This window comes from Myotis myotis, unplaced genomic scaffold (genome assembly GCF_014108235.1).
Source record: "Myotis myotis isolate mMyoMyo1 unplaced genomic scaffold, mMyoMyo1.p scaffold_m19_p_6, whole genome shotgun sequence".
NCBI classification, from domain to species: Eukaryota; Metazoa; Chordata; class Mammalia; order Chiroptera; family Vespertilionidae; genus Myotis; species Myotis myotis.
The window spans coordinates 91,757,888-91,902,066 of record NW_023416368.1 but is presented as its reverse complement, the minus strand read 5'-3'; the positions used below and the strand labels follow the sequence as shown (position 1 = coordinate 91,902,066).

At 39.7% G+C, this 144,179-nt stretch overlaps 2 protein-coding genes across 2 annotated transcripts; both read right to left on the bottom strand.

Annotated features, from left to right (window-relative positions):
- Positions 1-28,412: 28,412 nt before the first annotated feature.
- On the bottom strand, positions 28,413-115,817 carry ADAM7 (ADAM metallopeptidase domain 7). The gene is made up of 22 exons (XM_036314068.1): positions 115,754-115,817; positions 97,419-97,522; positions 93,406-93,482; positions 92,145-92,223; positions 90,694-90,770; positions 87,686-87,878; positions 85,746-85,799; positions 82,698-82,769; positions 71,407-71,576; positions 67,737-67,821; positions 66,173-66,303; positions 64,151-64,325; positions 62,039-62,128; positions 60,801-60,996; positions 60,313-60,415; positions 59,181-59,367; positions 49,789-49,869; positions 48,538-48,616; positions 47,650-47,755; positions 47,155-47,254; positions 46,040-46,096; positions 28,413-28,670 (listed from the first exon to the last, which is right to left on the bottom strand). Exons 1-22 carry the CDS (start codon positions 115,815-115,817, stop codon positions 28,413-28,415), a joined length of 2,538 nt encoding a protein of 845 aa, XP_036169961.1.
- Positions 115,818-121,582: 5,765 nt separating this feature from the next.
- On the bottom strand, positions 121,583-140,145 carry ADAMDEC1 (ADAM like decysin 1). The gene is made up of 14 exons (XM_036314148.1): positions 140,030-140,145; positions 137,905-138,023; positions 136,600-136,673; positions 135,806-135,884; positions 134,024-134,100; positions 131,416-131,602; positions 131,132-131,194; positions 130,365-130,436; positions 129,694-129,863; positions 129,084-129,165; positions 128,297-128,427; positions 127,324-127,501; positions 124,215-124,297; positions 121,583-122,259 (listed from the first exon to the last, which is right to left on the bottom strand). Exons 1-14 carry the CDS (start codon positions 140,115-140,117, stop codon positions 122,253-122,255), a joined length of 1,410 nt encoding a protein of 469 aa, XP_036170041.1. The 5' UTR covers positions 140,118-140,145; the 3' UTR covers positions 121,583-122,252.
- Between the last annotated feature and the right edge of the window lie 4,034 nt (positions 140,146-144,179).

Sequence of the window (144,179 nt, the reverse complement as noted above, 5' to 3'; positions counted from 1 at the left end):
ATAGAACTGATGGAAGTCAGAAGAAAATGTAATGATGTCTTCAAAGTGCTGAAACACAAACAACTGAAAATCTTGAATTCTACACCCAGCAAATATATCCTTCAAAGATGGAGGTAAAAATAAAAGACACATTCAGAATAAAAGTGAGAAAATTCATCATCAACAGGCCTATATTTAAAAAAAATGCAAGACAATTTTACAGGAAGAATGAATGATTTCAATGAAAATATGAAAGCACATAAAAGAATGAGAAGTACTGGAAAAAGTAAATGTGGATGGATAAATGTAAAGTAATATTAACTGTAGAAAAGAATGTATGTAATGTCTTATGGATTTGAAATATATGTAGAATAAAAATATGTGACAAAAATAACGTGAAAAGCATGGGGGATAAATGGAGTTAAAGTGTTGTAAGTTCTAGCATTACTGGGAAGTGGTAAAAGTAATATGCTATTTTGTGCTAACTCAAGAATGCCTACTACAATATATGGATTAACCATTATATCTAGAATTACACTGTAGGTATTCTTCATGTTTGGCTTATTTATCTTGATATAAGGAGAAATTTACCCATATTTATCAGAATAAGGACATGCTTTATCTAGTCCCAGTTTGCTGAGATGGTTTTGTTCTAGAGGCTGGGAAGTCTAAGATCTAGATGCCAGCCAGCCAGGTCAGTTTCATTCTCAAGCCTCTTCTCTTGGCTTGTAGGTGGCCATCATCTTTCTGTGTGTTTACATGACCTCTTTGTTCATCTTTTAAGAGAAAGAGCAAGGTCTCTGGTGTCTCTTTTTATAAGGGCACTAATTCCATCCACACTCATGATTTCATCTCCCAAAGGCCCATCTCCAAATGCCATCACACTAGCAGATAGGGCTTCATATGAATTTTGAGAGAACAAAACATTAAGTACATAATATCATTGTTCAGGAGAAAGTAGTGCCTAAAAGTGCTGCTTGTTAAACTGATCACTAGTTACATGGATGAAAACACTATAAAATACAACAATGTATATGAAGTAATCACTCACTATAGGTATACATATAAAATCTGTGCATATTTTGGTGAATATATTGTTTTAAAATAATAAATCACTCTGGAAACTATATGATGTCTTCCTTGTATGCATTACAACTTCATGGTTTCTTGATTCTTTTTAGATTTAGGAAAAGTGCCAAGATAGTCTATATCAACTTTGAACCCTCCTCCCATTCGAAGAAGCTTTATTTTGCATTTCTCAAAAGGTGATCAAGCCTTCCTTATATCAAGCCTTATTTTGAACATGATTTATAAAAAGTCAATACAAGCAAAACATCTATTAACAGATCACAATTTTAAAAGTAAAAAAAAAGGACTTAGCAGAATCTTAGCTTCCAGGTGGCCTTTCTGCAAATCCTAAATTACTTGGCCCTGCAAAATCCTGACTCGTTTTATTTGTGCCCCAAATCCTCATAGCATGCTCCAATTACTGTGAGGAAAGGTACCATGGAGCTGAGCAAACTGAACTCGAGTTCTGGCACTTCTGCAAAATGCTGCTTTTCCTGTAAAATTTTAAGTAAAATTGCTTTTATTGTCCTTTTTTGGGGGGTGGGGGGATCCATAAGTATGAAGAAAACAAGCTGCTAACCAAGTGATTTTTTTAAAACTGAAATTCCCATAGAAACCTGTAACATTGTTTTTTTCTCCAAGGCGTGAGCTAAGAGGTGATGACAGGGAATGAGCCTTCACCCCTAGAACCCTGGCTGCTGGTCTGGGGCTGGTGGAAATTTGGCCTATTTTATAAACAATGACACATGCAGTGTTAGGATCATACTGTGATTCTGTTGTCCCATTTTTCAAACTTGTTGTTTATGAGCTTTGTAACAAAAGCTTTGAAATCAGTCTTTGTGCTTGGAATTAAAATATAATGCAACAAGAGAGGCAATTTTCTTTTTCGTAATGATTTTGGCTCATGAGTTTAAAATAACCCATTCTACTAATCACTAATCAGATTTTCTAGATTTCTAAGTAAACATTTACCTTGGCATAAATCCTGTTTAATTGTGAAGATTCCTATCAGCCTTTGGGATTATAAAATATTAAGACATCTTGCCCTGGCTGGTGTGGTTCAGTTGGTTGGAGCGTTTCCCCATGCACTGAAGGGTCAGGGGTTCAATTCCCAGTCAGGGCACATACACAGGTTGCAGGTAGGATCTCTGGCAAGGGTACTTGTGGGAGGCAAGTGGTTGATATTTCCCTCTCATATTGATGTTTCTCTCTATTTCTCTTCTAAAATTAGTAAAACACACACACACGACTTTGGTTGAGGATTAAATAAATAAAATAAAATAAAATAAAATAAAATCCACACTAATAAAAGACAAAGATGCTAATTGACCATACCTTTGCTACGCCCAAGCCACACCCACCAGCCAATCAGAGCAACTATATACAAATTAACCCAACCAAGATGGCAGCTGGCAGCCACGGAGCTGGAGCAAGCAGGAGGCTTGGTTGCCCCAGCGATGGAGGAAGCCAAGCTTCCCGCCTGCTCTGGCTGGCTGTGCCCTCTGCAAAAGGCAACAAAGTTTCAATTATAGAAGCTAAATAAATCCCAGATACCTGCTTCCAGCCAGCCTCCACTGGAAGCTTGGGTGGCTGGGGGCTGTGGCCAGCCTGCAAACAGCCATCAGCCACTCATCCAGGATGGCCACACCCTCATAGGAAGAGGGTCCCTGCTGGGGGGCTTGGCCAGCCTGCAAACAGCCATCAGCCTCTCACCCGGGCTGGCCAGGCACCCCAGCAGGGACCCCCACCCTGAAGGGGCTGTGGCCAGCCTGCAAGCAGCCATCAGCCCCTCACCTAGGATGGCCACACCTTCATGGAGTGAGGGTCCCCACTGGGGGCCTTGGCAGCCTGCAAATAGCCATCAGCCCCTCACCCAGGCTGGCCAGGCACCCCAGCAGGACCCCCCTCCCTAAAGGGGGTGTGGGCATCCTGAAAATGGCCCTCAGCCCTTCACCCAGGCTGGCCAGGCACCCCAGTGGGACCCCCACCCTGATCCTGGACACCCTTCAGGGCAAACCAGTAGGCCCCCACCCACACACCAGGACTCTATCCTATATAATAAAAAGGTAATATGCAAATTGACCCTAACAGCAGAGCAACTGGGAATCACTGTTCACTATGACACACACTGACCACCAGGGGGCAGATGCTCAATGCAGGAGCTGCCCCCTGTGGTCAGTGTGCTCCCACAGGGGGAGCTCTGCTCAGCCACAAGCCAGGCTGATGGCTGCCAGTACAGCGGTGGTGGTGGGAGCCTCTCCCACCTCCTCAGCAGCACTAAGGATGTTCGATTGCAGCTAGGCCTTCTCCCCACTGGCAAGGGCACATCTCCCGAGGGCTCCCGGGCTTCCAGAGGGATGTCTGACTGCCAGCTTAGGCACAGTCCCCTGGGGAGCGGGCCTAAGCCAGCAGGTGGTCATTTCCCAAGGGGTCCCAGACTGCAAGAGGGCACAGGCCAGACTGAGGGACCCTCCCGAGTGCACAAATTTTGGTGCACCTGGCCTCTAGTAAAAGTAATAATAATAAAAGTGGGGAACACATAGAGATTCCAGGAGAGTGGCTCAGAGAGGGCATGGACACGCTCTGTGCCCTATGCATCTCGTCCACCTGTCATTCCTGAATTAACTCATATTTCAAAAAGAAAAATAAATACGTAGAGATTCCAAGATGGCTGCAGATTAGTGGAAATTCTTTTTGCTGGCAGGACTTGTGGCTAAATCTCAGAGCATTCAGCTTGAAAATCCAGTTGAAGGATAGCTGATCTGAAATATTGAGTGGGGAGCCTTGAGAGGAGACAGGAGGAGACGTGGAGAGGGTGAGTAAACTCATGCAACTGTATGGCTGGGAAGCTGAAGGGAAGGTGTGACAGCACATCCCCTGCCCCCTGGGAGCATGGGGGTCTCAGAGCCCTGCAGGGATCCCCAATCTAGAGCAACAGAGAAGCAACATAGCATCTGGTGAAGGAAATCAGTGCTGGTTTGGTCCACCTGGGAGACTCAGACCGCACCATCCCAAGCAGAGCAATTGCTTTATTACACCAGCCTGGGAAGTGTGCCCCCATCTGTATCTGTGGTAGGGCCCCAGGGTGGAAGTCAGGGCCAGTGGAGGGGTCTGACCCATACACCCAGCAGTGAATCTAAGGGACCCTTTATTCTCTGGAAGAACTTTTTGTGGAGAGCAGGACCAGGGCTGGACAGTGTGCCCTGGGAAAGAGGATGGACTCCCCCCGACACACCTCAAGGAGACTCCCCTCCCCCCACTTGCAGAATAGCTGGTTCTGCCTCGCCCAGCTGTGACCTGAGGCAAGGGTGAATGGCTCTGGGCTAGAAATCTGTGCCCAGCAGCGTGGTCTAGTGGGGCTGTGGACTCTGAAATTTGGCCTGGTGGGAGCCTTTGCAGAGGTCGCGCCCAGCTGAAAGATTGGAGTGCCAAGTGGGGCTCATTTTTTTCCCTTTTATCCCTTCCTGCTTGGGATGGTGAAGAGGGTTGCCAGCAGAGCTGAGGTATTAGAAGGGGAGGACATGCCCACACCCCCTCCTACAAACTCAGGGCACCACTCCAAACACAAATCAGTTTAAAACATCCTGACAAGTACCTGGATACCCCCATAGGGCTCAGTTCCACGGAGCAAGGAAGAGCAGACATTAAAGGTGTGAGACCAGAGGTAAACCCAATCACTGGGCTACAGACTACTTGGGGCAAAACTTCAAGGCATGTGCAGTAGGAGCCAAAATGACAAGCATAAAGTGGAGGATTATAGCCTGGGAAATCTGGGGAAAGGATCAACTAGGATAAGGGCATGGACCTGAAAGACCAGGAAAGGGATTGGTTAGGGGGCAGGCCCTGCACAAGCCCATAAAAAATTTGGAAGAAGATTGGTTAGTTTGAAAAAAGCTTATCCCTTCCCAAACCCAGGGAGATGTACTCAAACCTGATAAAGGCCTGGGGCTCATTTGTTGGCATGCTCCCCATAGCAGCTGTGCAGGCCCGGCAGCAGTGTGGACCCAAGGGCAGGCCCACATGCAGTGCTGGTCATGGCCCAGGTGCCATCAAACCTTCTGGGTGGAGGTGCAGATGGGAAATGAGACACAGAGCAGGTCTCATCTCTAGGTCCTGGCTCTCTTGGGCCTGACAGGTGCTGGTGTGGGTCTTGGGCCAGAGGCTGGACTCTTTCTGTGGGAGACGAAGCTAAGCCACCTGGTCATAGATGAGACATCAGGCACCTGGGGGCTGCCCTTTGTTTTCTCTCCAATAAGTCTTGCACCTATTGCTCACCTCTTCCCCCAAATCCTTTACTTGTGACTTCCTGGACAAATCCTGTTTCTACTAGAAATAAATGATTTTGCAAGAATGGCTCACAGAACTCATAAAATCAGTTTACTCACTAGATTACTGGTTTATTACAAAGGATGTTAAAGTCAATAGCCAGATGAAGAGATATACGTGGCAAGGTCTGAGAGGATCCTTAGCATAGGAGCTTCTCTCTGTGGAGTTGGCGAACATCATCTTCCTAGTTCTTGGATGTTTTCATCAACCCAGAAGCTCTCTGAACCCTTGCCTTTTGGATTTTATGGAGGCTTCATTACAAGTGATTCCATCATTGGCCATTGGTGATTGATTCAGGCCCTGTTCCCACTCCAGAGATCAGAAGGCTGGGGTTGAAAGTTTCAACCTTTTAAATACTTGGTTGGCTTCCCTGGCAACCAGTTAGTGACCTTTGGAGTTTTCCAACAGTTGCCTTATTAACATAACAAAAGACACATTTATGGCTCTCCTTTCAGGAAACTCCAAGGTTTTTAGGAACTCTCTGCCAGGAGTAGGGATGAATACTAAATATATATTTCTTATTATAAATTACAATATCACACCTGGCTAACTTCTTTCAGTTTTATCTGAAGAACGATTCGCTCCAGCAACATTGTGCAAAGAGTGGTTCTACTGCTCATGTCTTTCCCTTGGCCTCCTTTGTCTTCTCTGCAAATGTGCCTGCGGATTCTTCCATGAGAAAATAAAAGCATGTTACTGGAGGTAGGATAATAGAAGCTTCGTTTAAAAGTCTGTGGATTTCTTAAGCGAAATTCTGACATCCATTGCATTCATTTTTCCATGTGTTTAAAAAGTTTATGTATTTATTTTGGCTTGAAATCTATAATTTGCATCCTTTTAGTTACATAAATTATTCCAAAATAGTTATTTCTCCATAGCTTGAAAGAGTTTTACTCCCTAGTTACTACCAGGGGAACACTGACAAGCATACTCTAGGATAGAGTCATTATTCTGTCAGAATACTAAGAGAGGAGAGATAAGAGCATTATCAGTCTTTAGTTCCAATGTGAGCTGCACCTCAGTATTGGACATAAGGCACATTTCCTAGGGCTCACAGATGAAAATTTAAAATGGCCACAGTAGGGGTTGAGATACATTTGAAATTGTCCCTGAGGAACCTGACAGTGACAACAACACACACCTTCAGTGAGGCCCAGAGCAACTGGCATTTTTAAGTCGTTGCAGAAAAAACTCCTACAAGTTTAATTACTGCAGAAAAAATAAATCAGGGGATCTTATTGGAAATGCAGGCATGCCAGACAGCCTTAACTACAGCAGTCTCAGCCATCTGCCAGTGAGGGTAATTTGTTTTAGCTTCTGAAGGAACAGACTTCTTAGTCTAAGGAGAGAAGGCAGGTTCAAGGCAGACACTCCAAATGTCTTTAAGAAAGCAACACACCAAGTGGTGATGAGGTTGTGGGGCAGGTCTTCAGTTCTACTACCTGGATGCTTACTTGGACTCTCCTCATCTCTGCCCAAGCCTAATTTCCAGGTACTAGAAACTTTTGTTACTGGAGGAAATAAGTTCTTCAGCAGTGTCATGGGAAAAATATTTCAGGGACACTCACTTAGGAGGAGTTTTAGGTGATAGTAGAAAGATTTTTTAGAGTGAAAGCAATAGTACACTCTATGGAGGGAGACAGCAGACAGGCTAGAGCGTAGCAGCTACCCTGAGGTCCTTCTCAGCTTCCTTATATTTCCTTGGGTTTGGAAAAGATCAGGCTTTCTTTCAAACTACCCAACCTCTTCTTTATGCCAGCTTGTGTTTGTGCCCTCCCCATATCCAATCTTTTCCCTGGATTTCTAGGGCTTGTGCCCTCCTCCTTTCTAAACATTTTTTTTATCAAATTTTGTCAGACCAATGCCACTCTCCTTTTTATGGTTGATGCGTTGTCTTGTACTGCCCACTCCTCATAGTTCTGCTTTGTCATTTGGCTTCTACTGCACACGCACTTAGTAGAAGGAATTCCCTTGCTGCTGTCTTCTTTCTGCACACCATGTTAGTTGGACAGATTCCCTGAGGTGACCAAAAAGCTCTCATTCCCACTCACTTGGATATTTTTTTTTTCTATTTAGTGGAACGATGCTGGTTACTCCCCAGGGTGACTAGAAGGCGTTTGTTGTTGTTTTGTTTGTTTTCCCCCTCCTTAATCAGGCTCAATCACTTAATCTGGTTCCATTTGCTTTCTCCTCTTTTATTAACATCTAATTAACTGCCTCATCTAACATTCCCCCCTCAAGAACTCTGGGCACTTGTATTCTTACAAGACCGTATGGATAAAGGTCTTATCTTCTGTAGCTTCTTCAGCTGTTAAGGGACGTAGTCATGCCTACCTCCTGGCCCCGAGATTCTTGCTTTCTGTCAAAGGAAGAAGGGAGCCAAGAAAGGATCTCAGCTTTTATGTGGGAAATAGCGATTTTGTAAAGTCATGGTTAGTCTGTTGCTGTCCTTGGGAAGCAGCATATGTGGTGTCTAGAGGATGGTGCTGCTGGACAAATTGGTATCCTGTTGTAAGGTCATCTGCAACATGACAGCTTCTAGATGGGAGGCTTTAATTTTACTGGTTGTGGATTCCAAGCTTTCTCTTCTTAAAAAAAAAAAAACTTCAAGTTTTCAAGGGGTTGGCAGTCATAGGCATGCTTGTAGACTCCCTATTCTGGATTCTCCTGGGAATACTCAAAAGAAAAAGGTTTAATTCTAGACAGGTGAACCCAGCTAGTGATTCCCTGGAGTTCCATGGCTGTAGTGGTGTTAGGAGAACCTGATAAGGGCCTTCCCATTTAGGTTGTAATTGGTCAGTGGGAGAGCCTTCCTTCCAGGTTTTGAGAAGCACCATATCACGTGGGCTGATTTGAGTGGGGACAGGGCTTTGGTTGGGCATAGGCAGAATCCTGTTGCCATAGTCAGTTAGGGCTTTTTATACTTGCCCTAAGTTAATTAGGTATTTAACAAGTTAATGAGTCTCAGTGTCCAATAAGAAGTCAAAGGTTAAGAGGAGTCTTCCATATAACATCTCAAAGCGACTGAGATTAAGGTTAATTTTCGGGGCTGTTATTAGTCTAAGAAGAGCTATAGGTAAGGGTCTTATCCAGGTCTCTGATGTCTCTTGACACAGTTTGGCTGAAGTTTTCTTGAGAATTTGATTGGCTCTTTCAACCTTTCTGAGGATTGGGGTCTCCAGCTAGTGTGGAGATGATATTGTATAACTAAAGCAGAGGACACTTGTTGAGGAAGGATGGGCCATTATCACTTTGTAAAGACTTAGGAAGTCCAAATTGGGAAATGATTTCTTTTAGTAGGAATTTTTCTGTTCAAGTGGGGCATGCTTCTACCCAACCTGTGAAGGTGTCAAAAAATATGTGTGTGTGTGTGTGTGTGTGTGTGTGTGTGTGTGTGTGAGAGAGAGAGAGAGAGAGAGAGAGAGAGAGAGAGAGAGAGAGGCATTTGAATAAAGTCTATTTTCTAATCCTTTCTTGAATAGGTTCCCCATTTTTGGATAAGGATTAGGAGGGAGGGGGGGTGTTATTTCCCCTCCCAGGATATTAGTATAGCATAAATCACAAGCCTTTGTGACTTCCTTGATAGTTTGGAGGAGCTCAAGTCCTGTAAAGAGTCTATCAACTAGTGATGTCATTGCATCTCTGCCTAAATATAAGAAATCATAAAGCCCCTTAATGATTTTTCCATTGAGAGGTTTGAGGGAGAAGTAATCAGTGATTTAGCTCTCACTATCCCTCAGGATTTAGCTGACACCTTCATTCTTGAGCCCAGTCACTTTCCTTTTTTGCGTATTATGACCTTTGTTGGGGGAGATAGATTTCTATGGAAATAAGCTAGCCTGTAGTGGGTCTAATTGTAAGGCAGCTCTTTTCTGTGATGGTATCAACTAGGTTATTTCCTTTAATAATATCTGTGTCTCCCTTCTGTTGTCCTTTAAAGTAAATTACAGCTACCTCTGCAGGTCCTGGTACTACTTGCAGAAAGGCAAGAATTTTCTAATAATGTTGGGTAGGGGACGTTTTGCTGTTAAGAGCCCCCACTCTTTCTATATTGCTGCATGGGCATGTAAAATGAGGGAGGCATATTTAGAATCTGTGTAAATATTAACTTTTGGTCCCTTCCCTAACAGTAGGGCTGTAGTTAGGGCAATGAGCTCAGCCTTCTGAACCAAGATGTTAGAAGGCAATACCTAGAGTCAGTGACCATATTGAGGTCTGCTATTGCATATTTGGCTTTCTTAACTCCTTCCTTTATAAAATTACTGCCACCAGTTTACTATATTTTATCTGGATTGTCTAGTGGCTGGTCTTTTAGATCAGCTCTGCTGGAATAAACATAAACATGTTCTATTACCTCTCTACAGGAATGTGAAATTCTTTCATTCACAGTCAGGAGGGTGACTGGATTAAGAGTTTGGCATACCTTGAAAGTCACCAAAGGGGAGTCTAGGATTAAGGCCTGGTATCTAGTGAGGTACCCACCCCCTCATTAAGCATTGGTGACCTTGATTTCCAAGACCCTCTAAACCTGGTTTGGGGTTAGGACTTCTAGTGGCTGTCTCAGGTTTAATTTTACAGCCTCCTTTACCAAGGGTGGTGAGGTTGCAATGGCCCTTGCACATCCTGCTCATCCTGCTGTCACTGAGTCTAATTGGTTGAAAAAAGTAGGTCATTGGTGTGTTTCTGGGTGAGAACTCTGCTTTTCAGTCACATATAAAGTAAACTAGAGGCCTGGTGCATGAAAATTCATGTACTCGGGGGGTGCCTCAGCCAGGCCTGTGCCCTCTTGCAGCCTGGGACCCTTCGGGGGATGTCCACCTGCTGGCTGAGGCTGCCCCCTGTCATGCTGGCAGTCAGACATCCCTCTAGCAGCCCAGGAGCCCTCAGGGTATGTCCAACTGATGGCTTAGGCCCGCTCCCCATAGTTGGACATCCTTAGTGCTGCTGAGGAGGCAAGAGAGGCTCCTGCCACTGCCGCTGCACTTACAGCAGTCACCCAGCTTGTGGCTGAGAGGAGCTACCCCCTATGGGAGCGCACCGACCACCAGAGGACAGCTCCAGCATTGAACATCTGCCCCCTGATGGTCAGTGCATGTCATAACGACTGATTGTTCCCAGTCATTCCGCTGTTAGAGGCAATTTGCATATTACCCTTTTATTATATAGAATGGTTTCTTGAGATTTGGGGTCCCAAGTGCTGGGGCTATTTTGAGTAAATCTTGACATTTTCTCTAAGCCTGTTGTGTGCCTGGCCATTCATGCAGGTCAGTGTCAGGGCCTTTTATGGACTCATATAAGGGTTTAGTAATGAGTCCAAATTCTGGTATTCAGATTTTGCAGAAACTTGCCATGCCTATAAGTGTCCTGAGCTGCTCTTTTTATGCCTTCTAGAGGCAAAATATGATGTGGTTCTTGTAGATGTGCCAGATTTGCCCTGGTTGGTAAAACCAATTAGGATCAGTGTGGGGATTGCAGTCATGGGGTTTGCAGAAATGGGGTTTTTCTTTGTCTGGCTGCTTGTAAAAGCTTTGAATATTGCTGGGATGCTCCCCAAATTTGGAGCTTTTCCTCAGTTGGCAGCATTGCGAAAGAAGGACAGTTAAGTCTTTCCAGATTAAATAGTAGATTTGGGTTAAAGCTTGAAATTCCTCTGTGAATTTTGTAGGGTCCAATGAGATTCTACTAAGCCATGCCTTGACATTGAGAAGGGCACATGAACTTGGATGATCCTCAGAGGCCCTCCTGCTACCTGTAGGGGGTAGAGGAGTTTCTGTTCTGAAGATTCATCAGGTACTGAGGGATGTAAGGGTTGATAAGCAGGTGGGGATATTGGTACTGGGTTTCTCGTTCTGAATTTTCAAGTGTGAAAGCAAGTGTGCAGGTGATATGGCTATTGTCTCCAGGGAAAGAGATTTCCTTCCCTGTAAAAGAGGAAGTAATTGGGCAGCAAAGGAAAACATGGTCATCTCCAGCTGTTCCTTAGTCCCATCATGTGACCAGAACCTAGGATTGGGTGTCTGACCTCTTTGCCAGCCTTGGCATCCCAAGGCCCATGCCCTATAAATGTCCTGAGCTGCTCTTTTTATGCCTTCTAGAAGGAAAAATATGATGCGGTTCCTGTAGACATGCCAGATTTTCCCTGGCACTTTGACAGGGGTGAAGGCCTTCACAAAGACTACAATATTGTTAGTGTCTGGATTTGGGGTGCTACCCCATCTTTTGAGGGCAGCCTTACCAACAGTCACAGTGGTGATCAGGCACTGCTAGTTGGGTTTACTCTGCTCAGTCAGGTGGCCTTAACTCCACATGAAGGATCCACCAATAACGCTGTAAGTTCCTGGGTATAGACCTTGGGAGTGAGAGTCTTTAAGACTCCAGGTCTCCAAAGATCCCAGTTTCTCTGTTGTAGGATAACTCATAGTATGTAAAGACTGCCAGAGTCACCAACTTTGGGGAGAGAGATTTTCTTCCCTGTAAAAGAGGAAGTAACTGGGCTGCTAAGGGAAACATGAGTATCCCCAGTTGTTCCCTGGTCCCCATGGCACAACCAGAACCTAGGAAGTTGCATGGACCCCTTTCCAGCCAGGGCATCCCAAGGCCCATGCCCTGGCCCTGTTCTGAAGGAGCAAAGACCACCCTGAAGATTGATATAAAGAGAAATGTCTTGATGGCAGGAGCCATGGTACTGGGGAGGGAGCAGAGGGGGAGAGTTTTGGGGGAAGTAGCCAAGGACAGGTGTAGATCCAGCACCAGAAAGGGCATGCAGCCAAATCAGTGAGGTGGGGAAGAGAGAAGAGCTGAAGGTGGGGAAAGAGAGAAGAGCACAGGAGGAAGATGGGGCTAAAGGCAGAGAGTACGTGAGTCTGCAGAAAAGATCAGGAATTTCAGTCCCCACATAAGGGGCAGAAGAGCATTAAATTATTAACCAGAGACAGCAACATCAGAGGCCAGCAAGGAGTATGAAAGGCCATTAGAGAAAGATTAGTTAGAGCATCCCGGTGTTTCCGTGTTTCCGACTAATCCTATTAGGGAACTGCTGTGGGGTTTGAGAAGGTGTTTCCTGAAGTACTGTGCCTTGTGGATGATTTTTGCTTGAGATTGGCAGGTAGCCTAGCACTTCTGCCCATATGGTTACCATATTATCCTCTCATGAAGGGCTTCTTTATCATGGTGGAGGGTGCCCTAATAACCCTCAAAGGCACAACTCATGCCCACCATTAAGTATGGCTGAATCACCTGGGACCAAGGCAGATTGGGAGAAAGAAAGATAGGAGACAGCTGACCCACTAACTCAAAGGGAGTGAGGTCCTGGTTTTTTACTACAAGCCATGGCTCCTCCTGATCCCTTCGTGGTTGCCAAAATTTTTTACCAGAGGACCAAAAAGCTGTCTTTCCAGCCCATTTAGATGTTTTTGTCTGTTTGGCAGAGCAATGCCAGTTACTGCCCGGGGTTACTAGAAGGCTGAATCTTAATCCCACTTAATCAGGCTTAATCGTTTACTCAGATGTCTCCTTCCTCTTTTGTTAAGATCTAACTGCCTAACATTTTTATTGTTTGCTCAATATGCTAATCATGCTTTTGCACAAACTGTGACCGACTCTGCCCTCTACCTGGAATGCACTTCCCCAACTTCCTTGTCACCTCTGGCATCTCCACTGGGCAGGACTCATTCTTCTGCCTCTGCTGCATTGTATCATTATATATTTTCTTACTGAAGCATAAGCAATTTGTCACACATCTATTTTCCTTCTTATGTACCTACACTTAGCCATATATAAATATTTATTAAATCCATGGATCCCTACACTTGGCCTGACAGAAAGCCACATGGCGCATACTCAATAGAAACATTAACAAAAATAACATCTTTTTGGAGTATTTACTATAGGGTATGGGGAGAGGGACTGGTTCTGATCACCTTCCATGAATTTTCTCTTTTAATCCTTCCAGCCTCCAAATGAAGAGGAGGACTCAGGGGAGACTTGCCCAGTGTAAGGAAGGCTTTGGAGTTGGGTGCTGTACACTTTGCTTTTCAAACAACTCAGCATCCTTTCTTAACTAATTATATCTGATTATCTTGAAACTTACTGTTGCTATTTTAACTGGCTGAGAAAACCGTTAGAGGGTTTTAGCTAGAGTGTGCCTATGAATATTCATAGACAGCCAGCTTCTGTATTAGAAACCGCACCCACATCTCTGCAGTATCTGCAGCATGAATAAGGGCATTCTCTGAAACTAATAGGGCTGCCTGCAGAATTCAAAGAAGGTCTTTGCTTTGCTGTCTTGACTTTTATATTAAAGCCCTTCTGATGGGCTTTTTGCATCATGGAAATGTTTTTAAGTTTCTTTTGTCTGTTTTGCATGATTTGCCTAATCACAAAATCCTCATAAAATTAAAATGTTCATTTTTTAAAATCACAGATTGATATGTAGCTTTAAAAATATTACATATACTATCTCTGTATTATTTTGGGATGTGCAATGAGGTAACATTTTGCATATATACATGTAATGAACACAGAAGGGTGGGAAATATACAGATAAATAAGATTGTTCATGCTAAGCATCTCACTGAAGTTATCATTTTGAATTTGAATTTGATATAAGAATGGGGCATATATAAATGAGTTGATACATGGTTAAATATTGGCAACTGGCTTAAATTCGCATAACTAGCTAGCTGAATCCATTATGTATGTTTTATTCATATACACCATTTATGCCTGTCTACATCAAGCATGTCAAACTCAAAGGCTAACATGGGCCAAATAAACGAGGCATGTAGCCTGTGGGTTGCTAGTTTGACATGCTTGGTCTACATTGTGTAGCACAAAGATCAATAGAAACTTCCTGATCCTCTGGGAAGTAAGGAGCCCTCCACACAATTGTTTTTTGTCAGTTTCTGTGGTCTAGATTCTCATGGCTTCCTCTACCTTATACATTGTCATTTAATTGCAAAAGTTGAAATTAATAGATTTTTGAGAACCTCCCACCACTCTCCCCCTCCCTGCCCATGCCAGTGAATCCACAGACATAAATAAATCAATGGCCGAAGCCGGTTTGGCTCAGTGGATGGAGTGTTGGCTTGTGGACTGAAGGGTCCCAGGTTCGATTCCGGTCGGGGGCATGTGCCTGGGCTGCGGGCGCATCCCCGGTGGGGATGTGTGGGAGGCGGCTGATCGATGTTTCTCTCTCATCGATGTTTCTGGCTCTCTGTCTCTCTCCCTTCCTCTCTGTGGAAAATCAATAAAATATATTAAATAAATAAATAAATAAATAAATAAATAAATAAATAAATGACCTGTAGACTTGCTGAAGTTTTCATTTGAGGACAAGAACTTGAAGCTGAACATAGAACTTCAAATTTCTTTTAGATATGTTTTTTTTTTAAGCTCCTACCAGGGGCTCTCTCTCTCTCTCTCTCTCTTTCTCTCTCTCTCTAAGCATTTAGCCTTTCTTAGTTGTCCTCTTTTTCCCTATTTTTTCTTCAAAGAACTTCAGTTATTCTGTTAACTTGCAGTTACTCAGCAAATTTGCATATCCCAAATTTGCTTATCCAAACCTTTTATCCAAACAAGATTTTCCTCATTAACATAATACAGCCTTTGTAAAACTGTTGGGATAACATAAAACAAGTTTTTGTTGTTGTTTTGTTTTTGTTGGATACAGAATGCTCATTTTAAAGTACTAGTGCATCAGGGTTTCCTTTTCGATCTCCTTCTCATGTGGTGCTCTTCCTATATACCTTTCCTTCTCCCGTGTTTCAAACTCCCATTTCTATTGCAGTGATGTGCAAATTCGTCTCAACTTCCACTTCCTCCTGTGCTGCAAACCCACACACAGACCTGCATACTGGACCTATAGATTGGAAGTCCCTCTAGCACCTTAAATTCCACATAGCCCAGCAAATCTCACTATAGCCCACAAACAACCTATTTCTTCTTGTGCTCCTTATTTTGTTAATAGCACCATTATCTTCACAAATACCCATCTAGGAATCTGGGAGCCATTAAGTTCTACTCTTCCTTACAAATAACATTGGATTACTAATGGAAATCTGTCTTGTCTAAAATCTATGGTTTCCTTTCCAGGCTCATTAGCCCTCCTTGACATCTTCATTATTTTCTTCTTCCTAAGCTATGGAAACTACCAAATTAGTTGACTTGCACTTGGTCTCTTCCTATTTCAATCTATCCTCTTCCAAATGCCAGAGAAATCTTCCTAACCTACAAATCTGACGTTTACTCTTCTCCCCTGCCTCAAAGGTCAAACTCAAGTATATGGAGTACAGTAGTTTCCCTTATTGGCAGTTTTGCTTCTCACCATTTCAGTTACCTGGGGTCAACTGTGGTCTGAAAATATTAAATAAAAATAAACAATTGATAAGTTTTAAGTTGTGCACCATTCTGAGGCATGTGATGAAGTGTCGAGCTGTCCTGCTTTGTCCCACCTGGAACATGAATCATCTCTTTGTGTGCACGTGGTAGTTGCTTCTACTCACCTGTTAGTCACTCAGTAGGCATTTTGGTTATCAGGTCACCTGTCACAGTATCAAAGTGATTGTGTTTAATAATTCTTATTTTACTTAATAACAGCCCCAAAGCACAAGAGTAGTGATGCTGGCAATTTGAATATGCCAAAGGGAAGCTAGAAAGTGCTTCCTTTAAGTGACAGAGTATGCATGTATAGAAATAAATATAGTGCCCATACTGGTAGGGTTTAGTGATATCTGTAATTGCAGGCATCCAATTGGGGTCTTGAATTGTATCTCCTGTGGACGAGGGACAATTTACTATATCAAAGTACAATATCCTTCACAATCTGGCCCCGGGTGACTACCCTTATCTACTTCCATTCCCTTCAGACTCCCCATGCTGGGTCTAGCCTCTCTGCATTTCTCAGTGACCTGCCACATTTGATGTTTGATGTCTCTATACTTGTGTAACTGTTGTTCCTTCTGCTTTGAAAGACCTTCCCCAATATATGTTTTCTTCTAACTGGCAAATGCCTACCATTTCTTCAAGACCCAAACCAAAATAATCTTTCTCTGAGAAGCCTTCCTTGATCCCTGTCCTTATCTCTCCTGCTTAGCATTAATTCCCTCTCCACATCTCTGTTTCCATAGCACTTTCTTCACTTCTTTATTAAAGCATTCATTGTCTGCTACTTTCTCTCATTTTCCCAATCAAGGTGAGATCCATAAGCAGCTGTATAATTATTTCAATGATATTTACACTGATTGAATGCCAGAAGACTCTTCTGGGAACATACAAATTACAAAAATTTTAGGATCAATCTTAATACTACATAATTCCCCTTTGGTTTTCTTTAAATATTAAAATATTTCATACCTACTTCAAATTAGATATTAAAATAGCATCTTTTGGGAGTACTTTGTTCAATATTTTTTCAACACCTACTGCTAGATGCTGAGAATATAAGAGAAAAATCCAGATGAAGTTCTTGTCCTCATGGAGTTTATTTTGTAGTGTAAGAGAATGACAATATATAAGAAAATATAAAGTCTTCCAGATGGTGATAATAAATGTGGAGAAAAAATATAGGAATATAGAAAACAGGGTTTATATAGAGAGTGTTGTTTTATATGGAATGATCTGAGAAGACCTCTAAAAGGTAATAAGAGAGGAAAGAAAGTCATCATATACTGAGGAAAACCCAATGCAAAGGTAACATGGACATGCTGGATGTATTTAAGGAACAAAAGGAGGCAGTAGTAGAAGACGAGGTAGACAGGTAAGGCCAGATCATCATAAAACTTCTGGGGTTTGTTTTGAATAAGTTGGGACTACTGGAGGGTTTGGAGCAGATGAGTGACAGAGATGACTTACTCTTTTAAAGAATCTCTCAGGTTGTTATGTGAACAGTAGACTGTATGAGGGCAAGGGCATAAGCAGGGAGAGTGGTAAGCAGTTTCTTATGATAAACCAAGGGAAGATGGCAGCAATTTCAAGTAGAGTTGTAGCAAAAGAGGTTGTGAAAAGGCCTGGATTGTGGACATATTTTAAAGATAGCTCTGCAGGATTGATAGTTTCATTATTGGGTGGAAAGAGAAAGAGGAAAGAAAGGGAAATCCAAGGTGTTTTGTCTGAATGCATGAAGAATGAGATTACCACTTATTAAGATTCGAGAAGTGGTAACTTTGGAAGGTGGGGATTGGGTAGTAAGGGTATAAAGAGTTTTGCTTGAAATATAGTAAGGATCTACTAGCACTGTCTCTTGAAAAGAAATTTGTTGCCTTTTTTTCTTGTCAAGATGGCAAGAGACTTAAAGCTGCAGATGTGCCTACCCTGTGTACTACACACCCAGGTGGTTAGATTTGCAATGTGAAAGGGCTACTTGCCTCAAAGCCTAGTGGGTTGAAGATGGAAGTTAAGTCTTCCAATGTCACAGACAGCTTGTCTACACTTCACAAAGATAAGGGCAATATTCTAGTAGATAATTAACCCTCAAGGCAGTTTGGCTTGGATAGAACTGTCCCCAAAGAAAGCCTGCATTAATGCACAGACTTCTTTCTCATTTCCTGGAATTCTTCAACATATGGAAGTACCAATTCTGGCCAAGAGGCTTTCTGTGCTTGCTTATAAAGGGGGCTAATTTTGCCTCAAAAATAATAAGTCATCAAATGATAGGCTACTCTGGAAGTTGAGGTTGACAAGTATAACTTTCAGGTCTCTTGAACATACAGTATTTAATTAAATGCTGTTGCAGGCAAAAACTCTTTGAAGTAGGTTGGACCACCACAATTATGATTATTGTCAGCTAAGAAATCCAAATCCAAAAAAAGAGAAAAAAAAAGAAGAAACTAAATTCTAGAAGCAGTGCACTGGCCGGTATGGCTCAGTTGGTTGGAGCATTGTCCCATACACCAAAAGCTCGAAAGGCCTATTCTAATCAGGGCACATACCTAGCTTGTAGGTTCAATCCCTGGTCAGGGTGCATTATGGGAAGCAACAATTGATGTCCCTCTCTCACATCGATTCTCTCTCTCTCTCTCTCTCTCTCTCTCTCTCTCTCTCTCTCTCTCTCCCCCTCCCCCTCTAAAATCAGTAGATATGTCCTCAGATGAGTATTACAAAACAAACAAAAACATTCTAGAAGCAGTAAGTAGCAAATCACATTTGCAAAGATTATTAGATCAGAGCTGGAATGAAGAACAACTAGCCTGAACTGGTAGTGCAGTATTTTTTCACCGTAGCAAACAAATATAATCACTGAGCATTTAACTGCATCTTTAAATTGCTTATAGGCTTTTGTTTGGAACCGGCAGAAACCTCTGCAGTGAAGTTTATGTATGTGTGTTGTTGGGAAGTAATTCAGAGGGGACTATTGGCAGGTTGAGAAGGGAATTGCTTGTATTGAGGGATCATAAAATATCTTATATAAGCTGTTGGAGACCATCCAGTTCTTTCTGGTTGCAGAGAAACTTGTCCTCTAACTCCTGGAAACAGAAATTTTAGACTCAACCAATGAAGCTGAAGGGAATAGCATTACCTCATTGAAAGTGTGTTTCATTGGCTGTTCACTTTTCAAGTAACTTTAAGATAGTTTCTAATACTTTAACCCTTGTGTTTATAAATCCTGCGTAGTGCAGTATTAGAGCTAATTCTTGACACTAAGGACATTCTGTGTGATATCACATATGGTTAGATTAAAGAAGCAAATGCCACTTATTTTCATTCAAAACATAAAGCAATACCAATGGTCAATTTGATTTTTAAAAACTTAATTTTCTTTCTGCTGAATCATACTATCTCTATTTGCTTTCTAGAAAAATTAGTCCCTGAAAAAAAAGTGCAGAATCATAAGCTGATGTCTGCTATGTGTACCACACCCTGTAGCTTCTGAAACACCCAATGGGCAAGTTGGAGGTAGTGTAGGGATTAGGTGCTGGAGAGGGGAGTTGAAATCTGTGTATGTGGAAAAAATGATAAATACAGCTAAGGTATAGGAGAATGTTTAAAGGAACCCAAAGATGTACGACTCAAGTAGTTTATCAAGAGCAGACATTTACTCCCCATCTTCCTAATCCCACTAATCTTTTAGGCAAAAGTAAAATATCATAGCTTCTATTTAAAACTATTTTAGCAATGGCTGGTGTGCACCAAAGGGTTATGGGTTTGATTCTCGTCAAGGGCACTTACCTGGACCTTGGTTGTGGGTTCGCTCCCTGCCCCCGATTGGGGCAGGTGCAGGAGACAACCAATCGATGTGTCTCTCTCACATTGATGTTTCTCTCTCTCTCTTTCCCCCTCCCCTCCCTGCCCCCCTTCCACTCTCTCACTGAAAAGCAATGGAAAAAATATCCCCCAGTGAGGATTAATAACAACAAAAATTAGTAAAAAATTAAATACAATGATTTTAAATAGTCTTACCTCACATTTTGATCTGTTTGTCCTGTTTCATGATAGCTCTGTGCTAATATTGTGACCTAGTATATTACCACCCAACAATTTCTATCTTGTGTTGTCAATTCTATGAGTTTAAGATTTAGGAGTTACAATTTTTGCATCTTTCTTAGAACACAGCTTAATAAAAATCTGAAGGCTGGTTAGTATGGTGATGAGTGAGTCAGAATTCAGGAATACTTTTTTTTTCTTTTAAACATTGATTTTAGAGAAAGAGGAAGGGAGAGGGGTAGAGTGAGAAAAGCATCCATCAGTTACCTCCCTCATGTGCCTCAACTGGGGGAGGGGGAGAGATCAAACCTGCAACCTGAGTATGTGCCCTGACAGGGAAGTGAACCCACGGCCCTTTGGTGCATGGAATGATGCTCCAACCAACTGATCCACACCCGCCAGGGCAATGACCATACTTCTTAATAGCTAACGGGATAAGGAAAGTCCACTCCAGAAAAGAAGACCTGGGTGTTTTTTGTTTGTTTGTTTGTTTTGTCTCTTTCTTAGTTCATAAACGTAGTTTCTCAGAGTTTTAAAGTTACTGAAGGTATAATGACCTTGGAAAAGATTTAGATTTGACACCTAGCTCTATCACTTTCTGTGTTGTAATTCTGGATAAGCTATTTAAATTCCATGAGCTTCAGTTTCCTTGTCTGTAAAACTGAGATAAATGGAGCCTAGTACCCAAAATAGTTGTAGGGATTATAGGAAGGCATGTAGATACACCCACCTTACTATCATTTTCTTCTCCTTCTCCTTCTCCTTCTCCTTCTCCTTCTCCTTCTCCTTCTCCTTCTCCTTCTCCTTCTCCTTCTCCTTCTCCTTCTCCTTCTCCTTCTCCTTCTCCTTCTCCTTCTCCTTCTTCTTCTTCTTCTTCTTCTTCTTCTTCTTGTTCTTCTTCTCCTTCTTCTTCTTCTTCTTTCCCCTCCTCCTCCTCCTCCTCCTCCTCCTCCTTTTTTTTTTCTTTTTTTAACCATCTTCCCTTTCCTCAGGTTTAGAAAGTAGATTTTGTAATTCGCAGAACTTTTCTGGTATCACCTCCTACTTTACTCATTCCTGCTCTATAATGAGTGCTAAAACCCTGCACTTCTGGCTTAACTTACTTCTAAATCTCTAGCCAATCCCCATTCAAACAGGAAGAAGAACCTTGACTGCATCCAACTTCCCAATGACTGGATCTTGAATTAAATTTGTTGTCACTAATATTCACCTCTGATGAACCTTGAGCATCTGAATGTCACAGGCTATAGTCTCCAGCTTTACCTCTGAAGCGTACCTCTTTGTTCCAAATGGCTGGGTATTGTCTCCCTGCTCAACTTCTCTGTTCCATAATGAGCTGAGAATCTTCACCTCTACTCTAGTTTCCTTTACTAGGACCAAAACTTGCTGCTGGCAGCTGCTATCCCTTAGGAAGGAGCTGGCTATCAGGCTAAGGAGTCTTATATCATGAGCCACAGGATTGCCCCTGGTTCTCTGTTATCGCTGCTCCTAGTGACCTGCTTGTCTTGACCTCTTCTGCAATTATTTTGGATGGCTGAGCCCCCAGTTAGTGCACACATTCTTCAAGATCAGTTAATCCAGTCACTCTTTTTTTGTTCATCCATTCTTCCATCCATTTTCTGAGCATGTAACTCTGCTTGAAACCCTTGCCTAAGCCCTAGGATGCAGAGTTGAATATCCTAGAGAGTTAGTTCCATTGGTCTTGACCTGACCATGTCTTAGCTTCACACTGTACTGCACTGATCCCAATATGACTCATAGCTGAGCCAGAATTATCCTTAAATGCTCTCTTATATCTTTTATACTCAAAGATATTCAAATAGGAAATGAAGAAAATGTTAATAGATCCAAATACAAATTGAATAATTTGGATATGTCCTGGAACTTTAAATTCACCTGAAAACAAATAAGCAAGTGGTTTTTCCTAAGTAGAATTATTTACACAAAAATAAACAAGTAAACAAAATAATAGGTTAAAAACAGAAAAAATCTTTAAAAGTATAGTTAAGTAATGTACTGCACTTGGCTAGAGAGAGACAGAGCATTGACAAAACAAAAATTAATGTAGGACTCTGTCTTCTCTCAATAAATGCTCTAGTCGTAATAGATGGCTGATTTGTTATAGTCCTAATAAGTTAATGGAAATGATCACAATCTTTCCAAGTATTTCTTGTTTTTATTTTAAAAATCAATGCCCAGCTTTCCATCAGATTATTGTAAAGAATGAAGCCAGTGTGTAGACTGCGGAGTCTGCCAGAGTGTCTATTTAAAATGACCTAATACAAGGACACATGCCCTAATGCCTTTGTCATTCTCCAGTGCTCCCTGCACTGGCAGCCAGATTTGTGTGCTCTGAGCCAGCCCTGACAAGAACAGGGACTATTGATGGTAGGTGCCCCTCTCTGGTTAGACGGGATGAAGTCATATCCTCCAGCCTGAAGTCTAATGGTCCCATAGGTTGACCTTGGATCTTTTATATGGAGGGGAGCACACATCAAAGCCAGAATTTCAGCCTGACCCATGGAACTCCAATTTCACTCCCATGTTAGAGTTCTTCTGTCTGAATCATTACCTCCCTTCCAATTGTTTTTTTCTTATATTCTATCTAGCCTTCATGATTAAGATTCTTTTGTTCTAAGTAGCTTGTTAATGAATTTATTTTCACAATGAATACTTATTGAGCAGTTACAATGTGCCAGAAAGGTGCTGGATTAGAATAGGAACCAGTGAGAGTCCTTACCCTCACGGAGTTTACAGTCTTTTGAGGTGACAGATGTTTCATATGACATTACTACAAAATGTAGCGAGTGTTAGCAGGGTAAGTATAAATCCTATCTCTTCTAGGGGCTCAGTCTTGAATTCTGCTCAATGAAGAAATTTCCTAGAATCATAACAACAGGTTATCTGCCAAGAATCCTGCCCATTTCTCCTTCATATTCCCCACACTATGTTCTCTCTACCTGGTCCTGTTTCTCAACAATGATCACTTAAAACCTCACAACTGAGGTCTGTTTCATTATTTCACTGTCCTTGAGCTGCATGGTTCTCTCTTCAGCTGGCCTCTGTAGCAGTCAGTTACTTCTAGCAAAGCCTGCCATTTTGCTCCAGGCTACCACTCTGTCTCACTCTCCCTCTTAGCTTCCTATACAAATCTCCCTGGATTCTATGCATATCAGCCCACTAGGCTGCAAACATTTCTGCAAATATATCTTCATGCGGACCTTGACTTTGGCACTGACTTTCTCTATTGCTAAAGCTTGTCAGCGCCTTCCTAAGATACAATGCAGTGGTTTTTTTTAAGGAACTTTCGATCTCTAACAGAAAGCCTGATTCATTTTAAGGCCACTGCTCTATTAGATACTTCATTAATGAGGTATGCACTGTTTTCTTATGTGCAAAATAAAGATAATGAGTGTGATTTAAGGATCAAAAAGAGATGATGCATGGAAAAGTACTTTTAACTGCAATGCACCATACCCATGTAAAATACTTTTATGGTTGCTTGATAAAGGCTGCCCTGGTAAGATGAAAGAAGCATTAAAGCCATCAAGTCTAGCTTGCCCAAGAGAGTAAAATTTGTTCTGCTTTGGGTGTCAGCTTTCTTTTATTACATCAAAGATTTGGGCTGGATGACTTTCCAGCATTAATATTGATTCCATAATACTATTGTATCTTATTGATGCTTAAATATTTCAGTAAGATCAATTTATAAACACATCCACTATCCACAAACACTTATTATTCAAAGGCTGGTACAAGAAATTGTACTGAGTGCTAGGGACATACAAGGGTTTCACATCTAATCATGACTACAGAAGGATTCTCTGATTTGGAAGACAAGCAGCATGTTTGGGAAGGTATACCTGCCAGCATGCAGCTAAGTGTTACATCAGAATAAGATACTGCACTAGAAGTGAAGAATTGGAACAAATTTCTACTAAGAACCAATGCTTTTACATAATTAAATTCTCATAATAACTGTGCAAGATTTACATTGGTATTCCTATTTTGCAAATGAAAGCTATGAAACTGAAATAAGGTCCTTAATTTATCAAGCTAAAATAGCTAGTATCTAGAAAGCAGCTTTATAAAAAAAAGTATATGGGTTTTTCCACTGAAGACTTTGGTATTTTCATAATTTCAAGTTCCTTAGCACATAACCTGCAACCGAAATTAGAAAGCTTTGGGGAAGGAAAAGGGTTACTGTTACAAATTACTCTGGAACAACAGATATAAAACAAGAATGACCTGGGTAAACTAGGATGTAAGATCATCTGATCTATTATGTTTTATTTAAATGATATCACTGGGGAGGAAAGATGTAGGAGTAATTTAGAGCAGGATTGAAGGCAAGTATCCATGCCAAGAACTTGGCTGAAGAGCCATATGGGTCTCTGCTCTCCTACCTTCTTCAGCTGTGTTTCTCAGACCTTCAGTAATAACATTCAATAGTCCTTAGCTGTAGTGTCAATAGCGTATAATGCTTCTTCCTTCATAAACCCAGCAGTTATTTGTTTGAAGCTTCCAATGAGTTAATACAGTGCTAATAACCTTGGGGTTGCAGGTGGTGGATCCCCAAATGAACCTATAAGCTTACATAGTCACCATTGTACCTTATTTCTGCTAGCTGTCTTGGACTTGTTACATCAAACACAGGAGTGTTTAGAAGTTATCGACTGGCCTAGGTTTGCATTTTCACTTCCCCTAACTGTGTGACATTTTTAAGTTACTTAATTTGTCTTGGACTGAGTTTTCTCATCAGTAAAAAGGGGATCATTATAGTGGCTACCTGATAGGCCATTTCTTAGAAAAGTATTAGATACTTTTAGTATTAGTATTAGATAATTAGAATTCACATTTCTTTCTGCCAAGCAGAGACTTGGATAAATAGCTCAGTATATATGATTCACTGACACTTGACAAAAAAAAAAAAACCCACATTATTAGTAGAGCAATGGATTTGGAGTTATAAGTATTGGGTTAATGCTTTTGGCCTCAGCATGTTACCTCTCTGAGCCTGTTTCTTATCTGTATAAACTGAAGCTAACACCTTCACAGAGTGATGGTCACTTCTCAGGGTCATTATGAACACCAGAATAAAGTATTTTTTATTCTGAAGAGAGCTACCTAAAAGTAAATGCTTATGCATTTTAATTCCAATATTTTACAAATTATTTAAAAATTTACTTTTAATAAAATGTATATGGCACTTGGTAACTTTCAAATATTTTAAAATATAAAGGTACTTGAACTTAACAGGTGAATTGGCGGGATTGGATTAAGATTTAAAATAAAAACCAAAATGAACAGCTTTCGGTGAAATAAATTGTGTTCAAAGTTTGCTTCTGAAACAAAGAGTCATCAGGAGATTAATTGGATACAAGCTGCTCATCATACCCAAGCCTTTGGAGATTTGCATCCTGTTGTGTATGTAGTTCATGTTCCAAAACTGAAATATACATCAAGAAATACAGAATGAAAACATAATCAGATTAGAGTATCTCTGCGTGGAAGGGACTATGTGGTGCATTGCAGAGACATCTATGTGGCAATGCCGACCCAGGTGTAGAAGTCAGCTTCAACTCCCACTTGCTCCCTTGGTCAAGCAGCCATAGAAACCAGGAGAACCAGAGCTCAGCAGCAAGCCAGAAGGAATCCCCCGGGCAATTTTCTGGAGAAAAGTGATGAGTCAGGGGAGAGAGAAAGGTCTCTCTACTGCTGTGAGTTGTTATAGAAATCAGGTTAAAAGCAGAAGTCCCCATGTAAAAATCCTGTTAAAGCAGACGATGAAAAAATGTAATTTTGTGTAAAATCTGTATTGTAAAAGGGCATGCTGAAATTAATATTCACTGCTATTGAAAGATAGGTGTGTGTTTCAGTCAGCATTCCCAAGGCATGTGTGGATTCTGAGTGCTTGATGCTGTAATGCCATTATCTTGCTCATTATTCCCATCAGGAGGGACAGTCCCATTTTCCAGTTGGGGAAGCATTGGGTTAACTGCTCAAAGCCCACAAACTGGCAATTTCCAGGCTTGTTCTTTCTTGCTAGTAAACGCCACCATCATTCAAATATGTCAAACAGAGAAATTTATAAAATGCACTTAAAACTTAAGTGGTTGAAGAGCTCATTGTTGCCTAGCAACAGAGCTTCCAGAGATAAGTAATGTGACATGCTGAAGTGATCTCTAGAGAAGAGGGGAAACCTTGCTTCTAGCTGTAGCTTTCTCACTGTATTAGGTGGGAAAGCATTTGGTGTGGGGGGAGGGGTAGGGGGGGTGAACTCAATGATAAAACTATGTCCTTGAACTAGGTGGTCATTAGGCTTCCTTTCACCATTTTATCTATGACTAGAGACCTGGTGCACGGATATGTGCACTGGTGGGGTCCCTCGGCCTGGCTTGCACCCTCTTGTAATCTAGGATCCCTCAGGGGATGTTGGAGAGCCAGTTTCAGCCCAATCCCCACAGGCCAGGCCGAGGGACACCACCAGTGCATGAATCCGTGCACCAGACCTCTAGTATGTATATAAGATCTTTGGTTAATCTCTTCTCACCCTCTTCCCTCCCCCTTCCCTCTGAGATTCATCAGTCTGTTCCATGTTTCCATGTCTGTGAATTGAGCATCTGCCCTCTGGTGGTCATTACGCATCATAGCTACCTGCCGATCAGCTGATAGGCCTGGTTGTTTAGGCTTTTATATATATAGACTAGAGGCCCGTTGCATGCAGAGATTCGTGCAATAGGCCTTCCCTTCCCCCGGCTGCTGGCACCGGTTTTCCTCTGGCACCTGGGACCCAGACCTTCACTCTGGCCAGAGCATTCAGTCTTCGTGGCTCTGGCCAGAGCCTTCAGTCTCCGCTCCACCACTTTGCACCTACGTATGCAAATTAACCGCCATCTTTGTTGGGTTAATTTGCATACTCTCCTGATTGGCTGGTGAGTGTAGCGGAGGGATGGTCAATTTACATGTTTGGCTATTATTAGGTAAAAATTGGATGAGCCATGAAGTTATTACAGCCTTAACCTCTGAAGCATGGCACTTGGGCTTATATCCTGAATTTATAATTGATTACAGTATCTTTGGCCATTTCCAAATCAAAAATCTTACCTGTTTATGTAAGGTACCATAAAGAGTTAATATGCGGTTCCTTTGCTTGATTTACTTAAGAACAAATATTTCTTGAGCAAGGCACTGTACTTATGCTAAGGGAGTAAACATAAGTAAATCACGAATTCTATCTTCCAGGAGCTCCTAGCCCTGTAGAGGTCAGGAAAATGTACACAAATATCTTTAAAACCAGAGACATTCATGAAACTTGGAGTGGCCTTAAAGGTCACCTAGAAAAGAGTCTTTTCATCAGCCCCCCTTGAGATCTGGAAAGCTTTTATTTTATGACAAGGTTATATTGTGGTGAGTCCTGAAAAGTCTTATGCATCTGCCATATCTTAACAAAAAGGAAATTGAGGCTCATGTTAGATCACACAGCTAGTAAATGACAAAGGGACAATTCAAACTCATGCTTTCTGATGATATATTTAGTATTTCTCTGCAAAATATAAGGTGGAAATTGATAGATGTACACAAGAGGTATGACAACAAAGGATGGTCTTTGAAAGGAGGGAGAAGTCACATCAGGAAGGAATTAGGAAAAAAATTGTGGAAGAGGTGGCATTTGAATTACACATTGTAGGACACATTGACTTAGGTCTCTGAAGATGGTAGGAAAGAAATCTTGCCAGAGGGAATATTATGAACAAAAGAAACCAAATATGGATAGTAAGACCATATGGTCCAGAGGCCTTGATTTTATTCAGTAGGAAATTGATAGAAATTAACATTTTTTTTTTTTTTTAGCAAAAGATTGGCATCATCATATTTATGGTCTTAACGAAGTAATATTTATAATAGGTATAAAATGCCTTTGTAAAGATCAGTTAGGTGGCTGCTGCAATTGTCCAGGAAAAGGCATGAAGGCATGAGTATTATCAGGTAGGGAGAAAAGAATGGTGTCAAATAATTTTAGAAGCAGCAAGAATGGTACTGTGGGACTAGGTGAGGAAGTGCTTACGTGACCACACTGCCTCAGGTCTGGTGACAGGATGGCAGTGATGTCAGGGCCAAAACTATAGATTTTGGCATCATCTACCCACAGAAAAATATTACTAAGTTGAAGGTAGATAAATGGGCAAAGAAATGATCATCTATTATCTATAAATTGGTGTTCACCAAATAAAGTAGCAGGGACCATATTTTATGCTTCAAGTATACTTTCAGAAAAATGCAGATATTAAACATGAAAATGTCTTTTCCAAGAGCAATTTTAATAGGGCAGAAAGTGCATTTCCAAAGAAAACCTCCTATCCTATCTTAGTCTCTTTCTTTTCTCCCCAGAGGTAACCACTATTCCCACTTAGTTTTGCTTGGTTTTGCCCTTTATAGAAACAAAATCACCTAGAATATACTCTTTTGTGTTATTTTCTTTTATTCAAAATTGTGCCTATAAAGTCTTCTATAATATTCTGTGTATCAGCAAATCATACTTTTTCATTCCCCAAAGTAAATGCTAATGAGGCCTAAGTCCTATATAGTTAGCTGGGCTTTAGCTCCAATTTCTAATGCCATTAGGACCTGGGGTGCCCTTCAGGAACCAGAGACAGAAGCCCAGGCCTGTGGTCTAGAAACTGATGATTGACGTTAGTGCAAAACTGCAGCTCAATTGACAACTGAATGTGAATAACTACAAATAGAACAGACTCTGAGCTTGGTGAAGTAGGACCAATTCTTGACTTTATGTAAAGGTGCCAGCCAGTTTCCTCATGGACTGCTTTGGTGGCATCTAAATTGGCACAAAGCTGAATTTTCACGTGATAGGCCAAGAGCTATAAGGAACCCACGAATAGGCTCATATCATGATAGTATAAAGTCTTCCAACCCTATGTTTCCAAGGGGGTCTAATTCTAAGTGGATTACCTATGTCTTTTAAAGACAAAATTAGCAATTGTGTTGCCTTATCCCTTTGGAAACTACTTCTATTTTTCAGTGGAATGTGAAATTAAGACAAGTAAACCTCTAAGTTAAATGTAAGAGAATCAGAAGTGCTTCCCTAGTGGGACTGTAATGAGTATACATGAGGAGGAAGTGCCAGCAAATTAACCACGATGAGTATGCATGGGGAGGAAATGCTAGCAAATTAATGGCCTCAAAGACAAAATGTATAATAAACATCTTTTGCCCAGGGTATTCTAATAAAAAATAATGCAAACTGTAATAAGAATTCAAATAAGGAGATTACATAGCAAACCTGCATTCTAGTTTTCTTTTGCAACTGTGAGGAGATGCCTTTCATTTTCAAAGTCCTGACCTAATGAGCAATGCATTGCTTTGTGCAAGAGCATTGTTAAAATGCTTTGATTTGTTTATTCTTTAGGACATGAAAGTAACCTGGGGCACCTGGGATGTGCAAGATGTCTGTTCTTGCTCTTTGGTTATTCACTATTGCCTTCTCTTTCCCTTGCTCTTCACTGGCATTTCAGTATCCATAAATAACTTTAATAGGATATCACTGACAAAATTAATGAAGCTATTTTCAACACGGTAATATTTGCTGACACATACTAATGTTTTTTTATGTGCAGGTTCTGTCCTAGTGGCTTTATGTATATTAACTCATTTAGTCATTGTAACAACCTTCTGAGGTGGACACTATTATATATTTTACATTTGAGGAAAGTGAGGCACAGAGAGCTTATAGAACTTGACCAGGTTTACATGTGTGGGTCATATAGTTAAGATTCAAATACTGGCTTTCTAAGCTCAACTTATACTTTTAGCCACCAAACAATGCTGCTTCTTAATGATGTGTGAGCACCTTAGGCAATAAGAAGACAAAATCCTAATTTATTCAATAAACCCAACTTTAGGATTATCTATAAATTAGATACTGTTGTGCTCCAGAGCAGCAAATATGAGTAAGGCATCTTTTTGGTAGGGTACAGAGATATATGCTTCAAACCACAGATGAGGAAAAAGGTACCAAAGTTCAGATTTTGTGTCTAAGATTATTTTTTAAAAAACGGGCAATGCTGAACCCGGAGCAAGTTCAGACTTTTGTAGGACCTGATTTAGACTTTAGCTATGGACAGTAGATTTTAGCCACAATGGGTTTTTTTGTTTTGTTTTGTTTTTTAATATATTTTATTTATTTTTTTACAGAGAGGAAGGGAGAGGGATAGAGAGAAACATCGATGAGAGAGAAGCATCCATCAGCTGCCTCCTGCACACGCCCTACATGGGGATGTGCCTGCAACCAAGGTACATGTCCTTGACTGGAATCGAACCCAGGACCCTTGAGTCTGCAGGCCGATGCTCTATCCACTGAGCCAAACCGGTTAGGGTTAGCCACAATGTTTTACAGAATTTATTCCTGCAGCTTATTCATGCCTGCTGGATAAATCCTTTATCACTATTTCATTTCTTATTTTTCTTTCTCTTCTTGATCTAAATAGACTTCCATAGTCTATCTATTTCTGTAGCTGTAGGTAGGTGAGAAGACTAACTCCCACATTTTATTTCAACCTTGCAGCACCTTGATTTGACTTAAATATAAACCATTCTTGAGTCTTTGGTTCTGGGAACTATAGGCTGGAGTTTCTGGGGCATTGGTGTTGCTAACTGGAGTTACTGCAGTATAAACTAGACTGGCATCTATGCTGTGTTTATGTAAATTTACGCAGTATAGTCAAGGCAGCCAAAGCAAATGGAAGTGGATGCGTTCATTGCACTGGCCATTGTATAGAAATGTTGTGACATAGTGACACATCTCCTGCTCCCCACCCAGTGAGTTCTCATTACATTATGTAATGTTAGGTGGCTAAGGTTGCTGGCTCACCAGGTCACATGGCGTCGTTGACATTTCAGTGGTGTTAATGAGATTTCCACAGATCACAAACATGAGCTTCTGTGATTCCCACGTATAACTTTTTATAATATTCTTCATTTTGCTTTTTAACAGAGTGACTTGGTATTTTAGAGACTAGCTATAAATGGCAATTCTATACCAAGTTTGGGCTTGATAGTGATGGGCTTATCCATCTAGGACATTGACCAAATCCAGGGAACTTTAATTTTTTAATAATTATTGAATTTATCGGGGTGACATTGGTTAATAAAATTACATAGACTTCAGGTGTGCAATTCTATAATATATCACCTGTGCATTGTATTGTATGTTCACCACCCAAGTCTCGTCTCCTTCCATCATCATGCATCCCCACTTTTCCCTCTTCCACCTTCCTCAGCCCCCTTTTCCCTCTGGTAATCTCCATGCTGCTGTCTGTGTCTATGAGGTGTTTATTTATTTATTTTTTTCTTTAATCCCTTCACCTTTTTTACCCAGTCCCCCAAACCCAAGGAACTTTAAAAGTTGTAATCTTTCTCTGCCTCTGAGGCTATAGAATGCCAGAGCCATCCCTGCTCAGGGCCCGTACTCCTTGCTTTTTTTTGTTTTGTTTGTTTTATTTTTAATATATGACTATGACTTGCAAAAATCACTTATGAAGATTTTTCTCGTTGAGCAAGCAATAAAAAAGGATGCAAAACATTTGGGAAATGCAAAATGCTCTATACATTTAAGCAAGGTACTGTTCATTCTAAAACCAGACTATGCACATAGGATTACCTTGCATGAAAGCAAATACTGCTTTTGCTTAAGTTGGGGCAGAGTAGAGGCACTTGATGAGGACACTGGTGCAGAGTGTAGAGCATGGATTTGGGCTTAGGGGGACCAGAGTTTGATTTCAGCTTTGTCACTTATGAGGTATGTGACCTGGACAGGTTGCCTCTCAGAGCCTCAGTTTTCTAATCTACATAATAATGTTAACTGCAAACACTCTCCTGCCCCTCAGAGATTCGCAGGGATAAAGGAGGTAAATAGGCAAAGTGTCGAGCAGAATATCTATCTTACAGTTTTCCTAAAATTTTAAATGCTAAATCAATAGAAGATATAGGCTAACAAGTGGTACATCTCAGGAAAGTTGCCACGGAGAAAGAAAGACACCCTGTTGGTGTCATTCCTCTTATCCCAGCCACTCTGCTTGGAATAAAATCCGTGAAGACCCAGATCAGTGTTGAATGAGTACATGGAACTCTTCTTGAAATAGCCTCATAATGGGTGACTGCAAGTTCTCTAATAATGAAGAAATTGCATTGGCGAAGGTCTCAAAGAAACATGGTGTTGTGGAAGCCATAGTGGGCAAGTGACAGGTGCTTAGCGATCTAGTTCCCTCTAGTTGCAAGTTTCCTAGGCTCTGTGGGTGTCAGTTTCCTCACTTGAAAAATGAGGAAAATGGCTTAATGACCTTCATAGCCTTGAACCACTCTGAATCTGAAATAAAATTTCTTCATGAAAGAGATTTTCTGCAGCTCAGCAAATAGGCCGGCTGCTAAAAAAGAGCTGTAAGCTTTTAGAGCAGGGAAGAAACCCATCCCATGGTTTTCTGAATGGGATTTTAGCTTAAACAGACTCTGGAGCATGGGCTGTTGGCAACGCAGTGGCTTCCATCACTGAGGACCACAACAAAAATGACTTTATTCCAAGTGGGAATGTTGCCGTAGAAGCAGCAATATTTTTCTAACAGTGTCATTAACAGAGCTATTCCAGACCTTGAGGATTTTACAGGAAAGTCATTTGGAATATTTTTTACATAATATGCATGCATTTTAATAAGTTAATTGGGCATTAAGATGCCACAATACATTTTGTTCTTGCCTAACACCCTGGGAATCCAAATGTGTGAATAAAGGTCTTGGTTGTCATTTCAGCCTCCCCCAAGTGAATGAATATCTTCTAGGGCAGGGACTGAAGCTATTTTTTCTCATTATATCCAGAGTACATAGCATAGATACTCAGTTTATTCTCAGCATGGATATTCAGTTTATATCAATATGACGAGTCAATGGTCACAAAGACCATAAGAAATACTTATTTGTGAGCTAAATAAATGAACATTCAGTTCAATGACAATCTATTCAAGTTTAGAAGGAAGCCCTATTCATATTCTATTAGACCCTGTTAAGGAATTTTCACCTAAGTTTAGACATCTACCTTAACTAGTGAGAGGCCAGAACAAGGTGATTTAAAAAGTATCTCTCAGGCCTAAATTCTATGTTTTTATTCTACATGTATACTGAAACAATTGATAATCTCAAAGTTGTATTTGGAAACTACACAGGTGTAAGGGATATTAGAATGACTTTTCCTCTCAAAAATATAAAATTGGTGCCTACCTAAATTTCAAGTTCCTTAAAGCTGGTATTCAAAATTTTTATAGCATACAAATAGTCACTTCAACATGATACATTTTCCAAGGTTATTTTTAATATACAATACTTAATATATATACAATTTCAGAGGATCAATAGTATTTTTTGTCACAATTATTTATCCCTAACCTTTAAAAAAAAACCACCAACTCTTTGAGTAAGGAATTATAGTTTTATTTTTAGTTCTTATTAATACTTTATATATGGAGATGCTAAAATATATGAAAATATAAGTAAATAAATAACATCAATTTTTATTTTCTTTCAAACACAATGAGGGAATTTAAAAAAGGAAAAGAAAAAGAAAGCCCCGTGAAAGTGTAGGGATAGAGAGTGGTCTCCTTTAACTAGAGACTTGATGTTGATCAGGAATACAGGTCTGGCTGCAAGCTTAGCTCTCCAGCACACCTCGGAAGAAATTCTTGGAAGAAAACACACATCTACCGAGTTGAGCATGTATAATATTCAAACAAACTACTGCTCAGGTACACCAGGTGAATAGCACATGAAAAACATTGATTGTTGAAAATGGACTGTCCTAATTTAAAACCCTTTGCTGAATATAATAAACAATGTAAACTGATGAACAAAAATAGATCCAGAGACATAAAAACAATGAACAGACCGTCCAACCTCAGAGGGAAGGAAGGGGAAGTGGGGAGGGGGAGATCAACCAAAGGACTTGTATGCATGCATATAAGCATAACCCATGGACACAGACAGTAGGGGGATAAAGGCATGTGCTGGGGGGTGGGAATGGCTGGGAAGAGATCAAGAGGGGGAAAAGGAGACTCATGTAGTACTTTAAACAATAAAGAATTTAAATTAAAAAAAGAAGCCCTTTGCCGTGTAATCTTGAACAAACTATTTAAACACCCTGGCTTAATAATACTGCTATTAAATGAGAAAATTCAAAGAACATAGCACAGGCTTTAGCCTTTATTAAATGTTCAAAAACATGTTAATTTCCCCTCTACTAATTTTGTATTCCTTATCCTTCCCTATGAGATAAAAAGAAAAAGTCATATGCAGACCATTTAGGTGATTAAAAAGCATAGATCACTTCATGACCTATAATCTTACTGGATTCCATGCCAAAGGGACTTTGCATCCAACTCTGATCATTTTAATCTCTTTGGCCTTTTCTGCATGATTGGTTTTTTCAGACTGCAAATCAAACAGTATGTCCTAATAGATGTAGCATAGGCCTAAAGAATTATTATTGACTAATATTCCCAGAAATGGAAACTAGGGAAACTTTCCTGTGGGCATCCACTTCTGGGCGAGTTTCTAGACACTTTGAAAGCTTTTCAATCTCCACATACAGGACTGAATCCAAAGTCTATTTATCTGCCATCTCTCCATTATTGTGCAGAGATTTACCAAAGCACTATAACTCTGTAGCACTCTCTTAACTAAAGATTTCAAGATTTCCACATGGCCATTATGGAAGAACTAGAGGTCTGGTACATGGATTCGTGCACCGGTGGGTTCTCTCAGCCTGCCCTGCAGAGATTGGGCCAAAACTGGCTCTCCAACATCCCCCAAGAGGTCCTGGATTGAAAGAGGGCGGTTCTCGGGTGATGCACCCCAGAATCAGGCTCTCTCCTCTCTGGTTCTGTGTGTGTAACCTGAGAACCACAGCTGCCAATTCACCACAGCTTGGCAGCTCCTGCGCTGAGTGTCTGCCCCGTGGTGGCCAGTGCGTGTCATAGCTACTGGCTGGTTGGCCGGTCACTTAGGCTTTTATATATATAGATTTCTTTGGCCTCTATTGGCTTCCACATCTTCCTGAAAGTCCAACATGGTCTTTCTGAGGATAGGGCCATCACAGCTCCAAAATCCTGTTAAATTAACTAAATTGCTAGAACAGAATTCTTTCCAGTGGTGGTCATGGTTAACATATAACTTCAATGTTTTTCTGTTGATGAATACATCTAATTTTAATATTTCTACCTAACTTTCAAGCTCTTCTATCAAGGAACTTTATCTACTCCATCTTCCCTTACTCCCAAACACCCACTGCACACAATCTGTTACTGCTGAACCGCTTTGTCATTACCAAAATGTAACCTTTTCCTGAAATGCTCTCTAAACTCCTAATGGATCCCAAATCATTTCTTGTTATCAAGGTCAAGTTGGAATCATCTGTCTATAAAAGCTTTATGATTAGTCCAGCCTGTGTGATTATGAGTTTCTTACATCCCCCAACTATACCCCCCAAATTTTATGATTGGACTGAGAATGTTTTTGCTTGGATACATTACTTTCCTGTAAGCCAAGCTTTCTCTCCTTGTGACCCCCATCAACCATGTCTCTTTGTATCCACATTTTATGCTTGGAAGAGGTGTTGTGAATAGGAGCAAGGCATAATGAGAAGATGGAGAGAATGATTTGAAATGACTTAATTCTTTAAATTTTTTTGCCTATTTTCTAAGATTGTAAGGAACTGAATTTCATGAGATTTGATGCAACTTACTCAACTACAAGCTGATCTACTTTAGGGCCATTGTAATTGCATATGGCACCAAACGAGAGAAAGGAATGAATATTTCTGCTACCTCTGCATAAAACTAAGAAGAATTTTCACTTTGTAGCCATCAAAGTCCAGGCAAATGCCACGCTCAAATGGGGATAATTAATGAGTAGTCAGGAAATGAGCAGCAGGAGGAGAATTTATTTTGTAAAAAGTTGTGGTAGGGTTTCAGGAGAATTAAAATATGGTAAAACACCCTGCGACTATCAATAGCAGCTAGTACCACCCTTAGTCAAAAGTCACCAATGAAGGGAGCCATTACTGGGAGAACAAGAGAGAGGGTGGGGGAGAGAGAGACGGGGGGATGGAAGAGAGAGAGAGAGAAAGAAAGAGAGAGATATTGCTGCTGGAGAGGGTGCACTTTGGTATAGAAGTCACAGCAACTTCCAGCCCTATTTGGAAGGATCAGAAAATAAAAATGCCAGCTGCATTTATCTCTCTCTAATTCTTGCCTATTCTCTCCTTTTGGACAAACCCGGAAGGAAACCAGAAGAAGAAAATTTCCCTGCTGCAGTCATTCTTAGGCAGAAAAGGGGTGAAAAGGATGGACATTGAGTCCGAGGGCACATGGAGAGAGCCCAGCAGAGGCAGCCTGCTTTTATTAAAAGTTTTGAATGATCTAGAGAAGGAGTGTAGATAATGCAAACCAAAATAAACTGCCCAAAGAAATGTCTTTGCATCTCTAGTAGCGAGGGGAAAATTATAGATTTAACATATGCATAGTTGAAAAATTGGGGTGTGAAAATGGGAAAGATTTTAACCACATGAATGTGAGTATTAACATCATTAACTTAGTGGATTTTTTAATTTTCCTCGTGACATAGTTATTCTTCTAAAAACCATGACAGCTTCTCCTCTGTGTGTACACCCTCTGAATCCACTAGTAAAAATTATTCTTGTGAAAAAAGAAAAATTGCACTGTCATCTTTTAAGTACTGTAATGTAATACAAGATATTCTAATCACTGCATCTAATCAACATAGTAAATCACTTTATATCTTCATGTTATTATTGAACCCTTGATTATAATTGTCCTATATTGGCAGTGCTCCTTAAAGCAAAGAGGTAAGGAAACCCATCACCCAGAAGAAATAAGCTCTCCGTGCTAGACTTCTTTTTTTTTTTTTTTAATTTTATTGATTTTTTACAGAGAGGAAGGGAGAGAGATAGGGAGTTAGAAACATCGATGAAAGAGAAACATCGATCAGCTGCCTCCTGCACATCTCCCACTGGGGATGTGCCCGCAACCCAGGCACATGCCCTTGACCGGAATCGAACCTGGGACCTTTCAGTCCGCAGGTCGACTCTCTATCCACTGAGCCAAACCGGTCTCGGCACCGTGCTAGACTTCTTATCAAAAAGCAGATGCAGATATTTTGTCATCAGTCAGATGTCTAGCGATGCTGTCAGCCAGTGAGGCTATTTCAGCATTGCAGCAAAGGAGGCTTTTGTCCTGATCACTTGCAGACTGGTCATTCCTTCTATTTCATTATTTGAGTGGCTCACAAAGATCATACATGGAAATTCAAAACAAGAGATCAATTTATCCTTTGTGTGTATGTCAGTGTATATGCAAGTATATTTGTTCAATTTTTGAGTCCTCCCTTTGTATGACAGTCTGACGTTCTTTTCTGCCCCTTCCTCTTTAATGCAAAGATTCTCACATGCTGACATGTATGGAGAATTCACACAAGCCTAGTGGCAGGCACGGGCTCCCATCTCTGGAACTATTCCAGTCCACCTCCTATTCCAGCCAATTCTCCTCAAATTACCTCTCCCTCCAATTCCAGTTGATTCTGGATGCTTCCTCTATTGCAGTGTTATGGGCCCACTTTGCACATGAGCCTTTGGATCAGCTTCTATTTTTGTCTCTCAGTTTTACATTGTCCTGGCACCATGGAGGGATGATGATGGCACAGTCTTGGTGCTAGCTGAATCCACCCCCGGACACACTCACCTCTGCCTGCTCTGCCTAACTCTCCACTAGGGGAAGCCAATTTGAAATAATAGGGGAAAATAATAGTGAAGGTCAAGAAATTGCCTCTCTGGGTGTTTCAATCATAAAATAAAAGCATTAAATTTTCATCAAAATTGTCTAAGTTACTTACCCATTTACATAAGCCTGAAATCTACTTTCTTAATTAGATTACTGATATCATGTTGGATACCTGACTTACCCCCCTGAAAAATATTTATTTCATAAAAATACATATAGTTTAAAATACCAAATAGTATTCAAAGACTTATAATGAAAGACAGGAGCCTCTGCCCCAATCTTTCTCATTCCTGGTCCTACTCATTATTCACTAAATATTCAATACCGTGAGTTATTTCCACTACCAGCGACCTCGATATTTCTAAGTAAGTTACTTATACTTCCATTTGTACATTTGTCAACCTTAGGAATTATCTACTGTCTTTCAACCAAAAAATATAAGATTTATCACTACTTTACCTCTTTTTCCTCACCACTTGTGTTTGCTAAACTTTCCAAAACAGTTCTAGCACAATGCTTTACATTTCCATCATATCTGAACAGCATACTATATGTGATTGCATTTCCTTCCATTACATTTTTTTCTTGGAGTTAAAAAGCCTAATTTATAACTTCTCATACACTAATCGATTGAATTGAAGGGGAATTGGATCCTATTTCCAGAATTATCAACATGTATTATTGTTCACTAGTTACTCAACTTCATTGGGCTTTATTTTCATTACCTTAAAAAAGCAACACATTTCTTTTAACTCTAAACCAGTATTTGACGAGCCTATCTTGTATTCTACCCTGCGCTACTTGTTCAGAACTTGCCATAGGTAGTCAGCGTCTAGCACAATAGTTGAGTAAATTATTCCATTTAAGGTATTTTAAAGTCATTTTAAGGAAAATGTTTCTCAATAGTTTTCCCAGTTTGCTCCTGTAATCATAGTAATTCACTATACTTATTTACAGGAGTCAGCTAAAAATGCCTCGTATGTAATCCATTATCATCTCCAGCCTGATGTGCTTCCCATTTACATTCTATTCAACACCCCCCCCCCCCCCCCCCCCCGGTTACTGCTGAGGCCCTGGATAGGGGCTTCTCCCCATAAGGAACTGTCCGCTTCACTCAAGAAAGCCAAAGCCCTGGCAGAGGAACCTCTTGCCCCAAGTCACAGAGCAGTAACCGGCAGAGTTGGATTCCTGCTTAAATTATAAGTTAGCCCAACAGGAAAACGTTTTTGATCCCAGAGCTCCCAACCCCAGGGGAGGGAGTGGCTGGCAGGTCTCAGAGCAGTGCCTTGGGATTCATCGAAAGTCTCAAAGAACAGATGGTGATTGTTGCTAATCAATGACCACTTTCCTTTTGGTGGTGAAAGAACCCATGAAGCCTCCTCTACAAAAGCAAAAACGTAAAAGCCAATCTCAGCTTTTCCTCTACCTCATCCCTGTCCCCTCCTTTGCCATAAAAAGCTCACCCACTGCCAGCAAGCCCCTTTCTAGATCAGTCACCTTTCCCAGGAATAAACTAAGGTCATTCAAAGATCACCTGTGATGTCACTGTCCCATTGGTGACTGCTAGGCCATCCCAAGTGGAGTGGGTAACAGCTGAGATTGTAGCTTTGGTCTGAGGCCTATACGCATATTTCTGTGTTGCTTTTTACAGCTGTATGTCTGGGCCCTCTCATCCTTAGCTTCCTCACCTATAAAATACTTGTCATAGAGCTTTGCAGTGGGCAGCACATGAGAAGGGTGGAAAGGGCTAGCAGGTGCCTGGGAGTCAGGAAAGAGCAGCGCAGACCCTCTCTCTTTCCTACGTGTTAAAATGACCACTCACCCGGTGCATTCTTTATTTTATTAAAGCAAGGAAGAAGGTTTCATCCAAGGCTCTGCCCCTTTCTTGACCCCTGCTATCTCCTCACCCACTGTCTGCTGCCAAGCGTCAATAATACTGTTGGTTTTCCTTCTCTGCACACAGATGGTGGAGGCAGGAGCAGAGAGCTTCCCCAGGCACGCTACACTGAGCTAATACATCGCTCAGGCAGAGCCCTGTTCTGTTGAGAAAGCATTTCCAGAACCTGAAGTAGTTGTAAAACCCACACACACAAAAAATTCCAGGGTCACTAGCCCCCCCTAGAGAGTGGCCAGGAGAACAGTAAAATGATTAAAGTCTCGGGTGCATCTCCAAATACAGCGCCACATGAACAGCAGCAGCTCAGACAGAGTCTGGCTAACCTGGGAGGTGACAGCTGCCTGGCTTTCCTTCCCTTTCCTGGCTGTGTAAACCCGGGCACCATTGTTACTGTGGCTGAGAAGGCTGGGCAGTTTGGTGGATGAAAAATGAGAGTGGGAGTGAGATACATTAACTTCTCTTGCACAAGTCTGAAGGCATGTGCCTTTTCCTGAACAAAATCACATTTACACCAGCAGCATGGTGGGCATTGAAAGTACAGTCTTTGGAGTTAGACGTCCTGGGTGGATATATTCTGACTATACTACTTCATTGGTTCTCTCATTTGGCAAATTATTTGACTTTGATTTTTCTCACAGTGTAATATGAGGATAATAATAGCAGTTAATTTCATAGAATTGTTTTAAGCTAAATAAAATAATACATGTGCGGTGCTTAGAATAGTGCCTGACAAATAGTGTGTACCCAATAAGTGTTGTATTTGCTCTCCTGGCAGCAAATTACCCTTATCCTTGAGCAAGAAGCACTGACTTTCAAATCCACTTATCTGTGATTCTGTAAGTCACCTCTGATACGATTGCTTCCCAACTAGCACTCCTGTGATCCTGAAGGCCCCCTCCCTTCTATGTCTTTCATCCTTAGAGACCCCTGAGGTTTAAAGTTATGTGTATCTCCTTTTCTGAGCAATCAATATCCATTACAAATAGCTCACGATTGCAGCTTTTCCTGGAGAAAGATGTTAATGGATTCTGTCCAGGCCACAAGACAGTCACTTCCTTACCTAACCTAACGGCTCCTGAGTCCCCTAAAAGCCTGACCTTCCATTAGAAAGTGATCAGGAAGCTTCCAATAAGCTCAGGAATCTATTCAATATTTCTCATTCCCTGATGATCAGTAGGGAGACATCAACTGTCATCAACAGTCCACCACAAAGTCATATAAGTCAAGCAGGCTGTGGCTTTTCCTGGCATTTACTATCCCTTATGTGTCCCTGGGGAAAGAGGGAGCCCTTCAGGTTTCCATGGCAGCAGTGGTTCATTTCCTGGTCTTCAAAAAAAGTAGATAATCAGATAATATAAAATAAAATAATAATAATAATAAACACTCAAAAAAACCTCCCCAAACTAGACACCCATAAAGTAGTTTTCAAAAGATGGGATCATTTTAGGACTGTTGGCAAATCAACTTTAAGAAGACTGGACTTCAAAACGCGAGTGAGTCGCATTTAGATTTCCAGTTTAAAATCTCCATTCAAAGCTTTCAGGTGCCAGCCCAGCTCCCCTCTGTGTAGAAAGGAGTATGGTCCCTGTTTGTGTACTTCAAGTCTCAACCCTGGCGGAGAAGAAACTGGTGTGCAGCAAAATTCCCCCAGACTTACATTTTTAGTAACGAGAAACAGGAGTTTAGCAAATTTCTTAGTAAGTTTATTTAAAGTCATGATTCTGAAGGTCTAGGGTTGTCTGACAAAGGGATGAAATCATGGAATTTTCTAGCTCACAGATTTAGTTTACTAGAACGCCATCTAGTGGTCTTTATAGGAACTTCACTGATAGACAGTCCTACACATTTGCATGCTAATAAGGGAATGCTTACCTTTCTTTAGAACAGGGGTCCTCAAACTACGGCCCGTGGGCCACATGCAAATACAAATATTGTATTTGTTCCCGTTTTGTTTTTTTACTTCAAAATAAGATATGTGCAGTGTGCATAGGAATTTGTTCATAGTTTTTTTTAAAAAACTATAGTCCGGCCCTCCAACGGTCTGAGGGACAGTGAACTGGCTCCCTGTTTAAAAAGTTTGAGGACCCCTGCTTTAGAATATCACTACCCAGTTTTAGTGCAACCAATGCACTAAAATTCCACAACCATCTATCAGGACAGTAGCTTTAAGAAAAAGGCAAAATGGCTATGCGGAGCTTGTTGATATTTGAAAATAATCAATGCTTTATTGGAAATGCTGGTTTTGTTTTAGATCACCATCACTGTATTCCTGGCAGAACTGACATAAAAATATACTTGCTACTCCTTAACCCAATAGCATATAGATGATATGTAGTAATAAATACAGGTTGTGATTTATTTTTCTGAGTATTTATTTATTTATTTTTAAGAGTTTACTTGAGCAAAAATTAATTGGAATCAGGCAGTGCCAAACAGAAATTGGCCAGGAGCATAAGGGAGACATTTCCTCTTTTCTTCTGAGTGTTCTTTTAAATGACTTGCCTAAACTTCAACTGCAGAACCTTGCCCACGCTGCCCCCTGAAATATACAGCTGGTGTCTCTGCTCGGGTTTTAATTCATATTTTTATATTTCATACTGTTTTTCTATTGGTTGCCCTGGATCTGCATGGCTCAGTAGCCAGTGATTAGAGCAAAGATTTTGTTCAAACTCCCCGAGCTGGTAAAGCTTCTGCCCTTGGTCATTGATCTGCATATATGTTGAGGAACACAGTCAAAATTCACTCAGCTTTCACCCCTGTCTGTGATTTTACTCTCTGTGATGCTAGGGGAGTGCTCAGCCCTACAAAGGTCTTTCTCCAGTCAGCAAGGGCAGTGTAGATAGCTGCTCAAACCTGCCATTCTGCTTTTCCCAGGTCTCCTGCCCCCATTCTGTTTTGAGCCGATCCACTCCTCACTGTTGCTGAGACTTTGTTTTCTGTAGGCACTTTTGCTGATAATTATTTGAGGTCCTCCTCCTCACCCAAATCCAGCTCATTGAATGTCCTTACAATGTGTAAATGCAAAACTAGATAAGAAGTCCTAGAAGGGGCAGTGTGTGTATGGGCCCTGAAGCTCAAGCTTCATTAGGTTCCAGATAAATCGCCTCTGCCCCAGGCAGAGAGCACTTGACCCAGCTGCAGAGGACAGCCGGGGCGCCAGGACACCGCATCCAGGGCTGTCAGAGGTTCAGTCTTAGTGTAGGCAGAACCAGCATCAGGAAGAGTTCTCAAACTGTGCATGGGGCAGGGCAGCAAGAAGTTCATGGGTCTAAGGTGGAAGACAGAGGTACTTACACTGCAGGTTGGGCAGGTCTGTCCATTCACAGTAGGAGTTTTGTCAGCAATTGTGGGTTCAAGGGAAAGAATTCAAACCCCTGGAGGTGGCAAGGGCCAGAAATATTAAGATTGTGAAATCATAACTGGCCCATAACCAGGGACAGAACTGGGCCTCCAAGGGGACCATTGGTAGGGAGAAGGTTGAAAGTGCTTCCTAAGCTACAGACAGTATTAGAAGGAAAAGGTTCCTATGAAACAGAGCAGGTAGTGGCAACATTTGAAAGGGGTGCAGATAACATCTGTAAGGGATAGAAAACACAGTATGGGCAAGCACGAGGAGCACTACCTAAAACGGAAAGGTTCTTAGCTACCAGAAGGCCCTGGGGTTATCTGAAGAGAAGGAAGCAGGTTAAAAGTTTAGAGTGATTAGGCAGGAAGCAACGAGGCAGGATGATTTGGGGAGCATCAGAAGGCTATCCTTTTACAGGGGGAATAAGATGTCATCAAAATGTATACTGTTCAGCAACATGTGTATTGTTCAGGTGAATATGAGTCTCTGACTGTCCCTTCATTTTGATTACCAGAGGATTATTGTTTGCTAGCATATATGAGGTTTTATATTTTATATGGAATTTCTCTTTTTTCATAAATTTACATAAATATGTAAATTAGCATCTTCTGCTTTAAGTACATATTTATCAATATTCTTTCTTAAAGGGATGGTTTTAATTAGAACAACAAATCCTTAATCAACTGCCTAGGTATAAAGTGCTGAGTCACTGCTGTCTGATCTCCACTCTTTTCTCTCATCAACCAGTCAGCATAGCAACAAAATCTCACCAAGCACAACCAGCCTTCTTCCTTGATTTGCAGCATTTATTTAATGGAATCATAAAATTTGCAGTTAGCACTTGAAAACTTTATTTTAAGGAATGAAAAAGAATTGGATGCAGCCTTAATAGCTAACGAAAAGACAGTAGAGAGCACAAGAGAGCACACTGAGAAGCACTGGTATCAGAAATAGCTGAAATCATTCCCAGGACAACCCCACTGGAATCAACTGACAGGGAGGAGTGGAGACAGCACAGAAATCACACGCTACGTGATCAAATCCATCTATTACAAGGATCTCACAAGCCCTTCATGGAAATCACATTTCTTCTCTGCTGGAGTAAATTTTCTGAAATTCTTATAACCCTCTGACTTCTCTGTCAGGTTCTAAGGAATTTTAAAGATTTGAGAACTTAAAAATTAAATTCTAGGAATTTAGAATTAATCAGGAACATTTCAAGTCCTCCAATGCTGCCAACACAATTTTAGGAATTATTCTGCAATTAGGGTGACTGTTCTGTCTCCTTCACTAAAAGGAAATGAGTAAAACAGCCATCTACCTTTTAATTAGCACTGAATTTCTTGGCTTTCTGTGGGAGAGAATTTCACTTAACCCAGAATGAGGGGTAATCATGTCATGTTCAAATGACGGTAAGTACTTTCATACTCCCAAGGAACTAACCTTATATAAACACTTTTGTTTGGTTTTTTGCTTCTTAGACTCAGGGTTGTAATTTATTATCTTCAAGGTTTTGATTCCTTTTAAAGTAACTATCCTAACATTTTATAGGAAAATCCCAGAGCAAAAAGACTGTTTATATTGGTAGTAAGCTAAAGAGGATTTGAAAAACTATAGTAAGTTTTGTAGCATATATCTACACTACAGGTTATGAATTCTATAGGCAAATATTACAGAAAGAAGTTGTTTCTCTTCAATGTTTTCTGTCTGGATAAAAAACATTTGAAAAACTACCAACATTTGTGTAGCGAGGATTGAGGGAAGGTTGTGAAGATCGTACATCCAGCAGCCTCAACCTAGACTTGCGCAGCCATTTTGGATATCCAATTTCAAGCTCTAAATAGAAACATATGGTTTAAAATAAGTTGTTTTGGTAAAATCTATAAGCATGTACTATTTCAGTTACTTATTCATATCTACTAATTGCAATAATCTTTCTGGATATTGCTGTACTGCATTTATCGACATTTCCCAGCTCTCCTTAGCCTGGGCTAATTAAGCAGTTATTGTAAAATGAATGAGCCTATCACAAAAGAAAGAAAACCATTTAGTTTTTCATTAGAGGGAGCCAGTTTGCTTGCACTAGGAGTGCCTCTCTTCACACTCTAGCATGAGACAGGTTCGTCATTGTGAAGAGGCAGGGCAATTAGAAACATCCATTCTTTCCCATCCCAACAACAAAGGTATATTGGGCAGGATTTCTTGAAAGAATGCTTTGTGGTGGGTAGCTTCATATTAAACCAGTACACTGTAGACCAGTGATGGAGAACCTATGACATGCGTGTCAGAGGTGAAACGCAAACTCATTATTTTGGTTGATTTTTCTTTGTTAAATGGCATTTAAATATATAAAATAAATATCAAAAATATAAGTCTTTGTTTTACTATGGTTGCAAATATCAAAAAATTTCTATATGTGACATGGTACCAGAGTTAAATTAGGGTTTTTCAAAATGCGGACATGCCAAGCTCAAAAGGTTTGCCATCACTGCTGTAGACGCTCAACAAAAGTCAATGAGCGGACGAAAGAAGGAAAGAAAACAAAAACTCTGAAATGTAGCCGAATAGTCTTAATTTTGTCTCCCTTTGGTAATTTTGTCTCCCTCCACAATTTTGGTAAATTTTCTAACACAGAGATAAATTTTCTAACATACACAAAAGTGAAGTTCTGCCTCAGATATAGGCAGTTATCGATTTGGTAAGTGAAAACTTTGATAAACCAATCATGAAAACAAACAAACAAAAACAAACCTTTACCACTAGAAATGATACCTTTTCTGTGATTGCCAGTACTGTTATGTCCTTTAAAATACTTCGTGAGAGCTCATGAGTTTGTATACACTGGCCAAGAAAAAGTTTGAGAAGAAAGTTTTGTTTTTGTCATTACATTTTGAAACTCTGACACTTGAATTCTAGCTCGCTCTTTTGGTCAGGCTGAAACTCTTGAATGAAAGCATGCCCTGCTCGCTTATCCTAGAAATGTCAGCATATCAGAGGAAACAATGTCAACCGTCCTATTCTTCTATTCTTTTGGTAGGAGCAGAGGATGTTCCTAGTCAGTCAGTGAGTATGTAAAGAACACAAAAGGACGCTAGCCTTTGAAAAACGTCAACAGGGGGGTAGGGGGAGGTACCATCTGTCTTGGGAGCCTACCATTTTGGCATGTGGATTGGAATCTTCAAGTCCTCTTAACTCTCTACTTGCAGGTTTCTATAATAAATAAATGTTGTGTCAGGAACTGCATCAGATATCATACATAGACACACATGCACATGTGCACAGACACACGCAGATGACATCTTCCTGATTCATGAAAAATCTAAGATAGCTTGTAAATTCCTATGGGATAGGATGGGGAAGATGATTCTGGTTAAGTGAAGAAACTATTTTTCCTTGTAAACCTTGTGAATCTCTCCAACAATATATTTGGTAAGAGAATTCCAAATATTTCTCAAGATCTTTCATTCAAAAAGTATATCTATTGAAATTCCAGTAAAACCAGCTTATGAAAAGGACTGTACTGATTTTATGTGCAGCATCTTCTTAGATCATCTTGTGTGATAGGCAGATTCTGTGGAAGTATAGACAGAAAGCTATCTTTTTTTTTTTTTTTTCATGTGTGTGTGTTTTTCTATTGGTTTCAGAGAGAGAAAGGGAGAGGGAGAGAGAGAAACATCAATGATGAGAGATATTCATCCATAATCTGCCCCTTGAATGCCCCCTCCTGGGGAACTAGCTGGAAATCTGACCAGGAATGGAACTGTGACTTCATGGTTCATGGGTTGATGCTCAACCACTGCACCACACCAGCCAGGCTGAACATTATCTTAATCACATCCTTTTAGCTAGGAATAAAGATGACATAATGATAATTGCTAATTTACAAGAAACATACAATTGAGAGTCTTGGAGCTTTCAGCACCTCATTCTCAGTAAGAAGCATCCTGCTCTGTGACCTTGAGGATATTGAGGGTATAGAGGTATAAACAGACACCAACATATCGGGTGATCTTAGAAAGCCTGGAATATTCTTTTTTTGACTTACTCTCTAAAGCATGAGTGTGCTAATTTGGCTAAATTGTTTCTCGTCAATACTGGGTTTTGCCATTCTCTCCCTCCGCATATGTAGATTGAAGGCTTGGTGGTATGAAATTATGTTAAAGTGTTCTGCATCTTCTACCTCATTTAGATTTAGGGCTACTTCCACTTCAAACACATATTAATTAACTTTTTAAGTTAATCAATTATTGCAAATGAAATTTTCTCACATGTAGAGGATGAATATCAGGTAAGATTGGCTCAGCCCTGGTTTGCAGCTCATCACCGAAGTATCCTTTATTCTCCACTCCCAGTCTGTCTTGAGGTGGGCTGTGAAAAAGGAAGTGGAACAGTGATACATCATAGGGGATACAAGATAGTGATACAAGATAGGGGATACAAGATAGTGGTTAATATTAAACCGAGAAGGAGATTTTTAAAAGGTGGATACTCCGCTTACACCCTCTAACAATTAAATAAGAGGGAGAAATCAAAATTAGGATTAAAAACAAAACAAAACAAGACAACAACCCTGTAATTTCAATGTGCCATCAAGTTTGGGAACTATTGGGATAAACATTGGGATTAGAACTTGATATACGGCTACTCTTACTTGGTCTTTAATAAGAGGCTATATTTTGCCTCCATCAAGTACCCTCTATGGACACAAAGCCAATATATTCTCAGTAATGGTCTTCTTCAACACATAGGGAAGACAGACATACCTCTGAACTTGCTTCAATTTAATACAGTTTAGGTAGCGAATTAAAAATGTGATTCCCCCAATACCGATGATACCCAGGACAAGGACTACAACCAGGATGGAGATATCTGAAATGGTAAATAATGAACAACATAAACTGATGAACAAAAACAGATCCAAAGACAGAGAAGCATTGATCAGACCGTCAAACCTCAGAGGGAAGGTAGGGGAGGGTGGGGGTAAGTGGAAGAGATCAACCAAAGGACTTGTATGCATGCATATAAGCTAAACCAATGGGCACAGACAACAGGGGGGTGGGACATGAGTGGGGGGGGGGTTGGGGAGTAATGGGGGGATAAGGACACATATGTAATACCTTAATCAATAAAGAAATTTTTTAAAAAAACAACAATAAACAAACAACCACGAGCTTCAACCCAGATTTAAACTTTAGGACAGTAGAATATTAACATTTAACTGAGCGGTTACAAACCAGTTCTCTATTCCTTAAAATATTTTGATTCCCTCTCCCCACAATTTTTAAATTTTAAAGGAAAAGGCCATAATATTATACAAATTACCATCTATGTTAACAATGAACACTCCTTATGTTTAAGGGAACCACAATCAGCAGAAAAGTTTTGATTTTCAGTTATTAACAGATTATAGAAAAAGCCTTTTTGGGTTATGGGCTCTTAGAAGACCTAATGCAAATTTAGAAGAAGATACATTAATTCTAAAAAGCAATGGGAGTAAATTCAAGTGTGAGTATTTAAACATGTGAAAAAAAGACCATACAAATACATGCAGAAGCACAACATATATGTAGTAGACTCAGAAATTAAGAAAAAAGCTTTTTCACTGGCTAGGCTTTTGATATATGCAGGATAGTATATTCTAGGATGCTCACTGGTAACATTTAAGGATTCTTCCCATTCCACAATTATCTCTTCTTCCTCACATTGGCACTGGAGCTCACTGCCATCCACCTGGAAGAACAGTCAATCATAATTTTATCAAATTACTGGCATAAGCTGTGTTTTGCACTTCACTTAGTTTAATGCTAGCTAGTTCTACATCACACACACACTTTTATTGATTAATTAAACTGTATACTAAAATCAATTTTTAAAAGAAATAAGCAAACAAAATACAAGAATCAACCACCCTTGAAGAAGATGTTTGAGCAAGAGAATGATTCCAAAAACTTAAAACCAGATTAACAAGATGGCTTGAGTTATCTTTGCAGAAGGCATCAATTGTATTAAAGGAACAGCCCTTGCTAAAGTTGAATATATCACAGCCAAGGAACAAACTCTAACTAGGCTTAATAATAACGAGGTTATAGTAATGTGGGATAAAAGTGAGGGAACTATGTTTAGTTCATCGTGTAATAGTTAAGAACATACACTCTTTCTGTGTTTAAATATCAACTTTTCCGTTCACAAAAAACAAATTTAACTTGTCCTCCATTCGTAAAAGTAGGCTTAGGAATAGGACTCACCTTTTCAGTTGTTATGAAGTTTTAAAATTTTACACATATATGTGTATATATATATATATATATATATTACTTTAAAGAGTACCTGATATATATACAACTCTCTATATAAATGTTACTGATTAATTGGGCTTAGGAAAGATGTTATCCACAAACATGACTGCTAGGCACTGCTATTATTGAATAGTATTGAGTAAAAAAAAATATATAATGATTTGTTGTTTTTTTCAAAAGCTTTAGGCAAATGTTGGCATGATGTAATTTAAATATAAGTGATATTATGATGGATCCAACATTAAACTTTAAGCGTCCATCTCTTTCTATGAATTCTGCCTGGCACTGAGTTTTCATTTTATGCATTCCTCTCAGCTCAAAGACATTTTATGTGCTTAAGTACTGGGTTTCTGGATTACCAGTCTAATAATAAAACATATACTTGCAATATTGGCAACATGTATATGTAATATCTGGTTTGGCTCTTTGGATCAATTTTATTTATTATATGTGAAAACCAGTTCCCAAATGTACACTTGATTTCAGAATCACTATACAAACATGTGCATGAGTATACACACTCACGCACACACACAGGCCCAGGAATAAGTCCTATGTCAATAAATGTCTGGTAAGACATTACTTTAAAAAGAAGGCAAATCTTACAGCATTTTCATTGCACTGAAAGGAGCAATTAGTTGAATTGTAGAACTTCTCAAAATTCACACATTCACCATTGATGCACACCTAGAAATAAAACCAAGATACATTGGAATTACTTATTCTTAGAATTTACATATTTTTTTTCTATTATAAATAATCACAGGTAGAATATTCTGTATAATAAGAAATTTTCTGTAAAGATTTGATGGGCATCTATATATATATATATAAAAGGCTAATATGCAAAGTGTCCCTTTGGGAGTTCGACCGGGAGACTGGGAGACCAAGAGTTTGATTGCTCACTATGACATGCACTACCACCAGGGGGCGGCACAGAATATGGCGGGTGACCAGGAGTGGTGGCAGGTCACTGAGGGAGCAAGGGAAGGAGGAGGCGGGGAGGTGGGGTGGAGAGGTGGGGAATCTGATCAGCTCTGATCGCTGGCCAGACCTAGGGACCATACCCATGCATGAATTTCGTGTACTGGGCCTCTAGTTTGAAAATAATGTACTGTGCATTCAAATATTGTTGTACACAAACTTTTTAATTATTAAAATGTCTGTGTCATTAATTCTTCAAACATTAATCTGCATGTGTTTTGGGGGTCATATCCAGAAAGTCATCGCCAAGACCATGCCAGTTAACTTTCCTCTATGTTTTCCTCTAGGTGTTTTGGTGTTTCATCCCTGACATTTATGTGTTTAATTCATTTTGAGTTAATCTTTGCTCATATCCTAACATAAGTGTCCAATTTCATCCTTTTGCATGTGAATATCTGTTATTCACGGCATCATTTATTAAAGAGACTGTACTTTCCCCATTGTATGTACTTGGTGCCTTTGTCAAAGGTTAGTTGGCTGTATATGCATAGATTTGTTTCTCAGCTCTATTTGGTTCCATTGGTCTAGATGTCCATTTTTATGCCACCACCATGTTGTGTAAATTACTACATAGTTTGGAATAAGATGCTTCTAGTTTTGTTTTTTACTTAAAATTGCTTTGCTTATTTTGAATCTTTGTGGTTCATACAAATTTTAGAACTGTTTTTTCTTATTTCTGTAGAGAATACTATTGGGGTTTTGGTAGGAATTGCATGGAACCTGCAGATCATTTTGGGTAGTATGTTATTATAACAGCATTAATTCTTCCAATTTATGGACACAGAATATCTTTCAATTTATTTGTGACTTCAATTTTTTTCATCAAAGTCACATTTTTCAGTGTATAGATTTCACCTCCTTGGTTAAAAATATTTTAAAGTATTTTATTGTTTTTAATGATATTGTAAGTGGGAGAGTTTTCTTAATTTCTTTTTCAGATAGTTTATTTTCATTTTTGTTGACTTCATTGTGTGAAGGTAAGTATAAATGTCCTCTCTTTCTATGAATTGTTCCTGGTACTGAGTTTTATTTTATGAATTCCTCAGCTCAAGGACATTTATTGTTATTATTTCTTTAATTATATTTTACCTCTATTATGTTTTATTTATCTAAGAATTTCTAGATATCTCTATTAGATCTGTATTATATTTCTTAGAACTATATTTCTTGTTTTCATTTATTTTTTATTTTTTTGTTAATCCTCAATGGAGGATTTCTTTTTTTCAAAGAGAGTGGAAGAGAGGGGGAGAGACAGAGAGAGAGAGAAACATGGATGTGAGAGACACATCGATTGGTTGCCTCTTGCATGCGCCTGGTCTAGGGCCGGGAATTGAGCCTACAACCCAGGTACATGCCCTTGACCAAAATCGAACCTGCAACCTTTTGGTCCATGGGCTAATGTTCTAACCACTGAATCAAACCAACTAGAGCTATTTTTAAAAATTTCTTTATCTAACTTTTCTGTGTTAAGAAGTTAAGCTTCTAATTTACTATTTTTACATAGTACATATTTGATGGTTTGCTGTTCAAATTACAAATAAACTAGTGACCATGATTTGTTTTGTACTTTGAAGACTGTGCTTATTAATTGCAAATTATAACATTTTAGGATTTAATATTCTTTTAAATTGTATTAAGCATAATTAACTTTTTTCAAAGGATTATCCTCTTTTTTTAATCTAATCTGATAAAAGAGAAACATACAAATTGACCATACCTCTGCTACTCCCACAAGCCACGCCCACAAGCCACGCCCACAAGCCACGCCCACAAGCCAATCAGAAGTGAATATGCAAATTAACCCAACTAAGATGGCAGTGTCCACAGAGCTGGAGCGAGCAGGATGCTTAGGTTGCCCCCAGCAATGGAGGAAGCCAAGCTTTCCGCCTGCCCTGTTAGCCCTGAGCTCCGCTCAAGGCTACAAAGTTTCAATTATAGAAGATAAATAAATCCCAGATACCTGCTTCCAGCCTGCAGCTGTGGCCAGCCTGAAAACAGTCATCAGCCTGTCACTCAGGCTGGCCAGGCACCCCAGCAGGTACCCCCACAATGAAGGGGCTGTGGGCAGCCTGAAAACAGCCCTCAGCCCCTCACCCAGGCTGGCCACAACCCCATGGGGTGAGGGTCCCCACTGGGGTGCTTGGCCAACCTGCCAACAGCCATCAGCCCCTCACCTAGGCTGGCCAAACCCAAATGGGGTGAGGGTCCCCACTGGGGGTCTTGACCAGCCTGCAAACAGCCATCAGCCACTCATCCAGGCTGCTCAGGCACCCCAGTGAGGACCCCCACTCTGAAGGGGGTGTGGCCCACTTGAAAATGGCCTCAACCCCTCACCCAGGCTGGCCAGGCACCCCAGTGGGACCCCCCACCCTGAAGGGACTGTGGCCAGCCTGAAAACAGCCCTCAGCCCCTCACCCAGGCTGGCCATACCCCCATGGGTGAGGATCCCCACTGTGGGGCTTGGACAGCCCACAAACAGCCATTAGCCCCTCACCCAGTGCCGGTTCGGGGTTTTCTTTTTAATGCCCGCTTTTAAAAAATAAAAAAGGGGGAATTTTCCGGGAGCCGGTCCATGCTTGCTGTTTCAAGGGACCTGGCATATATGGCATACTGTTCTTAATATGTTTGCTCACCTTCTTGGCACTATGTGTTTTAACCAAGGTCTCTGAGAAAGGTTGTTTCCCCAGGTAGGGATTTTCCCCTGAAGCTAGGGAGGGAATAAAACCTCTTAACTAAGTGCCAGGTGGGTAATTAATCACTTTAACTATGAACAATCATGCTTAAGCTACATAATCTTTACTCCCTGGAATGGAGATAAGAAACGCCCTAACCTTTGTAATAGAGATTGATAGGATTGAGTCAACTGGTATAAATACAGATGTAACAAGACAGCAAGAAACAGAACTAAGAAGACAGAACCAAGAGAAGACAGAACCTACACACAGAACTTAGAACACAGAACTTAGAATACAGAACCAAAAGAAGACAGAACCAAGAGAGACAGAACTTAGGCACAGAACCTACACAGAACGTTCTCTAGAGACAGAAGAACTTCGCTGGAGAGAACATGGCAAAAGATCCTGGACTGAACCTGACTACAGAAAATGGCAAGAGAACCTGACTAGAACCTGGTGACCGAACCTGGCTGGAGAACCTGGACAGAACCTGGCTGGAGAACCTAGCGAGGGAACATGGCCACAGACTCTGGCAGGAGATCCTAAGCAGAACTTGGCTGGAGATCCTGGCTAGAGATCCTGGCTAGGCTGCTGATCAACTGAACGCTGCCTCCATGTCATTCCTTCTTCGCCAACTCCGTCTACACCTTTGGGGACCCCTGGACCAGCTGGGGCAGGACCCCGGCAACCCAGGCTGGCCAGGCACCTCAGTGGGGACCCCCACCCTGAAGGGGGTGTGGCCAGCCTGAAAACGGCCCTCAGCCCCTCACCCAGGCTGGCCAGGAACCCCAGCAGGATCCCCACCCTAATCTGGGACACCCTTCAGGGCAAAGCAGCTGGCCCCCACCCGTGCACCAGGCCTCTATCCTATATAATAAAAGGGTAATATGCAAATTGACCCTAACAGCAGAACCACTGGGAATGACTGGTCACTATGACACACACTGACCACCAGATGCTCAATGCAGGAGCTGCCCCCTGGTGATCAGTGCACTCCCACAGGGGGAGCTCTGCTCAGCCACAAGCCAGGCTGATGGCTGCCAGCACAGCGATGATGGCGGGAGCCTCTCCCGCCTCTTCAGCAGTGCTAAGGATGTCCAACTGCAGCTTAGGCCTGCTCCCCACTGGCAAGTGGACATCCCCCAAGGGCTCCTGGGCTGCCAGAGGGTTGTCTGACTGCCAGCTTAGGTCCAATCCCCCGGGTAGCGGGCCTAAGCCAGCAGGTGGACATCCCCCGAGGGGTCCCAGACTGCAAGAGGGCACAGGCCGGGCTGAGGGACCCACCCGAGTGCACAAATTTTTGTGCACCGGGCCTCTAGTATATATATGTTTCTTAGGGGACTGTAATCTCTGATTCTTCAGACTGGTCTCCACTATTCAATTATTTTATGCCTGTTGTTGTTTGTCCTCTTTGCTTATTCTTATGGAACAGATTTTTAATATACAGTCACATGTCACTTAATGATAGGGATATGTACTGACAAATGTGTCATTAGGTGATTGTGTCGTTGTGCAAATATCATAGAGTGCATTTATACAAACCTAGATGGTATAGCCTACTATACAGCTAGGCTGCATGATGTAGCTTGTTGCTCTTATGCTACAAGCCTGTATGTACAGCATACTGTAAACAATTATGACACAATGCTAACTATTTGTGTATCTAAACACAGAAAAGGTAGAAAAGTATTATATAAAAGATAAAATATGATAAGCCTGAAGAGGGCACTTACCATGAATGGAGCTTGCAGGACTGGAAGGTGTTCTGGCCAGAAAGTGAGTGGTGAGTGAAGGTGAAGGCCTAGGACATTACCGCACACTACTGTAGACCTTATAAACAGTCTCACAATCCCTCCTGCTTCCTTCCAACAGTGTTGGAAAGAGAACATTGAAATGGTCAGTGCTGCTCCATGAACAGGGACGTGGGCTGGATTGGTGGGAAAGATTGAGGGGAAACTGACTGGGAAAAGCATAGATCACCATAACAGTGGCTGGCAGGAGGGAGTGAAAGGTGATCTGAGGATATGGATAACTAGGAATAAGAAACTGAGATGAAGAGACAAAGGAACATAAAGGATAGGCATGGCAATACAGTTTTGTCTATTGGATGTTGGAGCAGTGGTCAGATTTTTGAACTTTGTAATATTCATAAGAAAAGAGGGTGTTTAACAGAGAGAGGGTGTAGAACTGAGGACCCAATATTTTGACTTTGGAAATTTTTTTGTTGTTGTTCTATTGACCCTACCTGTCACAAAGGTCTCTGTTTGTCATTAAATTAATGCATACAGTAAAACTTATCTATACTTTCCGTCATTACAACCTGAAAATATTTCCACAGTACAGGGACAGGCTACCACAGAAAGTTTTTACTAAAGTGGCAATGGCACTTAATAGTTGTTAAAAGGGGAAGAGATTGAGAAGTGCAGATTGGCAGTTACAGTACTCTGTCATGAGGCTGTAAAGTACAGGACAGGGAATATCTATATATATATATAAGCCTAAGGACCGTTATGACCAGAAAACTGGAATGACCGGAACGACTGAATGACCGGCAGGTAGCTAAGATGTGCACTGACCCAGACCTTGCTGCTGGGGTCCTGACAGCCCCGAATCTGGTTCACCCACACCCCGGACCCAGGCAGGAGGAAAGAGGGAGCCCAATTCTTTGCAGAATCAGCTGTTGGTTAGCTTGTTTCTGGGGTCCTGACAGCCCTGAATCTGGTTCACCTGCACTCCAGACCCAGACAAGGCGAGATGGCCCCAATCAGCCCTGATTTCCGGCCAGGCCTAGGGACCCCACCCGTGCATAAATTCATGCACCAGACCTCTAGTAGGCAATAATATTATAATAACTATGTATAGCGCCAGTTGAGTACTGGCAATATCGGGGGCACACTTTGCAAAGTATATATGATTATCTAACCACCATGCTGTACACCTGAAACTAATAGAAAATAAAATAAAAAATTTAAAAATGGGAAAAAATCACATTTCAAGAAAAAAATAATTATTACTATAAGTTACTGCCTGTGGACCTGTGTCCTTGTACAGGATCTTATGTTCTCCACAGAGAATTTAGAGCAGTGTGCTCTGAAAACAATCAAGCTACCTGGAGGGCTGTAGTACCCTCTAAGTGTGCAGTGCTGGGGGAACAAGCCCCTCTGTGCCAAAGGAAGTCAGTGGTGACAGGCTGGGATGTGATCTCTGCCCTCAAAATTGAGGTGCTGTCAGTGAGAGGCAATCTATTGCCACACCCTGCAGATATTTCTTCCATCAGAGAAAAAAACATCTTCTGAACATCTGTCCTTTCATTTCTTACAGAAAATTCAGTTCCATTATAATCTCATGGGACCACCATTGTATATACAGTCCATTGTTGACCAAAACGTTGTTGCGCAATACATGACTATACATGATTGAACACTGGGGAACATTGCCTTACAACCCATGAAGTTAAGTCTCAACTAGAGAGAAATAGTGAGATACTTATTTTAATTTGCCCACTTTTGTATGTTTAATAAAGGAAGAACTACAGAGAGTTTTACAGCAATTCCTTTGTGTCAGAGTACACATTAATCCCCTTTTCGTCCCTCTCCTCTCTTCTTCCCTCTCCACTCTGTTCTTCTCTTCTCTTCTCTTCTCTTCTCTTCTCTTCTCTTCTCATCTCTTCTCTTCTCCTCTCCTCTCCTCGTCCTCTCCTCTCCTCTCCTCTCCTCCCCTCCCTCCTCTCCTCTCCTCTCCATCCTCTCCTCTCCTCTCCTCTCCTCTCCTCTCCTCTCCTCCTCCGCTCCCCTCCCCTCCCTTCCCTTTCCCTTCCGTCCCTTCCCTCCTTCCCTTCCCTTTCCCTTCCTTCTCCGTCTCATCTCCTATCCTCTCGCTCTCTCTCCTCTCCTCTCCTCTCCCCTCCCCTCCCTCCCCTTCCCTTCCCTTCCTTCCCTTCCCTGCTCCTTCCCCTCTCCTCCTCTCCTCTCCTCTCCTCTCCTCTCCTCTCCTCTCCTCTCCTCTCCTCTCCTCTCCTCTCCTCTCCTTCCCTTCCCTTTCCCTTCCCTTCCCTTCCCTTCTCTTCCCTTCTCCTCTCCTCTACTCTCCTCTCCACTCCTCCCTTTTTCCCCTTCCTTTCCCTTCCCTTCCCTTCCCTTCCCTTCCCTTCCCTTCCCTTCCCTTCCCTTCCCTTCCCTTCCCTTCCCTTTCTTTCCTTTCCTTTTTATTATCTACTACAGGCTTGGTGCATGAAATTCTTCCCTGAGGAAATTTGTCCCTCAGCCTGGCCTGTGCCCTTGGGGGATGTCTGACTGCTGGCTTGTGGAAGGCGACCAGCGGTGGTACTTGCCAGCCAGCCTTGCCCCTTGATCGCTGCTGCTGGTCACCTCCCTCTCAGGGGGCAGACACTCAGTGCAGGAGCTCCTGCATTGAGCGTATGCCCCCCGGTGGTCAGTGCGTATCATAGTGACCAGTTGTTCCACCAATCATTCCTCTGTTCGGTCAATTTGCATATTAGGGTTTTATTATTTTATCTGTGTCCTAAGTTCTGTAGTATAACTAAGGAAAAAGGGCACCCAGGTGCCTTGGAATACTTTTGCTCTCTTATCCTACAGCAAATTAAAAGGCCTGGAAGGGGTGGGTGTGGGGTGGAGGAGGTCAATGGAAAAAAAAGGGGACATCTATAATACTTTCAACAATAAAGATAAATTTTAAAATAAGGTAGGGAAATATTTTTTAGTTATGGTTACAATGTAAAAAGACATGTACCCAGAAAAAATAACTACTAAGAGAAACTAGAATTTCTTTATGCATTTTAAATTCCATATGTCTAAAAATAGCATTTTATTGTAAAAATAAAATGAAAAATCCTGTACCTAGTGTCTTTGTGATACCTCCATAGACTGGCATTTGCCACACAAGGATTCTCTCATTAGGAATTGGTTCCAGAACTGGCACCGTTGTGACGGTGCACTTCTGGACTAAAGCTTCTCTTATAAGAATAAGGACATGATCACAATGTACTTATGAGATCAAGACGGGTTCCTTAACAACTGCTCCCCTATCAACCCCTCTGTTCAATTCCTGTCGCTCTTAATGGGGTTCTAGGAAGGGGATGTCATACTTCTGCCTTGTATGTCTGGCTGATTTTCCTGACCTGAAGTGAATAAAACATTGTTTGCTAATTTTTTCAACCTGACACCTCACACTTTATCTTGTTGGAAATCCCTGAACTTTCTAGCTTGTGGTTAGTACACACAACTCAATTTTCACAAATATAGATACCTTATCATTTTGATATTTATTTAGTCATTTTAATGGAAAACTGTATAGTTAAATATTTGGGCTTGAAATATTGGTCTCTATTAAGTTTTTTTAAACTCTAATCTTCTTTTATATTCTGAAGTTTTGTTTTCTAATTCAGTTCTCTATTATGTTACATGAAGGATACTGTAATGTTTGTGGATTTTCGCATAGAGAAGGGAAGCCATACCACAGAAAGTACTCAATTTCAAAAGAGCTGGTTTAAAAAAATAAATTTTTATATGCATTCCATATGTACTTGTGTTTATAAACCTGGATGAGTTGGCTGTTGTTGTTAGTATGCATTCTTACGTTTTATCTTGCAATAATAAGCCCTTTCTAATCTGGCCTCATTCTACCTGTTCAATTTAATTTTATTCCAGTTCATCCAAAGCTGCAGCCACACTGAAATTATCAGTTACCTGAACATGCCGTATACATTATGTAGGTATCTATTCATAAAAAGTCTTTGCTCATTTTCTGTGTGTTGAAAAATGTTGTTCAAGTCAAAGCTGAAACGTCACTCATTGTAAGATGTCATTCCATGTTCTATAAGTAAACTTGGTCCTTTGGACTCAGATGTACATTGGTCACACCACTTTGAAAGCCCTTGTGTTGGGTTGTAATGATATATTTCATTTAACCTATGAAATTCTCAAGTATGCTCATCTTTGCATCCTCTGTGTCCAGCACAGTCACTGGTACCAGAGTATGTGCCCAGTAAATATGGGCCAATGAATAAAATAAATAAAAACTGTATGGCTGCTTCATAGCCAAATTAACTTAAAAATTATGTCTATAATTTTATTCCATGTCTTCTCTAAGACACTAATTAAGCAAATTTATAATATTTACATATCATTTCGTATACTAAAGCTGGAATAAAATGAATATTTGTGAAAATGTCATTGCTACTCTGCTCAATACAAAAATTACCAATATTTTTTTTTCCTGCTTTCTCTTATATAGGCCCTCTGGACCCAATCCTAGGATCCAAAGATGTTTTACAGTGGCTGAGCCAAGAAGGTTTAATCAAACAAAGAGTTTTTATCTTACCATTTCATCCCCGCATTTTGTTCCAGGAGCAACCAGGCCCAGGTCTCTAGGATTGTGGTATAAATAAAAGGCTTTGCAGTCAGTGGTGACATTCTTCTTTGGAACCTTCATATGATAGATCTTTTCTTCTCCAAGGAAAGATGAGTGCTGCCCCCCGGTGCAGTAGATCTTTCCACATTTGACGTCTCTGGAGAAAAGGGACAGCATTCTCAGTCTTGGGACCAGAACAGAACTTCAGAGACTAGGTTTGCCCTGAAGTGGCCTGGCCACTGTTTTCTAGGCCCGGGCTTGCCAGCGGGCTGCGGAAGAGCCAGGAGCAGGGTAGACTGTGGTGCAGTCCAGTCCTGACCCAGGGAACTGAGATGAATAGGCAAAGCTATAAATTGCTCATATTTCTCTCTGATATCTTTGTGGTTCTCACAAATCTATATTAGCTTAAGCTTACAGAAGAATATTTTTATTAGTAATTTGAGTTAGCTTAACTTGAATCAGGATGCTAAGATTTCTTCCTTATTCTCCCTTGCATAGAGCGCGTTAGTTGATTCCTATAATAAACCAGTGAGGTGTGATTATGATAATCTCTGTTTTGAGGATTAGGAAGTAATTGGAAGTAAGGAAAGTTCAATGACTGCCCATTTTCACCTACTGTTGTTTTCAGGCCAAATCATGTTCCATGGCATGTAAAGCCCTGCCAAGTATCAGCAACAAACACGGACACAGCTCATGCTTTTAAAAATCAGATCTAACTTCCAATTCTTCCATTTCTCTTCCAACCTCAACTTCTACCTTTCTTAATATGGCTTCACTCTTTCTTCCTCTCTTCCTCTTTTAACCTTTTCTACTTATTTTCTTCTTCCTCCTATTTTCTCCTTTCTCTTTTTTATTCCTTCCTTTTCCTCTGAAGAACATAACATCTTTCCTATCTTTCCTCCTTATAGTCTGTGACCTTCAGCAAATGAATACAGTACATAAATGCCAGCTGACACTGTCAGGGATGCGTGCTCTCTCCCTTTCCACTTCCGTTGTCCCAGTCACCTCAGCAAAAAGAAGTTAACAGCTGACAGAACAAGAGCCGCTCTGATCTGGCAAAACATTCTTGGAGGGCACTAATTTTTCTTCACAAGGCACTTACTTGTCTTCACAGGGAATTAATTTGCTTTTCTTGCTTTTGCAGTATCCGAATTTATCTCCCTTTTTATTCATGATATAGCAGATATCAGGACTTCCTTTTGCTTCTGGGATACAAAATGATATAATAAAAGTAAAACAATGAAAGCATGAATATTATTTATTATAAAATACTTTATTTTTTTCTGATGTAATTGAAATTTCAATATTATGTAATGGTGAAGCAGAATGGAATAAATAGCTAATTTAAAAATTATTCTATTCCCTCAGATGATATGTAGTATGGGTATATAAAAGTAATAAACATACCTTAATCCACCTACTGAGATAGTCAATTAATATTAGAGGCAATGTCAATTAATATTAAAGGTAATATGTGAAGAGGTGCTAGGAAATATCTTTAAGAAATTACACACATGGCATTATTTTGAACAATAACAGAGAAATAACGGCTATCAGCATTATCAGTCACCCACAGTAACTGTCTCTCACCATGATCAAATAATTCGGAGCACTGGTCGTCCCGGGTGGGACATCTCCCCAGGAAGCAGTAGCCTTTTGCATTCTTGCAAGGAGTTCCATTGGCTTGGAATTGGTCCTGTGGACACGCAGAGGAGTGGCCCGTACACGCTTCAGGAAAATCACATTCATCTTTTGCTGGTCTGCATAAGGACCCTGCTTTTTTCATCTGTTGAAGAAAACCAAACAGATTAAATCTTGGGCAAATCTATATAGGTAAGGCTCAATAAATAGGAGGAAGATTGACCCATTTAATTTATCTCAAAAAGTTTTTAGGACTGAATCATACCTTCCTTTTCCATTCCACTGAGAATTATCATCATTTGTGAATGCTTTGGCTTTTATTCATTTAAGCAATGCCAAGATATTGTTTTTGAGATTTGGTATTAGGACAGCATTGGGCAGAGTTGGGATGGACATAAATTGAGAAATGAATAAATGTTCTGTTCATCTTGTCTTCTTCAATCCTTGCTCCAGCACTTCTCCCCTCCCCCAACCACCACCACTACCACACACACACACACACACACACACACACACACACACACACACACACACACCTGGAAGCCCCTGCCTAACAGGAGGAATCTCCATTCCCAAGAATTAGATTTCTCCCATGAAGTAGAAACATCCCCTGACTTCACTGGAGGGCACTGCATGGATGTATTCCCTCATTCAGCCATTCAATCTGCATTGAATTGTGCTGAGTTCTGAAACTATTTCAAGATGAGTAAGACATGCTTCCCTTTCCCTTGTGATTTCACAATCTAGTGGGGCAAAAGAAATGTCAATAAATGCTTGCACAGAGCCATTGGGATTTCTGGTCATCTTGCCTAGAAACATATCTCCAATTCCAGCATAACTCTTTCCCCTATTTGTTCACTCTTGTTGGGATGCCAATCCACACCCTCACCCCAATCTGAGGTTGAATAGTTTGGTAATGATTTAAAAGAAGCAAGAGTAATGTCAGCCATGTAACTCCATTTCTGAAACACCAAGCAATGCATACCCACTTCTCCACTTCCCAGACCAAAACACTGCCCAGTACTTAGAAGTCAGAGCACCTCAGAAGAGGTGCTGTTGTGTACAAGCAAGCCGCGCCTGAGTCTGGGATTTGTGGCAAAGGATTTTAGTGGTCAGACAGCACGTTGGTCCTTTGTTCACATAATCAACTACAGACAGAGAAATCTGGAGCTAGCAACGGATCTTACTTGACAAGATTCACAGCATTCTCCTTCTGCACAAGTAAATCCTGGCTTCAACAGACACTTGTTGGCATCACAGCAAGGATTAGTGCACTCCTGGCAAAAATTAAAAATCAGAAATTGGATTGCAGTTTGGCTCCTGTTTGAAGAGTTAATCAGCTGTGCTTCTGAGAAATTTAGCATCACTTGTGTTTCAGAGTTAAATACAAATGCATGGTCCTTAGCTACGACAGCTATACAAGGTGGGGCAGAAGTAGGTTTACAGTTATTCGTATGGAAAATAATACAATAATAAATAAGAATACAATAATGAACACTGTAAACCTACTTTTGCTAAGCCGTTATAAAGACTACTGCTTGCCATTGGTGTTGGGGACTTTTACTTTGTTTCCTTCCCACCTGGTTGCTCAGTATCCCAAAGTTCATGACCTCCCATTCTCCTGCTGACCGCTCTCTGGGAGGGTCTCGCTGCTTCTCTATTCTAAAGGTCTGATGTGAGATAACACAACTTCTGAAGATCCGATTTCACATTTTCCTTAAGAATCCAAGTATTTCAGGCTGACATTTACTTTTTAATGCATAATTAAATAATAACAGCAAGTTGGACACATAGGCTCTATCTGCTCATAATTTAAACTGCAAACAGAACTGTCTGCATCTGGTCATGTGAGTTACTTCATATGTGAGGGTGAAACTGTGAACCATTACAAAGAAGCTGCATGGGCAAAGGCATCAATTTCAAAGTTAAAGCCTCTGTGCATTTCATGAAAGACATTTGAAGGCTTGATGTTTTGTAACCTATGGATGTTTTGTAACCTTGATGTTTTGTTCCCACTCTGATTGTGGATTCCCTTAATTGCCATCCTACTAGAATTTTTTAAAAAATTAAATTTATTGGAGTGACATTGGTCAACATATCATATAGGTTTCAGGTGTGGGTTTCTAACTTTTTGGAGTTGTGTCACGTCTCCAATGCACATACTCAGAATGAGGTCTTTGGACCTGCAGCATCAGTATAATCTTTCAAGTTGGTAGGAATGAAATATCTCAGCCCACTCCAGACCAATTGAATAAAAAAACCACATTTTATCAACATCTCCAGCTGATGCATCTGTACTTGGTAATTTGAGAAGAAATTGTCTAATACAATTTCTTGAAATAAATAACTCTATGTTGAAGAAAAGCTGATGAAGAGTTACTTTAAAATTTGCCTCAAAGGATTATTCTAAATGTTTCAGGGACTAAGACTGCAATATATATATGAAAGGTTAGAAGTTTCCTGCTCAATTATAAGACAGTTTTTTTTAATAACATGAGCTGTCACACTAGGCTATAGCTAACCTCATAATTTCCAGAGTAAAAGAGGATTGACTGAAGGATTTTGCAGAGTGAATTTCTACTGTTCATGAGAGACCAGAGAATGACACAAATGAGTTCTACTTACAAGAAGAGCCAATCTATAATAATAAAAGGGTAATATGCTAATTATACTGGACGTCATTCTGGATGTCATCCCGGACATTCTTCCAGACCAAGCTGGGGCTGAAGAGAAGCCCAAGTCCCGGGTGCCAGAGAGACGCAGGTGCCGGCAGCCAGGGGAAGGAAGGCCTACTCTTGCACGAATTTTGTGCATCGGGCCTCTAGTTAATATATAAAGCAGTGACTGTGATGGAGTGGACCTCCAGCAAGATCATTATACACAATTTATTACTCAGTAGGAAGCCTTTGATAAGGTTGCACCAACAGCCTGTTTCCAAATGACAAAAAAGAAGCATGGTCTTTAAAGTTTTACGAGGAATTTCATGGTTGATTAATGGCTACATCCCTGCCTAGGTTCTAGCTGAGCACAAACTTTGTACTTTAAAGACGTGCCCTGGCCAGTTTGCCTCAGTGGATAGAGAGTCGGCCTGTGGACTGAAGGGTCCCGGGTTTGATCCCAATCAAGGGCACATGCCCAAGTTGTGGGCTCCATCCCCAATGGGGGGCATGCAAGAGGCAGCTGATCAATGATTCTCTCTCATCATTGGTGTTTCTATCTCTCTCTCCCTCTCCCTTCCTCTCTGAAATTAATAAGAATATATTAAAAAGAAGAAAAAAGACAGCATCATTTGCAAATACCTGAGCAGGGCCACAATCACATTCTTCTCCCTCATCCAAGTTCTTGTTTCCACAAGATGGAGAATCATTTGAGTTATCAGTAAATGGAACATTAAACATGCATGCTGGATTATAATCATTCAGGAATTTCTCATACTGTATTCTGTTGCATTTACTGAATTTTAGTGCAGGAATGCTAGAGAAAAGTTAAAAGTAAACATTAATCATATCATTGCATACTGGTAGAATAACTGTGAAAATTTTATAAATAATTTAGAAAGAAAAAATAAATAGTAAACTCTAAAAGTCTATTTATTTTTCTTACTCTTGCCTTTCTGTTACAGCAGAGTGACTGAGCTCTTCATTATATAAAATGTCTTATTGAAACACAGCCAACAAATGCTATTATGGTGAAAATGTGTTGACTTTATAGCACCAGAAAATCCTTCATGAACCTTGGTTTAGGCTGATAGTCCTTGCTTGCTGCTCCCATATCACTTTTTATTTTTTCTTGAACTAATCAATATACTTGGTTATCATCCATGTAAGACCACAAGCTTCTCAGTGCAAAGACTGAATCATGTTCAATTTTTTTGTTTTTTTAAAGAAAAGCACCTGTTGCCCTAGCCTGCTTGGCTCAGTGGATAGAGTGTTGGCCCTTGGACTGAAGGGTCCCAGGTTTGATTCCTGTCAAGGGCACACACCTCAGTTGCAGGCTTGATCCCTGGCTTTGGTCAGGGGACATGGGGGAGGCAACCAATCAGTGTGTCTCTCTCATATCAATGTTTCTTTCTTTCTGTCTCTCCCCTTCCTTTCCACTCTCTCTAAAAAATCAATGGGAAAATATCCTCAGGTGATGATTAACAAAAAAATGAAAAATAGAAAAAGAAAGGCACTAGTTACTACAGTGGCTGGAACAGAATAGTTGTCTATAAATATTTGTTGAAACAAACTATTCATTTAATAATATGTAACACATCCTCGGAATGGGATATAGTTTTAGAAAACTGAAATTGATCTCCCTCCTATTTTCTTTTTCTTTTGACTCCTTTTCATCCTTATTGACACATAGATCAAATAGAGATGGACGTTTAGAGTCCTGAATACATTAGATGATTAGATTAGGATGGTGGGACCCTGAAAATAAATGACTAATTATGTGGATAACCATATAAAATTAGATATCAGTTATTAATTCTTCCTCTATTCTAGTCACTATGCTTGGGTCCTTTAGCTATTTTCCTCCATTTAATCAATATATAGAAGTACTGGTTACCATCAAGTAATTTTTTTCTACTTTATACAATGCACTACGTGCGCCTACTGTGAAAGAGTTCAGAGATGTGCAAGGCTCGGGGCCTGACTGCAGCTAATTCAATGCTGGGAGCAAGCTGGACATCCTCTTATTCTGTCTCTAGGGAGTGCCTTATATGTGTCTGGGACTTTTCTAGACAGTGGTTCTATAACAATGAACAAAGAAAAACAAAACAAAACAAAACAAAACAAAAAAACCCTGACCTCATGATACGTGTATTCTAATGGAGGAGGAAAATAACTAAAGATGTAAAACATAGACTATATTAGATAGTGGTTAATACTAAAGGGGGGATTAAAGCAAAGGGTGAGGGTGTGCACTCTGTTAGAGTATATCTGTGAGGGGACAGGATTGAAAAACTGGATCAGGTAGCTACGAAGGCTTTGCTGAGAATGACGTTTCAGTGATGATAAACCAAGGCATGCGGAGTGTGTCCCGCTCCTGAGCAGCTGGGTATAGTGACTAATTGATTGTCATATACTTTTGCAATGTGCTTAGATGGAGTTTTAGAATTTCTCTTATTTATATCAGTAGGAGATACACTACCGATGAATATGATTTAGTTCCCTGAGGGAAGCACTTTACCGTAACTGCTTTTGTAATAGACCTTCTGGAGTATATTTAGGAAAAATTCTATATCATCACAATATACCCCTACAATGTGGAATTTGAATCAAAAGTCACTCTCAAAATATTTAAATGTGTTCTCTATATCATTTGAGCCTTACCTTCCACCTTTATCCATCACACATGTTCCCAGAGTGCAGGTACATGGGTAATCGTCATGCTGTAGCCCAAGGTTATGCCCCAGCTGATGGGCCATTCGGCTTGCAATCACATTAAGGTCAGGTAAAAGGTCCTGATGCCAAAAGAAGATGTCGTTAGACATTTCTACAAGACAGCACACTATAGGAAATAGTGCTTTGAACTAATGGTTGAAACCTGTTTTCTAGCTTCTGGTTAACTGATACTTATTTGAGAGGCCATGGGGTGTGGCCTCTTCTGCCCCTCAGTTTCTTTAATTTTATAATGAGGTTGGACAAATGATGTTTGAGTGGCTCTAAATCTATCATTTTGAAATTCTTTTTTTGTGGTATAATAATGGTCATAGTTGGAGTTATACAGACACATTCTTACAAATAGCTAAAAATTATTAACTAATGCTCAATTAAATAAACATTACTACCATCCATATACCAGATAATCAAAGGGTAAAAATAAAAATATGTGTGGTTCATGTTTTCAAAGTGCAGTCTCACATTGCACAAAATTGTTATGCAATCATGAGAATGGAGTTTCTACTTGAAGAAAACCAGAAGGGTCATTGCTGCAAAATCCAACACAAAATTGATTATTACCTGTTTGTAGTTCTATTTAACATTTTAATCTTTATATTATTTTCAAAAATATGAATTTCCAAAGGGGATGGAATATCAGGTTACTGTAAAAGTAAAATACCACTAATTTGGTAATTTCATCTTGCTCATTTAAGTTTAAAATATGCTCTAGGTTATAATATCATAATTTAAGTGGTGACTGCCTATTAATGATTAGGTTGACTCTTTATGCAACATTTATGATATTAAAATTAGATGATTCCATGGGCAAACACATAATCATACAAAGAATCATACAACAAATAGCTCATGAATTCATTTTAATAAGTTCTAGCTTTTAATTTCAACATCGTAACAAGCCTGGGCTGAGTATTTCAATCATTGGGTAGGCACTAAAAAAAGTAATCCAAGTCTTAATGTTTTCAAATATTTCTTTAATACGGTTACCTGGACAGTACTTACTAGAAGCTCAGTGACTTGGGAAAGGATCAGATAAACAAGGGTCAGAGTCAGCAGTGTGAAGGTCTTATGCTTTTGGAAAAGAAATTGCAAGTCTGCCTTGATGTGATATTTTATATGACCTATGCAATTTCTTTTCAGCACAAGAACAATTATTCTCACTTGCTAAATCAGTTGAATTTAATGGACTTTACATGTCCTGTACACAACTCTATTTAATATGCAAAAGAACTTCTTAAATCTTTGCATGTTAATTTGTATATGATGTTATCTTAAACTATGAACACTGCTTTACCTTTATTATTCATCTATAGTTTTTTTATAAAACATTTCCTTTCTCATTTAATAAAAGCAACATGGAAGTTTGATCATGACATATGTTGGTGGGGATATATGAAGGAATGCATACCTGGTCCCTTTCACTAGGACACAGAATACTACATAAGTTTAATTCAAATTTTTATTAAGTAGTATAACATAAATAAACACAGCCCACCTTGACAACACTGCAGGAATAATAGGGCAGGCACATACCCCCTGGATAAGAAATTCCTTGTGCATGGGTATAAAGCCACTTCCCACTATAAACAAAATGAAAATACACTCTTCAATATGAGATAGTAGTTTAATTAATACATGCATTGAACCACAGTGAACTCCCACAATGCTAGTGCCTTTGCACATGAAAGTGTCTTTTCTTTTTCCTGGAGTTAAGGATGACTTCAGTTGACATTAAGCTCATTTTAAAACTGTGGCATATTAGGTGCATTGAAAAGTCAATGCAATATTTAGTTGAAATCATATGAAAGTACTTTCTTAAAAATAACAATAGTACAGCCCCATTTTACTTGACTTCAGTTTACCCTGCATCCAGCTCTGGATAAAATAACTTTTAAAAAAATTAAAATGTTTAGAGCCTGGCCAGTGTGGCTCAGTGGTTGAGCATCACAGTTTGATGCCTGGTCAGGGCATATGCCCAGGGTGCAGGCTCAATCCCAGTGGAGTGTGCAGGAGGCAACCAATCAATGATTCTTTCTCATCATTGATGTTTCTATCTTTCTCTTCCTCCCTGAAATCAATAAAAATCCATATTTTAAAAAAGGTTCAGAGGTAAAAATGCAACATAGTGAATGGACGCAACACCATGATTAATTGTTTGTATTTGAAAAATTTTAAAAATGTCGAATCAGCCATAAAAAAATATAGAGAATTTGATATCTATGATCAAAGATTTAGAAGAGTTGTCATGTGAAAACAGAACTATCCGTAGATTAACTGAAAAGACAGATGTAGATGTGTATATCAAAGGAATCTAAATCTGGTATGCTTTCAAGAAAAACATTTAGAGTTGGAACACCTAAAGAGAGCTATCATGGGCTGGTAGGCCACTCGTAGAGTATAGTAGAGATTTAAACACAAGAAAGGTGGTCAGGCTGGATGACATCTTTTAATCTTTAACGTGTTCAGCCAAGAAGATGTACTCTGCCCAGCCAGCATTGCTCAGTGATTGAGATCCCATGAACCAGGAGGTCACTGTGTGATTCCCAGTCAAGCACATGCTTGAGTTGCAGGCTTAATCCCCAGTAGAGGTTGTGCAGGAGGCAGCCAATCAATGATTCTCTTGCATCATTCATGTTTCTATGTCTCTCTCTCTCTCCTCCTTTCCCCTAGCTGAAATCAATAAAAAAAAAATATATAAGATATACATATGTATGTATAATATGTGTGTGTGTGTGTGTGTGTTTATATATGTACCAGAGACCCAGTGCACGAAATTTGAGCACTCTGTGGGGAGGGTCCCTCAGCCCAGCCTGTGCCCCCTCGCTATCCAGGAGCCCTCAGGAGATGTCCAACTGAAGGCTGTCAGTCGGACATCCTTAGCATTGCCACAGAGGCAGGAGAGGCTCCTGCCACCAGTGCTGCGCTCATCAGCCATGAACCTGGCTTCTGGCTGAGCGGTGCTTCTTCTGTGGGAGCGCACTGACCATCAGGGGCAGCCCCTTCATTGAGCATCTTCCCCCTGGTGGTCAGTGTGCATCATAGCAACTGGTCGTTCTGCCATAGGGCTGAAACTGGCTCTCTGACATCCCCTGAAGGGTCCCGGATTGCCAGAGGGGTCAGGCCAGGCTGAGGGACCCCACCAGTGCATGATCCGGGCTGGGGAGGGATGTGGGAGGTTGGCCAGCAAGGGAGGGACTGTAGGAGGGTTCCAGGGCATGTCTGGCTCATCTCGCTCAGTCCCAATCAGCTGGACCCCACCAGCAAGCTAACCTACCAGTCGAAGCATCTGACCCCTGGTGGTCAGTGCATGTCATAGCGACTGGTAGAACAGTAGACTGCCTGCCCCCTGGTGGTCAGTGCATATCATAGTGAGTGGCATATCATTAGCATATTATGCTTTGATTGGTTGAACGGACAACCAGACGACCAGACACTTAGCATATTAGGCTCTTATTATATAGGATATGTGTGTGTGTGTGTGTGTGTGTGTGTGTGTGTGTGTGTGTGTGTGTGTCTGTGTTGTATGTATAGATGTCCTCTATTTCTTTCTTTATGATTGAAATGTCCCTATGCCTACATTTTAAAGTCTCAGTATTGACTAAACATCTTGGAGGAATATGGAATTCTGGCCTTCCTAGACTCTGAATTTCTTGGGAGAACAGCACCTGTGGAGATGAAGCACCTGAGAAAGCAGGATCCAGATTCTGATTTTGCTCATAAACACTTAAAACCAAGAGTCACACCATGACAATGCCATATATAGTGCCTCATCTCTTCTAGATCTACGTGGATAGAGAAGGGAAGATATATAAGAAACTGAACACCTGAGAAATCCCAAACATGGTGCCCAGTTAGACATTTAGTAACACTCCCCATCACATCATTTCTCTATTTGTAGACATACTGTTAGGAGAGAAGTTACCTCTCAGAGACACTAATGGAAGTAAATGATTTTCCACTTATACCCATTTAAATATTTTTAAATTAATTGATTAATTATTTTTTAACACATGTCTAAGGATTGAGCAAAGGGGCTAATCTTGCCACTACAAAAGTTGTGATGATGTTTTACTTCACTACTCATAATTTTGAATTATACTAGTTCATGAATATGCAAGCCCAAGCCAGGTACACATTTCCCCTGGAAATATGTGCTATGGGCCATCCCAGTGTGGAAATAAGAAATGATATTGCACTAGAGGTCTGGCTCACTCTCATTATTCTGACAAAAGGCTGGAGCTGACCTCTGACTAGAGGCTTTGGAAGCTTCACAGTTCTGAGGTCAGACTAAAAGTTAACATGTAGATAATGGTCAAAACCACATTGGCAGGCTGTGTTTGCAGACTTTAGGAGAAACACTGCTATTATAGGTAGATGAAGTAGGTAAAGTGGGTACCCATATCTTAGAGCAGCTTTAAGGGAATCAGAAGAGATGCTAAAAGACTCCAATGCTCCAAACTTGTTCTTCCATAAATTAACATTCTTAATGATAACAGGGTATGTGAAACACAAGGTTGAAGTCAATTCAGCTTCACAATTATTTACCATTTCTCTACAGGCTGAGTAGTGTGCTTAGGTATTTTGAATAACGGAAATGATTTTAAAATGGCCCCATTTTTAAGAATTAATGACCTTAGTATTCCAGATAAATTCAGACTTTTCCTTAGGAATATTAGAGCTATGGCAGTTTTAATTTATCACATTAGTTTTCTGTCATTTTGAATAGTAGAGAAGATGCTTTTAAAACACTAGTCACTGGATGAGCACACATTGATGAGGGAAAATGTTCAGAGAATAAGGTGTTTTCCCAGAAAAAGTTGATTTTTGGGGAGTGTTAAAATAGTATGGTGTGGAAGGCTGAAGGAATGAGAGTTGAAAGCGGATAGGTAAAGTAAATGGATTCTGAAATTGCTTTACTTACCTAACAACATTTTTCAACCCTGCTGAGGAATATGAATGTATTAAATTTTTCCTTTCTAGTGTTCATCACTATTAGGAAGGAAGTTCTTAAAAAGTTCATATGGAAATTTTCTATGTAGCTAGAAAATTTCCTGTGTACTATCCAAAAATGTCAATTGCCTTAAAAATATTTTGTTTTTACTTGTTTTGTTTTCTTTTTTTTATAAACCTCCTAAGGTATGCAAGGAAATAGAGCATTTACATACCTGAGTAACAAAACATGATCATAATTCTTCTTTTTTTTAAGCACTGCTTGTTGCCAAGCTGAAAAACGCGATAAAGTTGTTTCAATATTGGAATCGATTTTTATTTTATCTCCACTTGTCCACATCTCAAAGCCAACCAATGTAACATGAATGTCAAAAGTTTTATAAATCTGTTTAAAATAAAAAGAATTTTTCACAAAGTCAAGTTGCATAATAAAGATCCTTTCCATTAGCATATTCTTTTACACCAAAAAAAGAAACTTTTGCAGTGAGTGCATGCCAGAGAGAACTCCTACACCTTGAAGTTCTCATCCATGTGCCCAGAACCAGCCTCCCAGGATCCCATGCTGACAGGGCTGCCATCGCAACACAGACCTGCCCTGTGACTGCTCCAACCCTGGAGCCAGAGACTGTTTTGCTGGTCCAATCTGGTGAGCCCAGGAAAGGGTCACAGGACCACACTGCAAGTATCCAGCCAGAAGTTCCTAGGACACCACCCTACTGCAAGTACCAGGCCTCACAGGGAGTTGCACACTAGAGGAACTGTGCATGCAACCCAACTGACCCTAAACATCTGAAGCAGACAAAGGAAGGATCAGATCTATGGGAGAAGGGGTTCAACTCATAGCAATAAAGGCGTGAGACTCCAGGCAGGTCCAGCCTCCAAGCTTAAAAAGTCCTGGGACACTGAACCACTATGAGCTTCAACCTATCAAGACCTCAGGTAGGGTGCCCAGGGCAAGGAAGAAACAACAAAAATGGGGAGATAAAGAAACAATCCCCAAAGGAAAGAAAAGGAGAAATCACCAGAAAAGGAACTAAATAAAATGGAAGCAAGCAATATGACAGAGAAAGAATTCAGAGTAATTGTTATAAAGATGCTCAACTGTCTGGATAAGAAATTCACCAACATATGTGAAATCAAGAGGACATGAAGAATGATATAGTGGCAATAAAAAACACAATGGAAGGTTTTAACAGTAGACTAGAAGAAGTGGAGGACTGAGTCAGTGAGTTAGAAGACAGGGTAGAAAATAACACCCAAACTACACAGCAATTGGAAAAAAAAATTAAAAAGCAGAAGGAGAGTTTAAGGGAGCTTTGGGACAACATAAAATGAAGAAACATATGCATAATAGGGGTGCCAGAAGAATAAGAAGAGGAGCAAGGATTAGAAAACCTATTTGAAGAAATAATGACAGAAAACTTCCCTGACTTGGGGAAGAAAAAGTCGCACAAGCACAGAGAGTCCCAAACAAGATGAACAACAAAGACCCACACCAAGACATGTCATAATTACAATGGCAAATGTTAACGACAAAGAAAGAACCTTAAGGGTTGCAAGAGAGGACAGAAAGTTACCAACAAGGGATCTCCCATTAGACTATCAAATGATTTTTCAACAAAAATACAACAAGGTAGAAGGGAATGGAATGAAGTATACTAAGTGATGCAAAGCAAGGGACTGAATCCAAGAATACTCTATCCAGCAAGGCTATCATTCAAAATTGATGGTGAAATCAGAAGCTTTGCAGGCAAAAAAAGGTTAAGGAAGTTTATCACTAACAGGCCAGCAATGCAAAAAATGCTAAACGGATTGTTGTAAGAGAAGAAATAGAAAGCGAAGAAGAAACACAGTCATAAAGAATACAAATGACAACTAACAAGCAATTATCAATAATAGCCTTAAATGGAAATGGATTACATGCTCCAATCAAAGGACATAGAATTGTTGAATGGAAAAGAAAACATGACCTATATATATGCTATATATAAGAGACCCACCTCAGAACAAGGAACTCACACAGACTGAAAGTGAAGGGTTGGAGAAGAATTTTTCAGGCAAATAGAAATGAAAAAAAAGGTTGGGTAGCAATACTTCTATATGACAAAATAGACCTCAAAGTGAAGGCTATTACAAGAGATAAGAGAGGCCACTTTCATAATACTAAATGGATTGATACAACAAGAAGATATAACTCTGATAAACATATATGCACCCAATACAGAAGCACCCAAATACATAATAAATAAATAAATAAATAAATAAATAAATAAATACTTCTGGAAGATATCAAGGAAGAGGTTGAGAACAACACAATCTTTGTAGGGGCTTTAATACCCTATTGACATCATTGGATAAATCTTCTAGAAAAAAAAATCAACAAAGAAACAGAAGATGGAATTAATTGACATCTTCAGAACATTTAACCTCAAAACTATAGAATATATACATTCTTCTCAAGTGCACACAGGACATTTTCAAATATAGACCACATATTAGGATGCAGGCAAAGTCTCTTCAAAATTAAGAAGTTTGAAATCATACCAAGCATCTTCTCAGACCACAATAGAATAAAATTAGAAATCAACTACAATAAAAACAATCAAACACTTGGAAGCTAAATACCATGCTATTAAACAATAATTGGTTTATCAAAGAGATCAAATAAGAAATCAAAAACAACCTGGAATCAAATAACAATAAAAAACACAACAATCCAAAATTTATGGGACACAGTGAAAACAGTTGTTAAAGGGAAGTTCATAGCACTACAGGCCCACTTCAAAAAACAAGAAAAAATGGTAATAAATAATCTAATCCTACAACTTAAAGAATTAAAAAGAGAGCAACAATAAAAGCCTAGAGTAAGTAGAGGAAAGGAAATAATAAAGATCAGAGTGGAAATAAATGACATAGAGACAAAAAAAAAATCAATGGAACCAAGAGCTGAATCTTTGAAAGGATAAATAATATTGATAAACCTCTATCCAGGCTCACCAAGAAGCAAAGAAAGAGGACTCACAACAAAAATCAAAAATCAAAAAACAAAATAAAAAATAAGAGAAGTGAAGTAACAACTGACCCCACAGAAATACAAAGGATTGTAAAACAAACAAACAAACAAACAAACAAACAAACAAAAACTATGAACAGATCTATTCCAACAAACTGAACAACCTAGACAAAATGGACACATTCCTAGAAAAATACAATCTTCCAAAATTCAATCAAGGAGAATCAGAAAATCTGAATAGGTCAATAACTACTGAGGAAATTGAAGCAGTAATCAAAAAAATCCCATAAAACAAAAGGCCTGGTCTGGACAGATTCACAGGAGAGTTTTATCAAACATTCAAAGAAGAACTAAAACCTACCCTCTTTAGATTATTCAAAAAAATTCAAGAGGAAGGAACACTTCCAAGCTCTTTCTATTAACCCAGCATCACCCTAATCCCCAAACAAGATAAAGATGCTACAAAGAAAGAGAATTATAGGCCAATACCCCTGCTAAAATCTTCAACAAAATATTAGCAAATCGCATCCAACAATACATTCAAAAGAACATACACCATGACCAGGTGGGATTTACTAGTATTCTGGGGATGCAAGGCTGGTACAATATCTGTAATTAAATAAATGTGATACATCACATAAAAAAATTGAAAGACAAAAACCACATGATCATATCAATTGATGCAGAAAAAGCATTTGACAAAATCCAACACCCTCTCTTTATAAAAACTCTCAGCAAAGTGGGAATAGAGGGCTCATACCTCAACATAATAAAAGCCCTATATGACAAACCTACAGCCAACATCATACTCAATGGGCAAAAACTAAAACCATTTCATAAGAATAGGTACAAGACAGGGATGCCCACTTTCACCACTCCTGTTCAACATAGTACTGGAAGTGCTAGCCATAGCGATCAGACAAGAAGAAGGAATAAAAGGCATCCAAATTATTAAAGAAGAATTAAAACTGTCCTTATTTGCGGATGACATGCTATTGTATGTAGAAAATCCTGAAGACTCCATCAAAAAAGTACTTGATTTAATAAAGAAATTTGGCAACATAGAACAATACAACATTAACACACAAAAATCTGTCCTTTTTATACACCAATAATGAGAACTCATAGAGAGAGAAACTAAAAAAACAATCGCATTTACCACTGCAACAAAAAAATTAAGATACCTAGAAATAAACTTAACTAAAAAGGTAAAAGACCTGTACTTGGAAAACTACAAGTCATTGAAAAAAGAGATAGAGAAATATATAAACAAATGGATGAATATACCATGTTCACAGATTGGTAGAATCAACATCATTAAAATGTCCATGCTACCAAAAGCAATCTATAGATTCAATGCAATCCCCATTAAAATACTAATGGCATATTTCACAGACTTAGAACAAACTATCCAAAAATTTATATGCAATTATAAAAGTCCCAGAATATCTGCAGCAATCCTGAGAAAGAACAACAAAGTTTCAGGAATCACAATACCAGGTTTCAAGTTGTACTACAAAGCTACTGTTCTCAAAACAGCCTGGTACTGGTGCAAGAACAGACAAATAGATCTATGGAACAGAACAGAGAACCTAGAAATTGACCCAAGCCATTATGCTCAAATAATAGTTGATAAAGGAGGCAAAGGATACAATAAAGTCAAGACAATAAATGCTATTGGGAAAATTGGACAGATATATGCAAAAAAATGAAACTTGACCACCAACTTATACCATACATGAAAATAAATTCAAAATGTATAAAAGACTTAAACATAAGATGGGAAACCGTAAAAATCTTAGAAGAATTCATAGGCAGCAAAATATCAGATATAGCTCGTAGCAATATGTTTACCGACACATCTCCTAGGATAATGGGAACTAAGGAGCAAATAAAAAATGGGACTACATTAAAATAAAAAGCTTCTGCACAGCAAAAGAAACCCTCAACAAAACAACAAGAAAGCCCACTGAATGGGAGAACATATTTGCCAATGTGACATCTGATATGAGTTTAATCTCCAAAATTTACAGGGAACTCATACAACTTAACAAAAGAAAGATAAACTGTCCAATCAAAAACTGGGCAAAGGACCTAAATAGACAATTCTCAAAAGCAGAACTACAGAAAGCCAAGAGACATGTGAAAAAATGCCCAAAGAAACTAATCACCTAAGAGATGCAAATCAAAACAACAATGAGGTACCACCTCACACCAGTCAGAATAGCTATCATCAACAAATCAACAAATGACAAGTGCTGGAGAGGATGTGGAGAAAAGGGAACTCTAATACACTGCTGGTGGGATTGCAGACTGGTGCAGCCTCTGTGGAAAACAGTATGGAGTTCCTTCAAAAAATTAAAAATGGAACTCCCATTTGACCCAGTAATCCCACTTCTAGAAATATATTCCAAGAAAACAGAAACACCAATCAGAAAGGACATATGCATCCCTATGTTTATAGCAGTGCAATTTGCAATAGCTAAGATTTGGAAACAGCCTAAGTGCCCATCAGCAGATGGGTGGATTAAAAACTGTGGTACATCTACACAATGGAATACTACGCTGCTGTAAAAAAAAAAAAAAAAAAGAACTCTTACCATTTGCAATAGCATGGTGGACCTGGAGACCATTATGCTAAGTGAAATAAGCCAGTCAGAGTAGGATAAGTATCACATGATCTCAATCATTTGTGGAATATAATGAACAACATAAACTGATGAACAAAAATAGATCCAGAGATATAGAAGCATCGTCAAACCTCAGTGGGAAGGCAGGGGAGGGGGGTGGTGGGGGTGGGTGCAGTAGTGGGGGGAAGAGGTCAACCAAAGAACTTGTATGCATATAAGCATAACTAATGAGCACAGATAATATAGGGGGGGTTGTGGGGGCAGGCTGGGAGGGGACAATGGGGAGTAACGGGGACATATGTAACACTTTCAACAATAAATAATTTTAAAAAAGTAATTTTGCTCTGGCCAGTGTGTTCAATGGTTAGATTATTGGCCTGTGAACCAAAGAGTGGTGGGTTCTAAACACTGTCAAGGGCATGTACTTGGATTGCAGGTGTGATCTCTGGCCCTGGTCATGGAGCATTCATAGGCAACTAATTAATGTGTCTGTCTCTCTCACATTGATGTTTCCTTCTCTCTCTCTCTCTCTCTCTCTTTCTCTTCCATCCACTCTTTCTATTAAAAGAAATCAATGGAAAAAGTATCTTCAGGTAAGGATTAACAAGATAAAAAAAGTAATTTGAATGCAGGAGGTCATAAGCAAAAAGTACCGGCCTCAAACAAAACAGTTATATTGAAACCTAACGTGGGGTGAATCACTCAGAATACTGGGTGAACTGCCATGGCCAACAAAGAACTTAAATTAAAAACTTCTGAATAACCCTTGAGCTCAAAATGTTTTAGACTAAATAATTTAGCATAAGTCTGAGATTACAATTGACCTGAAATATGAATTTACTGATAGTAGGCACATGATGGAATGAATGTTCTTTATTCATTTATTTCCTTTCAGAGTTAGCTCTGTGGCAGATTAGAAAGTTGACATTGGTTTTCAAAAACCAATAGTTAGAAAGTTGACATTGGTTTTCAAAAACCAATAGTTAGCTGCTATCTTTGTTCTCCATGTTTGGTTTTTTGAACTACTTTGTTGTCTAAGAAATCTTATTGTGGATTGCTCAAAACAGGAAGAAACAGTTGCAGTCCATAAGTCATCTTGCCGCTATTCCCATCTGCTTTTGTAAATTCCTAGTTGATAGATTTTTTTTTTACATATTTCAAATAGTTTAATTTTAAAAATATTCTATTCAGTGCTAAAATATGTCTTCACTCACTGTTGCCCATTTCCATTTCTTAAACTCTTATGAAACAAAAAATAAAATCACGAAGTTCAATTAAACATGCAGATTTTAAAGAAAGGGAATCTTTCTAGAAAGTCTGAGCTGAAGGAGTACTCTGGGGGATGGGTACTGTGGTCAGACTTCAAATTCTTTCTGGGGTTTTGTGGCATGAATGCTGGGGACTGTGGCAGGAGGCAGAGAATGCTGGAATGAAATGTACGGGTAAGAACAGAAAGCTGCATGTGTGTGTGGGGGCCTAGTTGATAGATATTTGATGCCAGGACAAAAGAAGAGTTTAAGCAAATACAGAGGTGTGCAAAAGTAGGTCTACAGTTGTTTGTATGGAAAATGATACAATAATTAATAAATAATAATACAATAATAAACTCACATACTTACAACTAAAAACCTACCTTGGCCAATCCCTGTATTATGAGAATTTTGAGACAAATAACTAAGTTATATCGAAATTATTTTCCATACTAGCTGGGTTGAAAGAAAGAATAAATGATAAATTAGGAACACCGAGTTTACAACAATGGAGAGCCTACTCATATAATATGAACAGAGAATGTAATTGGTTATTCAAAATGTTTATATAATATGTGAAGTTTAATGAACAAATTGAACTACCAAGCAAAATAGAGACAGATTCAGAGTTAGAGAGCAAGCAGACATCTCTAGTGGTGGTGGTCGGGGGAGGGGAGACAGGTTGTTGCAGGGGGGTGAAGGGATTGAGCAAAAAAGAAAAAAAAAACAACAACAAGAAAGAATTCAAGGATATGGACAACAGTGTGGTGATTGCATCATGAGGGGGAGGGGAAGTGGAAGAGGGCCTAGAGGGGATAAATGGTAATGGAAAAAATAAAATCAAAAGATAAAATAATAAAAACAAAAAAGTTTAATACATCATTGCTATAAAAACCATGTCTTATGTCCATTGGTTATGCTTATATACATACATACAAGTCCTTCAGTTGATCTCTTATGCCCTTCCCTCTTGCCCCCCCAATAAGACACTGGGGGGTAGGGGAGGCCAGGGGATTGTCAAGGGCAGGGAAAATAAAAAAGGACTCATATGTAATACCCTTTGTAATACTTTAAGCAATAATAATAAAAAAAAATCTTAATTTTCCACTTTTCTTAACCTAAATAATATGAATATATTGAATTCCATGTATCAGCATAACCTAACAAGTTCATTTCATAACCATGAGAATGAGGTTTCTTTTCAACTTCAAGAAGTTAGACCTTTAGTTAAATCATCATTTCAAATCTATATTGCAGCCTGTACAGTGGGGCCTTGACTTACGAATGTCCCGACTAACGAGTTTTTCGAGATATGAGCGGTCTCTCGGCCAATTTTTTTTGCTTTGAGTTGCGAGCTAAAATTCGGGTTATGAGCCAGCTTCAGATACCCCACCGCTAGTTGGCATAGCGAACGTCACAGTGAATGCCACAACATCAGCCTAGCATTCAATTCATTGTAATGGTGAACATTGATTTGACATACGAGTAATTTGAGTTACGAGCTCCGTCACGGAATGAATTAAACTCGTAAGTCAAGGCCCCATTGTAATGCCCATTCCTTTTGGTCCCAATTTTATTGTGGAATAAACCTTATGAGTTAGGTCCCACAGAACAAGACTTTTTTAAACCTGGGTTCTTTGGATTCTCTCCATTCACGGATGGGCTTAAGGTTTATAAAACTGGTTGCAAGTGAAAATGGAAACAATATTTGCCATCCTTCAAATATGTTCTCTTCTAGTGAGAAAATATCCTATAAAATAAAGATATGTTTTATGGTTGAGGACAGAGTTTTTAATGAGGTGGCTACTGCCAGACTCTCTAGCTAGATCCAGCTAGATCTGGCCCAGAACAGATATTGCTCCCGTAAATCCCCCTTTTTTTAAAAAAATATATTTTATTGATTTCTTACAGAGAAGAAGGGAGAGAGATAGAGAGTTAGAAACATCGATGAGAGAGAAACATCGATCAGCTGCCTCCTGCACACCCCCTGGGGTTGTGCCCGCAACCCAGGTACATGCCCTTGACCTGAATCGAACCTGGGACCTTTCAGTCTGCAGGCCGACGCTCTATCCACTGAGCGAAACTGGTTTCGGCCCGTAAATCCCTTCAGACTGTCTGACCCCTCCCCTATGGGCAATATGGGGCATAAAAGGCCAGTAAGAGTAATATGATGGAAATGGTCAAGGACTTGTAGACCATGCTACTTTAAACTGTTTGTGGTATGACCTCCCATTCTAAACTGAAAATATTTAATGACAAGTTCAGCAATGTGCAACAATTTTGTATTTATGTTTACTTTGGAGATGGGGAAAGGATAAAGACAATTACAAGATAAAAGAAATAAGAGAAAACAGAAATGACTATGAGATATACTCATTCAACTCTACATTGCTCCTATATTTTAGAAAATGTCACAGGGAGAATTTTTAATCTCCATAGACATAAATTTAAATTTAGGAGGAATTCTGCTTCTACCTAAGATGTAAATAGTTGTAAAGAATGCTGCTTCTATCCTGACCAACAGAAAAAAAGAATCTACAAAATTTATTTTTTATTGAAACCATGAGAGCTGAAGTAACTAGGCAAAACAGCCTGAAATCTAAAATAAGTTAATTGTACAAGAGCATCCCCCAGTGGCAGAAAGAGAGAAGAGAGATGCTTTGTGCCAAACAGAGAGATAGGAATCCACCAAACATTTTTAAGGAATTGCTAAAAGACAAGTGTGGGATAGAGTGAGCGTATCGGACCCTCAGGGAGACACAGACACAAGGAAATACGCCCATGCACAGGCTCTTCCCCAGACACACAGCGGAGGGCGGAGTGGGAGGCTGGAGATCTCCTCCCTGGGTGGCACAGGCCTGAAGGGTGGGAGCCACTGCTGCCTTGGGGACATTTTAAAGCTACCAAGCCCCTCTCCTGAGAAACAAAAGCCGTAAGCTGCTGTGTGAACTTCGGGGACCTTTTTCTTTTACACCCTCTGAACTCAAGGGAAGACCTATTATGGCTGAAAGGAGGGAAAAGAGTAACACCCACCCCTAGAGAAAAGGGAGGAAACTATCTTGAGGCCAGACCATTCAAGGGCTCCTACCAAAGGAGGAAGGACATGAACTTTGAGGTAGCCAATGACCATGGGCAGGACTTTCCTAAGACCAAGGATCGATCAGGGTAACAGAAAACACTTTGGTCCCATAACTAGGCCAGCAATTGCTGAGTAAAACACAAGAACAGATGACTACAGAGGAAGAGATCTGTGTGAAAGAAAACCTCCGTTGAGCACTGGCCCTTGACAAAGGCCTGAGGCGGAAGTTGAGATTGAAGCAGAAATGAACAGCCCAGGACTCACTCTAAGCACAAGATAACACTACAGAGATCCGAAGCTCATGGTGCACTATAAGTAACAACAGCAATCGCAGCCCCCCAAGCCAGTGTAATTGCTGACAAGATTGATTCAATCCCATTTGTTAATGGCCTGGTCAAAGAAGAAGGGATAAGTATTATTTCCTCTGTCCCTACTATCCTATACATAACGTCCAGTATCCAATAAAATATTAAAGAACACACAAAAAAGCAAGGAAAAACAACCCACTGTTTGAGAGATGAGTCAACAAAACTAGATTCAGAGATAATCCAAATGTTGACGTTATCTGACAGGAACTGTAAAATAATAATTACTAATATGTTATAGCTCTAGTGGAAAGTATGGATGTGGTAGGCAGAATTTTAACATAAAGTTGTATAAAAAATTTCCAAGTATTTGGAAACTAAGTGACACAGATATAAAGCCATTGAATCAAAGAGGAAATCATAAGGGATATTAGAAATATTTTGAATTGAATGGAAATTAAAACATCAAAATTTGTGAGAACCAGCTAAAGAACATATACTTACTGTTTGACCCAGCATTCTTATTTCTTAGTCATTTACAAAAAGAAAATAAACATTTATGTTTGCACATACATCTATATGCAAATGTTGAAAGAAATCTAATTCATTATAGCAAAAACTACAAATTGATCAAATGTCCTTGAACTGGTGAATGAATCACCTCTGACCTAGATGGGGCTACTCATTATAGCATCTTCCTTTGGGCCTTCTTTATCCTAGTAATGGAGCTCAGTGACTTAGAAGGAGTCAGAATAAGAAAACTATGTATAATTTACAGTATTGTTTTGTAAAAGAGGTTATAGTTAATTATAGATTTTGCTGAAATATTTTCCCTAATTTCTGTGTCCAAATATAGAAAATAAATTACAGCTTGCAAACGTTTTTGCTGTGCACGGTCATGGAGCGGTAATTTACAATAGTGGATTTGATTTATGAATGATGGGTATTAAAATCTTTGTATATTACCTTGTATATTTTTGTGACTAGTGACCAATATTTGAAATTTATTTAAATGTTTATTTATTAAATTCTATTTACTTAGAAAGCAAAAAACTCAGACCTCTGGTTCATTTGTTGCTGTGAATTTAATTAATTCTTACTAATTAGTCTACTGGGTGAATTTTTGTATTTTGGGCTGCCTCAGAACCACCACAGAAATTCAGCAGTATCTATCCTAAAAGTTTCTTTCCATTTGTATTTTTAGCTTGATTTAAACTATAAAATCTTACCATGTTGACAAAATTGACCATTCCCCAAATTCGGTTCCTCAGTTTATTGTGAGGATAATTATTCCTGCGATACTGCAAATATAAGCATAAATATCTGTTAATAATAGGAGTTGAATACAAATTCAATAAAATATTTCACACATTATCAGGTCTTTCAAAGAAAAAAATATTATTTGTATTCCTTCCAGTCAGCTAAAAATCTTGGCAACTTAAGCAAAAATATATTTTGTATATGACACAGCTACAGCACTTTCAAAAGACATGCTTCAACTTAGCAATTACTTTACATGTTTTTATAACTTTGTCCCCTTTCACATTGTATTATATTACATTACATGATTTATCAAATCAACTAGTAAGTGTTCTTTAGATTTCATATTTGTCATGCTGATGAAACAAAACTTTTAAAGCTCCACAGCAACCACTATATTGCAAGAAAACAGCAACTTTATCAGCCTTTCTGAGTCCATGGTGGCCACAAACTAAGGGACATATAATCAAGGGTCACCCAGGAGCCAGAGATGTGAGGAAAGGGGCACAGAACTGTTGCTTGCCCTTCTTTCCAGGAAAAGACTAGGAAGGAAATGCCAACTTCCCTACTCTGGCCTATTCTTTAGTTTTTTCTCCTAAGGCAGTTTATTATTATTTTTCTTTTTACTAAGTTCACTTGGGTGATATTGGTTAACAAAATTATATAGGTTTCAGGTGCACAATTCCACATCATCTGTACATTGTATTGTGTGTTCACCACCCCAAGTTATGCCTCTTTCCATCACCGCCTATTCTGACTTTGGTTTGCTTCTTTCAAATGGATTCTCTATTTGTGCCATCAGGACCTTGTTCTCAGTATTATCAATGTAGACCTGACAAAATATATTTAACTAGTGGCCTGGTGCACAAAATTTGTGCACAGGGCAGGGGTGTGTCCCTCAGCCAAGCCTGCACCCTCTCCAATCTGGGACCCCTTGGGGGTCCCCAAACAGGGATCGGGCCTAAACCGGCAATCGGATATCCCTCTCTCAATCTGGGACCACTGGCTCCTAACTACTCATGAGCCTGCTTGCCTGATCACCCCTAACAACTCTGCTTGCTTGCCTGATTGCCACCAACTGCCCCCCCACTGACCTGATCGCCCCCAACTGCCCCCCCCACCAGCCTGATCACCCCCAACTGCCCTCCCCTCCGGGCCTGCTCTCCCCTAACTGCCTCTGCCTCGGCCCTACCACCATGGCTTTGTCTGGAAGAACATCTGGAAGGTCTCCTGGTCTAATTAGCATATTACCCTTTTATTAGTATAGATAATAATATAAGGTATCTTGTGGGGACAAATGGAAATGGTCAAGTTTCTTACCTAATGAAAATAAAAATAAATATCCTTTTCTGAATCCTGAAAGTATCCTCTAGTTACCATTTCATTGCTGTCCTGTTATCATAAATATCTACATATCTCAATGATATAACATTAGAATCTCTACAATTACTATCTACCACCTACTTCTCAACTCACCACTCACTAGCTGACTATCACTATTTCATTGAAACTATTCTTGATAAATGTCCTCTCAATGATCAACCCATTGAACACTTTTTTCTCTTCTTCCTGGTCATCTTGTTCACATTTAATATTGACTATTTTCTCTTTCAAGACATTTCTTATCATCCTGGTTTTCATTATGCTATACATTTCTAGGATTTTACTGTGCAGAGGTTTTTCTTTTCGACCATCCCCTTAAATTCTAAATAACAAATGTTTTCACTCCAGAATTCCCATTGATGAATGGGTAGGACTGGCCTAGTATACATAGTTAATAGAGATTTTGAGGTTGTCTTAGGAACTACAGGAATAGAGTACTTATCAATCATTGATTTCTACCCACGGGGTAAGAAAGAGGGATGGACATGGGGTCTTTGCACTCTTATTTCCAAGCCTTTATTAAATGTTCAGTGTTCCCTAGGATCAGACATTTGTGCTGTGCTCTGTCTTTCAACTTGCTAAGTCTGGGTGCACACATCTGTACCCTCACTCTACCTAGCTGCTTAAAACTCATCACATTGCTTTCAAGATGTATCAAACCCTCAACATGTTTTCCAAAGCTGCCTTTGCTTTTCCTCTTCTATCTTACCAAAATACCCTAACTCTTAGTCTTTATTAATACATTATTATTAAGATTAAAGCTTATCTTAACTTTCTTTTAAAAATTTAGTTAACTTGTTCTTACCAACATGCCAATAAGCCTATCTGTCCATTAGTGCCTAGAACCGTGATGGCGAACCTTTTGAGCTCGGCGTGTCAGCATTTTGAAAAACCCTAACTTAACTCTGGTGCCGTGTCACATATAGAAATTTTTTGATATTTGCAACCATAGTAAAAGAAAGATTTATATTTTTGATATTTATTTTATATAGTTAAATGCCATTTAACAAAGAAAAATCAACCAAAAAAGTGAGTTCGCGTGTCATAGGTTCGCCATCCCTTGCCTAGAACTTACTAATTCATTTAAAAAAATTTTGTTGTTTTGCTTTTCCCATGCCTTATATTTCCCCTGCCCTTTGCCACAGGCAGACAGGACATTTTCTTTCTCTTTGCATTTTTAATGCGCAGAACCTTTCTATTTCCCTCTACAGGTCTGGGCCAGCTCTTTATGGCTCTGGGCATCATGCACTAGTCTACATATTGTGGGTCACAAAGCCTTTGAGTTTTATTTACTACTCTGAGGCTTTCTTCCTCATTTTTAGCACTTGGCGATTCCTTGTTTTTGTGGTTATTGCTGTTATTTTTGTTCGTGTGGTTTTATTTGAGTTTAGATGTAGTTTTATTTTTTTACATGTTGTTCAGCATTTTCATGTTTGTAACGGGGAGGGCAGGTCTTCATTGGCTCAGTCAGCTGTGCTACTAAAGGATACAATCATCTCATAGAAATCTGCTTGGGGAAGCTAACAAGAGATTGAGCCCAGGATGAAATCCCGAATAAAACTTTTTTCTTTGTTAGAATCACAATCTAGTTTTCTAAGGATGAACGAAGAGCCAATGTTCATCTGAAAACTCACCACGTTGCCGTCAGCAACAACAAACAGTTCAACGTAGTTTTCTACATGGGTGACCTGGAAGTTTATAAAAAATGGAATGAAGTATAGTTAATATTTCTTATTTTAACATTTTAAGGTAACATTTGTAAGGTAAGAAATGTTAATTTTTATTGATACAAGAGGTGTTATAGAAGTATATTTAATTATTCTAGAAAGTTATCTAAATAAAATCCATTGTATTATTAAAACATGTGGCCCTGTATAACAGATTGTAACAAACCTGAAATAGCATTCCATACTTGATTATCTTTTCTTTCTTTGTTAAGTCTTTCATATAAAATGTATTATAAATAAAAAAAATTATATCTAGTTTTTTACATTAGGTGTTTTATTTACAAAGTAAATGCTTACTAAGAAAACTCCTTTTTACTGTGGTACATCTACACGATGGAATACTATGCTGCTGTAAAAAAGAAGGAACTCTTACCATTTGCAACAGCATGGATGGAACTGGAGAGCATTATGCTAAGTGAAATAAGCCAGTCAATGAAAGAAAAATACCACATGATCTCACTCATTCATGGATAATAGAGACCATTATAAACTTTTGAACAATAATAGATACAGAGGCAGAGCTGCCTCAAATAGATTGTCAAACTGCAGCGGGAAGGCCGGGGAGGGTTGGGGGACAGGAGGGAGGGGGGTAAGAGATCAACCGAAGGACTTGTATGCATGCATATAAGCATAACCAATGGACATAAGACACTGGGGGGTAGGGGAGGCCAGGGGATTTCAAGGGCGGGGGGGGGGAGGACACATATGTAATACCCTTTGTAATACTTAAAGCAAAAAAAAAAAAGAAAACTCTTTTTTTAAAAAAGCATCCATATATAAAGCTCAGAACTAACATAGAGCTAATTATTAGCCTACAGTCAGGCTAATAGAACTGATTATTTTTCATTTACTCCTGCTCCTCTCTCCAAATCATCTGTATTTCAGTAGTCTAAATACAAGAGAACATGTATAAAAGTTTCTAATTATAGATCTTCTATAAAATACCAATACTAAGAAATTCTATGTTTTCAGTTTTTGATGGCATACATTGAGGTTCATGCATATTCTCCGAGTATAAATCAGGGACATATTGTTCAAACATTGACTAATTCATTCTTATGTGGACTAAGTAATCTTTTTTTTTTTTTTAAATATACTCTCATTGATTTTCTACAGAGAGGAAGGGAGAGAGACAGAGAGCCAGAAACATCGATGAGAGAGAAACATCAATCAGCTGCCTCCTGCACATCTCCTACTGGGGATATGTCCGAAACCCAGGCACATGCCCCTGACCGGAATCGAACCCGGGACCCCCCAGTCCGCAGGCCGACGCTCTATCCACCGAGCCAAACCGGTTTCGGCGACTAAGTAATCTTTTATTGATTGATTTATTCAATTGGACTATGAATATGTGAAGAAGATGAACATTCTTGGAGCTTAAAGGCTAACCTCTAGGGGGATTTAAGGAGATATGAGTTGGCTGTAGAGAAAATGAACTCATTATTACTCTTAATTGTCCTTAACAGTTAATGTTTGACCTAATTAAAGGGAGAGAATCTTGCTTATCAATTCCCCAAAAATGTCAACAAAGACAAGGGCAGTCAATATCTAGGATAGGTTTCAACACAATGTAAATTTCATTCTTTCCAGCCACCTGTAGCTCTAATGCTCAAAACCTATACACACCTTGCTGATATTCCCCTTCCTTGAAACCAATGGGACAAACTGAGATTTACTGTATGGAACAATCACTTTCCATATAGATAACAAATACAAATGTTTGACATTTCAGATTTCAAACAATAAAGACTCAGATAGTATGCATACTTCCTTCATTGAGCTCAGATTTTCTCTCTTGAGATCATAAAGAAATCGAGAAAAATATAACTTAAAAATAAAGCACTCACTTCCATGTTGGAGCTTTCCATGGATTTAGAATTATTGTTTGGAGTAGTTGTCCTTTTAAAATTAAGCTCTGTACAAGAATAATTGGTAGCATACTGCATTTTTGGGTTATAGTTGAATACTAAATGTTCTCCCTCATCTGAATATTTCACTGGTTCAATGAGGTACCTTTGGTTATATACCCTGAAGAATCCCCTGTGGAAATTGAGAATACAATGTATAGGTAAGAATTTTTATTATTACATTACCATACAAAACTACTCTGTTCTATTTTTATTGATGTTGCCTTTTAAAGTTTTTATTATATATTTTATAATTCCTCCCTAAATTTGTTTTATTTTCAAATTTAATTTTTATGTACTTTCCCCTGCTTCCATTTATTTTATTACTTTCATATCACCGTTTATCCCCCATATACCCTCTTCTAAATCCACCCACCACCCTGACAGTCACCACACTGCTGTCCATGTTCTTTCTCTTTCTTTCTCAATCCCTCCACTTCCCCCAGCACCTCTAGATCCATCTGCCTGCTCTCTACCTATGAGTCTGTCTCTATGTTGCTTGTTAATTCAGTTGGTTTATTAAATTCTACATATTAGGGAAATCATATGGTACTTGTCTTTCTCTGACTGGCTTATGTTACTTAGCATAATGTTCTCTAGGTCCATTCATTATGTTGCCAAAGGGCAAAATTTTCTTCCTTTTTATGGCCAAGTAGTCTTCCATTGTGTACATGTAAAACTCTTTTATCCACTCATCTACTGATGGATACTTGGACTGCTTCCAGGTCGTGGCTATCTCTATATCTCTATATATAAAAGGCTAAGTGACTGCCTGTCCGTCCATCCAACCGTCCAACCAACTGGTACATATGACATGCACTGGCAATTTAAAAACAAACGTTGACTCGCCCGTGTGCCGTATGTATAAAGCTCTAGCTCAGCGGTTCTCAACCTGTGGGTGGTGACCCCTTTGGGGGTCGAACGACCCTTTCACAGGGGTTGCCTAAGACCATTGGAAAACACATATATAATTACATATTGTTTTGTGATTAATCACTATGCTTTAATCATGTTCAATTTGTAACAATGAAATTGGGGGTCACCACAACATGAGGAACTGTATTAAAGGGTCACAGCATTAGGAAGGTGAGAACCACTGCTCTAGCTGGTGCCAATCACAAGTGTCTGTTTTGATCTGTCAGCGATATTAAAATATTTCTTCTATTTAATTTCCTTTCAATGTGCATGAATCCATGCACTGGACCACTAGTAAATAATGCTGCAATGAACATAGGGGTGCATATATTCTTTTGAATAAGGGTTTTGTGTTTCTTTGGATGTGTTCCCAGAAGTGGAAATGCTGGGTCATAATTCAATTGAATTTTTAATTTTTGAAGTTACTCTATACTGCTTTTTTAAAAATATATTTTATTGATTTTTTTTATAGAGGAATAGAGAGTTAGAAACATCGATGAGAAAGAAACATCGATCCGCTGCCTCCTGCACACCCCCCACTGGGGATGTGCCTGCAAGCAAGGTACATGCCCTTGACCGGAATTGAACCTGGGACCCTTCAGTCCGCAGGCCGACGCTCTATCCACTGAGCCAAACTGGCCAGGGCTCTATACTGCTTTTCACACTGGTTGCACCAATCTGCATTCCCAACAGTGCACAAGGATTCTCTTTTCTCCACATCCTTGCCAACATGTGTTGTTTGTTGATTTATTGATCAAAGCCATTCTGCCAGGTGTGAAGCGATATCTCATTGTGGCTTTAATTTGCATCTCTCTGATGATTAGTGATGTTGAGCATTTCTCATATGTCGATTATCCATCTGTATAACCTCTTTGGAGAAGTGTCTATTTAGATCCTTAGCCCATATTGTAGTTGAATTGCTTTGTTGGTGTTAGTTTATACGTTTTTTATAAATTTTGGATATTAGCTTCTTATCAGATGTACTAGTCAGTAGGTTCTCCCACAGAGTGGGTTCCTTTTTCATTTTGTTGATGGTTTTCTTTGTTGTGCAACATCTTTTTAGTTTGATGTAGTTCCATTTATCTATTTTTTCTGAGATTGCCTTTTAAGAAAGGGGAACTATAAAGGCAAAACCTCATGAGATTGCGGCCATGTGTTATGAGTGATAAAAATATGAGATAATATGTGGTCTTTGATTGAATTAATACCTTTTGTAAGAGTCAGCTCATCTGTATTTTTCAGAAGCTTGACAGTCCAATCTCTACTTTCAAGTATTAGGTCGAGTAACAATTCCCACTGGGGGCTGTAGATCCCTGGTAAGTCTCAGATTTCTTGCAAAAATGCTGTGAATTTTTATGTCCATCATGCATTAGTTGTAGATTATATATTTAAGTACAAATGCTATTATGTGATGATTTTGTTATTAAAGGGGTTCTCATATTTGAAAATACTGAGAATTACTCAAGTAAATGGCTCACCAAGGGAGACAGAAGTTTCTTGTTCTTCTACCCTTTGCTTCTCCACGTCTTTCTCCTTTGTACTTGAGCTAAAGATCTACAGAGAACCTCTATAGGCTTTGCTTCTGACATTTTGCTTTCTAGGGACTGAAAACACTGTGAAGTGTTGATGTGTGTGGGGAATTCACAGGACTAGAAGTCAGAAGACCTGGTTTGGACTTAATTCTACCACTGGCAAATAAAATGTTCAGGAGCAAGTCTCTGATTTCAGTATCCTGATATAAAACATGAAATTTCCAATAGTATTTGAACACTGAATCTCTTGATCATATGCTAGAATACTTGTCATCTCTTGATCATATGCTAGAATACTTGTCTTGCTTAGGGCTGGCATTAGACATATTTTTTTAAATAAAAAAATGAACATCAACAATGGGCCGAAGTGGATACTCATGCTGAAAATATACAGTAGCTTTTTCTATTTACCAGTGTTGTTAAAAAGAAACATGAGAAGTCAATTTTTAAAAAAATCCATAGAAAAAGTCATAAACAAAATAGAAAGATACTGTACATTACCTGAGACCATTACATGTGCTGATACTGGCAGCAGAATCATATTCATGTATAATGGATCCTTGGTAAAAACAGTGATCCTAAAATAGATGAAGAGGCTGTTGATATAAGTACATATGGAGGGTGGGGCAAAAGTAGGTTTATAGCTGAAAGTATGAGAAACATAGAGTTTATTCTTATATTGCTATTCATTAATTACTGTATTATTTTCCATAAGAACAACTGTAAGCCTACTTTTGCCTCACCCTGTATTGATATATATTTCTAAATAAAATTGCTACATATAATACGTTCACAATATATCAGTATTTCATCCCCACAAATTACATTTATATTCATTCATACATTCATTTAATGCATTATTTCACTTGAAAAATTTTGAAACTACTTTAGAATCTTTTTATTTTAATTGCATGATTACTTTCTGTAATATTGCTACTTTAAGCCATCCTAAAATTTCTAACCACACTATCCCCCCTGTGTTACTACTATTTTTCCTCAGTTGAGTTGCCTATGAAATCATCCTAAGTTTTTATGGTCATTGAAATTAGGTCTCACTCTTCAATCAGGTTCCCTATGCTTTCCTCTCCTATCTCTCTGCTTCAAACAATTTGGTATCTTTATCACTCCCTACTTAATGCTCTGCCCATGGTGAGTCCAACAGGTAATAATCTTCCATCATTTCTATCTGTGTGACTCCCAACCTACATGTGACACTTTCCATGTTCCTCCAGGGACCTCAGACACTTGCAGGCCAACAACCACTCCCTGCATGAAAGAATGTTCTCTGTTTTCTTCCTGTTCTATTTCACATAGATTACATAATGACTTAGATTTCATAGTTGGCAGCCACCTTAAATAGAGAAAATTGGTTTTAAAAGGATGTCTTTGGTAAGAGAATAATGTTCTCCTTGGTTAGAAGTCTGCAGAGGGCATGTTCTGGAAAGGTGAATAAAGTTATAAAAATAGAACCTGTTTCCACTGAAATGCTAGTGATAAATACACAAAGATTTATTCGGACAGTAAAGGTGAACTCTCAGTGTTGGGTGCATAAGAAGGATGGGGAAAGGGGACGTGACTCACTTAAGGGTCAATTAGATGAGGGATTTAAATAATTTCATTTATTTAGGTTTTATCCATTTAACTTGATTACAGACTCATCAGGCTGCCTTATACTCCTTTGGTGTCCGGTTTCATCCTTCCTCCAGAATTTTTGGGTTCATAGAAGTCAGTTTGGTAAAGAAAAATACACTAGTAATCATTTATTTGCTTGTTAATCTTCGTAAGTTCAAAGGGTTTTGCACTCTAGGATCATTCAGTGACAACAGTCAATGCAGGATTCGTTCTTGATGTAACACTTTCTGAAGCTCCTTGTAAAGCTAGGAGTGATTTGCAAAATCACTGGAGGAAATAAGAGTCTCAGAGAAGAGACATAGGAAGGTGTGATAAAATACCTTAACCTGAGGATGGCTGGTGATTTCCTCTCCGTTTACTGTGTAGTACGTTTCACTGTAATTTGAGGCTAGGAACTCCCTGGAAAAGAGGACAGAGAAGTGCTGAGGTTTGCTCACTTTTGACAGCGAGTAGATAAAACCAATTATGTGAGCGAGAAGCCTCCAGACTGCTTCTGAATCTCAGAACCTCCTCTTACAGTAAAAGTGAGAAGCAAAACTAATCCCACTCTTGTGGAACAACTTTCCACCTGGATTTCATGGGTTGGTAAAGACAGTAAAAGAAAAAGAAAAATATTCTAACAGCTGTAGCAAAGTGGCACCTTGAGAAGAACGTGAAGAAAATATTATCTTGGTAAAAATTGCTTGCCTTAGGAGTCAAAATTAATGCAAAAAATCTCATTAGCGACTATAAAGTCACAGGAGAGGAGACTACGTCAGCAATATTTGCTAAAACTCTGTCAACACATAATTTTATATCCACAAAAAATGACCTTTTAGAATGAAGAGAAAATAAAGACCTTTTCAGGAAAAACAAAACTTTCTAGTTTATGTTTATAGGCGTTTAGGTAACACAGCTATGTGCATTTGTCAAAACTCAATGAATGTATACTCAGGTTTGTGCATTTCATTATAAAAAATTTTAACATCAAAAGAAAAACCGACCAACCCTAATGATATGTTTGTTTTTTAGAGGGATTTTATTGAAGTTTTTATGCAATAAAATTTAAAATGCATAAAAACAATGATGGGTGAATGGATGGGTAAATATATAAAGGAATTATGATATGAACAAGCATAATAAAATGTTAATGAATATTTGTGTATATGTCTATCTTGATGGGATTATGGATATCTGTATATATTAATGGGTATATAAATGTTCACTATAAAATTCTTTCAATTTTGCTCCATGTGCAAACAGAACTTGCTTTGATATCTATTTTAAATAAAGTTCCCTTAAGAACCATGGTTCTCAAATTTCCTTTGTTCCACTGATTCACAAAGTATTTGTGGAAGTATTCTTAGTGTATGTAGAGCTCAAAGCACTCCAGTACCCCCAATAGGGAGTAAATTAGAAACTGGAGAACAGTGTCTGTAATTGTTAGGCTGTTGAAATGATGTGGGCTTACATTTGAAGGGTAGGAATTCAGCTTATGTACAGATGAAAATGACTTCAATTCACTTCACTGGAAGTTTTTACAAAAAACGGTAATACTATAGACCAATAAATCTATGTTATTAAAATCATAATAGAACTTACCTTGATCTTAAAAGGTGAAGTATGAAGGTTTTTTTACTTAGACTTATTTCATATAACAATTCGTTGTCATAAGTTTCCTGAAAAACAATATCCATAATGTGAACTAGATATGTGCTCCTTCAGTGTCGGCTGAGGGTGGGCAATGGGCTGGGTAGTCTACCCAGAGTTGAGCTCTCCTTTCAAGCAAAATGGTAAATATGGGTAAAACTGAATTTATAAGGAAGTTAACATATGCAGGCTTTTGCTTTCCAGTTATTTTTAAATAAATGTTTGATGCTTATTTCTTGTTTAAAAGAAGGTAAAATGAAAAAATTCATATTGCCCCTGTATCCAGAGATATATGTTATTATATGTCCTTGCAGTGTCACTCCCCAATAAATCTTCTGCTTATGTATTTTTACCAGTTTTGTGTACACTGTCTTGTAGCTTATGTTATGGCCATGACCACTTTTCTATTCTAATAAGTATTATTTTATAGTATGTATTTTACTGCTGAAAAGCATAATGTGAACTTATTTAATTTACACTTAGATCAGAAATTTGATTTGGCCTATTCACTATAGGTAGACAGAATTTCAGTGTCAACAACACGGAAAAAGTGTAAAGTTTTCGGTAAATACTTCCAGATAAACCTGAGGAATGGAAGTACAAATTTAGAATTTCACCAGAAATTTATAGTGGTTCTTGTTTCCTTGCCTTAAATATTATAATCAATAAGATTGTTCAAATAATGAAATAACTTATTGTCATAAATTGTTGTCTTTAATGACAATTAGAATTGATATTTCCTTTTGTTTAGTTATTTGTATATTTGTATATGAATTTCTAATTTATGCCCTCTTACCATTTTTTTTTCTGGCATCTTATTTATTTATGAATGGTAAGAATTCTTTATAATTTAGGGATTCACAGTTATTAGACATATATCTTACACATTTCTTCAATTTATTGTTCATACATTTATTCAATTGATGTTATTTCAGTCACAGCGATCATATGGAAAATACAATGATGCACACGTTAGCGGTCACTGCTCTCATGAAAACCATAGTGTGGCCAAAAAAAAGAAAATCAAGCAAATGTAATTGAGTATTATAAGCATCTTAAGAGGAGAAACACAGTGACTGTGTAGGTGGGTATTGAAAGGAGGAGTCAGAGACAAGGAAGAACACATGCAGAGAAGTCCAATGTTGCTGGAAAGTCAAGTTGAGTAGAAACGGAAATGAAAAGTAGGAAGGAGCCAAATCATGTACAACTTAGTGAGCCATTTAAAAGAATTTAGACCTTATCTTAAGAGCAAAGAGAAGCAAACATTTTTGGCAGAATAATGCAGTAGGTGTGATTTTTTAGATGTCTTAATTATTGAGGTAATGAGTCAGCAGAAATCAACATTTAAAGGCTGTTGCTGTAATATTGGTGATTTGGGCAGGGAAATGGCAGCAATAATAAGGAACAGTAGATAATTTTGAAAGGTATTTACATGATAGAATCTACAAGGCTAGGTGATTGTTTGATGGGGGAGGCTGAAGAGAGGAGTCAAGAACTACCTCCGGTTTCTGGTTTGTGCCTCTACTAAGAGAAGGGTCTTCTGAAGAGAGGCAACTTTGAGGAGGGAGAGGGGGGTTTTGTGTTTGTTAAAGATGAGGTGTGCAAGTGTAACATAAAATTAGGATTTTATTATAAAGACACAGTATTCTTAGTTGGCAGGCAAGAAACAGATTCTCAATTAAGTGAGAGTTGAATCCCATTTTACAACCAGATGACCTTTATGTGTAGATATGTAGGTGTGTGTCTATGCTTGTGTGCATAACAGGATGGTATGTCAGGACTTTTTGAAATGTGAATGAATATAAATTTTTATATTAGCTAATATTGAGGAACAATTTTTACATGTCAGATGTGATAAAGTTATTTTTAACCTTGTCATTAATAGTTTTAATGAACGGGATATTTAACTTTATTTTTTATTTTAGAATTTTATTTATTTAAATTTTAAATTTAGTTTTATTTTAGATTTAGAGAAAAGTTGGATAGACAATATAGAGAATTCTCATGTAATTCCACAACTCACGTTTTCCTTAATGTTATTATGGTGTATTTGTCACTACTGATGAATCAAAATTGATATTATAATTAACAATTACACTAAGCCAGATTTCCTCCATTTTTGTCTACTGCCCTTTTATGGCCATAAGATCTCACCCAGGACACCACATTACATTTTCTTGTCATGTCTCCTTAGGCTTCTCTAGACAATAACAGTTTCTCAGACTTTCTCTATTTTGGATGACTTTGACAGTTTTGAAGAGTACTGGTTAGGTATTTTGTAGGCTGCCTCTCAATTTAGGTTTTTATGAGTTTTTTCAATGCTTAGACTGGGTTTATGGAGATTTGGGAGAAAAACAAACAAAGTGCCATTTCCATCACATCATAGCCAGAGTACATACTATCAACATGACATCTCTGGTGATGTTAACACTGGTCACCTGGCTGCTTTCTTCCCTGTAAAGTGATATTTTCCCCTCCCCTAGTCCACTCTTTGAAAGGAAGTCACTAGGCATAGCCCAGGCTTAAAGGGTAAGGAGTTATGCCCCACCTCCTGGAGAGGGGAATATCTACATCAGTATGTTTATTTTTCTGTAGGGGATGTCTATTCTCACATTTATTGACTTATTTATATCAATATGGTGTCATAGACATGTACTTTATGTTACAGTCCAAAACTATGTCATTTATTGTTGTGCTCAATTTATTGTTTCTTCCTTGGCCATCGGGAGCGATTTCAGTTGCCTCCTATGTTCTTTTAACTTCTCTCCTCATTGTGGGTAGAGGTTGTCTGTTTGAGAGCTTCCTTACTTCCTGGTACAAGGTGCCCCAAACTCATCTTGTGTATTTCCTGCCTCAGTTCACGCTCTTGTATATTCATTGTGGGACTTTTAATGTCAGTATTGATTAAGTCTTAATAGATGCCAGAAGAGCCCACCGGCTTTTACACAATGGGTGGTAGAAAGCTGGTTTTGCGCTCTTAGCTGGGTGCCAACAATCCACCAGTTAAGAGAAGGTGAGGAAAGACTTAGAGTTCAAGACAAATCTATTTGTAAGGAGATTATCAGAAGAAAATGTTTAGAGTAGACATTGTTTCCAAAGGGCAACAAACAGTTGCTTTTTCATCATCTCAAGCCATCACTTAAGAGGCCTCAATAGTGCCATTGGGAACATTACAATGTGCCTTAATTATGACTGAGAGACCTAATAAGTGAAGCCTGGGGGGCTGGCTCTTCTAACAGCGGAGGGAAGAGAAGGCGCTGCCCTGCGAAAGGTTTGCCCTCTCAGGAAGTGTTAGGTCACAGTGGCAGTCAGCCTTCCCTGTGGGCCAAAGTAAAAACCCAAGGCTCAAAATGCAGTTGCCTGGGAATAAAAATCCAAGGGCCAATACTGAATGTCTTTTACAATAGTGGGGATTGAAAATAACCTCATTTTAAAGTTTGCGCCCATGATGTGTATTATACATTTTCTACATAAGTAAACATTTATTACTTTTAAAAATAAAGTTGTAACTTTTTAATTTTAACACCCGAATAAACACCCTTCTACCCAACGGGCCAAGTAGGCCTTTCTGATGCTGTGAAAGTTGTCCATCTCTGCTGCCGAACCTGTCAGGCGAGTAAGCCTGCATATCAGATCCCTGCTCATGGGGAGCCAGCCCAGAACAAGTGAGTTGCCTTACATCGGTCTGAAAAGCGGGTGGTGGAGCTCCTCACATAAACTGAGAAATGTTCATGGAACCCCCTAACATCTGAGCTTGACTCCTTCTTGCTTCCTAACCTGTCAAGGGCCTCTTTCCTCTTATCCTCCACATCCCACCCACCCAGGCACAGGCCATAAACTGATGGGGGGTCCTGAGAAGAGTTGAGACTTCTCTCTTGTCTTGTTTGCTTCTATTTGGAAACAGAGGTTGCTTTCCACATGCCTGTAAAAGCAATGCATTTTATGGATTACTTTAAAATCTATACCTGTAGGTCATAATCATGAGTGTGCCAAACATCTCTCTTCTGTATCACAGGAAGCCTTTTAGGATAAACCAGTTCTTGACCCTCTACTCCACGCACTGCCTTTTCTAAAAGGAAGCATAAAGGGAAAATACATGCGGCATTAACATGCACCCATGGTGCTTGGATAACAGAATTACTCTCACAGAGTTCACTTGCTCCCAATTAGCAGCCATGTACAACATCACTATAAAATAGCACCCCTACTTTACAAGGAAGGACATTGAGACAGATGTTTCCAAAGTAGAAAAATGTAAGTAAAATTGGAAAGGAGGCAAAGAAATCAGGGTGCTTTGGCTTCGTCTATCTTTTAACCTTCTTCTACGTTGTCACTTTTGTCATCTTATTCTTCTCATGCCTGTCTCTCGATTCTGCCACCTGTCAAAGCCTGCCCTAGCGTGGACTGTTTCCATGCAAATCATTGTTTCTATCTCCCAGGGACAGTTGCATTTGAAGTCTTAACTCAAGAAGCAAAATAGAAGGCTTCCCTGATTAAAGGATTGTGGATACTCTTCAATCGGTGTTACACAGAATCTACACATTTCCTGTCACATTGGTAGTCGCCACACCGAAGAGCCATGTGGAGGAAAGAGCACGGGATGTTGGAATCTGCTCTTTTATTTGAATCAAAGTTTTACCAGCTTATGAGCAGCACACCTGATCTCTCTGATTTCCTTATCTGCAAGTGGAGAACATAATATAAACATTTAAGCGTGCTAATATACAAAGTGGCTCATGGCTAGCACAGTGTCTGCCGCATTACAAATATTCAGTTCACTCCTGCCTCCTTGCCCCTGGGTATTTAAGAGCGACATGGCATTTCATAGAATCATAGAATCTCAAGATTAGCTCTAATCTAGCCCAAATCCTATGCTGTGTTCCCAGCAAAATCATCAAAAGATATTAATGTTTTTATCGCTTGCATTTAAATGTTGTGATTAAAAAGACATCACCTCATTGCACAATAAGAAAACCCTGATGAAAGGATTAAGACATACCTTTAAACTGAGAAGTGAATAAAATCATGAAAATTAAGCTCCCGGAAAGCATTCTGAATGATTCTGGTTGAAGAGGGATGCATGTGCTTGAGAAAAAATGTGCACAGTTCCTTGTCCTTGCTCCCACAGCAAGGATGAAGGGTCTAACAGGTAGTTAGACAGTTTTGATCCAGTTCAAGGAAGTGTTCCTTGACCCACGTTACACAATTTGTAAGGTGCTTGGGGCTAAAACCTGGAGGGTGGACAGCATGTACTAATTAAAGGCAACCACTGTGCTGGTGGTGCAGGTGGGCTGGGCAGAGATCCCAACTTCACGCCCACTGTAAATGATTCCTAGTGTACCAAAAATTAAAAAAAAAAAAATCATGTATGCCTCAGGAAAAAAATGATTGAAGAATGTTATATAAACTTTGGTCAAAGCAGGTCTTTCTATTCAAAATGCCACATGCAGAAACTTTAAAGGAAAATTTGATATAACAAAATAGATAGAAATATTGGGAACTTTCTAGCTAAATAATGGCTTTTAGTATGCTGTGTGAAACACAAGTTAGTAATCTTTATTTTGCTTCCACCTGATAAAAGAACCCAGGGAGTCATTGGGGGCAACAGGGGGAAATAAAGAAAAATAACTTTATATATTTTTTAAAATATGTTTTTATTGATTTTTAGAGAGAGAGGGAGAGGGAGAGAGAGAGAAATATCAGTTGGTTGTTACTGCATGCCCTTTACTGGGGATCAAGCCCACAGCTTGGGCATATGTCCTGACTGGGAGTTGAACCAGCAACCTTTTGGTGCATGGGACAACACTCACCCAACTGAGATACATTTGCCAGGACTATCTTTTTTCTTCTTCCATTTTTATTGAGATGTAACTGATATACAACTCTGTTTAGGATGTACAACATAATGATTTAACTTACGTATATTGTGAAATGATTACTACAATAAGTTTAGTTAACATCCATCATCTCATATAGATAAAAAACAACAACAGAGGAGAACCAAGATGGCGGCATAGGTTAACGCCGGAGTTTGCTGCTCTGAACAACTACTTCAAAAGTGAAACCAAAAAACGGAAGGGACATCACCCAGAACCACAGGAACGCTGGCTGAGTGGAAGTCCTACAACTAGGAGGAAAGAGAAACGCATACGGACACCCAGAGGAGGCGCAGTGCTGAAGTCAAATTCTGAGGTGCGGAGTGCGCGGAGCGGGCTGGCGGCGGAGGGCGCGGTTGGCGTTTTCAATCGGGAGGGAGTCGCAGACTCTGAGCTCCAGATCCGGGCGAGTCTTTGGGGACCCAGACTCAAACGGGAGAAGCCGGACTGTCTGGCTTCGGTCAGAGCGAGTGCAGCTTTCTCTCTGAGCTTTGCAGCGGGTGCTGGGACTCAGAGAGGCAGAGCCCCTGGGGACAGGACTGAGAGCCGCCATAACTGCTCTCTCGGGCCCACCCTGTTGATCCTGTGCGACCCGCCCCGCCCAAGCCCTGCACAGAGGCTTTTGCCGGATAGCCTCAGGCAAAGGCTAGATTAGCACCTCCCTAGAGGACAGAAGTTCTCTCACTGCTGACACAGCTGATTCTCATAGCCACTTGGCCTGGAGGTCAAACCCTCCCTGGAATTAGCTACAACAATCAAGATTTAACTATAAGACTTCGAACAAAGACCACTAGGGGGTGCACCAAGGAAGCATAACAAAATGCGGAGACAAAGAAACAGGACAAAATTGTCAATGGAAGATATAGAGTTCAGAACCACACTTTTAAGGTCTCTCAAGAACTGTTTAGAAGCCGCCGATAAACTTAATGAGATCTACAAGAAAACTAATGAGACCCTCGATCTTATATTGGGGAACCAACTAGAAATTAAGCATACACGGACTGAAATAACGAATATTATACAGACTCCCGACAGCAGACCAGAGGAGCGCAAGAATCAAGTCAATGATTTGAAATGCGAGGAAGCAAAAAACACCCAACCGGAAAAGCAAAATGAAAAAAGAATCCAAAAATGCGAGGATAGTGTAAGGAGCCTCTGGGACAGCTTCAAGCGTACCAACATCAGAATTATAGGGGTGCCAGAAGATGAGAGAGAGCAAGATATTGAAAGCCTATTTGAAGAAATAATGACAGAAAACTTCCCCCACCTGGTGAAAGAAATGGACTTACAGGTCCAAGAAGCGCGGAGAACCCCAAACAAAAGGAATCCAAAGAGGACCACACCAAGACACATCATAATTAAAATGCCAAGAGCAAAAGACAAAGAGAGAATCTTAAAAACAGCAAGAGAAAGAAACTCAGTTACCTACAAGGGAATACCCATACGACTGTCAGCTGATTTCTCAACAGAAACTTTGCAGGCCAGAAGGGAGTGGCAAGAAATATTCAAAGTGATGAATACCAAGAACCTACAACCAAGATTACTTTATCCAGCAAAGCTATCATTCAGAATTGAAGGTCAGATAAAGAGCTTCACAGATAAGGAAAAGCTAAAGGAGTTCATCACCACCAAACCAGTATTATATGAAATGCTGAAAGGTGTCCTTTAAGAAGAGGAAGGGGAAGAAAAAGGTAAAGATACAAATTATGAACAACAAATATGCATCTATCAACAAGTGAATCTAAGAATCAAGTGAATAAATAATCTGATGAACAGAATGAACTGTTGATTATAATAGAATCAGGGACATAGAAAGGGAATGGACTGACTATTCCTGGGGGGGAAAGGGGTGTGGGAGATGCGGGAAGAGACTGGACAAAAATCATGCACCTATGGATGAGGACAGTGGGTGGGGAGTGAGGGCGGAGGGTGGGGCGGGAACTGGGAGGAGGGGAGTTATGGGGGGAAAAAAAAAGAGGAACAAATGTAATAATCTGAACAATAAAGATTTAATTTAAAATTTAAAAAACAAACAAACAAACAAAAAACAACAACAACAAACTTTTGTGTTAAGAACCCTTAGGATCTATTCTCTTAACAAGTTTCCTATATATTACAGAGGAGTGCTCACTATAGTCACCATGCTATCCTTATCTGTAAGTGGAGTTCACCCTCCTAGTACTTACTTATCACTGTACCTTTTGACCACCTTCATCTACACTTACTTATGAAAACTCATTTATGCTATAAATTTTGAATTAATTTAAATTAAAAGACAAACAAAAACTCTATAAATGCATGCACAATCTATCTATATAAAAGGCTAATATGCAAAATGTCCCCTTGGGAGTTCAACCAGGAGACCAGGAGTTCGATTGCTTGCTAAGACATGAGCTGACCACCAGGGGGCGGCGTGAAATGAAGGAAGGCCCCAGCTGACAGCTGGAAGGCCCCTATTGGCCCTGATCGCTGGCCAGGCCTAGGGACCCTACCTGGGAGTGAATTTCAAACACCAGGCCTCTAATATATAATAAAAGTTGAGGGTGAATGTCCCTATAATATAGAACTTCTTCAAATCAATGCAAAAAAGAACACATTAATAGGTAAATGTGTAAGGGACCTGTGCAAACCTACCTATATGTCTGTGTTCTCTTATTATATTAGAAGAGATATCCCTTTGCCAATACATCCTTTATCTGTGTGTGTGATCCTATCCCCAACCCTGTTTCACATTATTGATTATCCCTATAGTAGTCCCCCAAAACATAACCAGTCTATGACAATTGAAAACTTTCTTTTGATAAGCTTAAATAAACTCAAGTCTTCCCCTTTCAAAATACCCTACCGTCAATTCTATATTCTACAAGCACCTACCATTATGTGTTTTTTTTTTTAATTCCCTTCTCAGCTAAACTTCTCACAGAGTTTATATAATTTTTAGTAATTTTCTTATCGACAGTTCATCCTAACACATTCAACTCAGGCATTTGCCTTTATGATTCTACCGATATAGCTGCCTATCTCCAAGGGATTCACAATTGCTGCCTCCAATGGATATTTTGGCTCCTCATCTTACTTGCCCTCTCAGCAATATTTGGCACTATTGACCAAACCATTTCCTTTGAAATATTATATTTAACTTCCCAGACAAAAAACAAAACAACAAGAATGAAGCCTGAAAGAGATTTCTATATCAAAGGGGCTCTGTGAGTCCAAATGTCAGACAAAAGCAGATCTTTTTAAAAATTTAAAATTTTACTTTTTTTGGAATTTATTTGAGTGACATTGGTTAATAAGTCATATAGGTTTCAGGTGTACAATTCTGTAACACGTCAGCAGTATATTGTATTTTGTGTTCATCACCGCAGATCTTAAAGATTACATGAGTATGGGGGTGTTTTTTTTCCTTCTCATTTCTCTGCTGCAAACCAATGAAGCAACCTCTCATAAGATGCTAATCTACTCCCATCTTTGTTTCCATGATGGGTTTGAGGTTGTAGATTCTCAAATTCATTATTTATTGCTACCTGGATCAGTTCTTTACATAATAGTCAACCGGGGGTGTTTTTCTTGGAGGCCTCTCAGCAGAGCTTGCCTGCTGAACCCTTTTGATCTACCTCACAATCCAGATACCCCTAGGGCTTGCCCTCCTGAGCTCTCTCCTCTCCTTTTTTCTCTCAATCTGCTCCCTCTCTTTGTCTAGCACAGCGGTTCTCAACCTGTGGGTCGCGACCCTTTTGGGGTTCAAATGGCCCTTTCACAGGGGTCGCCTAAGACCATCAGAAAACACATATATAATTACACGAGAAGCCTAGTGCACGACATTCGTGCACTGGTGGAGGGGGTCCTTCAGCTCAGCCTGTGGCTTCTTGCAGTCTGGGACCCCTTGGGACTCCTTTTGGCTGAGCAGCACTCCCCCTGTGGGAGAGCGCCGACCACCAGGGGGCAGCTCCAGCATTGAGAGTCTTCCCCCTGGTGGTCAGTGAGCATCATAGCAAGCAGTTGTTCTGCCATTCAGTCCATTTGCATATTAGGGTTTTATTATATAGGATATTGTTTTTGTGATTAATCACTATGCTTTAATTATGTTCAATTTATAACAATGAAAATACATTCTGCATATCAGATATTTACATTACGATTCATAACAGTAGCAAAATTACAGTTATGAAGTAGCAACAAAAATAATTTTATTGTTGGGGGTCACCACAACATGAGGAACTGTATTAAAGGGTCGCGGCATTAGGAAGGTTGAGAACCACTGGTCTAGTGCAACTTGGCAAGCAACCCCACAATGGTGGTGAAAGCATAGAAAGGATGACAGATGACAGAGATTATCTAAATCAGAAATAAGAAGCAGCCCACTCTGCAGACCCAAAATGCTTATTCTTGTACCACCTTTGTAAAGAGAAACATGAAGAAAAGGGGAGATAAATTCAAGCACATAAAGAGGATGAACAATAATATCTTATTCAAACTATAATAGTAATGGCAAAAGCTTCACATAGAAACAAAAAATTAGCATTTTTCTGTCTCATTTTAAAAGAAATGTCATTATAAAGTACTCCAAAGCCATATTAATCAATGGGAACTTGTAATTCTCTTTGTAGAAGCCAATTTCAACTCATGAATTGTGCTGTAAGTGCATTGAAAAGAACATTCAATTCAGAGTCAGGAGCTCTCTGTTCTCCTGTGATTAATTCTGCCTCCTCTGGAAAATTATTTATTTTCTGGGTCTCCGAGTCTTATTTATAAGTTGGGACTGTAAACTATTTGATCCTCAAGGGTCAATAAACTATTTTAACACCAGGATGCTATGTTTCCTTGCTTTTACTGATTTCTCCCCCTTTTCTAAGACCTTCCTCATTGATTAGGAGCTTTTATCCCCATCATACTTTTCATTTCTAACCACAGATTTGTCCATTAACATGCATAGTAAATGTCATGCAATAAATACAAGTGTCATAAAAGATCAATTCACTCTGCCACCCAAATGGACAAAGTTATTTCTGGGTAATGGCAGACCCAGAGTAAATAGAGTATAAAGAAATTTCACCTCTTAATTCTGATAATGCTATGATTTAGCTAATGACAGTGAACAAATTACTTAATATTCCTAGAGTTTTCATTTCATCATGGAAAACTAGAAATAATAGTACTTTGTACATAGGATCCCTGTGCAGGTTAAGTGTGATAATGAAAAATTCATTATATATATATCAATTTTGTTGAATGATTGACATTATTTTCCACCTTCAATTTAACTGTTTCATAAGATCTTTATGAAATACACTAAATTTTATAAAGTCAAATGGTTTAAAGAAGATAGACTTAAAGTCAAATGATGTCAAAATATAAAATAAAATTCAACATAATTAGATTTTCTCTTGTTGGATAAGTAGGGCCAAGATGATAGCATTTTTAATTCAACTCATAAAATTATGTCACCCCTTCTCTGCACTCCTCAACAAACTGTAATTTTCTTCATCTTTAACCAAATTATAGTAACTCTCTTGACCTTGCATGCCCTTTCAGCAAGCTCAGTATTTCTGTGGTTCCTTTATAACAAGCTCCTCTCAAAGAGTTATCTATAGTCACTGTCCCTAGTACTTCATTCTCTCTTTAATCCACTCCAGTCAGGGACAAGAGACAATCTCTTTTCTCCCACCTCTTTCCTGAAATTACTCATCATGGTCACCAACCATCTCTAGATTTTTAATTCAATGGTCAATTTTTAGTCCTGATTTTATTTCTCGGCCATATTGACTTGTTATTTGACCCTGTCTTTTTGGATACATGTTTCTTACTTGACTTCCAGCCCTACTGTTTCTCCCTCATTAGCTGCTCCTTCTTACTTGAAGTTCTTCACTCATGTCTCCTCATACAACAGGCCTGTAAACAGCAGAGGGTCCCAGGTCTCATTCTTTGAACTTATTCTCTTTTCAGTCTTATACGTATTCCCTTGGAGATATTACCAAATCACATGATTCAAAAATGACTGTTATGCTGTTGATTGCCAATTCATAGGTTTCAGAAATATTTTTTTTCCCCTTCAGTTGTCTATTTGGCATTGTCATTTTGATGTCTGGTGGGCATCACAAATTAAAAATATACTAAAACAAAACTCCTGATCTTCATCCTTAAAACTGTTCCTCCAAATGTCTTGCTCATCTCAGGAAATGACAATGCTGTCAATCAGTATAGCTACTCAAGGCAAAGATCAGGGGGTGGTCCGGTCCTGGTACCCTCTTTCTCTCACATTCCCACACAAGCTGTCAAGAAATATTGTTGATGCTTCCTTCAGAATAGACCCAGAATCTAACCTCCTTTCATCTCCTCCACCACTTCCACTCTGACAAAAGTCCTCAATCATGTCTCACCTGGATTAGGACAACTTTCTGATAAGTGGTTTTACTCTACTTTGCTTCTCCTTCATAGTTTATTTTCCAAAAGTAACAAGCCATCCCTTTAAGACAGAAGCAATGCTGTGTCAAGCCTCTCTTTAAAATATTCCAATGGCTACCATCTTACTGAATGGAAGCTAAATTCCTCATAATGATTCCACACTATCTCGCACCCTGTGCCTCTTGCACCTCATCCCCTCCTCTTCTCTTCAGCTTTCTTCAGCCACTCTGTCCTTCTTGTTCCCAGAAGAAACATGCCAACATGCTGTCTTCAAACGTCAGGTCTCCATCCTTACCTTTCTTAGTTCTTTTCTCAAATATCATTTTTTCAATAAGATCTACTATGTTGTACACTCCACTTTATTTTATTTTAAATATGTTTTTGTTGATTTCAGAGAGAGATAGCAATATCAATGATCAGAGAGATTCATTGATCAGCTGCCTCCCACATTCCCCCCACTATGGATCTAGCCTGCAACCCAGGCATGTGCTCTGACTGGGAATCGAATCATGACCTCCTGGTTCCTAGGTCGACACTCAACCACTGAGTCATGCCAGGTGAGCTGCAAATCCCTTCATGCAATACACCCAAGCTCTCCTTATCACCTTTCCCACTTGGCCAATGAAGACTAGCAGCTGGTCAGTGAAGATATTATTTATGTATTTGTTTTTCATCTGTCTACCTGCACAGAATGCAATGTAGATAATATTGTCTATTGTTCAGTGTTATGTCCGCAATATCTAGAATGGCACCTCCCACAAAGTAGACTCTTGATAAATGCTTTTAATGGAAATTAAGCATTTTTAAGGATATTGTCCTTACAGTTTATATATATACTAGAGGTCTGATGCATGAAATTCATGAAAGAGCAGGTTTTTCTTCCCCCAGCTGGGGGCACTGGATTCCCTCTGGCACCTGGGACCAGAGCTGGCTTCCCTCCAGCTGCCCACAGGCACCCAGGACCCCGGCTTCCCTCTGGCTCTGGCTTCGAATGGAAGGATGTCTGCAATGATGTCCAGAAGGATGTCCGGTCTAATTAGCATATTACCCTTTTATTAGTATAGTTTTTTAAGAAACCAGTATTATCAATGAATGTCTGAGACTCTTCCCTCTTCTGTCTTTCTTAAGGGAATACCCTAGTCCAGTGATCGGCAAACTCATTAGTCAACAGAGCCAAATATCAACAGTACAACGATTGAAATTTCTTTTGAGAGCCAAATTTTTTAAACTTAAACTATATAAGTAGGCACATTGTTATTAACTTAATTAGGGTACTCCTAAGGCTTAGGAAGAGCCACACTCAAGGGGCCAAAGAGCCGCATGTGGCTCGTGAGCTGCAGTTTGCCGACCACGGCCCTAGACACATGGTAGCCAAGTATAAGGAGAAATAACTTACATTCAGACACTTTTTGCAAAATATTTTAAGATTTGCAACACAAAAAAGCAGGAACTGATCACTTGCTTGGTTGGCCTGTTCGGTTCTTGGTGTCCTTGCTCCTTTTATCAGAACTCTGTGTGAGTTCTCCCACTTAGCCGGTTCGCCTTTCATCTTCCTCCAGGTTCAGCTGAAACACCTTTTACAAGGTTGATTGAACAGAACTTCGCGTATACTAGTCAGTCTTTTATGGTTTAATCATATTCTTCATTTCATGCCACCCTCTCCTCCAACCTGACAAGTACAATAAGCCGCTCTCTGAGGTGAGGGGACATCTCCTATCCAGCTTTCCTGAACCCACACATCTCATGCCACATTCTTCATGATACTTCTGTTACCCACCATAGAACAGCTGTTTCTTCCTCCCCCGACTCCTAACACTCTGCCTACCTCTGCCCCACAGCGTACATGTTAGTGTGTGAGAAATTTTGAGCAAGTTTTCTCTTTTGTCTGCTTGCTTTTGTAGACTAGATATAGTGAAGTCTAAGGTGTTTGGTAAGTTTGTTTAGATCTCAGTTAAGTGATATAAATGAGTCCCATGCCCTCCATCTGTTACTTCTCTCAAACACTTGCAATGCCAGGAAGTATTAGTAAACTTTTCAGCTTATCTTCTGAACCATGTGCAAGCCCTTTGAAGACAGAGACCATGGCTAACATCCACATGTTCCCTGCAGGGTCTAACAACTCCAGGCCTTGTGCACTGTTGGGACTCAGTACATAGTATATTCAGAAGATTAATTTACTATAGCTTTATTGCTGCACTCAATTTGCAGAATAGGTGATAAACATTATACATTTATTGTGACTGCAAACGGTTCCTTTACGACTCTACACTTTCTGAAAATTCAAGCTTCTCTGGGTCTCTGTATATCTAACACAAGGTTGCTCAAAGGCCCCAGAATCACCTGTGACAAAGAGCTAGGCAATACCATCAAATACTAGGAGCCAAGATCGTATTATTATTTCTAATAGATTGGACATCCATCGTGCCTTTTTTCTGAAACTAGGGATGAATGTGATAGCATCTCTATAGCTTGCCCAATGCTTTCTCCCATAGTCATCCCTTCCGGCATAGCTAGATCTCTGTGTGCCGTACTAGCAGCACTCCATTAATCATGGGCAGAGGCTGGGCATGGCTCCCAAGCCTGTGCCAGAAAGTCCCCACAGCAAGGCTGTCTCTTCACAAAGACAAAGTTAAGGACGCGATGTTGGCCCTCAGATATCCCTTCGCTCAGAATGCATGATTTTAAATCAGGCTTGAAATTAGCTCTATTATCTAATGATGAAATAAAATATACACGCTGCCCTAACTGGTTTGGCTCAATGAATAGAGTGTTGGCCTGCGGACTCAAGGGTCCCAGGTTTGATTCCGGACAAGGGCATGTATCTTGGTTGCAGGCACATCCCCAGTAGGGAGTGTGCAGGAAGCAGCTGATCGATGTTTCTCTCTCATCGATGTTTCTGACTCTCTATCTCTCTCCCTTCCTTTCTGTAAAAAAAAATCAATAAAATACATTTAAAAAAAATAAAATGTACACCCTGAGCACTCCACTCTATCAGGCAATTGCTCATTACTCTTTAACAATATGTGGTAGTTATACTTTTGACTCCTCCAAAACTTAACTACATCAGTGGCCCCCCTAGGTATCTGTGGGGAGATTGGTTCCAAGTGTCCCCACCAGGGACACAAAAAATTGAGGATGCTCAAGTCCCCTATATAAAATGGCAAATATCAATGTATACAATTGGCCCTCCACATCTGCGTGCTCCCAACTATGGATCAAAATGGTATAGATATTTATTTTAAAAATTCATGTGTAATTGGACCCACACACTTCAACCAATGTTGCTCAAGGGTCAACTGTACTCACTTAACCAGGACAAAATTTATATATATATAGTATTCAGATATTAATTGAAGGATGAGATTTGCCCACAGTTATGAACTCTACAGCAGAGTGTTGTATAAATTAAAATAAAATGGTTGAAAAATAATTTAGATGAAGTCAGTCACCTCTCAAACTCTGGCAGATTTTTGGAACTGGGTGCTCAACAGAGATGTGTTCAGCAGTGGAACAGGTTAAACAGGATTAGGGGGTGGGGCTGTGCTGCGAGATGAAGCTATCCACTATATCCCAGATGGATGGTATACAGGTCCATTTGCTAGAGTAAAAAGATAATTATTTATTCTGAAGGCAATGGCCACAACGTTTTTAAACACAGAAATATTGTGTTAGACTTATTTTTTAATCATATAATCATATGGATATCTGAGACGAATTGGAGTGTATAAAAGAGAAAATTTACATATATATATGACAATTCCTGGCACAGGGCTTCTAAAACTCTTGTAATTTCCTAAGTGATAGAATTTCTTGTTCTAATAGCTGGTCTTTGACCCCATCCTTGACACAGGCCTCCCTAAATCCTTGTAATTCCTAAGTGATGAGAGCACTAGGGGCATCTTTTGTTCTAATGACATGACTGGTGAGCTCATGGACCGTTCCTGTATGGTGGCCGGTCACCAGAAAGACCAAGCCATGATTAGAATCTTGGAATTATCAGCCTCACACCACCATCCTGAGTGGAGAGGGGATGCAAATGGAGTCAATAACTGATGATGTCTACATGAGTAAGGCACCATAAAATTCCAGTGATAGGAGCTTCAGAGAGCTTTGGGTTGGCAAGCATATCCATGTATGAGGGTGTGTCAGCACCCCAACTCCATGGTGACAGAAACCCCTGAACTCAGGACCCTCCCAGACCTCCTATCTCTCCATCTAACTGTTCATCTGTATCCTTTGCCATATCCTACATAATAAAAGCCCAGTGACGAAATGACAGAATGACCAGAACAACCAGTGGACTAGTTGCTATGACACACACTGACCACCAGGGGGCAGACACTCAATGCAAGAGCTGCCCCTTGGTGGTCAGTGTGCTCCCACAGTGGGAGCCCACTGGGCTGACTGGAATGAGCTGCTCCCACAGCAGGTGATCCCTGCAGGCCACCTCCCCCTCTCCCCCAACAGTACTCGAATCACAGCACTAAAAGCTGGTGGTTACTAAGCGCCATCCTTGTGGCAGGCAAGGGCCTACACTCCACTGAATCTCAGATATTCCCAGAACCCGCCTCACAGAGTTGATCTAAGGCAGTGGTTCTCAACCTTGGCTACACATTAGAATCACCTGGGAATCTTTTTAAAATCCTGATTTCTGGGCCTCATCTTCCAGAAATTCTATTTCTTTGTTATGGGGTGGGGCCACAACATTAGTAACAAAGAAACAGCATTTCTGGAGGATGAGGCCCAAAAATCAGGATTTTAAAAAGTTCCCAGGTGATTCTAATGTGCAGCCAAGGTTAAGAACCACTGATCTAAGGGTTTCTATTCATAGCTTTAAGAATGGAATGAGATCATCAGCTTAAGTAGGTGAGGGAAAACACACACTGCTCCTTCTTCATTCTCTTCGTCCTACCTTCTTGCGAGAAAACAAACACCTGTTTCCAACATCCCGCCCTGAGTGCTGTACCGAGAGCTCACCGGCCCTCAGCTCTGAGTGAGTCTGCCTTCCAATGGCCTTTACACCTAGCGCCGCTGCCTGCGCATCTTACTCAACCCGTATCACTGACCGAGCGGCCTTGTCCCAGGTGATGCCCAGGTGCTCGCAGAGCAGCAGGAAGCCAGCCGCCCTGTTCTACTGAGTGTGCATGCGTTCTTCCAGGAGAGGATGAGGGTGCGGGAGGAAACAGGCTCTGACAGACGGGAGGTGCAGCAGTTAGAGGGCACGGGCACCATGAAAACATGGGAATGAAGCCACATAGGGGCTCCATGAAGGGAGGGGCAGAGGAAGGCTCACTGAGGGACAGTGGACGGATGGAGGAGAGTCAGGCCATCGCCTGGAGAAGGGCATCGGATACTGGGCACAGCCCACAGAGGGGCAGTAAGAGGAGCGAGTGGTCGAGTGGAAGGGGGTCAAGGCTTGAGGGGGGACACATCCTGTAGGGATCAAGGGCCCGTGAGAACCTGGCATCCCCTGAGTGCAGGGGGAGGCGCCAGGGCTGTAGATGAGGACCTGCTGGGCTGACGCAGTGGGGGCAGACCCTCTGGCTTCTGTGTCAGTAGCAGACTGAGGGAGGAGAGGAAGCAGGGAGACAGCAGAAGGCGACAGCACCCTCCCTGAGGGCGATGCGGAGACAGTGGAAACTGTACTGGGTGTACTGGAGGGAAGCCAGAGCATGAGGAACGATGTCGGGGGTAAAGGGGAGGAGGCCCCCTGTTCGGCTCAGCCCCTAGGAAGGCAAGGTCTCTGGCAGCTGCTGGCAGGGGACCTGGGGGGTCAGATCCCATCTGTTTTGAGGGTCTGACTGTAAAAGCCAGACCTTAGTTTGGGCTCCACACAAGGGACCTGGAATGTTCACGTCCAGCCTCCCACCCTGATGTCCAGGCTGTGGGTCATTCCTGTCTGGCTGCCCTAATCCCTTCACGCCTCCCACCCGCACCCTCCCAAGATCTCTTCAGTAATGACAAGTACTTATCAGAAATAAGAACATGGTTTTATTTTTGGTACAAAAAACAACAAAACAGAATGTGCAGTATTATGGAAAGCAAATGTTGAACTAGGAAAATGAAGTCCCTTTGTGGACAAACAGATCAGCTATGCCCAGAACCCGGTTCACTCGTGACACAAAAGGGCTCAGGGTCCAATGCAAAGGGCTTGCCCAGGTGGTCCAACTCCAATCCCTGACTCCAGTTTCCAGGACAGAGCGGATCCGCACCACAGAACAGAATGGCCGGCTGAGACCAGCCCCAGGTCCTTCAGCCTAAGGCAACGCTTTCGGAGCTTCCAGAGAAAGAAACACTCCTGAGTCGCTGGGACTGGGTGGTCAGCTGCCTCTTACTCCCACCCAAGGTCTGTGGTGCTCCCAGCTCTGCCCCTCCCTCCCCCTCCCATGTCCCCTCCCAGGTGAACCCCGGATGGCCCTTCCCATCCTCCGCCCCCCTCAGCTCCAATGGCAGGTAGGGAGGGTGGGGGGTCGCTATGATGTGCGCTGACCACCAGAGGGCAGCGGGGAACATGGTGGGTGTTGGCAAGGAGGTGCTGGCAGAGGGGGGCAGTGGAGGCACTGCCAGCCCCAATGGACTTCTGGGTGAGCCGGGCTGCAGCCACTGGGACCACAGGGGCCAGTCGGGGTCCCCGTGATTTCATGCCGGAGCCGTTCTGCGAGGCTGGTTGGGAGAGAGCGCACTGTCCGCCCGGCTTCCGTGCGGCGCTGCTGGATGGCCCACAGGCCCATGCTGCACCCTGGCCTGAGGCGTCCAGCCACACTCACCGCATCTCTGCGTGGGGACTTGGGTGCTGTGACTCAGGTGGAGGGGGGTGGGGGGGGGGGGCCCGGGGGCCCAGGTACTTCCCAGAGCCCAGAGGTCAGCTGGGTCCTTCCCTTCCACACCAGACGCTTGTGCTTTGATCGGTGGCCAGGCCTAGGGACTGCACCCATGCATGAATTTTGTGCACTGGGCCTCTAGTTCTTTAATAAAATGGTAAATGTGTTTCCCTGGTTCTGTGAGCTGTTCCAGAAAAGAATCAAATCCAAGGGGAGCGAGGTCATGGGAACCTCTGATTTGTAGCCAATTTGCACAGAAGTCGTGGGTGTCCTGGGGACCTCCTCTTTGCAACTGGCATCTGAAATGGGACAATCTTGTGGGATTGAGCCCTTAACCTGTGGGATCTGATGCTATTTCCAGGTAGAAATGTCAGAACTGAGTTGAATTGTAGGACACCCTGCTGGTGTCACAGAATTACTGATGTCAGAAAACCTCCCACACATGTGGTGACCAGCAGTGTCAAAAGGGAAGAGTTCCGTGTGGAAGTAAAGGAGGAAGGCAGGTGAAGAGAACTCGAGGTTTTTTCCCATATACAAGAGAATGGATAAGATTTTTTTTAAAATGACAATGCTAACTGCTGGTGAAGATTTGGAGTAACTCAAATTCTCACATATGACTAATGGAGATATGAGTGATGATATTCTATAAAACATCAGCTTCTTATAAAGTTAAATATCTACTGTCATATGACCTAGTGGTTGCACTCTTGGTGTTTACCCTGAGAAATCAAATTATATGTCAAACAAAAACATGTGCACAAATGTTCACTGCAGTTGTAGTCATAAGAGGCACAAACCAGAAACCACCTAAATATCCATGAGTGGTAAAATGGATTACACAATTTGTAGTGTCCTCATATGCTAGTACCTACTAAGTGATTTTTTTTTAAAAAAAATGAACTGCCAGTGCACACAGTGAAATAGATGAGGCAGTTCTAAAATATGTTCAAAGATTCTTTTTCATATTCTTTGTTGGACCTTCTCTTGATTCAGGACTGACCATCATGGTGCACTTGCAAGCAATGCAAAGCAACTGAAGGGATGTCATATAATCTCTTGACTAGTTCAGAAAAGGACATATAGCTTCTGCCTGGTCCTGTGACACTCACTTTAAATCCCTGACCTGCCTTGTACCGATTCTCACCACTCTGAGGCTACCAATCTATGAAGAAGCCACATATCAGTGTTCCAGTCCACAGATGCACTTGGATTTCTGCCAATAACCAGCATCAAGAACCAGTGAGTGAGTCTGCCTCCAGATGCTCTGGGCCCCGGGCATGAAGTCACTGCCAGTCTGTCCAGCTGAGATCCCAGACACCACCGGCTTCCCACTGTGCCCTGATGAAACCCTGACCCACTAAAATGTTTTGTGCCACTAGAACAATAGATGAATCTCTGAAATATTATGCTGAGTGAGATTCTGGGCTCAAAGAATACATACTGCAAGATTTCCTTTACCTGAAACTAGAAAACACAAACTTACTACTGAGTTGGTAGCATATCTGTGACTGCCAGGGCCTGCTGTGGGGTGGGGCTGAGTGGGGTAGGGCATAAAAATGGGTAATGGAAATGTTGTACAGTTTGATGGTGGTAGTGGTGACATTTGTAAAAATTCATTGAACTGTATCCTTAAAGTAAGTGTATTTTATTGTATATATATTATACCTCAATTTATTTGTATTTTTAAAAAATAGCAACAAATGTACAGAGGAAACTAGAAGCTATAGAAGAGTGCTATTGATATGCCCAAAGGATGGATAGATGTCTGCAAATATTTGTTCTCCTTTTAGTCACTAAGTCATTCATGACCAAATCCTCAGGAAAAGATGGGGGAGGGACAGACAGGCCTTGGGCTGCTGCCTGCCTAATTCTGGAATTTCAATGGTCAGGAAAAATGTGGACTGTTGTTGCTCATGTCCTCCTAGAAGTTTTCATGTTCGAGCAATATTTCTTTCCACAGGAAAGGCCAGCTAGTGACTATAGTCAGTTCTTTATTTCTGACAGCAGGTGTCACAATTGCCTCATAAAAGAGAAGCATACTGCGTTTTAAAATGTGGTTTTAAAGTCTATTCAGTTAGTATCATGGATTGCCATGACAATGAATACATTACTTCTAATGACAAGCATGTTGCAGGTAAGTACATCACTGATTTAGTAAAGTGATCGAAGAGAAAAAAGGGAACATCAGCTCATTAAATGTGTGTGTGTGTGTGTGTGTGTGTGTGTGTGTGTGTGTGTGTGTGTGTTATCCATATATACAACAAGCAATATCCCTAGTTCATAAATGTTAAAATATGAAAAGATGCTACCTCTAGCATCAAGGAAATATGGTGACTAACCACAAGCTATTAGCAGGTGCCAGGTAAGCCCCAAAGCCCTCACACTGCTTCCCAGCTTCTCAGACATCTGCCTCATTTAGCTGCCCTTGCACAGACTTTAACTCAGGAGAGGAGCAACCAAGTGCCAATGCCCCTGCTGGTTGGTACAGCAGAAAACAATGGAGATTTTTGAGGCCAGCAGGGCCTAGGATAGTGAAGTATGGCGGTGGGCACTGGACAGTTGATTATGGACATGGGAGGTTGTATCCTTCTTTCATTTAGACTCTGGGGTGGTTCGGAGAAACGTAAGGAATTCTGTCTGCTGTCTGTGATAGAGCCTGCAGCAAGTGCCTGCTGTTTCAGTCGTCTGTCCACAGCAAGAGCTCAATAAGTGAAGTGAGATGAGCCAGCTAACAGCCTCTAGAAGGTGCGCATCCCAACCTCGGCAACAGACTGTGAGGACTTCATCTCCCAGGGATCAGCAGAAGCTTGGGCCTGCCCCTGATCCTCACACTCTTAGCTTTTACTATTGAATATTGTTTGTAGGTAGTTTTCTATCTTAAAAGGTGAATTAATCCTCACTGTTTCATATTTCTCTGCACTCAATTCTGGGTCCCTCATTTTGGCCAAGACCATCATACCCTTTATTGGTGGATATCTTTGTAGGACAGGAGGCCTACACATAATGAGTCAGAAAAGGTGCCCTCTGGTAGCCGGCCTGTGAAAATGTCCTGATATCTTCCAGACATGAGTGCCTCTTCCTCAAATTTACAACTTCTTCTGTACTTCTACTTACTTCACAAAGGAATAAATGTTACCATAAACAAATAAACAAACAATAATAAAGGGAAAAGTTATAAAGCCTTTAAAGACCAATTACCAATGGGTGTGAAATTTCCCCCCATGGAGACAGCCTTATCCAGGGTAAAAGCTGGAAGATCCATCTCTAAACTATATTTCTTGGCTAATACTTCTGTCTAAGCAAAGTATTGGAGGATGGGGAAGAGAGAGTGCTAGTCACGAAGCCTGGTTCTGGTGGAACATATGTGACAGGAGTCATTACACAGCAGCCTTAGGAGAGCAAGGCATCAGGATACGAAACAGGACACACATGCCACGCCCTGGCTGAATAAGGATCCAAGCTGACTTAGAAATAGCCACTGGTGTCTCACTGATGTGACAAGTCAGTGAAGAGTTTTGGGATTTGCAGTCCTGTTGAAAATGTACAAGAAAAAGCAGAATCAAAATAGGGAGGGGAAACTACTAAGACTAATATGTTAGTTTAGCAATGTCACAAATTAGATACACAGTTCAATACAACAGAATAAAAAGTCCAGGAATTGACTCTATATATGTACATATTGATTTTTTTCTGTTTTTGTAAATGCACCAAGGAAACTCAACAAATGGTGCTGGAACCGCTGGAAAATATATATATATATCTATGTTCTTGTTAGAATGTTGGGGAACAGCACTCTCAAGAAGAGAGTATAATTAGTCCCCATCCTCTGCGCCAAAGTATTTTACATGCTGTTACTTTATCTCTTTTTAATTTATATAAAACACTGAAAAGATGATTTGGTGCTATAACTATTTAAATATGTGGACAACTTTCTTATTATGATTTTTAGCTGTTAGTTTTTCTTATTAGTTTCTAAAATATACAGTGAATAATTCAGGTGCCAAGACTTTGGTGTACTATCCCTGGAAAGAGAATGTCATATCTGAGGTAAACTCCAAGCATCCATTTACTTGTTGTGTGACACTGGTTAACTCTTTCTGAATGTCAATGTTATCATCTGCAAAATGGAAACATCACTAAACTAAAGGGAGTATATGAAAATTAAATAAGATGATATATGGCAAGAACTAAGGACAGTGTGTGGATGAAGAGGGCCACATGCTGACCTGACAAGCTCAGGGAAGGCCTGCATGGCAGTCTTGCAAACTCAGAGACCTAAAGTAACCACAAAGGATGGTCTGAAGTTAAATTTTACCTAAAAGCAGTGATGGTGGGTAGTTACATCCTAGGCTGGTATCTTCACTGACAAGGTCAACCTTTACCTTAACTGAGCCTATCTGTCTTTTTGCATCTGTAATAACATACCCTTTAATTGTCTGGCCAACATATAACTTCCCTTTTTCTGGACCCCTTGGGGCACAACCTGATGTGCCTGGGCACCAGGACAGACACAACAAATTCCTTCATTGTTATCATGTTAATTGTTCCTGCACCCACCTAAGTATGTCTCTATCATTTTACATTTTATCCAATCCCAGGGGCCCTCCCCTCCCCCCCAACCCCTCTTTGCTTTCTCCCACCTCTCTACCCTATCACCAATGGATCTCATGTAACCCATCTATGTCCCTTCCTTTGATTGCAAGGTATAAATATAGATGTAACCCGCCATTCTCTGGAGCACTAGCTCAATCTGTTGAGGTTCTGCTTCCTGGAAATTGTTGACAGTTTGGCTCAAATAAACTCACAAAAATTCTTTACAGGTTTGAATGTTTTTATGTTAACAAATTTCTAATAGCTATTAGCCTAAATGTCCTTCCTCATTTAATGGGTCCTAAATACCCCCCATCATTCACATAACCCCATTCTGCCTGAAGGCGCTCTCACTTCAGGCTGTGGTGAAGGCTGAGGCCTAAGGAGAAAAAAGACAGAGGAGAGAAGAAGTCACCCTTTTTCTTCCTGCCTGCCTGCTTGAGCTAGGATATCTCATCTTGTTTCTTGCCTTTGAACTGAATTATACCATCAGCCCTTTGGGTCTCCAGTTTGCAAATGTCAGGTTGTGGGACTTCATAGTCTTCATGTAAGGGGTCAGAAATAGAATGTTGGGGAAGAGCTAGTATTGTAAGAAATATTAATCATGCTCTGTTAACCATAATTGTTTTATTCTGATTAAAGAAGTCACATTCTACCCTGGCTGGAGCTGACCTGGAGATGCATCCCTTCCTCCCCATTTGGAGCTGCCTATTATCATGGAAAGATTAACAACTATGTTGCAGAAACCAGAATCACCAGCCCTTTGCAGATCCCCAGCCCTTTTTGCATACCTGCAGGGCTTTGCAAACCTCCAGCCTGCTTACCTGTTAATTGTCCATTTATCACTCCCTTTGGCTATTTCCCCATGTAACCCCAGCCCTTGCATATCACTAAGCCTTTGAAGACCCCTAGTTCTTTTGCATATCTGAAAACTGCCCTTTTGCCTACTTTTCCTTAGTAGTTCTACTATACTAGAGGCCCAGTGCATGAAATTCATGCACTCACAGGGGGAGGAGGGTCCCTCTGGTAGTCCCTCAGGGGATGTCCGACTAACAGCTTAGGCCCAAGCCATCAGTTGGACATCCTTAGTGCTGCCGGGGAGAAGGGAGAGGCTCCCACCACCGCCGCTGCCCTCGCCAGTCATGAGCCCAGCTTCTGGCTGAGCAGTATTCCCCCTGTGGGAGCGCACTGACCACCAGGGGGCAGCTCCTGTGTTAAGCTATTGGGTCAAAATTGGCTATCCAAGGGGTCCTGGATTGTGAGAGGGAGCAGACCAGATCAAGGGATTCCATGGTGCATGATTGGGGCTGGAGAGGGATGCAGGAGGTTGGCCACCTGGGGAGGGACATCGGGAGGGCTCCTGGGCATGTCTGGCCTGTCTTGCTCAGCAAGCTAACCTACCAATTGGAGCGTCTGCCCTCTGGTGGTCAGTGCACGTCATAGTGACTGGCCGAACGGTCCACTGTCTGCTCCTTGGTGGTCAGTGTACGTCATAGTGAGCAGTTGAATGGCCTTAGCATATCATTAACATATTACGCTTTGATTGGTTGAACAGATGACTGGACGACCGGACACTTAGCATATTAGGCTTTTATTATATAGGATAAGCAGCTGGCTAGTGAAGGGATGGAGAGCAGACTTTTGTGGCTAACCTGCTCCTCTGCCATATTGCTGGCAATATTGGAATAAATGCTCACCTATGATTTAACCCCGTCTCTGCTTAATTGGCTCAAGTAGTGACAGGCAGCATGGATCCATTGTTTGTTTGGTTACATTCATAACTAGATGAGCTAATTTGTCATAGTCAATGTATCTCTTATATATAACATATAAATAAATAAATATATAGTCTGTCTCTCTGGATAATTCTGACTAAGATAGGTTTTACTATAATGTATCTGTAATAATCCTATCTAATAAAAGAGAAACATGGTAATTGGCGTACGACCGCTACCCTTCCCATTGGCTAATCAGGGCGATATGCAAATTAACTGCCAGCCAAGATGGTGGCCGGCAGCCAGGCAGCTTGAAACTAACATGAGGCTTGCTTGCTTCAGTGACGGAGGACTCCAACGTTCCCTGCCTGCCACTGCCGGCCTCTGAGCTGCAACTCTAAGCAACTATGTAACAAATATAGAAGATAAACAAAACCCCAGAAAACTGCTTTAGTCCCCCCGACTTCAGCCAGCAGGATCGCAACATTGTAAGCAAAGGCCAGAAACCTACTTTCAGCAGCGGAGGCCTAAGAGCTGGAGCCAAGCCTCAAAGCTAAAGCTGGCCCAGAATAAAAAGAAAAAAAGGAGCAGTTGGGAGCATCAGTCACCCCCTGCCTGCAAACAGCCATCATCTCCTCACCCAGGCTGGCCAGGCACCCCAGTGGGGACCCCCACCCTGATCCAGGACACCCTTCAGGGCAAACCAGCTGGCACCCACCTGTGCACCAGGCCTCTATCCTATATAGTAAAAGGGTAATATGCCTCCCAGCACCAGGATCAGAGGAGCCGTGAGGCCTCCCGACACTGGGATCAGCTTGACAAGGGGCAGCGCCCAAACCCCCTGATCGCCCTGCAGCTCTGTGTGTAACAGGGGCAGGGCCACAACCTCCCTATCCACCCTGCTCTGTTCATGACAGGGTGTGGCGCCCCAACCCCACCCCACCCCCACGGGCCCTGCTCTGTGTGTGACGGGGTAGAGCCATAACCTCCCCATAGGCCCTGCCCTGAGTGTGAGAGTGGTGGTGCCCCAACCCCCTGATCGGCCCTGCTCTGTGGGTGATAGAGGGCGGCACCCCAACCCCCTGATGGGCCCTGTTCTGTGCATGATAGGGGGCAGTGCCCCAATCCCCTGATTGGCCCTGCTCTGTGCATGACTGGGTGTGCCGCAACCTCCCCATCGACCCTGCCTTGAGTGTGACAGGGGACGGTGCCCCAACCCCCCAATTGGCCCTACCCTGAGCGTGACTGAGGGTGGCATCACAACCTCCCGATCGCCCTGCTCTGTGCATGACAGGGGGCATTGCCCCAACTCCCCAATCGGCCCTGCTCTGAGCCCAACCAGGGGCTGCACCTAGGGATTGGGCCTGCCCTCTGCCACCCGGGAGCAGGCCTAAGCCAGCAGGTCGTTATCTCCTGAGGGGTCCCAGACTGCGAGAGGGCACAGGCCGGGCTGAGGGACCCCCCCCCCCCCCCCCCCCCGAGTGCACAAATTTTTGTGCACCGGGCCTCTAGTAAAAGTATAATATGCAAATTGTATGAACATCCATCCAGACATCCTTCTGGACAACCTTCCGGATGAAGCTGGAGCTGCAGCCGCAAGATTGAGGCAGCCACCGCGGCTGTGAGGGAGGGCTTGAGGCAGCCACTATGGCTGCGAAGGCCTACTCTTGCATGCATTTCATGCATCCGGCCTCTAGTTTAACTATAAATGTTTGCAGTTGGTTCTCAGTAATGGCTATGTTTCATAACCAGCTCATGATATTCCCGAGAATTTAACATTGGCATTAACCAGCCAGTATGAGCTGTCTCCAGCACACTACTGCCTATGATCCTTGCCACTCAGGCAGTTTGACTATAAGAAGCCTCTTCCTAATCTTGAAATAGAAGGGAAATATTCCTAAAGAAGCACATGTTTTCCCTTGGAGGGATTGGCTGGAAGTTTGTACCAGACAGTGAACAGGGGAGATCAGCATATCCTGGGGCTGTAGCCGGTTATCAGTGGCTCTGACCTCGGCTCCAAATGTGACACTGGTAGTGCCAACCCCCCAATAACACTGAGGCAATGGAGGGGGAGACAGCAGCCATGGCCTTTTGGAAGGCTGCTCCTTTCAAAGCCCAGTCTTTAGAAGTATGTCCAAGCCCCTGTTCTCCCAGCACAGGCATCGATAGAAATATTAGTAATTTTTTAAAAATAATTGTTTTAAAGTATTTAGAGAGAAAAACCTCAGAGAGAAGTCTAGTCCTCTTGTGTGATTAGCCTCAAGTAATTTTGCTTTGAGCGTTAAAAGGCAATGGGAGGGCCCTGGCGGGTGTTGCTCAGTCAGCCTGCACTCCAAAGTGGCGCAGGTTGGATTCCCAGTCAAGGGCATGTACCTGGGTTGCAGGTTCTCTCCTTACCCCTACTTGGGGCTCATGCTGGAGGCAACCAGTTGATGTGTCTCTCTCACATCAATGTTCCTCTCTCCCTTTCTCCTTGCCTCCCTTCCACTCTTTCTAAAAAGCAATGGAAAAATACCCTTAGGTGAGGATTCACACACACACACACACACACACACACACACACACACACACACACACACACAAGATGGGCCGCCTAGCAAAGGACCAGAGGGAACATTGTCTAATTACATGAGGATTTAACACCTAATGGAAACCTACAATAAAGTTTGAAATTATTCATTTTAGAAAATTACCACACAGAAAGCTTCAAAAAGTTGTGTTTTTATTCACTGACATTATGGTTTATTAAGTCAATAGATGAACATAGCATTCCTTGATGGCTGAATTAAAATGTAAGCAATGCAGACTTCTCAAAATTCACATTATCTGTGCTGGGGAAAGGATTATGCATGCTACAATTAAAAATGTTTATATTTAATTACTCTTGACATGATATAGAAAAATACCACATTTCTAAGAGCAAGGCAAGTAGAAGACAGAAAAGTAATAAATGACACATGAACCAAAGGTTTCGCTCATCAAGTCCCAGTGTTACTTTTTTCATGGGTTATAAACTAATAAAATGAAAGTGGGGTTAAAATACAAGTCCCCTGTACTTTTACAATCCTGGATTGACTGAATAATTCTATGGTGCATTTTAAGGTGTTTTTGTCAAGAGCAAATTTCTTTTGATTTTCCAAAGAGCTGAGCTAAATAACAGCTTCATGATTCTAAAAAATGCATTAAAAACGAGGTCTTAGAAAACAGGCAATTTCTTTAAGCACCTCTATTTCCCTGTTACCTGGACTGGTAAAAATATAGAAAGGATAGTGACAAATAAAAAGCAAAATACATCTAAGTGCAAAGGTGAACATACATAAGAATTCTGGCATGTTTAGATTTCTTGACTCTTGTCCTGGCAAGTAGCATCTCAAGTAGATTTTTTAATTCATTCACTGACTAAAAGATAAAAAGTTTGGAAGCCATGGTTAGTATAAATCACAAAGTATTATATAATCATGATACTGAACATGTATAGAGTTTAAATAATGTTAACAACCCTACTGAGAGACAATATCATTTGCTCCATTTTACAGGTGAGAAAACGAATTACATAACTTGGCTCAAAGTCCCACAGCTCATGTTGGGTGGAACTAAGAAAAGAATTGAAGTTTCCTGAGTTCAAGTTCAATTATTGTTGCAAGTGACTAAATTATCTATCTGGCCCAGCCATGGGACATGCCCACCTATCACCCCAAGCCCCTGAAGAATCGAGTTGATATTTTTTTGAGATGCTATGATCCATTCTCTGTGACAGAATTAGAAGATGGGCACAATTTCTAGACTTCCGTCCAGAGTGGCCCACAAAAGGGTTTCAGCAAGCCATGGTACATGGCACTTTGTAAATAATGAGGTGATGCTCCTTGTCTATTAGCTTGCCAGTCCTTTCCTGAGAAAGTCATAGTGAATGGAGATTGACTTCATTATTCTTAAAATCTCTCTCTAGGTTCAAGTCCAGAAAAGATTCATGAAAGAGGAGTAGGAATAACTTCTTCCCTATAATTTATCCTGAGTCTTTCCCTATGTATGATTTTTGTTGTTGTCATTACCACTTTTAGATTTAGAGATGATTTTTTTTTCCACTGAAAAAACACACACACCATATTCAGAGCCATTGGGTCCCTCACCCAGCTCATATAGGATTGTATAAAACACAAAAATAATATGTGCAGTGTAGTTTCTTGAGACACTTTAAAATGAATAAAATATTTTTCCACTCATTTTCCTCTCCTCCTCCTCTCTGGCAACCATCAGCTTGTATCTGTATCTATTGAGCCTGTTTCTGTTTGGTTTGGTGGAAGGGGGACAAAAGGTACAAACTTCCAGTTATAAAATGAGTAAGTCAACTATACTTTAATAAAAAATAAAAATAAGATAAAATTTTTAAAAAGAAATAAAATTATCAAATCTTACAATGTGTTTTAAAATTTTATTGATTTCCTGACTTCCTCACAAATTACAACTATCAGCTCTTAACCAAGAATAAATTTGCTCATCAATCAGGGCTTTTTTTATATGAACTTTCTAATATGATCCGGCAATCCTTCTTCTGGGTACTTACCCCAAAAAACTTGAAAAACATTTATTTACAAATAAATAAACATTTATTTATGCACCCCTATGTTTACTGCAGCATTATTCATGGCAGCCAAGACATGGAGATAACCAAAGTGTCCTTTGATAGAGGATGGGAAAAAGAAGATATACTATGGAATACTACTCAGCTGTAAAAAAGATGAAATACTGCCATTTGCAACAACATGGATGGGCCTTGAGAATATTATGCTAAACGAAAGAAGTCAGTCAGAAAATGCTAAGAACTATATGATTTCACTCATATGTGGGATATAAAACGGAAATTCATAGACACAGACAACAGTCTGGTGGTTACCAGAAGGAAAGGGCCCAATGTATGGTGACCAAAGATGATTTGGCTTTGGCATTGGCACACAATGCAACATATAGATCCTGTATCATAGAAATGTACACTTGAAACCTATGTGATCTTATTAACCCATGACACCCCAATAAAGTTAATTAAAATAAAATAAAATAAAATGGATTTTTCTTCTCTTAGCTAACATTAAGCTCATCACTACCTAACAGAAATGTAAACAATTTTTAGCACATATTTCAGCAGTCCTAATCTCACAGGTGACAAAGTAGCCATTTTCTCAACAGTATGTTAAACAGTTCATAATGATGGCTTATTTTAAAATCCTTCTTGATGCTGTCATTTTTAACTGTAAAAAATTCTGTTTTAATATGTTATAGAACTCAGTGTCACATCTTTCTTAAATACAAATAAAAGTGAGAAAATATTTGACAATAAAGAAAGAAAATAAAGGTCTTACACCAGAGTCTCTTCTCCACCATCAGCGTCAGCGGCAGGTTTCAACGTGCAGGTCATGGCCTCACAGAAAGGATTGGTACATTCCTGTAAAGCACACACAATGGAAAGCGGGCTCAGCATTTTTCTCTGTAAGAGTCTGGCACAGGACGGCAATAACATTTCACTTTTTAAACTAAATTATTCTGCTATACAAGTGGTAAAGGCCTGGGGTAATGGGTCGGTCTAGTAGGAGTCAATGGGAGGAAAAGGGGACACTTTCAACAATAAAGCTTTTAAAAAATTAAAAATTACAAAAAATTTAAGAGTAATAGAAACTAGCTCTTAAAAGGACAAAAATTGAATTATTCAAGAATCACCCCCAAATAAATGTGTCCTAGGTGATATCATGTAAATTAATTTAAAACTTCAGGGGAGAATATTTCTATGCTATAAAAACTGAAAATAGAGAAAAAATATTTTAAATCTTCAATTTGTTTTACCAAGATTGCATAATTCTGATCATGAGAACTGGTAATTAATTCATACACACACATACACACGCGCGTGCTATTCTCATTTATGGATATAAATCCAAAAGAAACTTGAATAAAACTTAGTTAAGCATCATTTTATTAATATAATAACTCTCAATTACAACTATGTAGTGTTTTTTTTTTCACCAAATGCAAGGGTGTCTTAACTGCACAGAATAGAGTAACATAATTAATCGCGTTAAGAGACTTAGAAAGAAAATAACTGTTATTGTGATAGATGGCAAAAATTAGCTGGTAAAAATTCAGTAACCATTATTGCATTATTTAAACATATAAAAAAAACCGTGAACAGAATTATGTGCCATCGTGATGAAGAAAATCTATCTGATATATAACAAATATATACAATAAAATAAAGAATAAGACAAGGATGATTTATAGTCTATATTTATATGGAAATGGTGGTAAATGTTATGAGACAAGAAAAAGATATAAAACTGTAATAATTGGGTAGTGTAAATCACATTTTCACTATTTGTATGTCATAAAATTCTTGACCTGGAAAAAAACATACGTTCAACTCTAAAAATATTGGGTAAGTCACTAAGATAGCTGTTTAAGATAATAATCAAATAACATAAAAAGACAATAAATTAGAACCAAAAATTAAAAAAAAACTTTACACATACTAATAACAACAACAAAAAAGAAAATACTTTAGAATAAACCTTCAAAATGTGCCAGAATTACATGGAGAACTTTATATATAACTTTTCTGAGGAACTTTCCAGGCAAATTGTCTTTTAAGACAATACTTAATATTGTGAAAATGCCAGTGGCCTTTAGAGTGAAATATGAATTTAATGCATTTCAATCTGAATCTGAGTTATATTTGTGGGCAAACTGACAAAAAGAGTACCAAGAGTAATATGGAAAAACTAACATTAAAGACTTGCTATGCAAATTCTGTATGGATAGATGATAGAGAGATGATAGATATGAAGAGAGTTACTGTAAAAGATATTAAAATGCATTGTATGTTACAATCATAAAAATAGCATGATGCTTGTGGTATGATATATAGACAGATAGAATGATTACTTTTAAAACCTAGAAAACACTTAAATATGTATATAAAAAACAAATGGCACATTGGATCATGGGAAACTGGATTATTCACTAAGGGTACTATATAAAGTATATATACTATGTATGCCATTTGCCTGCTGGAATTAGAAGTACCTAGGGTTATGAACAACTTCAGTTGTCTTACTTGAGCAACCATATGGGAGTTGAAGCAATCACTTTAACAATCCATATCTCATTATAATTAATAAAATATTTGGTATATTTGTTATAAATGATTAAGTCATTCTATGTTATCTCCTAATATAATTCAACAGCTTGACATTTCTGACTAAATACACTGAAGCGCAGAGAGAGTTTGTGCCTCCCCCTTTTTAATAAAACCCCTTAAAGTAATGGGTAAGTCTTGCATTGCAATGGGCTAATGATTAGTTTTGTATCCTTGGAATTAGTTACTCAGCTTTTCTGAGCCTCACTGCTTCTTCTCTAATTTGGGATCACAGCAAAACCTAGTTAGTAGGTTTGCTGTGATTCATAGGCTTGTTGTGAGTAATGAAGGCGGTGATGTATATATGAAAGCATTGTGTAGGCTGACACATGGAAAATCTCTTCAAATATTAACTCATTTTTTTAGTCTTAAAAGTAAGAGATTCCTAAAAAACAAAACAAAAACCAACAACAACAACAACCAGAAAACACCACCGGAAAGCTCTCCTTTAGAAACCTCGCCTGGGATGCTGGCAAACGTTCTACCAAACATTCCCCACTGATGCCTCAGAGGGATCCGATTTTACAGGCATCAGCAGACTTAGAGCAATTGTCTTAGACATTCAATGCTAATAATCCATTTCTTACAAGTTTGTCCTTTTTTCTTTTTCTCCATTTTATTCACTTCCTGGTTTACATATTGGCTGGATGAGAGAAAGCCAGCTCTCTCCATAGGGAGGAATTGTGATTGGCCAACAGACGATCAACTGTGACTATGTGGCACAGGATTCTGACTAACACATTTAGGAAAGCTTCTAAGAGACACATTATAGTTAATGAGTTACCTCTAAAGAGTCACTGAATGTCATACAATCATAACCGTATCCTGCCTTTTGAAATGCTTTTCAAAAGATGCCTAAAGTCAGTGCAAATCTTCTTTTTTTTTTTTTTTATTTTATTTTATTTTTTTAATATATTTTATTGATTTTTTACAGAGAGGAAGGGAGAGAGATAGAGAGTTAGAAACGTCGATGAGAGAGAAACATCAATCAGCTGCCTCCTGCACATCTCCTACTGGGGACGTGCCCGCAACCCAGGTACATGCCCTTGACCGGAATCGAACCTGGGACCTTTCAGTCCACAAGCCGACGCTCTATCCACTGAGCCAAACCGGTTTTGGCCAAATCTTCTTTTTACTGTGATTCCAAACTTGTCTTTAGAAAAAAATTTCCATAAAGCCCTTTTTTTTTGTTTGTTTGTTTTTTTAGGAAAGGAAAAGGGAAGAAAACAGGTATGCCACAATCACCCTATAATAAGCTTTTGAAACCATGGACGTTTCCATACCTCAGGAGAGCCACAGTCGCATGCCTCCCCTACTTCCAGAAGCTTGTTCCCACACACTGGTTTTGTTAGGATATTTTTAGGAATTGGTGCTTGCAGCAGGCACTTTGGTTTTTGAGATGAAATGTATCTTTCAAAACGTGAACGGCTCAATGTACTGAAATCCTTTGGGAATTTTGAACTGTAAGCAGAAAACAATCAGGGATACCATGATATATTGTGACACATGAACGTGGGAACCTGACTTGTCTGAAACTATTACCAGCTCAATGGAAACTCCAAATTTAGTATCTGTTTAGGCCTGCGCTGTGTTACATGCGGAAGGTGACAGAGCATGCTGCTATGCTGGTTGGAAAACTGTTTTTCTAGACACTCAGTTATAGCACTAGAGTAATTTAAATTCCAGCCTGGATGCAGTACTGTACTAATTGGCAGGAGCTTCACCATTTGTTATCTTTGGCTTACTTAGCCACTGAGCGCTGAGAAGTAAGTGATAATAATAACCTAATGGAAGGAAGTAATTGCAGACTTCCATGTTCTATATTCAAGAGTTAGTTTTATTCATTTTTTTTTTAAATCCCAAGTCCTTGCAAGCATCTGGTACCAGAAGGTAATTAATAACAGAAAAAAAATGGATTGATTGATTGGTGATGAAGATAATTGTAATCATCTCAATTAGATACATATTTTTGGAAATATATTATTTAAAGTTAAAATAACATAGTCACCATACTTATGCTCTATCTTGGTATATTTGAAAATCTTAAATAATGAGCCTTAATAACTGGTAAAACTTGTGCATCAAGAGGCTTGGGGGTGAATTAATGGGATGCACAGCCCTTTGTAAAAAAAAAACAACATACACACACACACACACACAAAAAAAATAGGCCCATCCAATTATAGAGACTACATCTGAATTCTTTAAGATTTAAGAAACATATGTATTTTTTCCTGCAGGGTGACAAGGTCTCACCTCAGATATTCATTCATCACACAACTCCCAGACGGACACTTAGTGTTGTATGGAACATCCGGCATACCAAGGGCATGACCCAACTCATGTGACATCAGGCCTACCAAAGCCACGTTATTCTTTCTCTTAGCCTAGGAAAACATGCAAATGTCTGTTACTTCTTTGTTGATCCAGTTAATTCTTAATTGATTCAATGTTCAATAATAAAATGATAGTTTGACAAATAAAAAATAGTCATTAAATTCCTTTTCCTGTCATTGGTTATTGTAAAATGTGAGTAAACATTTGAAATGATTGGTTCCTGTGAATCAACCATTGAGTCAGTTCTTAATAAACATTTACTGAACTAATGATAATTTCTCAGTAAACCATGGTTATATTAATACATGCTTCATAGAAACTACTAAAAGATACCATTCTATATATCCAGAGGCCTCCAAAAACTATTGACATCGGTAGTGCTTGGCCAATCCCACCAACATGCACCTTGCCTGACCTCTCTGGACATCAGTACTTTCAGGCCACAGAGAACAACTGGATTCCCTTTCTCTCCTAATAGTCCTGCTCTTACTTCCTAATACCAACCGAAGAAGTAAGCCTTCTGGGAGAGTCGATGTAAGGAAATATTCTGTTCTGTCATCCAAGGACCAAGGTCTACCAGTAGTTTTATTTCTGCCTTTATTTACTGGCTCAGCAAATGCCCATTGTACAAACTTCATATAAGGCATTATGCTGGTCCTCATAGAGGATATAAGACCACAGAGAACTTTACTATAGGTTTACAAACCTCAATAACAGCAACTGAAGTTGGGGAACACAAGGAATTCGAGGCTGCCATGCCTATACGTCGATTGTTGAAGGCAATTCCACTGTATGAGAGTTACAGGTACAGTCACAATTTGAGTCTTTAGAACCATTAGCTGTTGTCAGTTATGTTTGAGATTTCCATTGTTATCCTACCTTTTTATATTTACTAGGGCCCAGAAAAGCTTATCCTATTCCATAGAATTATTTTTTAATATTTATTTTTTATTGTTGATAGTATTACAGATATCTCCCATTGTCTCCCCCTTTACCCATCTCCTCCCAGCTCCTACCTGCCCCCAGCTTTTCACTACCTTATTGCCTGTGTCCATGGGCATATAAGTATATAAGTTCTTTAGTTTGTCCCAGAACTTATTCCCTAGAATTATAATGCTTGTCCCACATCCAAGAATCAATTTTAGTGATCTGACACAGGTCTAATAATTTCACAAGTGAATTGCTAAGGATAGAACTTCAAGCTCTCTGATAAATGGTTGGGGTTATGTAACTGAACAGTAAACTCTGCCAAGAAACCTTTGGGATAATTATCTGCTCTACCTACCTATGCCTGGTCCTGGCCAGTGTATGCTCACCTGAGTAGCTGAGCATGGTCATGGGTCTTCATTTTCCCCAAGTTGGAACGATGCCAATTCAAAAAGTTGTTAAAGGTGACGCCTGTGTTGGGTTCCACCTTTATCTTATCACCATCAGACCAGATTTCCATACCTACCAAGGCCACTTGAATGTCTATGGTGTTATAAATCTGTGGAAAGAGCATTTTTCTTCATAAAAATTTTGAGATTTCTTTAATGTTTTAGATCCTTTGCTGACCACAAGTGACAGATAAATGTAACTCATTTTTTAAAATATATTTTATTGATTTTTTACAGAGAGGAAGGGAGAGGGATAGAGAGTTAGAAACATCAATGAGAGAGAAACATCGATCAGCTGCCTCCTGCTCACCCACCACTGGGGATGAACTCGCAACCAAGGTACATGCCCTTAACCAGAATCGAACCCGGGACCCTTGAGCCTGCAGGCTGATGGTCAGGGCTAAATGTAACTCATTTTGAAAATAAAATTCTCAAAGTTGCCTTTGCTACAATATATATGATTTAACCTTGATGTTTATCTTTATCTGCTAAAGTTCTCAAAACTGCTGACCTTAAACCATTGTGACCCTCCCAACCCCTTACTTGGTGAAACCAGAGGGAAGCCCCAGGCCCCAATGTGGAATCACATGTTTAGAGGACAAATATCTTACCACATTGAGTAGATTCATCACATCAAACACAAAGCTTCTTATGGACGTTAGATTTCCCTTATACATGTTATACTGTAAAATACAAAATACAAAGTATAATTAAACTTTCAAACTATAATGAGAAAGTTGATGAAATATAGAAGTACACATTTTAAGAAAAATTACACATTTTAATGTAAACAAATGTACATTTATTCCATATCTACCTTATATAAGATTCTGTGTTTCAACAAATTGTATTTCAAATGTAAGATTTTCTTGGTGAGATAAAAATTAGGCATTGATGTAAAATTTTAGTTTCTTTCATTTTTACATTGAATAAAGCAAATTAATGATTTAAATGTTTTAAACCAATTCAATATTATTAAAATTTGATTATAAAGTAATACTTACTAGTTAGAAGCACTGATTCTGGTATTTTTGAATATATAAATGTAACTTGTAAAGTATAATTTTGTGTCTACTTTATATTTACATAATATAATAAGAATTTAAAAATATTTTAATAACCCATTCAATTTTTTTCAGTATTGTGCCTGATCTCCTGTAGGTATCTGGTATTAAGAATATTTTTAATATATGACTAGTTTGGATATTAAAGGGGTGGATGAGCAAAAACTGTTGTTGGCAAGACAGATAGAACAGATAAGAAAATCAGGAGGCAAGCTCCACATTTTCAGCCAGAATAGTTTACTGTTTGTGTTTGCTGATAAGAAAACTTAAAAGTTGGCTTAACTTGACAAGAAGCACACATATTTCATACTCACAAAGGCATTATCCAGCACCAAAAAGAGATCAATGTATTTCTCAGCCCGAAGAAAGTATTCTTGCTTTACAAAGAGTAAAAGAACATTGTTAATAATTATCTTTATCCTAAAAGTTTGAAACACTTACAAAGAGGATTATTTTTTCTTCAGAGGAAAAGTGAATTGATGAATAAGTGAATACATTATAGGCTTTCCCTGTACCAGTCATTGCTGAGCACAACAGTCTGTGACATACCATTGCCGAGCCACCGAAATAAACGATGACATAGGAAAGCTACGCTTACCTCTGGGCCACTGAGTGACCTAGAGGTCCGAATGCGGCCGTGTCTGCTGCCAACATTTTTCCCTCCACAGGTGTGGTTAGCCGGGTCTGGCTCCTCCTGGTTATATGTCCGGACAGCATGTTCTTCTTGGTCCGTGTTTTTCAGAGGCTGGATCATATATCTTTGATCGCGATGTGTGAAGAGTCCCCTGTGAAACACAGAGACTCATGTTTGAGGATTCTCTGCCCAGTCACACATATTGACCAGAATGGATTAACACCTCTCCCCCATCCCAAGCTCACACACACAGTGCTGATTCATTGGCTATTGGCTTTTTTTTCTAATTTAATGAATGGAGTTGGGAAAATTGGACAGATACATGTAAGAAGATGAAACTAGACCACCAACTCACACCATACACAAAAATAAACTCAAAATGGATAAAGGACTTAAACGTAAGACGGGAAACCATAAAAATACTAGAGGAATCCACAGGCAATGAAATAGCAAACATATGCCGAAGGAATTTCTTCTCTGATAATGCTCCTAGGGTAATGGAAACTAAAGAGAAAATGAACAAATGGGACTACATCAAAATAAAAAGCTGTTGCACTGCAAAGGAAACCATCAACAAAACAACAAGAAAGCCCACTGCATGGGAGAACATATTTGCCAATGTTATCACCGATAAGGATTTAATCTCCAACATCTACAGGGAACTCATCCAACTTAACAAAAGGAAGATAAACAATCCAATCAAAAAATGGGCAACGGACTTAAATAGACACTTTTCAAAAGAGGACATACAGAAGGTCGAAAGACATAGAAAACATGCTCAAAGTCACTAATTATACGAGAGATGCAAATCAAAACAACAATGCGGTATCATCTCACACCTGTCAGAATGGCTAACATCAACAAATCAACAAACAACAAGTGCTGGAGAGGATGTGGAGAAAAAGGAACCCTTCTGCATTACTGGTGGGAATGCAGACTGGTGCAGCCACTGTGGAGAACAGTATGGAGCTACCTCAGAAGACTAAAAATGGAACTCCCATTTGACCCAGTGATTCCACTTCTAGGAATATATCCCAAGAAACCAGAAACACCAATCAGAAAGGATATAAGCACCCCTATGTTCATAGCAGCACAATTCACCATAGCTAAGATCTGGAAACAGCCTAAGTGTCCATCAGCAGATGAGTGGATTAGAAAACTGTGGTACATATACACAATGGAATACTATGCTGCGATAAAAAAGAAGGAACTATTGCCATTTGCAACAGCATGGATGGAACTGGAGAGCATTATGCTAAGTGAAATAAGCCAGTCAGAGAAAGATAAATACCACTCGATCTCACTCATTTGTGCAATATCAATATAGAGAACAACATAGACTGATGAACAGGAACAGATCCAGAGACAGAGAAACAGCAATCAGGCTATCAATCCCCAGAGGGAAAGTAGGGGAGGGAGGGGATAAAGGGGACAGATCAACCAAAGGACTTGTATGCATGCATATAAGCCAAACCAATGGACACAGACAACAGGGGGTTGAGAGCATGAGCAGGGAGGTTGAGGGTTAATGGGAAATGATGATACATTTGTAATACCTTACCCAATAAAGAAATTAAAAAAATAAATAAAATAAATATAGGAATTTAAAAACAAAGAGCTAATCAGTATTTCTCAATACTAAAATAGAGCCTGTTTTATTTACTCAGAGAACTGTGAACAATAATTACTAAGATGAAGCTATACCAAAGTAAAATTTGTACATATACTTATCACATATTTCTTGACAGGTCTTAGAAAAATAGTGGAGAATAAACTACAGGAGTGTATAGATACCAAGAACCCCAGTGAAGAGAAAGAATGATGAGCAGATTAGCAAGAGGAACAGTTTGGAACTAGCAGTTTAAAGAATTCCACTTTATAGTAATAAAATTCTTTCAGAAATAGGAAGTTGAATCCATATAATGGAATATTACTAAGCTTACATAATCATTTAAGGTTTCACTTATGAAAGTATCTTATAAAAAGGGGAAAGGCTTTGATGTTGTGGTATGAGCTACGTGAGAAGAACAATTATGTGTATTTTATTTCATATTTCAGCCACATAAGAGGTATATTTGTCTATATACACAAAAAGCTGGAAATGGGACAAAATGTTAATAATAGTGATCACACAGAGGTAACATTTCATGGTGGTTATTTTCTTAATTGGTTTTCTTACTTTCCCAAATTTCCCTAATTGATAAGAAATACCTTTTAAATAAGGATAAATACCATACACATACACAATTTTTTTAAAAGTATGTTTCACCATAACAATTGCAAAGTAGACGCTAAGAAAATGAAATAGAATGTCTTCAGGGAGTGGGATTGCTCAATGTAAAAATGGATCCAGATATCATCAGGGTCCATAGTGTAGCATCTTGTTTAAATATTGTTAGGACTAACTTTTACTAGAGCAGCAGATTATAAAATGCTTGCAAGGATGATATATTCAGCATGCTATCAATGGAAACATTTAACCAATAGAGTATAAGACATGATATCCAGGAAGGCATTTATCTGTGTAACAAAATGATGGTTGATGTTTAATATTTTGGGGAGTAGTTCTCACCTCAACCCATTACAAGTACTAATGCTGGCAACAGAATTCTTATCATTCAGGATGTGTCCTGTATAGTAGCAGTGTTCCTAAGGTTGGAAAAAAGAAAAAAAGTTAACTACAAGAATAAATATATCACAATTGTAGGGGAAGCTGTTATCTTGAATATGTAGGAAAGGTCTTTGAGTAGTGACTGTGGCCAGACCAATTCCAAGAAACAAACACAGTGGGAACTCAGAGGTTTTATGAACTGCTCCACCGCCGACCCTGGAAACTCTCTCTATTGAATGACTGAGGTGTTTTTCTGATGCTAATTGGCACCAAAGAAAAGTCCAGGGAGGTTGAACCTGAGTGGGCTCCTGCTGACAGTGGACGCTGCATCCGAGAAGTAGCCAGCTGGCCTGGGGCCTACAGCACTCTCAGAGAACGCTGAGTTGAGACACAACTTGTGAGAATTTGGCTCCCTTTTGCTAAGTTGCTAAGACACTGTACATACCATATCAATAAAATGGGGTATACATTTTTCTGGATTCTAGAGCCCTTAAAACACCACACTACCTGTCCTGAGCCCTCATAATAATTGATCTCATTTACCGTATTAATTGGTGTATTAATGGAATTTCTTTGCTATCATCAAAATCCCTGAGAATTTCTCTAAAACTAGAGATTTAGATATGGTTGATGATCCATATATGCAAAATAGGGGTCACTTGTATAGAGTAATCTAAGAAAGCAATGAATAACATCCTATTAAAAATTGCCCTAACCGGTTTGGCTCAGTGGATAGAGCGTCCGCCTGCGGACAGAAGGGTCCCAGTTTTGATTCCGGTCAAGGGCCTGTACCTGGGTTGCAGGCCCATCCCCAGTAGGGGATGTGCAGGAGGCAGCTGATCGATGTTTCTCTATCATCGATGTTTCTAACTCTCTATCCTTCTCCCTTCCTCTCTGTAAAAAAATCAATAAAATATATTTTAAAAATATATTTAAAAAATAAACTGACTTTTCTCGGGGGTTGACATTCCATATGTGTTTTCCTCTCCTTTGGAAGAAACCTTGTTATCATAAACGCTTTCTCACAGAAGACTTGTACCACGTGAAAGTATCAGCCACAGCACTTGAATATGAATTAATTTATCATCAGATACTTTCCTTGGAGGTCAGTGTTAGCAAAAATCCAGACAGATATCCACAAGATAAGAGTTTCCATGTGAGTAGGAAAGAAAGAGACATTTTGTGGCAGAAGTCTTACCTGTGGTATTTTTTAGAGATACACATGTTTGAGATGCTATGGGGGTGGCTCTGAGAGTCACTTAACCTGGTAATACTCCATGATTAACCTTTTTGTAATCTTTTTTGGTTCTTTCTTTGGCCTTGATTCTTTGTCTGACATCTCAGCCTTTGTAGGGTGGTGGTTTAACCAGATATACAGTATACTAATGAAATAATTTATATTACATTGTTGACCTCAAGATAAAGCGTGTATCGTCAGAAAATAGTAAATAGTTTCAGGACATTTTAAAACCTATAGGGGAGACTATTTTTAACCTACTGATAAGGCAGTTTAGGGAAAAAAGTAGACTTTTGATTGCTTCAAAAAATGCAGCACTTGGAAGTTGCCTAGTGCTCCTACCTTTTAAAAATGCAGACTATGCTTTTTAAATCTGTTAACTCATTGGATAGATAAGCAACTTGCTTTTAAGTTCTTCAAGCATTTTTAAGTTGTACTTGGACTTATGAATCTTACAGCATAAGTGGCAGATCCAGAAAGAGTCCCAGAAAGCATTCAAAACCCACCATGTTCTGAGGGCTTGTGGTGACTTCCTCGCCTCTGGGTGAGTAGTAAGTTTCAGTGTAGTCTGGCCCCAGGAGATGCCTGTAGAGAGCAGAAAGTTGCATAATTCGCTCACTGTGGTAATAAAGGCTAATTAGTATCCCTGACATGATCTCTGGCACTAAAGCAATAATAATGTCCACAATGAGAAGGTGTTGACATTCTGGCCCACTGATCTTTTTCCAACATTGGAGCTCTGCTGCTGATGCAAATCAGAGCATTAGCTCTACCTGTTAAATCTGAGGGAAGAAATGGCCTTGGCTGCCTTTTAACTGCAGATTATTTAAGCTCAGAATGAGTTATTTGGGGATTCTTTGCACAAAGAACAGATGCTGGATCATTCAGAAAGGACCATTGCATTCTGAGAGGATTTTGCTGACTGCTAGAGAACTCGGGGGGGGGGGGGGGGGGTGTGCCCTGAATGAACATGGGGCATACATTCTTATAAAAGCAATGGAAAGTCATATCAAAGGTGTTAGTTTACCTGGGTAGAAAAGAATTACTGTAAATTCTAAGAAGAATCAGGGGACAAAGTCATTTATATGAGCAGCTTTCTTTGTTTTACACTTTGCATGTAATTTCCTAGGAAAGCATCAACATTTCTGAGATAACATTAGCACAAATGCATCTAAAACATCTAAAACTCAATATACTGGATGTCCTTTTCCTAAAATTACACTAAATAAGGTCTCAAGATTTATTTTTCCACGTTTGCTTAACACAAATCACTGATTAAACTTTTAGAAAATTAACTTACTTGGTTTTTTGTAGGTAGAGAATGACTTCTCCATTTAATGTAATCTGATACTGAAGTTCAGGTTCATATTTTCCCTTAAAAATGTAATTATATAATATCAATTTATATTTCTGAGTCTAGCTAAAATAAACATAATATACTAATATATATAATATAGAAGGGTAATTGCAAGTGCATTTAAGACAAAAGCAGATCTCTTATGCCATTATAATATATAAAAGTAAATATAAATTGTGTATTTAGATGGATTTCAAAAAAGTACAATAACACAGTAATAATACTTACAGATTAAACTAATCTGTAGTTTAAACTAATGTGAGATAGAGACTAATCATCTGCCCTGTGTACAGTAGACAGTCACTAATGGATTACTAATGGGTTAATAATAAGGCACATATTTTATTACGATAAAATAAAACCAAATACACTAAAGAAAATCAACTCCAAACCTACTAATGTATATATATAAAAGCCTAAGTGACTAGCTGGCCATCTGGTAGCTATGACATGCACTGACCACCAGGGGGCAGACACTCAATGCAGAAGCAGAAGCCACAGGCATGGAAATATGGAACAGACTAATGAATCTCAGAGGGAAGGAGGGAGGGGGGAGGGCAGGAAGAGATTAACCAAAGATCTTATATGCATACTAGAGGCCCATCTTTGCACTGGTGGGGTCCCTCGCCCTGGCCTGTGGGGATTGGGCCGAAACTGGCTCTACAACATCCCCCAAGGTGCCCCAGATTGCGAGAGGGTGCAGGCCAGGCAGAGGGACCCCACCAGTGCACGAATCCATGCACCCAGCCTCTAGTAGTTATATAAAGTAAACACTAGAAACTGATAGAAATATTTACAATAATGTAATAGTCAATAAGTTAATATCCTTAATACATTTTAAAAATCTTATTAATGAGATAACGTTCAGTTCTCCATTATAGACAAAAGAGCCAAGGAAAAGGCAATTCATTTAGGAAGAGGAGGAGGGTAAGAGAAAGGGTTTGAGGATCTTGGCAAGGAATATTGTCAAAAATGGCTGCCTTTCCTGGGCTCCTTTTTTTCTCTCCCTCCCCCCCATTCCAGAAACTTGAAGAAATGCCTAAGTAGCTTTATTCTTTCTGATCCTTACTTGATAGTTAACTCCCTTTCTGCTGCTTAATTATAAAAACATTCTAAGAAATTCCATGTTCTCTCCTGGATGAAGATTAAACCATGAGATGTTGACTATGACATCACTTCTATTAGTTAAAAGGCTCTTCATTGGCTCTTCAGATCATTGTAAAACCCACAGTCATTTAAATTACTTACCTCTTTATCATGTGTCTCTGTTTGGTTGTTCTGTATCTCCCTTTTGTGTAAAATATGCAGTTTTTTCGGATGAACTACTTCATAGCCTTCAAATTCAGGTATTTGCCTTATGGCTATTGCTAGGGAAAGAGAGATAATAGTGATATAAAATATTGAAGGATTTTGTTTTGGTTTTGCTTGGTTGGTTTGTTAAAATGGCATGAGCGACCGTAGTCTCATTGAGAAAATAAACATTAAAAACAAGTTCTTCTTTCTACTGGAACTTGGAAAACAAAGTTTTTTCCTTTTGTTCTCCATTCCCCCGACCCTTGGTTCTGGAAAGGCCTAATGATGATAGAACAATGCTTTGGATATCTCCCAATATGTGTAAACTCCGGGCCACCATGCTCAGAAAGGGCAGGTTTTGGATTAGAACACAGTTTATAGGAGCCAGGAATTCTTCCTGTAGTAATCCAGTTTCTTCTTCCTCTATTGTCCTCTACAAAATTGTGAATTTTTATTTTAATGGTCTCAGTGGTCTCTGTATTCCTTTTTATGTATTTTGCTCTCTGTGGTGCAATCCCTGACTAACTCCCTACCCCGAAAAAAATTAAATATTTCATAGACAGATAATTCTTCATTCTACTAACAGTTATTTTATTTTATTTATTTATTTTTTTAATATATTTTATTGATTTTTCACAGAGAGGAAGGGAGAGGGACAGAGAGCCAGAAACTTCGATGAGAGAGAAACATCGACGAGCTGCCTCCTGCACACCTCCCACTGGGGATGTGCCCGCAACCAAGGTACATGCCCTTCACCGGAATCGAACCTGGGACCTTTCAGTCCGCAGGCCGACGCTCTATCCACAGAGCCAAACCGGTTTGGCAATTTCTCAGTGCAACAATAAACCATTGTGGTCTTTCATTAGCATTCATTCTCAGACTTTAGACTTCACAGGAAATAATGTTTTTGTTATTCTCAGCTGGAACAATTATAAAGCATAAGAGAGCCAGAAGAAAAAATTTATGTAAACTACATGTTCTGGATTTACTTGGAATTACATTAGATAGAGAATTTTCTATTTTACTTGCATAAAGTAAGAAAATAACTGATATGGGAGCCAAAATTTGGTCTCGAATCCTAGCTAAAGGACCTTGTAAGTAATCTTGTAAAAGTCACTTCAATTTCTATCAGTTTATTTTCTTAAAGTAGAGGTTGGTATAAAAATCACATAGCATAAACTTTATAAAATTAATTAATAACAGGTGGCAGGCACACCTTTATCCATTTTTTTCTTTATTCATTGAGTTTTGTTTTTAAATGTTTCTATTTTCACAGATAAGTGTCAATGCTTAGAGACAAATTCTCACTCAGCGTTGACAGTCAGTGTGACTTTAGGCAATTCTATACCTGGCCCATGTGGACAACCTGAAGGGAAGCAGTAAATCATAAAATCTCTTCTAATCAACCTTCAAAGTTCTGCTGTGATGGTATCCTAAGAAGAATTCACCACACATGAAGAAAAGAGCATTTATAAATATATTACTAAAAGTCTTTATCAAAAGAGAATATGAACCCTATTATGGAAAGAGTTCTGAAATTAAAATTAGAGTGAATTTTAATTTAATAATATATTTTCCCAACTCTAATACTAATTGGTCAGTTGGTCAATTAATTTTTAATTTTGCTTACTAATGTAATTATGTCTAACAACTCTAATTTTACTTAAGAGTCTTCCTTGTCATCTACCCTAGTGCAGCAATTGAATAAATTGTGTATTTATATAAATGATTGTCTTTTAACAGGGTAGAAATATTAATGTTATTTAAGATAGCATGGATGATGGTTAGAAAATTCTTGAATTCTGGTCTGGAAGTTAATTATCTTCTGTTATTACAAAACAAAATATAGATCTTGTAGGATTATTGAATGAGATAAAATTTCAGAGACATTCTAATTAAATTATTATGCCAATCACAACACCTTGACAATGAGCACAATTCATGTAAATTGAGTAAATATACTAAAATACAAATGGTAATGATATTTGGGTCATATGAGCATGCCACTTTCTTAAGGGTACTTTAAAAATGCATTAAATAATTTGAATTTTGTATAAAATGTCAATATATCAGCACTTACCTTTAGTTTGTACAATGAACCAAAGAACAGAGAGCAGGACCAAAGACATGTTGGCGACTGCAGCTAGCTGAGAAGTCCCACACAGCATGAAGATGTGGTCTCCCCAGCTATTTATCTTCCCCTACTTGTTATTACAAATTGAAAAATAAATCTCAAACTTCACTTATGAGATTAGGATACGTTTACTAATGGTGTTGAGAGAGTGCCAAGAAACTGCAATATCAAGATCATGAGAATGTTCCTCGTTGATGAGATGTGTTTATGTCTGTGGTTACGTCTGTTAAAATCACTTCCAGACAACTGCTGGTCCTAGTGCCTCTGAACAGTGGAAAAGTACCAGCTGAGACTTTTATGCCCATGTACATATTCACATACTCGTCAAACTAACTGAACCATCACCCTTGTTCTTCTATAACCTTACAGGAATTGATCTACAGATTTAGAAAACAAATCAGTAGTCTCTACATATTTTGTGAAACTGGCACAGAAAACACTAAATTGATAAAACAAGTACCAGGCAAAGTTACAAGCTAGCATACTGTATTCTCTCTGGTCCTCAGTCTCCTTTTCTGTGAAAATGGGATAATTATAACAATACCTTCCTCAAGCTATTTATAAATTCATGTAAGGTACTCTGGCTGGGTGGGTCAGTTGGTACGCACATCATCGCTTACACCAAAAGGTTGCAAGTTCGATTCCCTATCAGGGCACATATCTGGGTTGTGGGTTTGATCCCTGGTTGGGGCACATGTGGGAGGAAACCAACTGAATTTTCTCTCTCACATCATTGTTCCTCTCTCTTTCTCCCCCCCTCCTCTTTGAAAACCAATAAAAACATATCCTTGAGTGAGGATTAAAAAAACTCATGTAAGGTAAAATATACACATGCATACACGTATGCACATAAAATTATAAAGAATGTAATTCTCTTGACAGCATTAGCATCAAACAAATTATACTACATATGAAATATGTTTGAAGTGCAGTATGAGTTCTACTGCAGAAAAATAAAAATATTTTCTGATTTTTTTTATGGTCATAAATATCAAGAGTATACTAAGGAAAAAAACTTGAAAACCCTCCCATAATCCCTCCCCAGCTGGCCAACCTCCCGCATCCCTCCCTGGCATCGATCATGCACCAGTGGGGTTTCTGGCCTGGCCTGTGCCCTCTCATAATCCAGGACCCCTTGGGGATGTCGGAGAACTGGTTTCAGCCGAGGGCAGAACAACCGGTCCTATGACACGCACTGACCAACAGGGGCAGATGCTCAATGCAGGAGCTGGCCCCTGGTGAGCAGTGCGTTCCCACAGCCAACCTCCCCTGGCCAACCTCCTGTAGCCCCTCCCCTACTCTGGCTGACCAGCATTCCATGGCCCTCTCCCTCTCCCCTGCCTGGCCAGCCCCCCACGGCCCCTCCCCTTGGCCAGTCAATCCCCCATCAGCCTCAATCACTGTCCAGGTCAAGGAACTCCACCCGTGCACAAATTTGTGCACTGGACCTGTAGTATACTAATAAAAGTTGAAAAACAAAAGAAAATTAAATTTTTTAGTTTTAGTGCTTATTGTATAAAAGGTTTTGGAAACCTATATTTTTTTTGCATAGCATTATAACATAATGTTGAATATTAAGACTTTATTTTAATGACTTTAGAATATTGTGTGTATGTTACATGTGTCTTTGTATGTGTATATTTCTTTGATTGCATTTATAATTATTTCTTTTGGATAAGTTACTAGAAGTGGTATTATTTAGTTTAAAAGAATAAATCAATTTGAGGTTCTTTGTGTTTTTTTTTAACCTTTGCATTTTTTTAAATATTTTATTTTATTTTTTTTTATTGCTTAAAGTATTACAAAGGGTGTTACATATGTGTCCTTTTTTTTCCCCTGCCCTTGACAATCCCCTGGCCTCCCATATCCCCCAGTGTCATGTCCATTGGTTATGCTTATATGCATGCATACAAGTCCTTCGGTTGATCTCTTACCCCCCTCCCTTTTGCCCCCCAACCCTCCCTGGCCTTCCCACTGCAGTTTGACAGTCTGTTTGAGGCAGCTCTGCCTCTGTATCTATTATTGAGGTTCTTGTTATACACTGACCCTGTACTTCTTGGAGAATTAGCATCAAATTAAATTTCCATTTATAGAGTTTACCCAATCTAAAATCTATCTTTAATTACTGAGCTTATTTTTACAGATACATTTGGAAGTTTGTTAGCATCTGATTCCAAGTTTTGCAGTTATCTCTCTATGTCTATGTTTTGTTGTTTTTTTTTGAGTCAGTTAAATTTTCTGTATTATTTTATATTACTTTTGCTGGTCCAGAAGATCAACATTCTACATATATTCTATGGTAGTTACCATTAAATTTTAACAAAATGTAATCTCAATTACCTCTCTACTATTAAATAATACAAGACCCTGGGATGGTGTAGCGCATCAGCATCTTACCTCTTGTTGCCTTATGTATTGTTGTCAAGTATTTTAATTCTACTATGATTTTCACCTGCAAGTTAGTCATCATCAATAGTTTTGTGCTTTATTCAGATGACCTATTTGAAATTACTCACATGTGTACCACCTTCTTTGCATATATGTTCTTTAGAAAAAAAGTTTCCTTGTGAAATAAATTATTTGATAAATCCTTTATTAAAGTTTTCTAGAAGGAAGACTTCTATGTTTTTAAAAATTTTTTTAAGAGAGTAGATTTATCTCACCCTATTCTTTAATGGTAGTTTAGCTAGGAATACAGTTTCAGGATGATAACTAAAACTCTAGTTGGGAGCTATTTTACTATCTTGGACAACCACTGCTACTGTCAAAAATTCTGCTTTCAGTCTATTAAATGGAAATTAAACATACAAGTATTGCAAGATAAGGTAAATATTTATTGAGATCATTTTAAATTTGAGTTAGTATTACATTAATATTGAGTTAATATTGAATAATACATTAATATTAAATTAATATCATTTCTGGGCATGTGAAGATGACCTTGATACTATCCTTACTATTGAGATATTCCTGCGATAAAGTATAATGAAGATAAATCTACAAACATACAGTTTGTACAATTGGCAAACATTATGACTGAGGTTTGTGCATTGTATTCAGGTAGAATTTAGAAGCATACATTTGGTGAGTAGAAAGAGTCAGATAATATTGGCTGGAAAAGAAATAGGAGAGACAAAACTATATGAGCAAAGCCATGGGTATCCTCGTGGAACTACAATGTGTTTTTCGTAACTTGAAAATAACATAAAAAGTAGTAGGTGTCTGACATAAAGCTTGTGAAATATGCAGGAGCCAGGTTATGGAGAGAAAAATGCTAAAGGCCTTACTGAAGAAGGTACGCATCTGGGAAATATTTAGCTCATAAAATTGTTCGACTTTATAGTTGATTGGGTGGCAACTGATGGAGACAGAGAAATCTGCAATCAATTCCAAGGTACTTGGTCAGTTGATAGGAGCTGCACTCTAGTTATACCCCTTAAAGGCAGGAGGTATATCTCCTGGTTTACCCTTCAGGAGCACAGCACCTTGAAGATAATTGATGTTCAAAAATGTTCATTGAACATTTGTACCATGAAAGGAGTTTGTAAACTACATTTTTCCCCCCTGGAATACTGGTACTGTTTATTTGGTAGTTGAATATCAGCATAAAAATTACAACTGTAGAAATAACATTTAAAAGATTATTTACTTGATGCATCTGGAGGGATTGAGCAATGAAAAATATATATGGACCCTTATGAATACAATATCCAAGGACTACATAAACATAGGACTAAATTTATGATCATGAAACTAAGAAATCATGACCAACATCCTGACCACAGAGAATTTTGTTCCCATAAAACTTGCAACTTAACATTCTGGAATGTTTCCTAATAAAGAATACTTGATGACTCATGGCAGATGTTTATTATCTAACTAGAAATGAAAATTGAATGGCAACATGGACAAAAATTACAGTAAATCCTAAGAAATACCCCCCAAATGGGTGCAAGGTAACAAAGTCATTGTATGAAGAGTGAGATTTCACTTATGATAGGTGGTATAGATGTTGAAAAGACTGAAGGTGAAAGATAAATTTTGTTTGCAGGTGAATAAAGGTCTCTAAGTATTTCAGTGAAAGGAGTGAGAGAGG

Excerpts from the sequence above, each read along its gene's own strand:
- ADAM7 (XM_036314068.1), bottom strand. The coding sequence starts at position 115,817 with ATGGATCTTCCAGCTTTTACCCTGGATAAGGCTGTCTCCATGGGGGGA. Across the intron at positions 66,304-67,736 it reads ATTCCTGCAGTGTTGTCAAG|GACCTTTTACCTGACCTTAA; the intron begins GTGGGCTGTGTT and ends TTTTGGCATCAG. Across the intron at positions 28,671-46,039 it reads CCAATCCACATGCCAAAATG|CTCTTGGCCTATCACGTGAA; the intron begins GTAGGCTCCCAA and ends GGTTCCTTATAG.
- ADAMDEC1 (XM_036314148.1), bottom strand. The coding sequence starts at position 140,117 with ATGCTGTGTGGGACTTCTCAGCTAGCTGCAGTCGCCAACATGTCTTTG. Across the intron at positions 128,428-129,083 it reads CTTCAGTTGCTGTTATTGAG|GCTAAGAGAAAGAATAACGT; the intron begins GTTTGTAAACCT and ends ATGTTTTCCTAG. Across the intron at positions 124,298-127,323 it reads GCGACTGTGGCTCTCCTGAG|GAATGTACCAATCCTTTCTG; the intron begins GTATGGAAACGT and ends TGTGCTTTACAG.